The sequence below is a fragment of the Lonchura striata genome, chromosome Z, assembly GCF_046129695.1.
Source record: "Lonchura striata isolate bLonStr1 chromosome Z, bLonStr1.mat, whole genome shotgun sequence".
In the NCBI taxonomy this organism is placed as follows: Eukaryota; Metazoa; Chordata; class Aves; order Passeriformes; family Estrildidae; genus Lonchura; species Lonchura striata.
The window spans coordinates 47476942-47598837 of record NC_134642.1 but is presented as its reverse complement, the minus strand read 5'-3'; the positions used below and the strand labels follow the sequence as shown (position 1 = coordinate 47598837).

The following is a 121896-nucleotide window of genomic DNA, read 5'->3' as shown; positions in this document are numbered from 1 at the left end:
TGGCCTTGACCTCGGTACCACCCTCCCACCCACCCTTCCACCGTCACAGCGCTCCCTGTCCTCCTCCTACATCCAGGGAAAGGGACTGGCCGAGGAAAGCAGCGGCTCTCTGCGGGGCCAGGGCTGCGGGCGGTAGGGGCGCGCCCGCCAGCCCCACGTTCCCGTCGCCCGGCCGGCCATCCGCCCGCTCGTCCTCCCTCCCCGCCGCCGCTCCAGCCCTGGGCCGCGGGGCGGAGCCCGCCGCCACCGCCCCTTCCCTCTCCGTGCGCCCGGCGGCCTGACGGCGAGCAGCGGCGGCGGTCTGTGCTCCTCGCTCCCGGTGAGTGCGGGCCCCGCCGCCCGCTCCTCTCCCCCGGCGCCGGCGGCTCGGGGCCCTGGCAGCGCTTCCCCGGCCGCGGGGTGCCCGTCCCGGCGGCCGGGCCGCGGGGGGAGGTTGTGGGGCGGAGGGGCGCCCCTCGGGGCACAATCGGGACGGGTGCGGGCCGGGTGGAGGGCGGGGATCGGCGGCTAGCAGGGCCCGATGGCAGGACGGGGAATTCTGACGTCTGCCGGCCCCGGCCCCCGCGGTGAGCCGCTGGATGCTGCGGAGGAAGGCGGCCGCGGCGGAGCAGCCCCCGCGGGGCACCCTCAGGGCAGGGCCGGGCGGTGCGGGCCCGCCGCGGCTCCGGGGCCCGGCCGGCGAAATCTCCAGCACCGGCTTGGGGCCGGCTCGCAGCCAGTACAGGGACCGCTTTGGCGGAGAGGAGAAAGAGGAATTGATTTAGCTCGAGCAGAGCGGAAGAGAAGTTGTGCTGCCCTGTCTTCATGTAGGTGAAACTTTAACATTGGTTTTCCTCCTGGAACTGCTCGAGCCTTGTCTGTTGGTGTTTCTGTAGTATCTAAATGGTGCAGTGTGAAGTGTACGTATCAAGCACGCAGCAACACCCCTGTGTTGGAAAAAACCTCAGTAGATCTGCAACATAAGTGGGACAGGGAAGGGATGGAAGAAAATAATTGGACGGTGATGCCTATAAAGTGTTGGGGTTTAATAATTTTGGGTGACAAAATAATCTGGCTCATGTTCATGGCACAGACAGCAGGTGCAGGTGTTCTGTAAACAGTACTGGAGGTCATAGCACTGATGGGTATTTGCCTTCTAATTTAATGTGACTTAGGACTGTGGCTGTGAAAATGCCCAGTTTCAGTAACTGGATCAGATATATGTTTGGATCGGTCCCTCTTAATGTTCACTGTGTTTCTGCGTTTCATAATATCACCGCAGTTCCCATTTATTTTTTAACTTGAGGTTGTACTTTGATGTTTAGTTTCCACCTCTAAAGCTAGTAAAGCTGGGGGGAGGGGGATAAAGGGGAAGACGGAGAGATCTGTACTTTAATATTGTTTAGTATCAGCAGGAAACTTGGTCTAAAACAGAGGATTCTCTCTCCAAATAATTGGAATTTAATTAATATCTCTGAGCACTCAGTGCTGTTGTTATTGTTCCAACTGGCTTTGTCAATCTGCAAAACCGAAATAAAGGAAGACCACCCTAGAGAAATATTAACACTGGAATGTTTATTTAGTAATGCTTTGCTTAAAAGCAATTGTGCTTCATCAGAATGTCCTAATAAACTTCTGGGGATTGTTACTGCTTCAAAGAAAGTAAGAGAAATGTAATGGGCATAGAGCAGGAAGTGCAGCTGAGTTTTGTACCTTCCAGGATCTGTGGTATGTGTGAGAATTTATTGTGAAAATTATCAATACTTTACTCTTCTCAGACTTTATAAGATAGAGGACATTCCTGGAGAAGCTTTCCATGTAATAAGAAGCCTGATCACTTAGGAGTGCTTTACAGAGTACATCTTGCAGATTATTGCTGAATTGAAAAGACCACAGGGCTTTCAAACTGCAGATTTTTGTCATATTGTAATATAGCACCTGTCTTTCTCTCTGGTTGTCTTTGGTTAGACAATGATACACTCCTACTTTGATACTATTTGTTTTTATAGTAATAGTAGAAGAGCCAAAACAATAAATGCAGAAAAATAGAGAAGAAATAACATTTGAATAGTAAGAAATGGAACAAATCTATTTTGCCAGTGTTTTCCAGCAGAGTCTCACTGTAGGATTGATAGTAAGAGCTGGAAATTTGCTCCCTCCTTAGAGTAACAATCCACTTAAGCTAAATGGAAAGATGTGAATTGAGGAGTAGTCCCTTTGTGTCTTGAAATATAGGAAAAGAGAGGAGTCTTAATTGTGTGAAAATGAGATAAATTTTTTTCAGGGATTTTGCTTTCACTGCTGCCTTAGGGATGGATTAATTTCCTCTAGGTATCTTCCTTGAAAGAACTGGGACATCCCACAGCTGTAGATACGTATGTGTGTGGGACTTCAATATGTGTAAAAGGTGCTCATTTTGGTTGTTCGGGTTTTTTTTTTTTTTTTTTTTTTTTTTTTGGTTTTTTTTTTTTTTTTGTGTACCCTTTCTGTATGAAAACTGTTACCAAAAAGGTGATTTAAAAATGTTTAGTGGAACTTAATTTGCTCCCCAGGCAGCTTGGCCAGTAAACTCTGCTAACAGCTAGTTTGAATTCATGAAATTGTATCAGACACACACTTGTTGTCCTTATAGACGGAAGCTGTGGGTGTTTGAAACCTGGATTCATCTACACGAATAGTTGAATGGCTGCTGAGACTGCAGGCAGAAATTTTTAGTGTGAGAAAATTATCTTTATTTCCAGGCAACAAATTCAGGATTTGTCTTGAAATAGTGTGAAAAATTAGGACTCCACAGTGTCATATTATTTCACAACTGAAGTAATTCTCTCATTAGTTTTTCATCCTGAAAGGATCCTTCCACCTACATATCTTCGTTAGCTCTGAAACAGTTCAGATTTCAAGTTGCAGAAAAGGAGTTTTCAAGATGCAGAGAGAGCAGTTTATAGAGCTGGTATAATGGTAATAGCATGAGTACAGAGCTGATTAACAATACTCTCTTTTTGTTTGCCTTTCCCATGCACCTCTGCTGCATTTCTTCACCCTTCACAGGAGTCTTTTGAAACTAACAGACCAATACTGAGATGTCTTTTAATCCTGCCTTTTGACATTGACATTGAACCAAAATTTCAGACCAAATCTTTGTACACACGCTCTGTATTCCACATTTCTTGCAGCACTTCCATGTTGGTTTTGTGTTTTTTCTGACTAACACTGAAAGCTAGTTATTTGTTAAAACTGGTTGCAGCTGCGTATTTGTTAATGAACAGCCTAAGAGTACTAGCATGGGGTAAAAAAGCAGCAAGTTTGTATAGAGGTAGGAAGTAGGCTAAAGTTCAGAGTCCTCTCTCAGGAGGTGGGAAAAAAATTTCAGTGCTTCATGTTTCAGTGTTTGGTAGTCTCCAGATAAGCTTCCTTTTGTTCTCAGGTGTAATGCTGCTCATTTTCCTGTAGCAAAAAAGAAAATTAATCTCTGCTTTTATCTGGGACACTCAGTGTGCTGAGAAAGCATTCCCTTAACACTTATGCCTGCTTAATTATGATCTGGATTTTGTTAAGACTAGATTGCATTTCAGAGGCTGTGTGAGAGCACATGAGAGCACACTACATATGTGTGCTTGCCTGGATGACCAAAGACTGGTGAGATCTATACAAGAGAAGTGTTTTAACTCTAAGCTGTAATACCTGTATTGAGGTGAGAGAGGAGATAGCATTTGGCTTTCTGAAGGGATGATGTGAAGGAGTTTAATATCTACGTTTTGGAACTCGGCATCTAAACTTCCAGCTCACTTGGAGTTGGAGTTACTTAAGACCTCAGCGTTTGATTTCACAAACTTGATCTCTGACCTCAACTTTCAGTTCCAATATGTGCAATACAGAATTGCTAACAAAGTGCAATGGTCAGAATACTTATGACAGCCTATGTAATACACAGATTATTGGGCTATGCAATTAGTGACCTGTTTAGTGTGTTGGAAGTTTAGCACTTTATGGATCTGAATAGGTATTTTAGCATTGCAGTCAAAAGTTTCAGGCAGCCAAAGAAAGCAGGAGCATCTGCAATGCAAAGCTCTGTTTGTTCTAGTACAGTGTTTCTCTTGAGCATTAAAGTTGAAAGTGGTTCCCTGAAGCTTTGCCTAGAGAAACCCTCCTTTTTCTATTACTGCATTTTTTCCAGTGTGGAATACTGATGTACTTTATACTGGCAGAATAGTTGCTCAGTCATCAAATTGTTAGCAGACTTTTCCTTAAGGATCTATATGTAATGATGGACCTTTCTATGTAATGAAGAAACACAGAGATTCTTTCTGGAGCTTCTTTAACCACTGAAATCTCCTCAGTGTCTGTTAGCAGGAATGAGCAGTGTACATTTGTTACATAGTGGCCTTATCTGCCACTGGCAGAGTGTTAAATAATAAGAGCTTCTCTAAATCAAAAGAAGAAACCTGTGTGTATTGCAAGAGTAGTTGCACTCATCTTTTCTTTATACATCCATGAGTAATTATAGCATTTTATATTTTTATAAAACAAGACTCTGCTTGTTCTACTTCTGGTATTGAAGTCTATCCGAATGCTGGGGGCATGTGTGGGCTTGAGGTGTTTTGTGCTTATGGTTTGTTTGGTTGGGTTTTGCAGGTTTTTTGGTGGGTAGATGGATTTTTTTGTTGTTGTGTTGTCATGTGTATGGTCATCTCTGTCTGTTGATTTACCCAGTGTAACAAAAGCATTTTTGTTAGGCAATTTGAATATTTTAACTAAAAAAAATTCCTACCACATAGATGTATTTATTGGGATTTTCTTTCTAAACTGACTTGCATTATGGATGGATTTAGTGAAGTTTGACTAGTTTAGACGCCTGACTGATACTGAAGATGTTGCCTTTCCATATCAAAAATGCTGGCTTTTGTCAACATGCTTAACATGGCTATTCTCCCTCCTTGGTTTTTGGGTAAGGTACACATGCACAGAACATCATGCAATTCTGTTATGATGGAAGTTCCTACATGCTGGACCTGCTTAGAGATCTGTATTCATGGCTATGCCAGCTATAACTTAGGTAAACTGGAATTAGTCATCAACTTTTTCAGTGGAGGCTCCCTGTTGAGTAAAATGTGAAACCATGAGAAAAGCTATGTAAATTTTAGAGGCTCAGGGCAATTATTAATTGCCCTTTAACAAAGAGCAATAGCCCTTAATTAAAGAAGTGCTGTTCAGCTATATGTAACTGCTTGTAATGTCACAAAGTGCATGCTTAATGTTGTGATGAAGAGTTTATAACTCAGTAGCTCTGCTGCAGCTCTGCTTAGATTTTTTAAGTTTCTTGCTTTTGCTATTTGGAGGTGCTTGTTGCAAACTTGGCAGCAAAGTACAGATAGATACAGTGGCACTCATTCAAGTGGACAAAATCAAGGGAAATAACTTGTGAGCGTAGGAGTGATAATTGCAACAGAAGGTGGTGAGATCGGATTCAGCATGGATGAAAAATGTTGCATTTTTCAAGCAAGGCCATGGATATTGCTTATGTCCTGCCTTATCACCAGGCAAAGACTTTTACCATGGTGATCCTGCCAGCTCACCTCTTTTTTTCCCAGTTTTCAGTTGGAAGTTTCATGACAGAAACATCATATTTTATCATGTTTCTTCACAAATTTCCTTCAAGTACCAGCAAGTCTGAGCTTTCCCTTTTTTCTTAATGTCTGATAAAATTGCGTCTTTGCTTTGCCTATGTGTAATCTTTTTTACCACTTCTAGAGTCTGGTAAAATGTTCAGATTAAACTGCTTTCCTGAGTGTGTGCTTCCCAGCAGTGGCCATGAATTTACCCACATTTCAGGAAAAAGAGCATTTGCTACTTGAAATCTGTTTTATTTAATATACTAGGTGTTTGGTTTTATGAAGAGAGGTCTAAAATTAGCCCATTATCACTAATAACGTAGACATCCTTTCATAATTAAAAAGACAGCAACTAAGAAGCCAAAGATGGAATAGAAAAAGCAATTGTGGAAACATGTTTCTCCAAGTGAGATTAAATGTATGTCTGTACTAAAATGCTGAATAACCATGGCTGTTCTGCTCCTACCTTGTGGCCTGAAGGTTAGATAGAAGTTTTCTCATCCAGAGCCTTTTTCCCCTTCTGCTGGTTGAACAATCCGTGTCTTTGGTTTGTCATCAGGTACTTCTGTAATAAGTGTGATTATTACTAATCATTAGTCTTTTGTAAACATTTGTGTTTGGTACTACAGAAAGAGCAGGGTTTACTATCAGCATGTATGTAGGAAAACCACTCAGTGTGCTACAGTTGTCTCTTTTTTTGGATGGTGAGAGATGAGTGGGATGCTCTGATATCCCTAAAAACCCCAAAATAATACATACTGTTGATAGTATGGATCTGTTTACAGTCAATGGGTATAAGTGCAGCTGTTATTTAAAAATAATCTATTTTTTTTGTGATGTGAGATTACTGCTTTTAGTCTGACTAGCTGTGTTCAGTTTCACCTTCAACTCTAAAGAGAGTAGAATAGTATGTGTTAAAGTGATGTCTAGAAGAGTTTTCTGACTTTTTCTCAGGTATAGCAAGAGACCAAATACTTTTTTCCCTCTCTATGATTGTCATGAGATAATTTAAGCAAGTACAAAATTACAGGATATATTATGATGTTTTCTCAATTACATTAATTTCAGTAAAATTTATTTGTTGTCATTGTTCCAAGTTACAAAACTGCCTCCAAACGGATCTGAAATAGAGTCAAGGAGTCACTGTCAATCAAGAATGTGCTTTAAACTAAACCAAGTCCTCTTCTAATCAATGTTGTTGTGATGTGACCAGTGTTGTGTTTATGTTAGACACTCAGAAATGTGCAACAGCTGAAGGTTTGAAAGCACACATACAACATATGTTGAAGTCTCCTGTGAATGTTTTTTTTTTTTTTAAAGAAAAGATTTTAAGTTACTTACTTAAATCCTTTTTATGGAGATCCACATGAAAATTTAGTATACTTTGAATGTATCTGATGTAGTTGATTAGCGAATACAAGAAGACGGGAAAGAGGATGGACAGACACCTTTTTCCTTCTGTCCCCTTGGACATGTTTCTTATATCATGATCATCAAAGGATGTGTCCTTTAGGACACCACAGAGATAACCACAGACAATACAGCCAGCAGGCATCTTTGCAATGATCTTCTGGTGCTACTGAACATCTGAGGTCTCATAGTAAAAGCTGTTTGCTGGCACACTCAATACAGGTGAAGTGAGGAGTGTTGTACTAAGATTTTGTTTGTTCAAGAAGTCTTTTTAAAGTATCACAGTGCAAAACTTGTGTTTCCAAAGAAATTTGAACTGTGTCTTATATAGGGATGCAAACTGCACAAGACAGCTATTGTGGGCAAGGGTTCATTCTCTACCCTTGCAAAAGGGTAGAGAAATGTTGCATTTGCAAAACACAGCTTCCTTTTTTTATATTTGAAAAGTTATGGCCTTATCCAAATAAATTTGCCCCTCCTGGTATTCATGGTTGCAATCTTTCTGTACTTCTGCTTCTCCAACAGAGAGGGAAAAAGCAGAAATCAGACTTTCTGAGATGAGCTGATGTGCAGTCTGGGTGAATTGAGGTGCATTCTAACAAGGGATTGAGTGTGATGGTAGAGTAATGAGCTACTGCATTGATGTAACAAAGTGAGTGGAAAACAATATTGATAGGGAGCTCAGATTCATAGATGATCAGCATTAGTGTGGGCTGGATTGTGGGTTGTGGTGAGGGCTGGTCCTGGATGGTTGGGACAGACTGAGACGAGAGATCTCTGAAGTCAGGTGTTAAAGTATATGGCTTAGGGGTCCTGCTTGGAGCTGCTAGCCACAGCTCAAAGCAGGCCCCAAGGAGTGGGGGCAGGGAGAGGTGGAGCGTTATAAGAGAGGGTCTAAGAGGGTAGAGAGAAGGGGAGGCAGAGCGCGCAGGAGAATGGGCAGGAGAAGGGGGCCTGGTCTCCTGGGAACACCTTATCAATGGGGTTGGAAATGGGTGCAGAATAGGACTTTCGACCAATGGGATTACAGATACATGATACTTCAGGGGAGGGTTACAGATACGGAATAAACTATACATTTTTGAGGGATGAGACAGAACACTGTGTCTGACCCTTGGAACCATTGGATCTGTCTTGGGTCAAAAAAAGGAGTTACCTTCTACTAGCTACATCACCATCCACAGTGCTTAGCAACCAAGGTCTGCCATCTCAAAGCTTGTTTTCGTCTCAGTCTGGCTCACAGTCTATGTATTTTCTAAATCCTTTACTAAGCAGTCATATTTATAAGGCTTTCTTATTTCATGCTCCCCAACAGTGGGTGTTGTCAGAATTTTAATAGTAGGCACTAAGGAAGTGCTAAAATAAGGCTGTTTGTCTGGTACACATCATACACGTGATGCAACCCTTTAGGAAGGTTCCAGTACCTTGAGATTAGTTCCATTAGAGCATGACACTAATAATGCCAGGGTTGTGGATTGGAATATCATATGGGCCATTCACTTGGATTTAGTGATCTGTGTGTGCCTTCCAACTCATTCTCTGAGTCAGTAATGAAATGCTCCTTTTTTAATCCTATTCTTAATTTTCAAGTTTGAATAATCTGGTTTTTTATGTAATCTTCACACAAACAGTTTTAAGGTTGTTGGGCAGAAGATCAAGTAGTTGTTTTGGTATGTCTGAGCAGGTATTGATGTGGTTGTGCATTGGCCATGGTCAGCGTGTGTGACCCTGCATGTTGCACCAGTTCCAGGCAGACAGATGTCTGCTCCCCCATTCTTGCATATTTGCATTTCAGTGCCTGCAAAACACGAATAAATATTCCTTGCTCTGTAATCACAAGTTGATAAAAGTATCAAGTTGATAAAAAAGTTAACATGTATCTATCACTGTGATGATTTAAAAAGTTTTGGTATACTCAGTGTGCATAGTATTGCCCCCAGATTTTTTTTTGGCAAATCACTAGTTTAGAGTTCTGTGCTGTGGCCAATGGGTTTATAATTTATTGTAACTACTACAGTAAGTAGTAGTTGGTATGACTGAGCTTCCATGTCTCTGTGAAATTTACTACAGTAATGCTGCTAATTGGTATATTTTTCTAGAGATTTGAGCTCTTTTCAGCTATTTCTGAATGGCTTCCAGGTTTGTAATGGTGTTGTTCATATCAGTGTGACCAGGGTGATTAAAAGAATTTGTGATTAGGCCTTAGTCAGCCCACAGTTCTGCTTATTTAGTAACTCACTGATGAGAGGAGATTTGTACTGAAGTATCTCATACTATGAACTAAAAAAATTCTGTTCAGGGAAGATGGTGATGTCTGATAAAGTAAGTTAAACATGTAGATAACGTGTCATAACATTTTGAATTTCTTTTGTGATTTCCCAAGACATGGACTTAAATGTAAAATGTTCAAGCTGCAGTTTATACTTGGATGAGAGTATGTGAACTGAGTACAGTGGACTTACGGTCATATCAAATTAATGATCTGCTTTATCTGTCAGGGGATATCCAAATATTTTCTGTCTATGGCTACTCTTAGACTTTCCCATGAGAAATTGATATGAATAAAATAAAGTTCTCAAAGTGGAATGCAAAAAAGTAAATCTTAACAGGAGGGTAGCTGGCAAGAAGAGGAAGGAAGAAATTAATTTTTATCATGCTCAGTTGTAGAAGCACAGAGTTTGCTTAGAAGAATAGCTAGTAGTTCATGCTGATTAAAGATCATGGGGCTTGTGTACAGGGTGAATATCTGCAAAGCTGGGAAGAGGAGTTTCAGAAAATAACTTGTCAATGGAAATGTTAGAGATGATACATTTGAGGTTGTGTGTGTGTTTGCAGTCTGTTCATTTGCTGACCTTCCAACTTCCCTGGACATTGAGCTTTTTAGCTAGAAATATATGTTGTTTTCTTTGAAAGACTTCTGGAATTTTTTTTTTTCTCTACATTATCTTGCTGCTTTACACCCTGGACCTTTTTTGTTACCATTTCTGATGTTTCTCTTTGGGTGTCTTCTAAATACATGAATTTTGAAAATACTGGAATACTTTAAAAATCCCCCATAAATATGTTCCACATAGTATTATTTCCTGAACATTGCATGAAACTAGCAGATGAGTTAAATAAATTAATTCATTGGCCTTGCTGGTCTGTTTTTAAAAAATACTGGACTTTGTGCATCCTTTAAACCAGTCTCTGAGGCCTGTCATCTCATGCCTTGTTGTGAATTTTCTTGTTTGAAAAACTGGGGCAAGAGAAGATAGTGGTACTTGAATGAGGACAGGAACAGTATTCTGGGAAAACAAGGGATCTGAAAATCAGGCCTGTGGTTATCTTTCTACTAAAAAATTTTTAATCGTGACTGGGAATGTTGCCAGGCACTGCAAGAGAATTGTTCTCACTGTTTAATTGTTAGCTTGATCCTTGGCATGCGTTGGCCTAAGCCAACACTTCCAGAAGAGATTTGGGCAGAGTTCAGGTCTTCAGTGTGTCCTAGGAAGTGTTCCATTAAGTAGTTTGCATATGGTTAACCTTTTCTGGACATTTAGAGATATTTCTGTAGTGAATTTAGGCCCCTTGCTGCTAGTTGGCCTTGCTACAAGGAATATCTTAAGGTCTTTTAATTTCTATATGTGAAGCTAAAAGTCCTAGATCCCAGAGGAATGCTTTATCCAGCAAACCATTAAGCACAAAAACCAGTAAATCAGTAAGCAACAACAACAACAACAACAAAAGAATATTTCCAACTAAAATTATGCTTACAATACAGCTTATGTAATTTTTTTTTTGTGGTGACCCTAACAAATCTTTCTGAAATTAGGAGAGTTCTTTTTGGCTCTGATAGTATTTGTAATCTTAGTCTATAATACTTTCTGTCTCAAAATAATAGTGTTTTCTGGTTTCGTTAAATTGTTTTTAATTTTGAATGTACATGTCTGTCAGTTTAGCTTTAGATCAATGCCACTTCTATTGGTTTTGGCTGGGATACAGTTAATTTTATCCCTAATAATTAGTATGAGGCTGTATTTTTGATTTGTGCTGGAAACACATTTGATAACACAGGGATGTTTTAGTTCCTGCTGGCAGGGCTTACACAAAGCCAAGGCCTTTGCAGCTCCTCACCCATCTCACCAGTGAGGAGGCTGGGGGTGTGCTCCAGGGTGTTCCTCGAGCTGGGAGGGGACACAGCTGGGACAGCTGACCCCAGCTGACTCACAGCATATAGAGCTGTGAGAAGAAGGAGATGTTCGGGGTTATGGAGTTTGTCTTCCCAAATCACCATGAGATGTGATGGGGCCCAGCTGTCCTGGAGATGGCTGAATACCTGCCTGCCTGTGGAAGAGGTGGATGTATTCCTTGTTTTACTTTATCTATCAAACCATCTCTATCTCAGCCCTTTAATTTTTTCATTTTGTTGCTCTGATTCTCTTCCTTTTCCCACCAAAAAGGAGTGAGGGAGTGGCTGTGGGTGCCTAGTTGCTGCCTGGAGTTAAACCACAACACACTTAAGAAATGGGACTGCGTTGTCTTGGTGGTTTGTAAATCACAGAGGCACAAATGGCTGTCTAGAAACAGCATAAAGAAGAGAATAATGAAGACAGAATTTCCTTTGTGAAATCATGTCCAGCAGAGGGCAACAAAGATGGTGAAGGGCCAGAGCCCTGGTTTTGTGAGGAGTGGCTGTGGAAGATGAGGTTGTTTAACCTGGAGACAAGGAGGCTCGGGACATCTTACCATTCTCTACAACTCTCTGAAAGGAGCATGTAGCCAGGTGGGGTCAGTCTCTTCTCGCAGGCAGCCAGTGACAGGATGAAACATATTCTCAAGCTGCACCAGGGGAGGTTAATATTTTATATTAGGAAAAATTTATTACAGCCATTGCTATAGGCTGCCCAGGGAAGTGATAGACTCATCATCGAAAGGTGTGTGTGTGTGTGGCACTTGAGGACATGGTTTAGTGGTGGATATGGTGGTGCTCAGTTAGCAGTTGGACTCAGTGGTCTTAGAGGTTGTTTCCAGCTTTTAACGTTCTATGGTTCTAAATCACTTGGTGTATCCATATTTTTCAAAATACTACTATCTTCCTTCAGACCTTTTATCTCTGAGGATGTGTTACAAGTAAATTTGTGGTGGAAGGTGAATGACTGACTACCTTTTTCTTTGGTTCAGGCCTTTGTGTATGGGATAGATACATTGTAGACTGTGGGACATGTACTTTGTATGAAGGGCAGATTTCATGAAAATGTCCTTGATTTTTCTTTTGTTTTAGGGACACTAACTAGGGTCTTCAACAACCATGAGCAACCCTTTCGTACAGATTGTGGAGCCACTGGACCCAAAACAGCCTCTGAAGAAATTCTTTAATCTGAGCAAATTGGAAGATGTGAGATATGGTACGTTGACAACATAAGAGAAGCATTTTGTTAGTACTGATGAACAGAACCTGAACAGACTTGGCCACATTGGATGATACTTGGTCTCTGGCGTTGACCTATGAATTCCAAAGGCAGACCTTGAAAACAAAATTTTAGCAAAATTTAGTTTTTGAAATTTAGACTGACAGAAATATTGGCAAGATAGCAGTAGTATTTTCTCAGCATACTGTGCACACAGTAGCCTTGTTTTTGCTGAGTGGGTGAGGAGAGCTAGGCAAAACTAAGAGCACAAGTCTTATTCTGCTAAAGGCTGGAAAGGATCTAACACTAATATGTATGACTGAGCCAATCAGAAACATTCTTCAGCTTTGAAAACAGTAGTGGGTAGAGAATCCTTTCTGAGGAGCCTTTTTCCTTAGTTCTCTGACATTTCCTGTCTTTCAGTGCTACTGGTAAAAATCTTAGTGTCTGTGCCATTGACTTAGAAACTTAAGTATCTGTACCTTAGAGTTATCTGTGGTGGGTGTTTGGTGTTTCAAAGGGAAACAAGTGATTAAGGAGAATTCAAGGGAACAAGAGGAGGAACATTTTCTCTAAATGTCAGCAACACATGCCTATTACAGGCTCCGATATGCGAGCAGTCAATTAATGTCAGTCTTGGTCAGTGAAAAGCAGAGAGGAGTCTTAAAGAATAGACAAGTATATATATATACAGTGCTACCAATTGATCCATTCCAGGATTCCAAGAGTGATAGCCTCTAGATTCTTTAAAGGAAAAAGGATGCGATTCTCACTAACCAGCATAAAAAGGGAATAGCTTAGCAGGGAAGGGCAGGAGAGAAGATTCTAAAAACCCCAAAACAACAACAGTACAATAACCCCCAAAACAAACAAAATCCCCCAAAACAAAGCCCTCAAAAACAACCAACCCAAATTGTTCTGAATTACTGTGTCCTGAATTATAAATGGAGGTTTTTTTTTTTTACAATAGCACTAATGAGGTCTCTCTGAGATTAAGTGACTTTTAGATCTTGAGGCCAGTCCTGTGTAGAAAGTTGGAGCAAACTTCTCAAAATGTGAATATTCTGAGAGGCAATCAAACAACTATTACTAAAGTGGACCACAGTAGTAAGGACTGAGACATGTTTGGGTTTTTTCTTCATACCCATTCCTTATAGTAGAGCTGTCAGGACAACTCCAGTAGTATTTTGTGTCATCTTCTTTAAATATTTCTGATTTGAAGTAAAAGAAGATTGATGGATGCACAGTCTGACTTTTGTTCAGTTTCATCTTCCATCTCTTGAGACAAAGAGACTGCATAAACCATCAAAGTTGTACTTTCCAACATGGCAAGTAGAAAACTATGCTTTTCCTGGTACATTTATATGTCTGTATTCAGTGACAAGAGTGAGAACAAACTGATGAAGAAAAAGGTGAGCACAGCGTATTTTCAGGTTTGCTGTGCTATGGAGGACAGAAAAGTCCTTCAGTGAAGATGTCTACTGTGTCACAGGAACTGAGATAATAAACCTGCTGAAAGCATTGAGTGGAACAGGTCAGTTAGTACTGACCTCCTGGCAAAGCTGGAGGTGGGAAAAGGGGTTTGGATAATTGGAATAAAGCCTTGTGAGAATATGGGGACTTGTCTGCCTAGGCGTGGAACTTTGTGCTTGTTGACATATGCCCTAAGGTAAAAACTGAGTTTGTTTCTTGCATCTAACCCGTTGCAGCTTGCCTGCCATTTTCTATTCGAATCCTCTTGGAAGCAGCAATCCGTAACTGTGATGAGTTCCTAGTGAAGAAAGGAGATGTTGAGAATATTCTTAACTGGAAAGTGATGCAACATGAGAATGTTGAAGTGCCATTTAAGCCTGCAAGAGTTATTCTGCAGGACTTCACGTGAGTCTGATATTCTCCAAAGCAAGGAAGAGGGTATTTTGAGAGTGCAACAATGCTCAGCTTGGGGTGGAGGGGTGAGCTGAGGGGAAGAACAGCAGTGAGGTATTTGGAAAGCCCTTTCTCAACTTTCCTGGCTGTCATGCTACAGACAGCTCTTGGAGAGGCAAACACTCAGAGAAAGAGCAAAAACTTTTCTGAGATAGAGAAGTAAGTATGTTCAGAAAACTTCAAAACGGGAAGAAAATGGGATTGATAAATTGCACCCAATTGAGGAAGATTGGTGTTTAGAAATTATTCTTGGAAGGAATGGTAATATCTGTTCTCTCTCTCCCTCCCTCTCTCTCCCTCCTTCTCTCTCCCTCCTTCTCTCTCCCTCCCTCTCTCTCCCTCCCTCTCTCTCCCTCCTTCTCTCTCCCTCCTTCTCTCTCCCTCCTTCTCTCTCCCTCCTTCTCTCTCCCTCCTTCTCTCTCCCTCCTTCTCTCTCCCTCCTTCTCTCTCCCTCCTTCTCTCTCCCTCCTTCTCTCTCCCTCCTTCTCTCTCCCTCCTTCTCTCTCCCTCCTTCTCTCTCCCTCCTTCTCTCTCCCTCCTTCTCTCTCCCTCCTTCTCTCTCCCTCCTTCTCTCTCCCTCCTTCTCTCTCCCTCCTTCTCTCCCTCCTTCTCTCCCTCCTTCTCTCCCTCCTTCTCTCCCTCCTTCTCTCCCTCCTTCTCTCCCTCCTTCTCTCCCTCCTTCTCTCCCTCCTTCCCTCCCTCCTTCCCTCCCTCCTTCCCTCCCTCCTTCCCTCCCTCCTTCCCTCCCTCCTTCCCTCCCTCCTTCCCTCCCTCCTTCCCTCCCTCCTTCCCTCCCTCCTTCCCTCCCTCCTTCCCTCCCTCCTTCCCTCCCCCTCCCTCCCTCTCCCTCCCTCTCCCTCCCTCTCCCTCCCTCTCCCTCCCTCTCCCTCCCTCTCCCTCCGTCTCCCTCTGTCTCTCTCTCTCTCTTTGTCTCTTCTCTTTTGGTTGTTTTTTTTGTTTGTTTTTGCTCCCCAGGGGCTCTTGCTTTCAATTTTCTAGCTATTTCAGTTCTCATTTATAACCCACATAATTTCTTCCTCTTCTAAATCGGTGTTACTATAAATATATTTTAAAGACTTCTCTGCTGTTTAAAAAATGAGCATCTTATTTTTCCCAGAAAAGCAAACTGAGATTCCTACCTAATGGACTCTAAACAATGGGCCTTGTTATTGCAGTGAGTCCTCAGGTGTGTCAGTAATACTCATATAATTGTCCCTCTTCAATGTGCAAAGTCATTTTCCAGGTGGAACAATAACATCTAATTGTTCTAATACAGTATTTGACTTGCAAGTCTACTCACTGCTCTTTGTATCTTTGTCCTCTGTCTTTCCACAGTAATCCCAGTGCAACTATGCTGCCAGTTGATATTCTTCCTCAGTGATAGTGTCTTAGCTGTCATAACCTCTGTTATGAGGTTTTTGAAGTGCTAGAGACCTAGTACAGCTCAGCTTAGACATTAGAAAAAATGGGCAAAACTTCAAATGAAAGAAGTGCTGATTCCCTACTTATTTTTCACCCATTCGCTGTTGTTAATGTTTTGAAAAACTGGAGCAGAGAGGAAGCTGAACTTTCAAGCAAATATTGTTCATTCTCTTACTGCTCTTCTTTCTTGCCCCCTACTCCTGCTGAGTTCTAAAAATGTGCCTATAAGTCTGCAGAGCAGCTCATTCCTGGAAAATTTAGCTCTTGGACAGGGCTCTGAAGACCTTTTTGAAAAAGGCAGCTTTGGCAACTTTCCAAAAGCTATGCAACAATTATATTTGGGTTGTCCTGGTTTAGAATTATCTAACATCCTAGTTAGGATTATTCTGTATTTATCTTGAGTTGTTTTAAGATGGTAGAAGGATATTGTGTCTGTTCCATATTAATTGTACAACATTCATAAGTTGGCAAAATAATTCTTCTGCTGTTTTCCTCCTACCCCTCTCCCTCAAATTCCCAGATAGCATAACACAGAATTTCCTATTTTTCTTATAAGAAGCTTATCCTGGGATGTCAAACTGCTGAACAATATCAATTAATTGTGTCTAGGTCAGATAATGTGGATCCTTCTTCCTGTTTATTTTTTTGGTAATTATTTAGGATTTTCAAGGTAAACTTCAGTAGGAACTAAAAGGCCTTTTACTGTTGTTGCATGGTTTCTGATATTTTAAAAAATTGTAATAGCTTCTTTATGGTCAGAGTTAAAAGTATAAACCCTTACTGCTTTGGGATACTCTTACAGAAATACAGTTTTTTCAGTAGGTTGTTCATTTATGCCAGATCCTTATGAGCACATCAGAGAACTCCTTTTGTTTTAGCAGCAAGCAAAATCAGAAAAGTAAGTATGTAAGAGGGTTTTCCAAGCTGGTGGAAGATATTATGGTAGAACATACCTCAGCAGAAAATTGGGAATGTGTGTGCAGAGAAGCATCAGAAGCTGTGTTAAAAGAAATACCAAAAGGTGTATGATCTCTTAGCTAAGTCAAGTGTTCAAATGCCAGAAGTTCTGGTTGCTACTCATTATTTGGTTGCATTGAAAATGGAGGAGTGCAATTTGCTTTGCATGTGACAGTAGCTGTCCATTCTGTATCTCAGGATTGGGTTTTTTTTTTGTTTGTTTGGGGGTTTTTTTGTTTGTTTTTTTTTTTGTTTGTTTGTTTTTTTTTGTTTCCTCTTTTCCAAATTGTTTCACCATGTCCATTTTGTTTTTGTTGTAGTGGGGTGCCTGCTGTGGTTGACTTTGCCGCAATGCGTGATGCTGTGAAGAAACTTGGTGGGGACCCTGAAAAAATAAATCCTATCTGTCCTGCTGATCTCGTGATAGATCACTCCATCCAGGTTGATTTTAACAGGCAGTAAGAATAAAAAAAATCACTCTTTACTTCTTACTGGTAGTAAGTGAACTGAATCCAGTTACTGGTCATCAAGGTAGTTCTACTGGTGATACTGTTAGCATTTGTACTACAACATTCCAGGAACTATGAAATTTTAAAATTAGACTGTTGTATCAGCTGTGGTGAGTTGGGGCTAGAATTTTCTGTGGTGCATTTCTCAACAGCAAAAACCTGTAGTAAACTGTTGATAGAAATAGACTTATTCCAGGCCTTTGTTTAATTGTACTTCTCTTTAATAATGCTGCATTGTTATTAATCGCTCAGAAATGGCATTTTTTCCCGCATGCACTTTTTTGACCCTATAAGGGTTTTTAGAAAGAACGAATGAGGATATTTCATTTCTTCCTCATTTCTCTAAGAATAGAGGTGATCTACTCTAGCCTCAGTTCTGAGGAACTGCTTTCTGCTTCAGTGCCTCCAAGCAGAAAAGCATGAGACACTGCTTACTATGGCCCCTATGAGTTCTGGAAAGAAGTATAAGGCTGTTCAGTCTTCAGCGTGCTGAGGACAAAGATACAAAGACTCACTAGGATTCACTTAGATGTACAGTGAAATAAATGACCTCTGTATACAGGTCCTTCTACCCTCCAAGGTACATAAATATGGGCCTACTGAACTAATCTTCTAGACAGATCCTGCAATCACATATTTTATGGTGGTTTCCTTCCATCTTCCTGAAGTTTTTTGGTATGCAGTTACTAATCATTGTTTTTTGTCACAGCCTTATTTTATCTCTATTAGTTCACATATGCAAGAAAACAGATTTTTCTCTCACATAGAGAACATTGCCCAGATTTATGCTTCAGTTCTTTCAAACTCTGCGTACCTAAGCTAGGCAGCTGATTGAAGAATTTGTTAACACTGCTTTGAAATACAGAGGCTTCAGACAGCACTGTCATAGTGACAACCTTTTTAAATGAAGTTGCAGGACAGTTGTGTTCCAGTTTCCTTTACTGCCTTGCTCATTTCTTCTGATTTAGGTGTTGGAAAAGTCACATTTTGCTAACATGCAGTGTTGCTTTTCTCAGGCTACAACATTTAGGCCTGCCAAATGCAGATTAGTATTCACATTTGAAGCAGAGTTTCAGATATTATCTCTTAAGATTTCTTAAATAATTTCCATTGGTTGTCTGTAGTGATATTAAAATGGTGCAATACATCAGCATGCACATTAGCTAATAAATCTTTTCTTTCAACCTTTGACCAGATATAAAATTCACGTGATAATTTTGGTTCTGACAGCTGATTATTTTCACTTGCAGGTCAGACAGCTTGCAAAAAAATCAGGATCTGGAATTTGAAAGGAACAAAGAAAGATTTGAATTCTTAAAGGTACTGACAAAAATAATCTTACTTGCATGGAGAAAAGTGCAGTGAATGAAAGTTCTTCCAGTGCTCATGTTGAACATTTTTTACTCTATTTCCTTTTGTTTCAGTGGGGTTCTCAAGCTTTTAAAAACTTGAGGATTATTCCACCGGGGTCTGGGATCATCCACCAAGTGAACCTGGAGTACTTGGCAAGAGTGGTGATGGATCAGGATGGCTACTACTATCCAGACAGTGTGGTTGGCACTGACTCACACACCACTATGATAGATGGCTTGGGAGTGCTTGGCTGGGGTATGTACAGCAATGTATCATGAGCAGTCTTTTGTCTCAGGGAGCTAGCTGTGTTTTGGGCTCTGGTGATTTGATCCTGGTTGGCAGATCACCCCCACCCAATCACTTCCTCCCGCCTTCTGTTTGCACAATGGTGGAAGAGAACTGTTAGTCCAAATGCAAGATTGAACTGATGGGTAGAGACAAAGTTTAAGTGAAGAGGAGTGAGTGTCAGGAAAGGAAGCGAAAGAAGTGATGCAAAGACAGTAACCAGCTCCAATCAGCACACCAAAGCCCAGCCAGTCCCTGGGCAGTGGCTACTTTGGAAAGCCCACCTTCGCGACTGGTGATGAGCCTGATGTTTTATAGCATGGAATATCTCATTGTTGAGCTCTCCTCAGCTGTCCTGGCTGTGCCTCTCATGGTGTTTTTCCCACCCCAGCTTACTTCCTGAGGGGCTGGGTAAGAAACAAAAAGCATTATGCTGTGTAAGGACTGCTTAGCAATAGCTTAAACTTTGGTGTAGTTGGTGTGGTTTGGTCACAAGTCTAAAACATAGCTTTGTATGGGCTGCTGTGAAGAAAAGTGATCTCTGTGCCAGCTAGACACAGTTACATAGCCTAATCCCAAATGCAAGTGTATGGTTTGACATTGGCACAATGCTAGTGCCTTTATGAAAATGTAACTTTTCTATTGAATGCTGTGAAGTGGAATTGAGAACAGAGTAAAGTAGGCCTAAACTTAATAACAGGGAAAAAAACTTTATTAAGCTACTATTATAAAAGGGAAGAAAAGAAAGGAAAAAGGGAGGAAAAAAACCACACAAAGATTAAAATGAAAATTTTGCAAAGCATTCCTCCTCCCACCACCCAACTCTAACAAACTACAGTGAGACACAATCTGGACTCTAATCAGGTTTCCACCCCCTAAACAATTAATATTCAGTCTATCGAGGGAACAGTGTTTCTCTTGTGCCACAGACCCCCCAAGAAAACACAGCCCTGCATCTTGTGTTTTTATGTCACACATGGCACCGCCTAGAGAAAAGTTTGCTACGGTGACCTTCTCTTTTTTATGCACAGTGTTCTCACTACCAATGCACGGATGGTAAGACTGCTTTTAGGATTTTTCTTTTCAAGGATGCCCTGCCAAGAGGGGAGAAAACAACAGTTTTTTTTATTGTTTGGGACCACAGTCCCCCCCATTTTTCCCATTTCCCCTGGGGCTGAGGGTCTAAGAACAGAGATTTTCTTTTTTTTTTTTCTTTTCTTTGAGAACAAGGGGCACTACTACAAACCCCTTAACTTTTTTTCTGTTTACTCTACTTCTGTCTTTTTCCAGCTGAAGCAGGTCTCTTGACTCACTGGCATCTTCCCAAAATACAGTCTCTCTTGGAGGAGAAGATTGGTTCAGTTTGTGGCTAACACAGAAAAGTCCAGCTAAAAGCTACTCCTTGTCCCCCTCCTATTTAAAATTTCTCCTAACACCTCAAAGTCTAAAGTGTCCCTCTTCCTCTCTTTCAAACTGAAGAGGGGAAGGAAAAATTTATAAAGCTTTCATTTCTCAAAGAAAGGTTAAAAGTCTGAACTCCCAGAAATAGCTCAATGCCCAGACTCCAGCTCCCACGCGACTGGGCACCTTGCAGCGCCCCCCGCTCTTCTTTCTCCACGGTAAAATTACTGATAAACAGCCGCTGTCTCTTTTCTCTCTCCCTCTCAAGAGAAAAACTCTGGAAGGGGAGACAAGAACATCCCAGATTTCTCCACCCTTCCATCTGCAGGGGCCAGCCCAGTTCCAGTCCCTCCACCCTTTGGCCCACCTCAGTCAGGCCATGGGCCTTCCCCTCCCCACCAGCCACGGCCGGGCAGGGGAGAGGCTGCACTGCGCGCTGAGCGGAACCAAAGAGAGCGAGTTCCCCTGGGAATTCTGCTTTTAACCCCTCTGTGTTCTCAGAGGTGTGTCCACCTTCAATTGGTCAATATCCAAATTGACCTCTTCCTTCCAGAAAAATTCTTTTTCCGTGTCAAACCACGACAGCAAGTAACCTGATAAGGTCTCTTACAGTTATATAAGACTTTGTAACTAAGCTCCCCTTTCTGATAACTGCCTCAGATGATTTCTGTTACACTTGTTATTGGCTTTGTTTGGGTTTTTTAATATATCCTTTTTTTATCCTGCATTTAAATCACAAGGAAGTGGATAAGGAAAATATTAAATTAAAAAAGAGAATTGAAGTATCACTGACCATCCAATTTTTCTTGTGTCACTTGACTAAAAGTGTTGGATTATCTAAAAAGCACTGCAAAAACAAATCTATTAGGTGGAAGGTGCTGAAAATTAAATCTGAGTGACTTAAATATGGTAGGAAAGGACATTATGCAAAACTGTGATGTTCTAATACCAGTACTCTGCACAATATTTGTTACAGGAGTAGATATAAATAATTTATTTTTCCTTCTAGTGGTGAACCAAAGTGCTTGAATTATCTAATAAATAAGTAACTATGGAGTTGGAAGTATTTGTAGTCATCCCAAACAGTAGCAAAGCCTTCATCTGAGCCTTTATTTTCCTGTGATATTGTGATTGGAGCACTATTGAAACAGCTGTTGCACAAATATGGGATACTCAGTGTTTTTAAAGAGTTTTTGTTAATTGTTCATGAATGTGTTTGTGAAGTTCCGAGCACCACATATGGTAGGATTTCTGATTTTAATAACATTGTACTGCAGCAGTATTGATTGAGTGAGACTTTCTGAATCAAGGGTGAAAGAGTTCCTGGCTCAGAATACAAAGGTACACAAGTTCACTGTATCTAAAACATGACATCTTTGGGATTAGACACATCTCTTATTCTGTATTTGGTTGCTGCATATGCATGGAGCCCTCATTTAAATGAAGCTGTAACACTAAAAGCTGCTTTGAAAAGTGTGATTCTTAGCCTCAGTTTTTCTTCAGAATATGAAAAGTATGGCTAGAGACAGTCTATATCGCATGTGCTCAAAATGCACACTCTTGGATCCAAGAGGTTTTTTTTCTAGAGGCTGGTGATGTTGAATTTGGTTCATGACTGTAAGTGATAGTCAGTTATTTCAACTTACTTGAGTGTTTAAAAATTATTCAACACCCAGTGAAAGAAATCACATGATTGGATCTGTTACAGCATTATCTTTTAAATTATAGAGGTATATAACTTTTAATAAAAGAAATTAGAAATTAATTTTTCAGAACCTTTCTTAGATTAAGTGGGAAGAAGAATTTGGAATAGTGATTTAGCATTCATAAGCAGCTATCTCAGGCAGCTTTTTCTAGCTTAGTATTCATTCAGCTAAAGAAAAGGTAGGAGATTTCAGAGAAAAATATAAATATTTGAGGGACTTTCTATAGGCAGAAAGTTATAAAACTGCTTAATTGCTTGGCTCTAAATGCTAAGTTGCTAGATAATAAACATGGCTTTGTTAGATTGCATATGACTATGACATCTTGATATGTTACCTTAATAAATTAGTTATTTGCTAATTATTTAGTAAATAACTATTTACTATATTTACTTAATATTAAGTTGTAGCTGGAATTCTGATAGTGAAGGTGTGCATAACAATGGTTCCCACCTACACATTCCCAAACCCTGTTGGAACATAGTGGACATAAGCGAAGACATTTCTGTCTTTTATGTTAGCATTCTTTAGTAACACTATTTTCTTTCAAAATAATTTTTAATTTTTTTTTTGGTGACCAACAATCATGATCTGCATATGTTTCCCTTACAGCACATGTTCAGTGCCATGTCAGTGGTTCTTGGTTTGTTGCATTACATGTTTAAGATACTAAATAAAACTTTTACATCTGTTATTGTAAAAGCCAAGCATCCTTAGAGTAAGTTGCTTAGATTCACCTAATATCCCATCTAGTGGCTTAGGAACAAGGATGAAAATACGAAACAAAATGAAATTAAAAAGCCCAACCTTGCAGGAATGGCAGCAAGATGAGGAATGCCTCTTAGCAGAAGACTCAGACTGCTTTCTCTACCCTTTCATACCTTAAATAGAGTACTTATCAGGCAATTGACTTCACAAGTTTGTCTCTGACATGTTAGTATCTTTCTGAATAGTCACATTGTGTCCTCCTGTTGTGTGCAGGTGTGGGTGGCATTGAAGCAGAAGCAGTGATGTTGGGACAGCCAATCAGCATGGTGCTTCCTGAGGTGGTTGGTTATAAGCTGGTAGGAAACCCTCAGCCACTGGTAACATCCACTGACATTGTACTCACCATTACCAAGGTAAATTACCAAGACCTGATATTTTTCCATTACTGCTGAGAGATAAACACATTCTGTAGGACAGAGCCACTGTACAGAATGTTTAAGAACCCTATGTATGCTTCCAGGTAGTAATTTTTAATTTTTAAAAAGCTTTATCCCTGTCTGTGGATTCTTTGTAGGCAAATCTGTTTCCCATAAGCCACACAAAATATATGTTGGGATATTTTGGAATTCAGTAATGTTTTGGAGCAACAGTGCTTTTTCCTCTACCTCAAAAAAACACTGATAACTTGTTTTTTGAGGTCACTATTTAAAATAAGGCAATATAAAATCTGGAAACCAGACAGTAAGCATTGCAGTCTTATTTCTTCCATGTGCAGGTGTTTGACTCTTGTAATATATTTATAATACATTTACTCACTCCGTACATTGTCACTGAATTAAGAGTGTTACTGGGTCAGCATCAGTGTTTTTGGAAGTCAGAAGTCTGATAGAGGAGTTCATAATGGAATGCTGTCTACAGAGAGACCTTCAAATGGGGAAAGCCAACATTTTTTCATCATTTAATTCAAATGTTATGGGTGTTCAGTTTGATTCATGTGCAGTTGTTTCTCCCTGTTTTTCCATCTTCCTGGGTTTACTGTGTGAAGACTCCCCACACAATTCTCTTCCTCTATGTTGAGAATAATGCACTTGTAAGACAGTCTTAGTTTAAATGAAGGGAAGGACTAGTTTTAGAAGAAATATGGTCCTGTGTTGTTCCTTATTATTGAAACGTTACTTCTCTCTGTCCTCATCTTCATGATTTAGTTTAGCAAAAGCTTCCTGGTTTCAAATGGCTGTAGAAATCTTCACAAGAGATTTCTCTGAGTCATAACAGACATGTTCATGTCATTTGACACATAACAATGACACAGGCACTGTATTTTTATAACAGCATCTTCGCCAAGTTGGAGTCGTGGGTAAATTTGTGGAGTTTTTTGGTCCTGGTGTTGCCCAGCTGTCAATTGCTGACAGAGCCACCATTGCCAATATGTGTCCAGAGTATGGAGCAACAGCTGCATATTTTCCAGTGGATGATATTAGCATTGGGTACCTGATACAAACTGGTAAGTATAAGAAGAGACCACAATTTAAGGGGTAATTGAAAGGATGCCAGGTCTATATGACATTAGTAGTGGAACTGAATGAAGCCTTCTGAGCTTCAGTTCATTTTTTTATTGGTATTTACTTATTAAGACTAGTTTTTGCACTTAGGATGGATATTTAGGAAGAGGTGAGTGTTGGACTTTTGGCAGCCTGCAAAAAATCTGAACCTAGGTTGTCCAGGTGACAGAAATAGGAAACTAAAATTTTGTTTCACAAAAGCCACTAAGTCTGCTCAATTGGTTTGTTTTTAGTGGATCTCTAATATTAGTCTTTAAAGGGTCTTGTAGTGCTATTGACAGCATGCCTGTTATGCACTTTTTTTTTTGTTCTGTCAGATGGTGGTTCCTCCATTTCACTTGCATTTTGGTTTTGCTGTATCTGGCTTTCTTTTTAGGCCGTGACAAAGAGAAGGTTATGTGCACAAAAAGGTATCTTGAGGCTGTGGGAATGCTAAGAGATTTCAAGAACTCTTCTCAGGATCCAGACTTCACACAGGTTAGAAACTACTCTGTTTTCTGGCTCCTTACTTTGTGCCCTGTCCTATTTTATTGTGATGATTGTCTGTTTTTCACAGAAACTATGAAATAGTCAAGGAATTCCTTGTCCTTTGCTTTGGTCTGCACAGCTGTCTTATTTTAAGGCTCAATGGATTGAGTCAGCTGGCTCTTCAGGTGTGAAAACTTGGATGTAGGTATAGACTGGCTCTAAATTGACCTCTAGCTGGTGCAGATTCTTTAGTTTGTTCGATGGAGCTTTGAGAAGTCCTTCCAGACTGAAGGATACGCTGAAGTGTAGCTGTGGAAGTAATGTGGATGTTGTGTGTTTAAGTCCTTTTTGCAGTTTTTTTTTCAGTTCAGCCAGTTTACTGTGTGAATCAGGACCCTTAGAAGCCCTGTGTGGGTAACCAATGAGCACACAAATAATTTTCTGTGCAAGATCTTCCTCTGTGTCTAGGAAACTCAAGAATATTCCTGGTTTTCTCTACTGTAAACTTTTATCTTGTAAATTGTATTTGGGTCTGCATGATTATTCAAAAATCTTTGTAGATTTGGAAGGATGTAGCACATTATGAAAACAAAATTGGAAAATGGGTGAGGAATATATGAATAATAGCAGAACAATAGTCTGCTTTATTTTGTATCAGTACCGGTATTTCTTCATGTAATTTTTTGACCTGCTTCTAGCATGTAAAAGACAGATTAAAAAATTAATCTATAATGCTTAGATGCTTTAGTGACATTCAGTTTTTTGATAACTTGAGTACTTTTGATAGTCATATCTGTGAGCTGGCAGCATCTAAAATTAGAAATGTTCCTTTTCTTCTGATTTTCCCATTCTCGTGTGTCTTCAATAATTTCTGCAGACATAGCATTGATTCAACAGCAGATGTAAGCATACTTGTGGCTTACCTGGCTTGAGCTTCTCAGGTAGTGCCCAACCACTCTCTGTTTATCTTACTTGAACAGGTTGTTGAGTTGGATCTCCATACTGTTGTGCCTTGCTGCAGTGGACCAAAGAGACCTCAGGACAAAGTAGCTGTGTCAGATATGAAGAAGGACTTTGAGACTTGTCTTGGAGCCAAGGTAGGGACTGGGAACATTTGGGCAAACAAACTAATTCATACTTCTAAAAGCTGTCTGATGTTCAGGAACTACATTCTGGGATTGTATGTTGTTTGTTTGCCTACTGAAAAATAAATAAGGATATTTGACTGCAGTTTCAAAGGTGACAGAAGCAATAGGTAGTTTAAAATTGTGATATTGCTTCTCTTGCATGAAAGTGTTCATGTCCTATTGAAGTAGCATGTCTTTCTGATCTTAGGCCTAACATGGTTTTGACATAGACTAGAGATTTCTGAACTCTGCCATGATGGGGGGGTTGTTAATAGAGGGGACAAAATACCTACTGCACTGAGTTCTGAGATAACTACCCAGCTCTTCAGCTCTCCAAGCATTCCAAGTAGCTTATGCCCTGAATCCACAATGTAATTTTGCACTATTGAATCTGTTCAGCAGAGCAGAACTGTATGTGACTCTGTGACTCGTTAATGCTAGTGGTAAAGACAGAAAACAATGACTACATTCTGTATCATCAAGTGGTCATGGTCATTGAAAGAGGAGCTAGATTTATAGTTGAATGAATATTCCTGGATACTTAAGTTTTCTAAATCAGTTTGAATACCTGATACAGTAACCATCCTTGTTAAAGGCATTACAGAACTCCAGTGATGTAAAAGAAACCTAAACTACAGCAGTTCCCACTAATATTTGGTTTGTTACATTTTCCAACTCCTTTAGGTGATCTTATGCTTTCAGATCTCTAAATGTAATTTTTCATGGCATAAACAGTGCCTGCTTACTCTTTGTGTTTTTTCAACTTCCAGACCTTTGCCTCTCAAATCAGCTCCTCGTATACATTCAAGCTGTTTGATAACCCCGGCTTAAAAATCTTGCATGTTTTGCTAAAATCTCAGGACTAGATTATGTGCTAAGACTGTGTGTGATCAGGAATCTGTAACATCTAGGAATAAGAAGCATCTGAGAAATCCAAAGAAGGATATATTCATGCAGAAAGAAAATACAAATATGTTTTGCTGCAAAGACTGCCTGTTTTACCAGTAAACAGAGGAGAAACTTCAGAAAAAAAAAATTGTCCATCATTTTGGTTGTCAAGAGATGCAAGCCTTCACTATCAGACCTAAATCAAGCATGGATGTGACTAACAGATGCTTCTCATTAGTGAAAAAACAGCCCATACTAATGTTCAGTCAAAATGTTTGTTAACCACTCCTTTTGATTCTTACTTTCTCCTTCTACAGCAAGGATTCAAGGGATTCCAAATTGCACCAGACCGACACAACAGCATAGTCAAATTTAATTTTGAGGGCTGTGACTTCGAGCTTGCTCATGGCTCCGTAGTGATTGCTGCCATTACAAGCTGTACAAACACCAGTAATCCCTCAGTTATGTTGGGTGCAGGTAAGCTGATTTGCTTAATGTGCAGTAGTTTCTCTATGGCTCTGAATGTGTGTCCTAAAGACAACAACACTGATGTAATTCAAGGTGTACAGTGCTGGTTTTGTCATTTGGGGTGTTAAAGCTGAGCTTAGTTTTTAAAGCTAGCAAAGGACTTGTGGAAGTGGTAGCTAGAAATACAAGTTGATAAAAATGTATTCTTCCTGCACTGTCTTTTCTATAAGGCAAGCTGGACCTTAATTAAGCAACGCTTTTGGCACTTCTCCAAATGCACAGAAGCTGATACATAGAGATAAGAAGAGGCTGTTGAAAGCCAGAGCCAGAAGCGGGACAGTGAAGAATGGTCTTTTGGGGCAAGTCTGAAGGTGCTCTGATCTGTCAGCAGAGTGAAAAACACACATTTAGCTAGACGTTGTCCTCTAAAGTTGTTACAAGAGTCCGGGGGCCGGGTAGGTGTGAGTAGAGGAAGCAAATTGTATTCTCACGGATTGCCAGCTTTCAGAGCCTTTTCATTTATATCTTAACTGTGTCCAAAAGGAAGCCAGAGATGAGCTTGGTATGCACCACTACAGAACAGTTAGTCTCACTTGGCTGTATAAAATTTCAGGTCAGGCGATTGTTCATTTTTAATATGACTAGTCCAGGCAGAAAATTTCCTAATGTGTGCTTCTAGCAACAAAGTAGGAATGAAAAATGTCAGCTCAAAGGGTTCAGTCTATACTGGACAAGTTTGGCCCAGTTTCCCAGGTGCTTGGCTACATGTTTGCATATTTCTTTCTCTCCTCTGCAAATATATACATAGATGGTATCTGTCACTGTATGATCATTGCTGCATAGAGGCTTCCTAGTCTGTCAGACTGTTCATGTAATGCAGACAGTAAATGTAACTTTATTCCTTCAAAGGTCAGAAGGGATATGCACTGGGCAGTGCAAAGGCCCTTCACCAGAGCAAATTACTTCCTGGTTAAAGTAATATAATTTCTGTTTGTTCCTGTGTGGTGCTGGGAAGCTTTTGGGCTGTCAGCAGTCTCTGTCAACAGTCACTTTGTGTTTGGCTTTTTGATGTGATATTTATCACTTGTTTTTCGACTAGTATCTATCTTTACATATCAGCACCTCACCCCCTCCCAGGCCAAAGGTCTTTTAAACTCTAGCAACCGGTTCAAAGTCCATCATAAACTAAGATGTGGGGCAAAGAAGAAGCAGAGGAGAGACCTGCTCGTTTTATTACCACTTTGAGAGGAATTGAATTGAGTTCAGAATTGTGTTCCAATCCACTTGCCTTTAACAGGACAGCTGGAACAGCATACCTTTTTCCTTTTCCATTCTGCATTATCACAGAAATACATCTGTATTTCTTTTGGATCAAGAAGTAGGTTTTCTCCAGGCAAACACATTTGTTTTGTCTGTTCCCTTAGTTCTAGGTAGATGTATCTGTCAGTTATGCCTGTTGAAGATAGTTTCCTCTAGTTTTGGCTCCCAAGCTAATGACATGCGTTTTTAACCTTCTCTAAAGCAGTAGGGATACTGAATGCACTTTGAGTGTGTTCGCTACTATGTAATGTACAGCACCCTCAAGAATGTAGTCCTAAGGATTTTGGTGTATGTGGTCAGATTTAGTGGCTACTCTCATCTTTGTTGCCTTTCTGTACAGCAGCATTTATGTTTTGACCTTGACAAGGAAGGAAAAAGTAATTTTGTCAGTCTCTGAAAACTGTTGGTAAACAGCAGTGTTGAGAACCTCTGAGATACCCACAAGAAACACAATAGTTTGGATTTCAGGATGAGGTTTCAAATGAAAGTAAATGAACATACAGTTTATTTTTTATTTATTTTACTTTTTTACAGTTCCCAATTAAATAACCAAGCTAAAAAAATCCAGGATATGAGCAGTTGTTTCAAACTACTGCTATATATCCTGTGCACTATGCAGGGCTGTGTGTCTGTGGGGATAGTGGATATGTGCTGTAGGAATTTTGACAGCCTAATCTGACTTTAAAAAGGTGTTGGATTCGGATTGTTTAGAGGAACTGAAATTCTGGCATTTCCTTGCCAACTTTGAGAGTTTGACTATGCTATCTTTACAGAACTAAGCAGCAAGACAGAGGCCAACACTTTCAAACAGGTTGTCAAATTCTCAGTTCCTAGGATGACCATTTGTTCATGGTCTCATTCGCAGAAGTATCCAAGAGCTCCAGTTTCTGCAGATGCCTCTATTACTAAAGACCTTCAGCAACTTCAGGAATAGGACCACTTCTTTAAATTAATGTGTGTAAGCCATTACAACACTTAAAAGTGTCATTGTCCAGGTCAGGTCTTATCAGAGGTGCCAGACAGCTGGCAAAGACAAAACTGTTTCCTGACATCTTCCTGTTGGAGATCATGTTGGATCAAACCACAGCTTATGTCTATTTTCTTACCTAAATTAATGTCATCTGTGAGGGAGATAATGCAACATGGGAATGTGAAGTTTTGCATAGTTTGCCTATCTGTTTTTATGTTCATCGAGGAAGAGAACTGGAGAGGACTTGTTCTCCGAACATGCATCTTGGTATGGACAATTCATTTCAAAGGATAGAATTCAGGATAAATGTGTGTCTAGTAAAACATTCTACTGAAATATCTCTATGCATATTACAAATCCAGGAGTGGTAGAAACAGCACTTGTGCAACAAGCTGTGAATTGTGAGCTGGCTTGTTTGTGGCAAGGACCAGCATTGGTATTCTCATAGCCTTCTGCTCTTGAGGGCAGCAAGTCCTATGCTGGCAATTTTTCTTCTCTGTGTTACTACACCAGGGTAAGTGGGAGCTTAACAGGTATTCATTGCCTTTTTTGTGAGACATTATTTGTCTTACATATAGTGCTCTGAATTTTGAATATCTGTTTTCTGCCCCAGTGAGTGCATCTTATTGAATGCAACTTTGATCAATTTTCTAGTGGAACATAAAATTGCAGGTTGGATGTACAGTTCAACAGAGCACTAGCTGGCTGTCACAGAATTAGTGCTGTTGGCTTGCTGTACCATTTCCTTGTTGATGCCTTTCCTGTTCCCAGTATTTAATAGTATTTCTCTTAACATGCTTATCCACCAGACTGTCTCACTTCCAGGAAAATCTGCAAATATCCTCCGTATTTTTCAGGATTGCTTGCAAAGAAAGCTGTGGAAGCTGGTTTGACAGTGAAGCCGTACATTAAAACTAGCCTGTCCCCAGGAAGTGGGGTTGTCACTTACTATCTGAGGGAGAGTGGAGTTATGCGTTACCTTTCTCAACTAGGGTAGGAGTGCTTTTCTTACTGTTGTCCTATGGCTGCTTAACTAAAAGCTTTGTCAACAAGTGATGCAATAGAACAGATATTTCTCTGTACAGCTGAAAAGATATTGCAGATACCTTATGGTATGATCCTGCATGAGTGAACACATTGCTGTTGTGCTGGCTGATTTTTATACCAATAATGAAGGCCTGCTGTAACTTCTTGAAGACACATTCTTAAGCAGGAGAATGGGTTATTTTCAAGACTAATTGTTTTGAAACAGTGTAAATGATACTACATCGTTGTTCCTCTTGCTAGGTAACAACACATTTCCCATTCTGAATGCATGGACAGTTACTGCAGTGGTAAAAATAGAGCATTTTAAAAATGCTGTTCTCAGCAGCATTTCATTTATTAAAACAGTATTTCTCCTGAAAGTAACAATTTTTTTGTTCACTATTATTTTTATACTTTGTATAGATTTGATGTGGTGGGTTATGGCTGTATGACATGTATTGGGAATAGTGGACCCCTACCAGAGTCTGTTGTGGAAGCCATTACACAGGTATGCAGTTTTTCCTGTGCAGCTCATTTATGTAAACTGTTCTCTGCAGTGTGCTGTTCTGACCTGCATGTTGACTCTTCAGCTCTGTACAAAGTAAATTCAGTCTATATTCTTTTCTGTGGGAAGTGTTTTGGGATTGTTCAGGAGACAGTTCTGTGACTGGTCATCATTGCAGTGCAACGAGGCTCTGCAGACTTGCTGTGTTCGTGGATTCTGCAAGCACCTGACCTATCTTTGTCTCAAACTCCATCTTACAGGGAGACCTTGTGGCAGTGGGTGTGTTGTCTGGCAATAGGAATTTTGAAGGGCGTGTCCATCCCAACACCCGTGCTAACTACCTGGCCTCCCCGCCGCTGGTGATAGCCTATGCAATTGCAGGGACCATCCGGATTGACTTTGAGAAAGAGCCTTTAGGTAAGACAGTGTTGGGATGCTTCTTTTCACAGGTTATGAACTAAACTGTTTGGAATTAAGCACTTCAGAAACATTTGTCCTAGGGAAGTACTTTAAAGTACTAAGAACCTCTGGGAAACAAACTATGAAATTGTTAAGAGTCAGAGCAATGAGATGATGGAGAAAGAATAATGCTCACATTTGGCTTCCCTCTGATTCTACTGGGACATATTTTTGGTTATATCTGGGTGAAATAATGAAATAATGATGTATCTGGGTCTTTCAAGGCCAACCTGAGTTAGTAGATTTTCAGAGATGTTCAAGGACCTTCAAATATTCTTTCCAGCATAAATGATTCTATAAATTATTCTGGAAGGCCATTGGAAGTCACAAAAGAAGGGTTTTGTACAGGTATTATCAAGTTTGTGACTCAGTTTTCTGTCAGACCGTTGCAAGTGAAATACAGCGTGTCTCATGAGTGTTACAAGGAACACATAGCCAGAGAACACAGTGGTAAAGTCTTTTTTCTTCTTAGTGAAAAAATTATGCAACAAAATTGACAATACCATTTTATACAGGAATAAATTCTTCAGGGAAGAGGATTTTCCTGAAAGATATCTGGCCAACAAGAGATGAGATTCAGGCTGTTGAGCGTCAATTTGTTATTCCTGGGATGTTCAAGGAGGTCTACGAAAAAATAGAGGTGAATGAATCCTCTTGGCAGTAGTTTGATTGATGTACTATGCTATTATGAAGATAATGAAATTAACCTTTTTCATGTCTAGGTTTTGCTTTTGTTCTGACAGATATTCAGATGAGCTTGGGTTTTTTTTTTTTTCTGGATAATTAATTCATTCTTTCAGACAGTCATGTTTGGAAAATTGCTCTGTATGATATTTTTAATGTAACACGTAGATAATGTGTTTTGAACAACCATCTCCAGCTGATACTAGAAGTTGGAATATTCCAGCTTCACAGATGTTTGATTTTTTTTCAGCTGACAGAAAATTCATGTGCATTAACTAATAGGATTGATATCAGAAAAAAAAACTTGTACTTGGTAATGTCTTCTTGCAAATCCTTCTGGAATGTTGAAACAAAATATACTTGAAGTTTTTATGTTAGGGAAGTTTCTTAAGATTACTTAAAAATATAGTAGACAATTATAAAGTGTTACCTGTGTACATAATACAGGTTATTCTCAAAAAACAGGATGAATGTCTCTTCTTTTGTAATGAAATCAGGTTTTTCTTAAATTTTTTAATAGATAGAATAATTTAAAAAAGACCCCAAAAAGTAATGTAGATAGTTACATGCATTTTCCAAAGTGCTCTAAGAAATACATAAGGCTTTTGCTAAAGTCCAATTTGTAATTTTTTCTGGATTCTGAAGTAATTATGTTGCTTCTGAAAACTTAGAAATCAATGAAATGTTTTTGTATGTTTTTCAGACAGTAAACAAAGCTTGGAATGCCTTAGATGCTCCTTCAGATAAGCTGTATACTTGGAATCCCAAATCTACTTATATCAAATCTCCTCCTTTCTTTGATGGTCTGGTATGTACACACTTGCTGAATCAGACCAAAGTGTGCAGTGATCTTGACTCATATTAAAGGAGAAGGAAAGCCACTTCAAGGGGCCTGAGAGGGTTAATGAAAGTCTATAGAGGCCTTGATTTTTAAATGTTACACTTGGTTCTTAAGTGTTCTTAAACTAATGCAATTATATGTTAGAATTGTACTATTGTGTTCATTTTAATACAAAGGTGTGAGTGAATCTCAAAATTTCCTTTCACTTCAGGGCTCTTGAAAAGTCCTCTTATCCTTTTAAGTTGAAATACTTCTAAATGGTAACAAAGCAAGTGAAGAAAAACAACAGGAAATTAAATGCACTGATTTGCCTGCTTGCATGTTGCAACAAATAATTCAGTTTTCAAATTGCTAATTCAGTGTCATTTAAAAGTAAATTGAGACTTTAATGCATGCACATGTCTCGGAATTCTTGATTTTTACTCATGTATCACAGGAAGCCTTGGCTGGTTTTTATTGGCTGTTCAATTTTCTTCATGCATGAACTTGCTGGCAGACAGTCAGTGCATCATATTTGTTCAAGAGCATAAAGATTTTTAATAGTGTTGGATTTTTTCTTTCTCCTAACCTGTATAAAAAGAGAGACTTTATTTAGCAATTTGCACTTTTTTGAGAAAGATAAAGGAATTACTTTTCATACATTAATTGCTTTGTTTGTATTTATGATGGCTTAGACTTTGGCTCTTCAGACTCCGAAAACTATAGAAGATGCTTACGTCCTGTTGAGTTTCGGGGATTCTGTGACAACTGACCACATATCTCCAGCTGGTAACATAGCAAGAAATAGTCCGGCAGCCCGTTACTTGACCAGCAGAGGGTAAGCACTACTTAATTGTTTTTGTCATACATTGGGAAAAGAAAACAAACCACAACTGTTATGCCATTATGCACACGTACCTTCTGTCTGTTCACATACAGTTGTATACCTTGACAGCAGCCTAGACAACATATAAAATAAGAAACAAATGCATTTCTTTTTCTGCTACTTCAGCAGCTCTCACTGAGTGTAAGAAGTAGAATAAAGCATATACATCTGTTATCCCTGTAGAGTTAAAGACATTATGGAAATAGGGGAAGAAGATGACTTACTGCAAAAACTGGCTTGTACCTTTATTCATAAATAAGGGAATCAAGATTTGTCTCCCTGTCAAAGCAAAATGACCATTTTTGTTAGTGCCAAAAATGAGTTTTATATTAATTTCTTCTAGCACGTGCAACTATTTCACATTTCTAGACTCTTAGTTGCTACAGAACATCCAGAAGTTTAGGTTTCAGTGCAGCAGTAATTACTGGCAAATCTATTGTGATTGGAGTCTTGTAAAATGTTCATCTTTTTCTATGGCCAGTCTGTCAGTTTAGTACTTGGGGTTCAGCCTAAGGCAAGACTAGGACATACCAAGTTGACCTATTCAGACTTCACAGGTAATACATTGCTTTTATTTGCTGATTTTACTTCTTACACCTTCAGTGGTGTTTTGTGCAACAGCACGGACATAAAAAGTCCTAATTCACTAGACCTAATAATTTTGGAATGAGAATGGATTAAAACAGCGTGATATACTGAAAATAACTGCTCTGGACTCTGACCCCCTGCTATTAGTTACCTGGAAATCTGAATAGTCCTATATACATTACAAAACAGATACTGTATGTCATAGCTGCGATTTGGATGTAGCCCAGTGCAAACAGTTTAATTTTCTGTAACATTCTAGAGTAATTTTTGTTTGCTGGTTAGACTGGAGTGTCCCCTCATTCTTGTATTTCTGTTTACAAGTGAAATTTTTCTTCTGTAGTTCTAACTTGCAGCAGAGAGTCTTGCTGCCTTTTAGATTTTTAGCACAGTGCTCTGCTGTTGTTCTAGATGCTATAGTAGTATAAACAATGAGAATCTTCAGGCATCAGCTATTAAGAAAAAAATTGTGTTGCATCTGCTGACTTAATGTGAATTATATCCTTGCATCACTGTTGGATACTATTTCTAGGGCAAGAGTTGAGAAGATTATGGAAGCTGCTTTTTCTGACCAAACTGTAGGTATTTGTAAATCACTTTTCCTTCAAAACATCTCAAAGGAGAAGTATTGGCTAACTGGATGCTACTGCAGGGTGGGAGATACATGCATACCTACCTCTATTACTCTTTTTTTAGAACAGAGAGCTTTTATTCTGAAACCAACAGTTTGCTTTCTTCTTTTCCCTTAATAGCTTAACTCCTCGAGAGTTCAATTCTTACGGCTCCCGCAGAGGGAATGATGCTGTCATGGCCAGAGGGACATTTGCAAACATTCGCTTGGTCAACAAGTTTATTGATAAACAAGGACCTCAGACAATCCATTTCCCTTCTGGGGAAATTGTAAGTACACGTGCTTCTCTAAACTGTGGCTCACTGCCAACTGAGTGGATTAGTGCTGGCTTTCCTTCTTACCAGCTTAGGTAATTTACTTCAGTACGTTTTAAGTAAAGCAAATTGAGGGGGCATGAGCTGACTCAGGGAAGCAGTCACATGTACCTATGCAATGTGGTGATTTCAGGCGTATCAGTGGAGAGTGTAACTACTGTAGAAGCACCAGTGGAAGGTGCAGATTTGCGTTGGGAGCGAGATTAGGCTAGAAGCCGCAAAGTGCTGTACAGTCAATATCCTTGAGTGCTACTTGGTGAAGTTATGGGCTTCCATAGTTTATGTGGGGCACTTTTTTTCCTCCTTTCCTTGGAACTGTGATTCCACTTGCAAAAAGTTTACAAAGCATTTGGTATTTTTATTCCAGCTGGACGTGTTTGATGCTGCAGAAAGATACAAGCAGGCTGGTCATCCTCTGATTGTGCTGGCTGGGAAGGAATATGGTGCAGGAAGTTCCAGAGACTGGGCTGCTAAAGGACCATTCCTCTTGGTGAGTGGCTACAGTAAACTAGGAGGACAGCATTAACAGTGCATTTCTTTGTAAGTAAGACTAGCTTATGACCAAATCCCGGGTAGCTCATTCTCACTTTTGGTCGCAAGAGATATTTTGAAATCTCAGCTGCTTCCAAGAGACACAGTAGAGTTGCAAAAGCTATTTAATATTAATAGATCTTGTTCCAACTGGAAAGCTCACTGATCTTCATCTAGAAGTCCACAGGGCCACACAAGAAAGGCTGGTTGTTTCTTTGCTTCCACTTTCAGTAACCCCATAAACCATAGGTCTGCTTTCAGCAGCATCCTTAAGCTCACTTAGCAAAGAAAATAGAAAGTGTACACTAGAAAGTGTAAGAGAAGACTATCAGTGAAAATTAAATTTAACATGACTTCTCCATGGGAGCCAAATACAAATCCACATACAGTGAAATAGCTGTCTCTTTCTTTCTCTGTCCAGTGTTACACTGTTAACAGCAAGAACTCTGAAGCTTTCTTGCATTACTAGAAAAATGTGCAAGAGAGTTGGTGTTTAAATTCATGTAGGTTTTTGCAGGATTGTTTTTCTGTCAATGAGGTTTTGTGTTAAATGTATTAACATGTAAAATTTTCAAAATTAATTAAACTGCACACTGGTGCTTATAGGAGGGCAACACTGAACTAGGAAGAGTATTGGAAATTACTAGTGGTGTTCTGCATAAGACATGTTAAAGTAAATGCAGGATTCCTAAGAAAATGTGTTACTTTTTTGAGTCAGGCTTCTTTTAAAGAGGTGTGAAAGTTAATGTACAATCAAATCACCCTGGACTGTCAGTCAGCTGTCAGACAGACCTGCTGACTCTACCAGTAGCCAGTAAATGAAATGGAGGGGACCACAAACAAATTTTCTTCTTGTGAGTACAGAAAGACTGTTTTGAACTATGAAATAACTTGACCTGTTTTGCATTTCTTAGGGTGTCAAGGCTGTGCTTGCTGAAAGCTATGAGAGAATTCATCGAAGCAACCTAGTAGGAATGGGAGTGATTCCTCTACAGTATTTACCTGGAGAGGATGCAGGAACTTTAGGACTCACTGGACGGGAGCGTTACACGATTATCATTCCTGAAAAACTTAAACCACAGATGAATGTCCAGATTAAGGTATCAGACAGCCAAGAACTGAATTTTCTGAATCCCTGTGATTTTACTCAAAATTAATTCTCTTCAAAATGTATGCCGTGTCATATGGCAGAAAGATTCGCTTAAAATAGGGAGAAGAATTGAGATTATGAGGGAGATTAAAACAGTTATTCTAATAGGGGTTAAACTGAAGGAGGGTAAAATTAGGTTAGATACAAGGAATAATTTGAGATGAGGCACTGGAACTACTGCCCAGGGAAGCTATGGATTCCTTCTCCCTGGAAGGGTTCAAGCTCAGGTTGGATAAGGCTTTGAGCAACCTTCTCTAGTGGAATGCTCCCTGCCCATGGCAGTGGGGGTTCAAACTAAGTGATCCTTAATATCCCTTCCAGCCCAAACCATTCTGTGATTTACTATGATGGGATATAGAAGCAGGATGGTCAAACTGTTTTAATTAACACAAAGCCATCCTGTATTTTGGACCAGTGACTCAAAGTCCACTATTAATTTCTCAGTTATAAATGAAGCAGCAAATGCAAAGAGACTCCATACTGTGTTTGCTAGGGTTTGTTTTAAACCACATTCCTCTCAAGCAGCTTCTTGTAGTCTAGTGTGGATAGAAGTACTGATGCCTTTAGCTTTCTATCACAATTTTTTAAGATAGCAAAACTATCCTAGTAGTCTTTATTTTACTATTATGTCAAATAATATGTGCAAGGTTCTGCTGCTTGAATGACTTTCTTTGATCCTAACAGCTGGACACTGGGAGAAGCTTTAATGCCATCATGAGATTTGACACTGATGTGGAGCTCACTTACTTCCACAACGGCGGCATTCTGAACTACATGATCCGGAAAATGGCATCCTAATCAAAAACAATTAAGCAAAAACAGGTACAAACCTGTTTCTCCTGAGCACAATGAAACTATAGTAATCATGAATTTCAAAGTGTGAACCATAAAGTGAACAATTTTTTTCTGTGGATTGTATTAGAAGGCTTGTTTACAGTGCTGAATTTTTCTGTGTATCAGGAAACTAGAACACCCATATAAAGTAAACGGCATTTATTAATTGTTTTGTATGGCAGTTGGCTTGACTTACCTTAGAATACAGTGCAAAAGTCATTAAAATACTGCTGGCATCTGTAGAACCATTGCAGATCACGTGCTGATCACTTGGTTTCATGCTCATATCAGTGATCTAGAAATTAACTGACAGTATAAAAACATTTTTATTCCTTCCTGATTACCTGGCACTGACTTGCTTTCTTACTCAGTTAAACAGAATCTGAATCTAATATTGAAATAATTTAGCTGTTTATTAATTTTAAAAAATGTGAACTCTGTTTAAAATCTAAGCCTTTGTGGAAAGGTGGACTTATTGGGGATATTTCTAATAGATAAAATTAAATTTATTTTTAAAAAGTTTGTTGGTTCTGTCGTTTTATCCTTGGTGTTGTGATGCAGAGCAAGACTTTGGCTTACACTTTTCTCATTGTCCCTGTATGAACAGAATCATATGAGTCTTGACTTTCCTAGTTTCTTTGACAAGTTTGTATGAGCTAGAATAAATACAAATACTGTCAGATCCTGGCAGTCTTCTGTAATTTAACAGAATACGGACATAATACAATTCCATCTGTTTTGTGCCCTCAAGAAGACAATCTCCACACTTTAAAGATCCTCATCAGCAATTTCTACGTCAGTTAGCAACCAGTAATAACATTCATGCACTCAGTGCAGTCAGTGACTGCCCAATCAAAATTGCCATGTGAATCTATTTGCAAGGATAGCAAACTACTTTTACTCAGAGATAAACAATTTTCACTCTTAACTGTATTTACGGCAACCACCACAACAATTAACATAATGGAGAAATTACTTCAAAGTAATTTCCTAATGCGTTTTTAGTGCAGTCAGGTCTGGCTGTTTCTGGATAAAAAACAAGTATTAAAATAGTTATAAAAGAAGAGACTTCAGGAGGGCACTAAGACTGTACTGTACCTGAAACAGGCTATTGCTTGATTGTGACACAACTCCTCTAGTAAATCCATCAGAATCCTACCATGATGTTGCAAGGTCTGAAGTGTTTCTCATGAGAATCTGAGAGTCAGGACTGTTTAGTCCAGTGATGGGAATGCTCAGGGATATCTCTGCTGTTTGTGTACTAATATCTGAATGGAGGGCACAAAAGAATATGCAGCCAGGCTATTTTCAGTGGTGCTAAATAACAGAGCAAGAAGCAGTGGGCACAAACAGTGTGAAACACAGGATGTTCCCTGTGAACAACAGGAAGCACTTCTTCACTCTGAGGGACCAAGCACTAATGGGAGGAGATTGCCAGGAGAGGCTGTGGTATCTACATCCTTGGAGATTGTCAGATTCTGTCTGGACATTTGGACATTGTCCTGGGCAATCCCTTGGTTCATAAGATGACCTTTAGCTGTTCTATGATTCTGTGAACAGAGTAGTTAATATGGTAGCAATCTTAGTAAGAAATATGCAATTTCAGCTTCAAGATTTTTTTAAAAAAAACTAGATATTCTCAAAGGCCAAATAGAGTGCTGGTGTTCTTCCCCACTCCCCCATCTTCACTGAGCGAGTGTACTGAAGGCTTCTTGTATCAAGCTGAATTCTTATTAATGTGTTATCCCATCAACCTTTATTACTCCTTTAGACTGAACTGCAAAGTTATTTTAGTCTGAAATCCTTGTGTTCAAACAATAGGAAAATACCAAAATCTTTCAAGTTCAACTTCCCAGTAGTTATTACTATAAACTGTAATTTTGGCCTGATTTGATTTTTTTTTTTTTAATGCAAAGAGTTCCAAAGCAGATGGTCCTTTCACAGACAGATTTGATACTTAAAAACTGTAATTTTTCCATGTACTTTTAACCTGACAATGCTAAATTAGCCTTTTTCAAAAGTAGTTTGTTCCTAGTATTTTTGGAGGGGAGGCATTATCTAAACATAAATAATCTTAATTAATTGTTCTGTGTTTCCTTTTAGGTAAAAACTAAGTACAGAGGAAGTTACTGTAGAACTGAGATTCAGCCTTCCTGTACAGTGCATACAGCTTTCACATTAAAACCTGTGGATTGAGGTGGAACAAGAAGCAGTGCTTACAAAGTTCTTTTGCTTTTAATGTCACACAACACTTTACAAGAACACCACAAGCTTCACTGAGTAGAATTTAGGCAGTTTAAATTAATTTTTGAACTCATAAATTTAGGTTCATTCTTAACTCTTAAATTCGGTGTGGGTGGACGGGGGAGGGAGTTGTGCTTTGGTTTTGGGGATTTTTTTAATTAGTTCTGGTGTTTTGTAACATAATTCTTGTACATACATATCTTGCCACATTGTCAAATACACAAAGGGAACTTAAAATACATTTGGTTTTGGTTCCAGAAATAGTGAATACAAGCTCATTGAAGATGTGTGGAATCAGCGGTTGTGTTTTAATCAGTGCTTTAAAGTGTTCAAGTACAACATTTCATAAACTCTGTAGGAATTTCTGGTTTTCCCAGAGAAATCTGGATCTGAGTAAAGAGGACAGATTTGAACACACTAATGCCTAGACTTTGACAGGAAGCTTACAGTATTTTCAGTGTCTTGCGAGATTTTAGGTGACAATCCGTGAAAACAGGGCATCCAGGTAAATGCTAATCCCCTTCAAAAGTGAACCTCCTCCCATGATCCAGTGTACTTTGTCCCTCTTAGGACTTGCTCAGTTCAGCAACACAGGAGGGTGCCCATTCTGCAATTTCAGCCACAGCAACTTGATCAGTGATATAAGAAAATGGTACAATTTAATTACAGGGATGAATCCCTAAGAGGGCGCTGCTCTACTGCATTTCTTATTGTTGCAGAAGCATTTCCTATTAAAGAGAAATTTAAGAGATGTAATATCTTCCTTACAGAAAAGTTACTGGACATTTTTCTTTCAATTTTATATATCAATGTCTAGAACATTTAAAAAGTTTCAGAAGTAGCTAGAGTACTGCATGAAGTGCTAGTAAGCCATGTTGTTCACAAGGAACATGTTAGTACCAAAGAAGAGGCTGATTCGCACCTCAATTCTTGAAGGTGTAACCTGTTACCTAAAGTTGGATGTTTAGTTAGTGAACTAACTAAACATTCAACTTGATCTTTTTTTTTTTTTCAGACCAGATTCCTCATAGCCATAATGATTTGGATCTAGACATCTAGGCACATACTTGTCCTTCTAGTGAAACGTCTGGTGAAGTATCTCATTATATAGCAAATACTGGTTTTAGTGGCTTTACCAGCCTTTTATAATCTAGCCAGATGCGGGTAAGTGGCCTAGCATAAGAACAAAAGTTTTTATAGAAAAATGATAATTGATCATTGCTGCTATTTCAGCATAGCACACTAGAACCAATATATACATTAAAATGTTGAGTTCAGCTGGATGTTTCTTCATCAAAATTCTTCAAAGACAAATTAATACTTCTCCATTTCTGAAAATCCATTTGTGTCCCACTTTCAACGTCCTCTAGTACAAAGCTTCTGATTTTGATCACGGGTAGATTATCAAATGTCTTGTATTTCACTATGATCCCCCAGTCATGCTGGCACTCGGTATTTCGGCAGTGCATCTTGCTTTTTTTCACAAAATCATCAAACTGAACTGGTTTCCTGTGGGGCTTTGTTGTATAACGCTCCTGGAACGCGTTACCTAAGACAATGTGATGAGATCCCTGAAACAACACATGCCAGAAACACTAAATATTAGAAACAATATTCCTCTTTTTCTTTGTCATTCCCCTTCCTTTCTCAAATACATGTTCTCCCTGTTAAGGCACTTGCTGTCATCCTGGAGGCTCACCTTCCAGCCTCTCTGGCTCATTGCTCTTTTTTTTCCCCCATTAATGGAATACCAGGTACTAGAAGGACCCAGGCCTGGGCTTATCAAAACCAAAGAAATTGATGGTGTATCCCCAGTCAACAGCTTACACATATTTGAACTTAGTAAGCTTTTTAAAAACTGTGTTTGCTGTATTTGAGCCATGCCCATGAAACTAAGAGAGTAATTCAGACAATAGACAAATTTGAGAGACTCCTATTTCCCATGAGGGGTCATGCAATTTGGAGTGGTAGAAAAAATAACCCTAATAAGATGAAGGAGCTATAGTTATTGTTTATAACATATATAATAAAAGATTAAAAAAAGCCTTACTTGAAAGCATATTTACAATCTGAGGTTGAGTCTGAAAATGATAGATCCTCCTGGAAATGCAGTTTGTAGGGATTACTTTAAAAACTGAGGCACTATTTTCAGAGTACTAAACAAAACTAGTTACTGAAGAGTTTTCTGAACTCTTGACTCTATTTGCACAGGTATAGGTGATAAGCCAGGAGCACAAAATAGTGAAAAAGTCAGAGGTGCTTTAGATAGCCCTTGTTTTTTGTCAAAGAAATGTAACTAAGTGTTCACAAAGCTGAGCTGTTCCCAACTCCTTGCAGAGGAGTAGTGAGCACCATCTACATTCCAAAAACAGCTGGTAAAAATAAATAGAAATTTGGGAAGGGCCTGAAGGCAGACACAGTATTGCTCAGCTGTGGCCTGAGGCCCCTCATCACATTGCAACTGCACTTTTCAGAGCACCACAGATAGAAGCAGCTTCAAAAGAACAAAAATCAGAACTATAAAGGCTCAAAGTGCTTAGAATAGCCTCTCTTGCATGATCACCACTTTCCGTGTGTAAAGAGTGTTACTTTCTTTTGTCTACAAGGAAGATATTCATGTTCAGAAGGAGTACAATCATAATGTCCCTAGGATATACACAGAAGCAACTACACCTACAGAACAGAAAACAAAATAATACTGAAGAACTGTAGGGCTCTTCTTGTGGAACTACGGTTTACCCTGCTTTTCAAAACTCAAACTGACCTATAAGACAAAGAGTTTGTAATCTGATCCCAGTACTTTGTGTAGATAATTTTCGGTCAACAGAAATTGTAGGAGAAATATCTCAACAGCAGAGAGACTTCCATCTGATGCTAATCAGGAAAGTAAATATACAGCAGTAACTCTAGAAGGTTATGTAGTAGAAGATCAGTGGTTTTCAACAAAATTTGTCAGAAGGGCTTCAGGAGAACTGAAGTGATTCCTACCATATCCCATATTTTCACACCTTGAACAACATCAGCTCAACTCATCTTATCATACTAAAGAAGTAGTCAGAACTGTTACTGTGGTTTACTGATTTACTCAGAATTTCTATTCTCCTCTGATTTGCATAAGATAGTCCACTTCCACACTGATAAACAATGCAGTTAGTTCAATAATGCTGACTTCCCTGGTGGTCATGGATATAGCTTCCTGTACAGAAACATACCTTTATAATTCTGATGTCATCAGTACTGCAGGCATATGCTTTGCATTTTCCACAGAAAAGTTTTTTTTTCCCTCCTACTATTTCATGTTTTGTTTCATTCTTCCTGGAATCTCTTAGCATTTTTTCCTTCATTTGGAGGCCACGTATCTGTAATAAATAAATAAAAATGAAAATACAATAAATAAAAATGAAATCCCACTGTCAGCCTAAATGTGACTTTGGGCATGTAATATCTAGGAACCTATTACTTAAAGCACTCAAAACCAAACACACCTTGTTCTGGCAACTCATACCAAGAAAGAACAGGGTACATTTGTCAATTCAGAATGCAGAGCTAGAATGAGACTATGTGATGGACAGCATTTATGCTATTTGCTCCTTCTTCCCTTCTAGCCCCCAACAGCACCTCTGGTCTTAAGGCTGGTATGTCCATGTGAACACTTAAGTCATATGAGACCCTATAGCACAATTAACGCTGCTGATCTGGGAATCTCATGGGTTTGAAAGAAAGCTACAAAGACAACAGAAACTGCAGGCAGAGAAAGAAGCAACAAGGCACAGCCTGTAGCTGAGAAACAAATGCAGAAATGGAATACTCTGAGAAGAAGCAGGAGAAACTGCACCAAGCCTTGGATGTAGAAGAAGAAATGTCACAAAGGCCAAGTCCTTACTGAAGTTCAGGCAGACACTAACCACAGCCTTTCCCATTTCCACTAAGTGGGTCATACTGTCACAGAAGAAAATCAAGCTGCTCAGGCAGGACATGCCTTTCACAAAATCCAGGTGGGCCTGATCCCTAGTTGTCCTGTATGTGATGGGTAATAGCACTCAAGGTGATCTGCTCCATAACGCTCCCTGGCACTGAGGTCAGGCTGATGGGGCTGTACTTCCCAGATCCTCCTGGTCCTTCTTGTAAATGGGTGGTCACACTGACCAACCTCCAGTCTCCTGGGATCTCCTTGATTATACAGTACTGGAAAGTGCTGGAAAGTGGATCGATGAGCTTTTCCACCACGTCTCTCAGTACCCTTGCATGGATCCCGTCTGCCCCCATAAACTTTTGTCGCAATGGAGTAGCAGGTCACTAATCAGTTCCTTTTTGATTATAGGTCCTTCATCCTGCTCCCTATCACTGTCTTCCAGCTCAGGGAACTGAATATCCTGAGAACAACCAGTCTTACAGAAGCAAACAAGGCATTAAGTACCTCAGTCTCTTCTCTTCATTTTTGTCACTGTGTTTCCCCCATAACCAATAAAGAATGGGGATTTCTCCTCAGCCCTTGGTGGTGGTCCATATGAATATCCACTTGGGCTTTGGCCCTCCTGATTTTCAGCTGCAAAGCATCTCAGTATCTTTGTACACTGTGCCCAAGATGGCCTCCAAATCTTACATCACCCAGGAGTCCTCTTTTCATAAGCAACAGGTCATAAATTCTACCTCATGCTCTTAAGTTTTTGCAGTTACTGTACAGCTGACATTCACAAACTGTCAGTATGCAGTATCCCTTCTCTGCTGACCTAGCCTTTGTCATAAATCAAGTACAATGAACACTTCCCTCAGGTTATAACTTTTCCCTACATAGACCCTTAATAGGTGAAGGTAGATACAGATTATGCCTTTAAAATTTGAGTATGAAAACTGCACAAATCACAAACCTTTCTTGCAAATGATGTTTCATCCCAGTTCTGTAGCTTTTCAATAGCTGCAGTCATCATTTCTTCCTTGTAACTGTTTAGTTTTTCATTCTCAACCACTTCCATTTTGCTTGTCACAAGGATGCACTTGCTGTCTTTTGCCCTTCCACGACCTATACAGCAACACGTTTATGCTCTTTAGTTACTCTTACCAACATATGCAAAAATGACAGGTCTGCCATACGACTGCTAAGGGCCTTCTGTATGTCTGCTTTTGTTTGTAATGTTCAGATTCAGATAATGCTGCTTCTGAAGAGCATTCTTCAATAATAAACCAGAACAAGATGCCCCCTTCCAGGTATCCTCATGGATATACCCTAGCCAGTACTATATTGCCTACTTCTGTGGCCTCCCTGTGCAGGCATGCTTTAAAATACATTTTATGTGTAGCATCTTGCTGTCTTCTTGTGTAAAAAAAATGTAAAGGAGAAAAGTTCATCTCAGTCTTTCTTATTAGTTTTAAGCCCTGCTAATTGATGTCTAAAAATACCCAAAAAACCTAAGGAACTAGAAATACTGTGCTGACAAAAGCACAAACAACAACAGCAAGCACCTTCTCTTCTACCTGATTATGCCTACTGTCTGCCAGTTTATTAAAGCTGAGACACAGACAAACCCAGAACTACAGGGATATCATACCAGTTTAGCAGTATTTTGGTTATAAAAAGCGTTCACATTTCTTTTGAGTTTTTTCATCACAAAAATCATCATTGTATGTGGTTTGAAACTGACATAACCTCTCTTTGTTGCACCTTTAAAGGCTTTTTAATAATAAGCACTATCTTTTCATCCATAAATGTCAATTCTGGGCCAGTTATTTCATTACAAAATACAGATAAGAAGGTCACAATCCACAAACCCTGAAAGGAGAGTACAGAGTAAGTACAATGGAAATCACTTCACATTAAATGATGATGTTAACTTGGGAAATATGAAGAAATATTGCAGATGTACCATTAAGAGAGTAGGCACTTTTATATTGTTTAGGAATGTGAAGCAGAAACCAGTATTTAGTGTGGCTCTTCATTCCCCTCTACTGGCCATACTGTAAAATCACCAAATTCAAGGCCGAAGTCACAACAGACTTCTCTGGACAAACAGGGAAGACAGAAACAGGGTGTCTCTCTTTTGGTCCAAATATTAGAGATCTGCACAGGCAAAGGCCTCGTGTACCTGGGAGTAGCTGGGTTGGTAATAAACCACCAGGCTGGAGAAGGCCTTCAGAAGCCAAGGCCGTACAAGAAATTCCATTGCAGCAGTCCTTTGTAAATTGCCACAGAATGATTTGTAATATTTCTGACAACAGTTCTTCTAGACATAGTTCTGCTTATATGTAATTGTCAACTTGATGTACCAGTCCTCAACAGTTCCATAACCTTGTGCAGCATGGCTAATTTGCCTGTTGTCAGTCAGACAACATCAAGGACTTGGCTCAGTGAACAAATTTATCACATCCCATCATTCACATGAGACTTTGCTCTAAGGCACAGAGAAACAACAGCAAGGGATGCACATATTACTACAGTATTTCCAATGTGCCATTTAGTAGCATTTCATGTCCATTTCTAGGCCAAAACAGGTTTCTACAGTAATAGTTCTGAAATTCCATACCTCTGACTTGGATCATTTTGGTGACATTACCGAAGTATTCATAGAGCACCACAAGGTTGCACTCAGTAATATCAATGCCTTCATCAGCAACAGATGTAGCAATTAGCAGTCTGATGTCTTTGTCATTTCTGAATGCATCCAGGACACCCTTCTGCATTGGCAGGGTCATACCTACAGTACCAAGAAACTGTGTCAGGAAAAGAAAACTGAAGAGCTCCTTGAGCAAGATACCCACATGTGCTTTTACTTCAGTGATTAGAAATTAGTACATCCTTTCGATCTGGAAAACTACTTCAAGTTTGATATGCAGCTGGGTGTACATTATACTCACGGACCAGGGATTCCTGTTGATGTGTCACAGATATTGTCAACTTGGGAGACACCATTTTAGACATGGCACCCAGATGATCTTTATTGAAGACACCCATGCAGCTTAGTTAATTAAAACCCAACCTAATTCTGAACTTAAGCCATAGGTAATTCATTTCAGCTGTAGCTTCTATTCTATCTTAAAGTGGCTGCTATCAAACACGAAATAGGAGAGGAATCACAAAGTAACAGAGATAGTACGAAAATTAATCACAAGAAGCTATGATAGTGAAGTTTCTAAACTGCTTTTGAACCAGCAGAAGAATCCTGGAAAAAAGCATTGTTGACAGTGTTACTGATGCTTTAACCAAGGTTCTGGACAGAAAATCCTCTTAGGATTCATTCAAGGTCTTCCCGCTCTGGAAGAATGCAAGTGCAAATCTGCATGACCTTCCTCTGTTTAAGGGCACAGAAGATGAACACAGGAAAAACGGAACAGTTTTTACGTCATAGCATAGCTACTACTGGTTTAGCATATCTTAGTGCAAATCTGTGTACCTGTTTTTTGATCTTTTCTTCCCTTACCCATCAACACATCTGGCTTTATGTGGCTAAGAAGAGGGTTTGTTTCTATCCACTTCTTCAAAGCCTGGAGAGCAAATCAGGGTGTTAGATTCCCTGCACAGATGAAATGCTAGTTTGTGATAGGTAGCAACTTAAAGGCAACTTAAAGGTAGCAACTTAAAGGCTGGGTAGAGAGCAAGTAGTTTTTCACTGCTAAAAATTTTGCATTTTTCTCTTACAAACTAACAGATCACTGAATGTTACACATCTGGCATCAAAGGAAAGTAGTTACTATTTACAAACTGGGCTTCCACTACACAGTGACAGTAGCACATTCAAACTGCTCATACAGAAGAACAAAAAATCATCCAGGCTACTGTAGGCTTTTAAATCTAACATGCAAAGCTGCCAATAGATGATGGTGCTATTAGTTCACACTTTAGTCCCATTCTAATTTTTTTTCTGGTCTGCAATTCATCCAGCATGTCTGAATGAAAAGGATAAAAAGGGGGGCTGGGTCATTCAGCTAATAAATCTGTTTACAGTAGAACAGAAACAGCTGACATTTGCAGTAAATGTTTTAATCTACTCATGCTAATGTTTAGCAGCACATTAACGTCAAGCACAAACCTTTTCTGGGAGCAAGGTACTGTAAAGGAGAAAAAGTATCATCCAGCCTAGATTTTTGATCATAGGCAAGTATAAAACAGATCAGTGAAAAGAGTCCAGGGAACATCAGCTGCACAAAGTTTTTCCTTTTTCCTGATCAAAAGCAGCTGCTATAGACCTTCTTGAGGTCTATAGGAATCCTCTGAGAAATGTATATATACCTCCTGATGTGCAGTCAATAAAGGAGTAGAGCTGATTCATAACAACACTACCTTAAAACCAAAACCCTTAAAATATTTCTTCTTGTAACTGACTTTAGGCCCAAAATAAAAATCTGATGTCTTAATGATCAATCAGAGCATGTAGTCTGACATCATGAAGGACACCATACCCGTACTGTAGTTTTCAGAAAAAGAAAGAAAGCCACCTCACTCATCCTGCCTCAGAGCATTAGGGCTTAGGTAGACACAGTAAAATAAATTAGAATGATTAAATACATGCACGTTTTTCTACTTCAGATCAAAATGGGAAGGGTAATATGATGAGTAATTTTATTTTCCCACTTCCCATTTTAGGAGTTTTAAAAAAAAAGTCATACAGCTACTAAGGCTCTTGTCTTGGCAAAGAGAATAGTGCGAGTCTGTGGGTTATAGTGGTATGCTTCATCCAGGATGCAAGCAAGCTCTTCCAACTTTGGATTCTCATTTGACTCATCTTTTGAAAGGGCAGTCAGCTCTAGTTCTATCTCTGAAAGAAAAAAACAAGGTTTCTTGAAAAATTTGCATTTTTTAAGGCAGAAAGCAGAATTCCCACACAAACCTACTTTCAAACAGCACACACATTATTTTATTTTCTATTCTGTTTTTCAGATGCAAGCAGAGAAATCTGTTGGTTAAACACAACAAAATCCCCAGAAAAAACCAAATTATGAATATGTCACATTTTGTAGCAAAGTGATATGAGACCTTATGTGATATACTATGTGTCAAAAGACAGCAACAAAACAAGCTCAGCTCTTGTGCTATGTTTTCCAAGAAAACAACTGACTTGCAAGGGCAGACACAGCAGTGATTTAAAATTGCAGTCAACACTGCAACACAAAAGAGCACAGGCTTGAATATAGCCCACTGCTAACTAGGGTCAGGTCACAGAACTGTGACAACCTCTAACATTCAATCAGAAAGTTACAAGGACCACCTGCTTCTACCCAGAAGACTGGGACTGGCCAGGAGGCTAGGCAGTGCCCTGAACACTGTATGTTGGCTTATCTAATGCTATCAGCACCCATGACTGTAGACCATCTGCCTACTTGTGAGGCACAGCCACAAGGGTACTGCTGCCTGATCTCCAAGCCAGGCATGTAAGAACTTACTACAGCATCCAGCTACAATTATTACTATTTTATCAGTTTCTGCACTAGAAGCTTACAGTCCCAGAAATTTAGTCCCCTACCACCTGCCCTACCACTGCACTTGCACCCATGCAGTCACCATATCTTCTGGAAAGTGCAGTTTTTGAAACTGGAAAAACAACTGCACTTACTCAGAAAAAAACACCTGGACCATCCTACCATAAGCTCTCATCTCCCCTACAACTGTCACAGGTACTATGGGAAATACCTTGAAATTTCTCTGTCAGCTGCTTCTCTAACTCTGTATATGGTCCGTTTTTTACATTTGTGAAAAATTCATTTAGATAGGCTAAAGCATCTTCGATGCGGGCATCTTCACTGATAATGAGAGCATCGTTGAATTTCTGCTTGGAAAGAGACACAAGCATTTAGCCTTCATTTTCCAAGGGGCAATAAACACAAATTTTATTTAGCTAGATTAAGTGTTGCAAAGTTGTGGTGTTCTTCCATTTCCATGACAAGCATTGCAAATTCTCCTCTGCACCAATATGTTCCTGGTGAGCATCACAGAGACAACTCTTACATGCCTTATGCTTTAGCCTGTGTCAACTTGCTACAGTCTTCAACATCCTCACTTAGTGGAGAGGCAAGTACTGATCTCTTCACTGTTGTGACCAGTGACAGGACTTGTGGAAATAGCCTGAAGCTGAGTCAGGGGAGGTTTAGGCTGGATATCAGGATTTCACCCAGAGGGTGGTTGGGCACTGGAACAGGTTCCAGTGGAACAGGAAAGTGGCCACAGCCCCAGCCTAACAGAGTTCAAGAAATGCCTGGACAATGCTTTTGGGCTCATGGTGAGGATGTCCTGTGCAGGGACAGGAGCTGGACTCAATGATCCTTGGGGGTCCCTTCCAACTCTGCATTTATTCTACGATTCTAAATAGGACAATTGGTTCAAAATCTGCTTCTAGGTGAACATACCTATATCAGAAGGAACAGGATGACTCTACTTTTGTATTGAAGGAAAGAGGATACCTACCCGCAAGTGTTCAGTACAAATGAAAAGGTCTCTACAAATACTGCTCTCCTTCTCCTTATCTTCCAGTTGCAATAGTCTGCATTTCTTCTGAGTGGAAACTATCCAATGTTCATATCTCTGTGTTCCAAAGTAAATCTTGTTGATCTGGGAGATGGTATCTATCAAAGGAGAGAAAAAATTGTTCCTCTTGAATAACAAATAAAAAGCATTAGCTAGAGGATAACACATTTCCCACTAATATTGGCTCTAAAAAGCCTTAGCAAAAGAACAGTTTCATGATATAATCACAGAACCACTGAGGCTGGAAGGCACCTGTGGAGGTCTTTAGTTCAACCCTCTGCTCAAAGCAGATCACTCAGTTCAAATGGGCTTTGAGTACTTCCAAGGACAGAGTCTCTACAACTTCACTGGACAACCTGTTCTAGTGTTTGACTACCTTATAGCAAAAAAGTTGTATCTGTTGTTTAAATATTTCTGTTTGTGCCCATTGCTTCTTGTCCAGCCCCTGGGAACACCTGTGAAGATTATGTTTTCTTCACTCCCTCTGTTTCCCAGGAAAATGTACACATACATGAAAAAAAAGTATACCCAGATGTTAGCCTAAAATTAACCCAGTATAATTCAACTGAGGAGCTGTGTACACACACACATCTGCAGGGACTAAGTAATAATATTAGAGCTCACTTATCCTGTAAGAAGTCTATGGTATTTAAAAAACTGCACATACATTGCTCCTTGAATTACCATATACTCAATAGTTTATATTCATTCATTAAATAGTCTAGAAGCATATTGTCCAAGGGGCTGTCTTTGAGGCAGAACTAGGCAGTACCTATTTGCTGCATGCATGCTTCACAGGCTACAGTAACTACAGGGTACACAGAAGGGAAGCCACTGCCATTCATGCAAGAGGAACTATGATGCAAAATAAGCTTCAGAAATGATTGCTTAATGTAACATGCATTTTGAAAATATCTTTGTTCTTTGATCAGGCTATCAGGCTTCTTGGATTTTGGGTTGTTTTGTTTTTTTGTTTGTTTTTTTTTTTTTTTTTGTTTTTTTGTTTTTTTTTTTTTGTTTTGTTTTGGTTTTTTTTTTTTTTTTTGGTTTGGTTTTGGGTTTTTTTGTTTGTTTGTTTTTGTTTTGTTTTGTTTTGATTTGTTTTTTGGGTTTTTTTTTTGCTCCATGGGGTTTTAATTATCCCTTCCTGCCCCAGAATATAGTTCACTCTCAAATATCTGGGAAGTGCAGGGCAGGGGATAAATCTAGAACTGAGGTAAACAGGTTTAAGGCACTGCAGTCAGTGTTCAAAAACCAGTCTAAACATAGACAATGTCCTTTAATCCAGAGCTGGAGAGACCAAGGCTTATCCTGAGCATACCCATTCATGGGTCTCTACTTTGTACCCCCTTCTGCTCTCCAGTTTTTTATTAAGGCCACCACTTTTTTTTATTACTGGACACCACTTAGAAACTCTACAAAAGCAGAAAAAATCAGTTTACTTCTGAAGGGTTATAGAATTGATCTCATGATTGTGACACCAATTTTCTTTTCACAATCATGTTTCTCCTCTCTGCAAACCTTCCCATGAGCAGCTCCTGAAGCTGGAACCCTTCTGATAACTGTCTCCTTTCTTGGGCAGCCATATCCTCTTTCCAGTGATGTTTACATTGTACAGATCCTACTCTGAAACATTACCTCAAAGGCTTTTCAAAGGAAAACAACTGAGACCTGCTAAAAAGCAGAAATTGGAGTACCCAGAAGCATAAAGATGACAAAATGCTGACCAAAATGTTGGCCAGGGCAACCCTAGAAATAACTCTGAGTGCAGCTTGGACACCAGAGAAAACACAAGTGTCAGAGCAGCAAGTGTGAAAATTAAATTTTGCTGTAAGGGAAAAATTACAACATTCAGAGCAATACCACTGTGACATTTCTTATTTTCCTAACAGATTGGGTGTGAAGGATTTGGAGAAATGTTTAAATTAGAATATATCAGTATCTCTCATCTAAATCAAGCCCACTGCATTTTGAATGCAAGCCCTTTTGTTTCAGATTCTTTAAACTCAGAAGCATTTGACAGTGTCAAAAGCACACTGTTTTTAGTTGCATGTGGAAGGCTAAAATTCAAGTAAAAATGTTTATGATTGTCAAACTAATCAGGTATAACAAGAAAACTGTTGATTCTCTTATCTATAATCTCTTATTTAGGAAATAAATGCAACTAAAAATGAAGGAGAAAGAAAGTGAAAAAAGAGTGTCTCTTCTAGCAGCTGTAAGGATTCACACTGATTTAATCAAATACTGAACTGCAATACAGGCATATTACAGCATCTTACCCACTGGGTAAATCTTCCTCATCAAAACCTCTGTCTCAGACATCAGACCTGAGATAATGTCTGCAAAACGATTCTGAGCTCTCATTTTAACCCATCTGATATCTAGAGAGGAGAAATGTAAGTCAGCGTGCTGAGTAAGTAAAACATTTCCTTGGGAAGTACAGAACAAATTCTTGTCTATAAGAATGCTACTACACATGGTGCTCTATGCAATCACAGTCAAATTTATGGTTAATTAGCACTGCAGAAATAAGCAGCCCCCAGTCCTCACTGGAAGAACTGAATTAAAACTAGAGATGGCACATCAACAGCAAAGAGAAAATATGCCCAAGTAGGCACTGCCTTACTGCAGGACAAGAGATTGCACGTCTAAACTTCTTTCAAGCTAGCAGGAAGGAAGGCTCCAGCCTAGTTTTAGGCTTTTATCTTAACCTAAAAAAAGAGGAATTTAGTAGCTGCCATAATCATGGTACTTTGCAACTCACAGGAAAATAAAAAGCAAGCGTGCTTACGCGTTTCTGGCTTGTTACCAAACCTCTGCAGGTCTTGTTTGTTCTCTCTGACAGTGGATATGGCCTGTATGTCAAGGTAGGAGCAGAGGGTACAGATGTGCTCTACAGTTTCATTAGTGCTCTTGGCATTACCAACTCCGACAGAAGCAGTTAAACCTACAATCTAAGCACACACATGAATAGCAGATGTTGCTACATTGTTAGCAGTCACCAAATTGGGAAACAAAACAGGGAGAAGTGAACAAGAAGTGGGCACAAAAACTTAAGAACCAAAACTCATGCCTACTCTAAGGTGCTCAAACTTATTTAAACTTAAAATAAATTATCCAGCCACTTAAATCCATAATGAGCTCTATCTGTCAGTGGTTATCATACAGAGGAAGAGCAAACCCACACACAGACCCATCCTTTGCATTCACTCAGAGGTATCTTCTCAGCTGGATCAAAACCTCAGGCCAGCAGAGGCAGTGGCCCCATTTTATTGTGCAGAAAACAGCAACAGAGAGCTAACAAGGAGATTACTAAATTACATGCTTTCTTTCTAGTTCAGCTCTTCTGTTTGCTCTCAAGTACTCCAGTCTTTGTTATGCTTGGTAAGTCTTCCTTGGTAGCTGATGGGAAGATGTAACATGGGACAAAAGCCTGGAAATGTCCAAGAATGAAAAAATGTTCCAGATGTTACCACTTCCATTTGCAGCTGTTGTTAAATGGGAGTTTAAACTGGATCAGCACAAAAGGCAAGACCTTGCTAACTGCATTGCAAAACACTTTCCTCTAATGTTTCTACCACTGATGGGCTGGGCCTTACCTGAGGCAGCTGTTTTGCAGAGGAGTCAAATTTTTGATCCAGGTATCTGGTCATCAACACATTATAAGGGTGGTTGCCTGTAGTGTTGTGGCACTCATCAAATATCATGAGAGTGAAGATGGAAAGGGAGCTAAGGATCCCTTTTTCCATGATATTCACAAGAATCTGGGGCGTTAGCACAATGATGTCACTGTCCTGTATAACATTTTCTACAGAGATATTTGCAACTGTTTCACCACAAATTCCTTGAACAAAGTATCTGGAAAGAAGATGCAAAAAACAGCGTAAGAAAAATTATATCTTGCAGGTCAAGGAAGGTGGAAAATTGGGCTTTTCAGTGAGCTTGAAAGGCAGTTACTAAGTTTCAAATGTCAAAGATTTGGAGGTGGCAGTTTGACCACAGAAGGCTGAAAATAAAAAAAAAAAAGAGACGAGGGTAAAGAAATGGATTTTCAACTACCATTAACAAAAATATGTCATATTTGAGGACTGATTAACTTGTACATTTAAGCTGCAGCTGTCAGTTCACTTGTAACATCCCTTTTGTGTACATGTCTGGCATCATGGGATTGTTTCTGCCCAGCAGCCTCCTTTTCCCATAGCTATAGGGATACATATGTGGATGTTGAGTAACCAGTTCCCTCAAAATCTAAAGATACATTAACAGGTTGTTAATGCGCCTGTAAGCAATTTGCAGTCCCATCTGAAAGGTGGACTATCATTTTCTGACTAGAGGTTGAAAAAACAAAGAAGTCTGGGTCCTTCCATTTATAAGAGAGACTGAGAATAGCAAGAGGAATTCCACTGCTACTGCCAGGAACCGCCTCAGCTTTGGAAGCAAGTGTGAAAGGAGTCTCAAGAGAAAACACACCTCACTCTTTCAGTACAGAAACACTTTCACCATTTCCACAGATGTGCAACAAGTGCTTAAACTCTCCAGAACCAGATTTCAGATTCTCCAAACAAAGTCTGCTAAGGCAATACCATTCTTGCAGCTACTTGCCATCCTGATGTTACTGTCAAATACTCTTGTTCACCAGTAAACATGTTCCATCTTGCCCTAGCCACAGCAGTTTATTTTCTGTGGAGGAAGCCACCAGGGAGAATGACACTTACCCACTTCTTTCAAAATGCTGCCTGAATACATTTTTCTGTTGCTCATACACTGGCATTTTGGTTGCAAGGAAGACAACTTTTGCCTTTTGTCCTGAGGGAATGTTTTGCAAATGATGTTCACAAATCAGAACTGCCACAAAAGTTTTTCCAGATCCTTCAAACAAAAAACATGAATGGTACAGGACGAGTATGAAAAGGTCCATTTGTAAGCAGCAGTTTGTCTCATCTGAATGCCTTGTTGTAACAAAGGGGAGCTGACAATGGGGCCATTACTCTTCCAGATTGAACACGTTTGGAATGGATCTGAACCAAACTTGCTGCTTACTCAGGTGGGGAATCATCCCTTTCTCTCTCACAGTCTCAGTCTGTAACAACCATTAAGCAGTCACTGGGGATTAAAATCCATTTGCAGTTGTATTTGAATTCTTTGAAATCACTGAGTCTGTTTTTCGCTCTTATCATGTGCTCTCACATCAAATCAGACTGTGCATAGGCACCAGGACCTTTCAGGTTCCATCCATCCCCATGCAGCCTTGCTCCTCTCCTCTCATCTTACTTTGGCCCTCAGGCTCACTGTGCCAGAGCTCTTCTCTGTCCCTGCCTCTGTTATCCCACTTGCCTCCAGGGCTCAGAGGAAAATTAGGCTGTCTGGATGTTGTAGGCATTGCAGTAGAGAAAAGAGGGGACCCACAAGCTAAGTCATCCTATTTTTCCTTCAACTTGCAAGACAAATTTCTTAAATATCAAGATTAATGACTGGCTTAAACTGAAAAATCCACTCTGAGGAGTGTGAATGGAGAAGCCAGAACGCGGAAAATGAATGCTGAATGTGCTGAATACAAGCACTGATGTGCCAACAGATAAGTCTGTCTTGCCAGCCTCTGTGCTGCCCATGGTCTTTAATTGCAGTAGATCTAGATCTACTGCAAGGAAGACAGCTTTGAAATAAATGGCTGAAGAAGTCTGATTCAACTTTCACCATTCCCTATCTTTCACAGCTATATCCACCAAGTGAATTTTTTTTTTAAAATGTCTGTCTCCTTACCTGTGGGTGCACAAATCAATGTGTTTTTCCCATCAATAGCAGGCTGTGCAAGCTCAATCTGGTAGCTCCGAGCCTTCTTTGGTTCATAAACAGATGAAAACTCACAGATGCTTTCTAGGATAAAACAATGCTTTTGTGAAGAGTGGTGCAATAAAAATGCAAAAAATATGTTGTGCCCCATATATTTGCAATCTAAAATGATAAAGTGCAGTCTACACAGAACATTCTCTGACAAACAAGCCTTTTAACAGGACAGATGCACCAAACAAGAATTTTGTATGAGTTTAATGGCACATTTTTGTTACCACTCAACTATGATTCATAAAATGAACTCATTTTAAGATCTTGGTTCACAATGCTAACTTCAACTGGCCTTTTTTCAACTCAGAATGAAAACACAAGGGATTATTTTTCCACAAATACATGCATATTTTAGCCTTCTGCTCTACAGACTTTTGAAATTATTACTCTCTTAAACTGTGGTCTTGTCAGAGTATTTGGACTTATGGAACAGGAACTAGAAATAACTGGTAGAGCAAAATTTGCCATGACAGCCACTGCATGGATCTTTTGCAGTCACATTTGGTTCTCTAAACTGGGTAATATCAGGTCATGTGTGAATTAATTTTATCAGAGAAGAGGTGCATAAACAACATGCTGGTGTTTGGGACCTTTTTTGATAATGTGCTGACTGAAAACTTTTCACTAGACATGAAAAATGAGGGGCAAGCTGTAATATGTGCAATGCCCAGCATGAGATCCTTTAAACATTAAAACAGAAGACAGCTAAATCAAGTCAGAGATTTGCACTAATTCCTTGGTACTTTCCATTGTGGCACACTACACCTGTGTCCTCTGCGAATCTAAGGAAATGGAAAATAGCAACCACAAACTTTTAAGACTTACCTGAAACTGAAGAGAGATTTTTGCTCAGATTATCACATTCTGCTTCTTCAGAAAATGTCATTATGGTTTCAAAGTAATTCTCAGAGGCATCTGTCATTTCACCATCAACATCTTTGCCATTATCTGTATAAATGGAAAAAAAGGCATGTTACTGATCCTTATGATTTTAAAATGTATTTGCTGTGACAAGGTGAGGGAGTTGGTTGCTGGAAGAAAAAGACTACATAAAATGATTCTGCACACAGGCTCCTTTTCAAGGAAGATGGACAGCACTGAGAATCTTGGGTTTAGAAAAACCATGTGCTCAATGCATGTAACAAGTTCCAAAAAACAAAGGAGACAACAGATGGGGAGGAAAGTTTAGTGTTTAGCTACTGTTTGTCACTGTTTAGTGACAAGAAATCACTGTGTAACATGGACATTAACCACAAGCATGAAAATTCTTAAGAATTCAAAGAAGCTTTGTAAATTCAAGATTCTGCTCTCCCTTACTCCCCACCTTCTGAAAGGACTAGAAATTGTCAGAATATATTCTTTATATTACACAACTATCAAAAGAGAAATTTTCTTTGGTGTTATAATTAATACTTTCTCAAAGAACTGCCCCAGGGGCCTGCATGAAGAGTCTCTTTGCAAACAGAACATATGATCACAAAGCTTTTGGAGTGGGAGAAAGAGCGCATCTGCACATCAGTCCAGCTCCAGAAAACACACAGTATCTGCAATTAATTTCTGGTACCAACTCTTCTTAACTGCCAGCAGTAAAATGTTTCCAATATGGACAATGTTTCTTCAGTAGTCTGATTCTGGCTTTCCTGGGTTGGATGTTCGAGGAAGCTGTCCCAAAAGACAGTGATAAGCTTACTTAAAAAATATAATTATCAACCTATAATATATCCACTAGCTACACAAATAGCCACCAGCTACACAAAATAATACCTAGATACATATAGGTATTACTCCTGTGTATTATTTTACCTATATTTTTAAAAAATTATTAGTTATGTATACAACTTTATGCATATATAGTAATTAATTCTCCAGATAAGAAATTACACCCTTTGATTGCAGTAATAAAAAAAAATCAATATAAGAAATATAGTTGAAGAAGCCACTTAAATATAGCTTATCCCTGTTGCTAACTAAAAAAGCAATTCAAACAAGTACCTAGGGAGACAACAAACATAGAAATGAAGATATATAGTCCAGTTTATCTAAAATCACATTTTTAGTAGCAAAATAATTTATTCTTATCTAAATTCTCCTATGCTGCAGGTTACTTACACTGTATTTTTCAAGGAGAGAAAGGTAAATTCAATGACAAAAGCAAAATCTAAGAGAGACAATTTTGCACTTCTACAAAATATGAACATACTAACTTGGGAAGGGCTGCTTACCGATTTCTCATAGAAAAAGGTACGTAATCTGCTCTGGGGATTATAGAAGTGTATCACACTCTAAACTATCACATTGCTAATCATATTTTATCAAAAAATATTGCATCTATCACAACTCAAGCAACCAAAAAGATGGCAAAAGTTGAATTAAGAAGAGGAGAAAGAAAATAACTATTTGGTGATTTTTATGCTTTCAGAGCCTGTGCTGCCTGATTCTCCTTCCCAAAAAAAAGGCACCATGCCTAACCATTTGGGAGGAAAAATAGTAAAAAAATAATTTCTGCCTCTTTGTAGGGTATTATTTGTATTTTATTTTATATTAAAAGCATTTAAATAAATTTTAAAAGGTTTTTCTTTTTGGATCACAGAGTTGCATGATGGTATCCTTCTAAATAAGTCTGATTCTCCTGAAAAAAAAAATTACTGTCTGGTACAAGAACATGAAAAGAGCATCATAAAATCAATTCGCGTTTTACCTTCTCTTATATTCCACAGTTCACTTGCATTGTAATATCCTGCACTATCCAATGCCAGCTGAAGACTTTTGGGCCAGTTTTCCTTATCCGAGCGACAGAGGCATTCAATGAGTTTAGTTATCCCAGCTGCTTTGCTTCTGTATTCACTGATCTGCACACACCACAAACAGAAACTGCTATAGGTTCTGAGCAATCAAACCCACTGCTCTTTGCTTAGTAGGTGAATTTGTTATGTTTGATGTTCAGTTGAAAACTGCATTTCCTTCTCAATTAATAGAAGCTTTGCAATAAAATTCAGCCATTTACCCACTACAACTTCAATAAGTGTTTAGTGTGTAGTTACACACTAAATTTAGCTGGACTATAAAAATAGCTAGGTTATTTGTTGAATATTTATAAATGGTGTGAAACATCACAGAGCTATTCTGTCAATTTCTGTCTGGAAAAGTCTCACTAATAAACTCTATCTGCCATAAACCTCTGAGGCTTTCTATTTCAGAATAGGAAAAGAAAAAAATTATATAATTATGGCAGACCTGTGGCCAGCCATCCTCCTCACCCAGCCACTTGTCACACAGGCACTGATTCATCCCACAAGAGAGGGAGCCAGCACTTCTCTGAAGAAAAACTAGGCAAATACGAGGATTTTAGCATACCTGCAGGATTTCATCACATTCCCTCTCTATCAGGCATGTGTTTATGTATGGCATGATTGCTACGGGATCAATTTCCAGCATTGTTGATTCTATCCGCTTCAACAGCTGCCTGTGCAGCTCCAGTTTTTCCAGTTTGCCAAAGTCCCAGTTTTCAATTGCTTCTGCCAGTCCAGTGTAACCTTTCAGGTAAAAAAAGACAAATCATTACTGTGAATTCAATCTCTAGCTAGAATAGGTAGGAACAAACTGAAAAAACATTTTCTCAGCCACACTGGAGAAATTAAAATTGTTTTGTCCTGTAAATGATAAAAATCTAGGTGAGGCACATACAATTTTTATCTAGTAAGTTACTATTTTCCTTTTTAGAACTTGTATGGCCTAATATGAAAAACCTATGCTGAAAGACCAGTAGCACCTGCAAAAACAAGACAGAGCCACACTATGTCACAGGTCATATCATCACATCACCAAGAAACTATATCCACTTCTGTCTTTCAATCATACAATCCTTGTAATTCTTGCATTCCATGATACTCTTTCACAGGATTCCCAGAGCAAAGAACACTACACAGAATCACAAGATGCTCTGGTGGTCTTTTATTTACCTGCATTTTATCCTTCACTCTTGTCCTTGGCTCCACCCTCCTTCAAAAATCCCTACTGTACTGGATTCAAGACAGTCACTGACTGAAAGCAGTACAGACACCTGCAATCTAGACAGTCATCAAACAGCTGCAAATACGGTCCTGGAACAGACAGCAGCAGGGAAGCATATTTTAAGGACTTGTGTGATTTGCTAAGTAGGCTTCTGAAGTGGAAAAAAGCAGATCAGGGTCCCAAAGGAACTTGTGGGCAAAAAGAAGGAATTTGCCTAACTTCTTATTTCCTTTTAGAAGAGCAGGAGTGGTGTAGATACTTACCACCATAATGTCTTTAGTCTAAGTATTACTTATCCCTGCATCTGCCAAAAAGAAGAGTAATTCTAAATTTTAGTCTCCGGCCCAATTAACAACTACTTGGGATAGCACTTTGAATCAGCAGGCTAACTGTCTTAACTTTTTGCTGAACACTGAACATTACTAGCAGGCTCAAAGTAGATAGTTCTTCAATTCAGAAATCAGGATTATCACAGACTGGTAAAATGTTGCTCTGGACTTAGGACTTGCTTTAAGGGATGAGTGGGCCACATCCCATATTGTAATATTTTTTCACTGAGATAATTATTCATAATTAATGGTGAGAAAATTAAAATAAAAGTGGGGCTCAATGTATCTAATAAATCACCAAAAAGGATATATGATACAATATACTCATATAGAAGAAAGCTGGAAGATGCTGCTAATTTAATACCTTCACAATCTGTTCTCTTCCATTTAATAAAAGAAGTTGGATTAGGAATTTACACATGAAGTAGTTATAACTACTATGGAACAATTATCCTTATAAACTACTAATGGTTACTTCTTGAAATAGAAGACTTTCAATGCCAATAAGTAACTTTTAAAATTTTTTAAAAAGTCATTTAAGACTCTCGTTGAGTGAAGTTATCCCACGATTCCAGTCAATTCCCACACACCTGAAACCCATTTGCCTTTCTGCTTCAGAGGATTTAGCCTCCTTTCACTGTATTCGGTGAGAACAATAGCCGTCTTGTTTCTTCTCTAAAGGCTCAGAGACAGGCAAGTCTCCTGCCAATGAGGCTTTCTCCATCCTCAGAATTATTAAAGCTGCTTCACCTCCCAACAGGCTTGTTTCCAGACTCTGTCAGCTTGCCTTTTCCTACGGCATCTGAGCTGATGTGACTGGACGTGCGGCTGCACCGAGGGCGGCCGGAGCGGCCCCGCCGGTGCCGGGAGCGCCGGGCGGCTCCGCGCAGCCCCGCCGAACGCGGGCGGCAGTGCCGGACAGGGGCGGCGGACAAAACCCCACCTGCTGCAGCCAGAGCATCCTGGAAGCCCCGGAACCAGCCCTCCGCCTCCAGCAGCAGCACGGCATCCAGGAACAGCGCGGCGGCCGCCGTCACTCCCTTCTCCTCCTCCTTCCGGACCCTCTCCTTCACCTCTGCAAGAACCAGCAGAGGCAGTGAGGGCAGCGGGAGGGGGCGGGGGGCGGGCTGGGGGCAGCGCCGCTGCCGCTCTCACCATCGGACAGCCACTCCGTCATGTTGCTGAGGATGTACACGGGGTTCAGGCTCCTCTCGATGTAGCGCCTGTAGCACCGCAGGTTCTGCTTCTCCTCCGCCGTCATGGCGAGGCCGCGGGCGCACCGCCGCCGGCGGTCCCGGTGGCGGTCCCGATCCCGGTCCCGGTCCCGGTCCCGGTCCCGGTCCCGGTCCCGGTGCCGGTCCCGGTCCCGGTGCCGGTGCCGGTCCCGGTCCCGGTGCCGGTGCCGCGGCCCCTGCTGCGTGCGGAGCCCGCCCCTGCCGTGGTGCAGAGAGACCTGGTAGGGAGTGAGTGGGAGCCGCCCCCAAGCACGGAGCGACGGGAAAAAGAAACTTCACCGCGGCTGGAGAATAGAAACTGAAAGCAGCTGGGAAAATGGGCGCTGCTTTCCTCTTGCGTCTGTCTTTAGCAAAAGAAAAAGGGGACTGCTGCCCTCACCCCAACTAATCATATGAGCATGCACACAGTTGTGACCAGCCCGTTTCTGCGGCTGCCAGGGTGAGAAAAAGCATACCGAAGAAACAGGAGTAAATGCACAGGTCTACCTCCTCTTCCCTCTTGCCCCCAGAAAAAGCTGAACGAACGGGCTTCCATCCTGTTTTGTTTCGCTTTGTTTTTTGGTGGGTTTGTTTTTTTTTTTTTTCTTTTGTGGTGGTGTGTTTGGGTTTTTTGTTTTTGTTGGTTTGGCTTTTTTTTTCTTAAGATAGAAGCACTTTTAAAAGCATTTAGAAAATGGATCAGGCAGGTGAACATCAAAGGAGAAGGCTTACCAAAGGAACAATCCTGTTGCAGGGGAGAAAGCACCCACAGTCAAAGTGCTGCTAAACATGACAGCTCCACATGCAAGCGTCCCTTTCACCATGTGCTGAGTGGATGTGTCATACACAAATAGACAACTGACAAGTACTGGTCCAGCACAAGATCATGCTTCCCAAAGTCTGCCAACACAAGACCTCTGAGTCATGGGCTTGTAGTGGACAGATGGGGTAGCAGGGGCAGAAGGAGGGGTGAGATAAGTAGAAGATAATTTGTTCACTGTAATATGCTTGCTTGTCTTAGTTTGCATAAGAATGTACTGTGGTATGTTAACCTAATTTGTTTTGCATAAAATAGTGGCTAAGAATGTACTAGTGTATCTTTGAAATGCTTATTTGCTTACAAGGTGATAAAGAAGTTGAGATTAAAGTCCTGGGCATGTGTATATCTGGTCTGCTTGCTGTATCTCAAAAGAAGAGACTTAGAAGCTATCACAACGACCAGACTCAGACTACATTTGGAGAGTCACGTCTGCAAGGAGAAAAGGGGGGATAAAAGGAAGGTTGGGACAAAACATTTTTGCGCGCCGTTGGTAGAGCAGGAGATTCCCCGGCCGCCCAGCGCTGAATTTTTGCCTGCCTTACTCGCTTGCCAATTTTAAATAAAATTGCTTTATTGAATTAAGACACTTCAAATTGCCGTGTCACAATTTATAACAATTTGGTGCCGTGACTCGGATGGAGAAGTAGATCAGTCGCTACGGGACGATCGGGAGGCGCCCCGCCCTTATGGCGGCCCGGCTGCCCCAGGCTTTCTGATCACTCTCCACCGACGAACCTAAATTGAGTAACGGGCAAAAGAGAACCGGTTACCCCTGTAATCTTTGTGCACGAAGAACCAGCGAAGGCGTAGGACGCGTGAGTATAGGCCGGTTTTCCGCTCGGTTTGGGGTGGTTTTCCCGGAGTGCTGTGTGTGAGAGGTCTCGTGGAGACCAAGTGAGTGCGGACTCTGTATTAGTGCGTTTTCCATTCCCCGCGAGGGGCTGGGCCACGAACCAGGGGAGCACGTGTGTGAGAAACTGAGTGCACTCCGGAAGATGGGACAGAGGAAAAGCAAGCCCTCTGCTCCCATGGGAGAGGGGACCCATGCTAAGCTTCCCCAGATTCCCAAGCCCCTTGGGTTTGATGATAATTAATTGGGATGCTTTCCCATCTAGAAAAGGGAAAGACAAAGTTAAAATGATACATTATTGTATGGAAGTGTGCGGGAAGGGCCTAACCCTAATTCCCATGCAAGGAATGTAGATAGTGGATGAGAAAGCCTTTAAGGAAGATTAGGGGTGTGAGGCCCCAGGCCAGCAGAGAAGCAGCAAGGTCCCTTCACTGCCAGCCCCAGAGGTGGCAGTGGGGTTAGAAATGTCAACCTGATAGAGCTTATGGTGTAAACCACCCTTGTTTGGACAGCTGCACTCTTGCATTACTCTCCAGTGCCAAAATTTCTGCTTCCACCCACACTGCAGTGTAGCTGCTCAGCCTTTTCAAGATTTTGGGACATACAGTGGAGCCTATATGGGGTGAGACGCTGGCAGTGCTTTTACTTACTTTTTAGAATGGACCACATTATCTTGCCCTCCTTAAGAAGCCTTTTGCTTCTGCAGCTTCAATTCTTAAATGCAAATGTATTGTTATTGTCATTTAATTGTACAGTTGTCACATAACTTACTGTTCAAACATGGTCCTACCTCCACCCTTTCAGGACACTTCCCACACTGCTGCTGCTACTGTCTGGGGGAACAGAAATTAAGGTTGGGAAGCCGCTTTTTGAAGTTCTTAGATTAGTCAATTCATTCTGAGCTCTGCTTAACTTGTTTTCTTAGGTACACAGTGAAGTAAGTATTGAGGTAAGTCTCCCTAGCAGGGAGCATGGTCCAGGGAAGTATACTATAGAAAGAGCTCCCTTTCAATAACCAGTACTTTGATATCATCACTGAAAATCACTGTCTGCTAATGACAGATTATAGGGTTTTGTGCCTAGAGACATTGTAAACAACTGTTAGTTACAGCACAAATAACTTCTTCTAAGCAGTTCTTCCTTATTACTTTCAAAATACTGAAATTGCTATCAGCCAGAGCATTATGTCTATTTTAAGTAAGTCTGAGATTCAGGGAAACAATGTGTGCAAGAATAGTTTTCACAAGTAATTGCAGACATTGTCAGAACTGCATGTGTTGAAGCCTTGGTGCCTGCACTGGTAAAATCAGCCGGAGTGCAAAACATGACCTGAGTAATTCAGCTCATTTGCTTCTGAAAGGCAAAAAGCCCTTTCCTTTCAGATGTAAACACAGTTAATGAGCTTGTAACAACTTCTTAGTAAGGCTGTTCATTCGTTTGATACTTATTTTCTGCATTTAAGGGAAGACACTAAAAAAAAAAAAAAAAAAAAAAGTGTTCTTAAGCAGAAACTGGTTGATCCTTTGTATGATCTTCAAATGCGGTCTCTGCTTTCCTGCTGTATGCTGTGAAACCTCGTGCATTTAAAAATGACAGCAGCCACATCAATGATGTTGTGGACTCCCTCCTCTCCCCCTAAGCTAGAATAATGCCAAGACAATCTAAACTTAGAAGAGTGAATTCCTGCCTCAGCTTATACAAATTCAGCTTAGTGTGCAGTCATTTTATGAAATGTCTACTACAAAAACTATTCTTCCCCCTTGCATTTCTGTGGAAGTAATTTGAAATCATTGTGTACACACTATTATTTAAGCTATGATACTTTAAAATAGGTGGGTTATTTACGTATGTAAAGAAACATCATAAGGAGCCTTTGGTAAAGCTTAAAGTGGGACCCCAACAACAAGAGATGGAATTTTTAGTGGATACCGGGGCTGAAAGATCCACGGTGCAAGCCTTGCCGCTTAGATGTAAAAAGTCATCTGACACTGTACATGTAATTGGGGCAAAAGGAGAGCCCTTTAAGGTATCTGTTATCAAGGATGTGATAGTAAAAACTAATTCCAAATGTGGTATAGGTTCTTTACTACTGGTACCTAAAGCAGATTACAATTTATTAGGAAAAGATCTGATAATAGAATTGGGTATTAATTTAGAAGTTGTAAATAAAGAATTACAGGTAAAGCTCTGCCCTTTAAGGGTGGAGGATGAAAAGAAAATTAATCCTGAAGTGTGGTATACCCCAGAAACGGTGAAGAAATTGCAGATTAAGCCTTTCTCAGTAGAAATAAGTAATCCTGGCAAACCCATAAGAATAAAACAATACCCTATCCCTAGGGAAGAAAAATTAAGACTAAAACCTGAAATAGATAGGCTATTGGAAAAAGGGCTTTTTAGAGCCCTGTATGTCTCCCTTCAATACTCCCATCCTGCCTGTAAAGAAGTCAGATGGGTCCTACAGATTAGTGCACAATTTAAGAGAAATAAATAAGAGGACTTTGGCCCGGTTTCCAGTAGTTACAAACCAATAAAAAGATTTAAAAGTAATTGAATCCGGACCACTAAGTAACTCCTGGTCTGCACAAGCTTGTGAATTATATGCAGTACTCAGGGCTTTAAGGTTATTAAAAGGAAAAATTAGAACAATATACACAGACTCTAAATATGCATATGGGGTAGTGCACACATTTAGAAAAATTTGGGAAGAAAGGGGACTTATAAACTCACAGGGAAAAGATCTAATTCATCAAGAGCTAATTGTCCAAGTTTTAAATGCCTTAAGGGGCCCGGCTCAAATTGCTGTGGTCCACTTAAGGGGACACCAGAGAGGATTGGACTTTAGAAACAGGGGAAATAATTTAGCTGACCAAGAAGCCAAGAAAGCAGCCCTACGAACTCAGGGGAACATGGGGCAGAGCGACACTGTATCTATGAACTCCCCCAAAGAAAAATGGCAAATATATAGTTTTACCACTCAAGAAAAAGAAAAATTACAAAAGATGGGAATTGAGGAGGGGTCTGATGGACAATGGAAGCTCCCAGATGGGAGAACTGTTTTACCTAAAAGCAAAGCCTCAGAAATTTTGCAAAGATTGCATGACCAGACTCATTGGGGAACTCAGGCATTAGTAGATCAATTTGCCACTAAATATATGAGTATTGGAATCTATGATTTGGCTAAAAGAGGAGTGGGAGATTGTCTGATATGTCAAAAAGTAAACAGAAAACATCTTAGGGAAAGACCCATGGGAAGAAGGGAATTAGCTCACAGGCCTTTTGCCAAAATACAAATAGACTTCACTGAATTGCCTAAAGTGAGTAGATATAAATATTTGTTAGTAATAGTAGATCATCTCACCCATTTTGTAGAAGCTTACCCCACTACTCGGACTACTGCTCAGACAGTAGTCAGAATATTATTAGAAGAAATAATCCCTAAATATGAGATAGTAGAAACAATAGATTCTGATAGGGGACCTCACTTTGTGTCCAAAATAACTGAGGATATCTCACATGCTCTGGGAATTAAGTGGGAATACCATACCCCATGGCATCCCCAGAGTTTGGGAAGAGTGGAAAGAATAAATGGGGAACTAAAAAAGCAATTAACCAAATTAATAATAGAAACAAAATTGACATGGGTCAAGTGTCTCCCTTTAGCCCTATTGTACATAAGAACAAGACCCAGAGCAGATGTTGGAATTTCCTCTTTTGAAATGCTATACGGGATGCCATATGATTTGGAGGAACCCCGAGACCACCCCCAGTTAAAAAACTATAAAATAACCTCATATATTATTGCCTTAATGAAACGCCGCAATGAACTTTGGGAAAAAGGAATCATTACGCAAAGACCCCCTTTAGATTTAAAAATACATAAAATACACCCAGGAGACTATGTGTTAATAAAATCCTGGAAAGAATCTACACTAACCCCACAATGGGAAGGTCCTTGTCTTGTGTTACTCACTACAAAAACTACAATTCAGACTGCAGAAAGAAGATGGACACATGCCAGTCGAGTAAAAGGACCAGTTAACAACACTGTGTGGCAAATAACCAGTCCTCCCGGGAACCTGAAATTGAAGTTACAGAGAAACTAATAGACTCTTATCAGATTGAATACACATCAGACTTATATTACTTAGATAGTGGGCTAATTAATAATTCAAGTGTTAGAGTAAAGTGTAAAAATCAAAATTGTAATTGCTATCCTTTTATATGCTATATCTGTAAGGTGTGTGGGGAACGGTGGTAGTCACATTGCAACAGAGGGTATCCTCCACGAGGAACTTGCAATTCCTGTTGGAACGTACAAAGAGAAATTACAGCTTGGGTACTGACTTGTAAAGTGACTAGAGGGGAAATCCGATTGGAATCTAAAGAGTGGTAGGAAATTTTCTCAAATTACTGCTACCATACAAACGAGCCAAGCCCATTTGTAGCAGAGATCATAAAAGGCCTTTGTAAGAAAGACCTAAAAGGGGTCAGTTGTACCGCACCAGAAGTAAAAGATCAGAATTGGCGTTCTTATTGCATGCGGCAAGGCACCAGAGGGCATAAATCCCCTCCTGAAGAATACTCTTGCTGCCAAGAAGATGGTACAACCTGTGGCTCGAAGCACCCGAGTCGACAGGCGAGGCAGAGGAGTAAACAGCTGTGGAGGAAGGAGCCCTCAGGATGGAATACGCAAGCAATATTTGCGGAACTACCCCGGGACTGGGAGTAACAAAGGCAGAAATAGTTTTTGGGCTCAAGGGTATAATTGTTGCAGTGTGAGAAACCAGACCCCACATGCCATTTGCTTACTACTTGTGATTTTCCTTTGTATATATTGTAATACTGCGGAAGTAACAACTCATGAACCTTTCAAGTGGACTTTAGGAAGATGGGAGGATTCACGAGTTATAAGGAGCAATACTACAGCTAGAACTCCCACTTTCCAGTTACCTGTGGCATCCTTAGGTACTGGTTGGGGTTCCCATTGGGTTTCATCGTTTTATATGTGTCCTGCTTCAAATCCTGGTAAAGGGTATTGCAATAGTCCTGGACAATATTACTGTGCATATTGGAGTTGTAAAACAATAGCTAGTACATGGGACCCCCCCACTCCTGATCCATACATTAAGGTGGTCTAGAAGCCAGATGGTTGTATTCCTCCCGGCTACTGGACAGGTCATAAACCCCCAGAAAATATTTGCAGGAATATACAAATTACTGCATTAAGGCCAGAGGATAGTATATGGTTAATTGGAAAAACTTGGGGCATTCGCTTATATTCGGCTGATTTTGGCAATTTTGGTAACTTAATATTTATAAAGAAGGAACTTGTGCCCCCTGATCCTGAACCTGTAGGGCCAAACCCAGTGTTATTAGAAAAGAAGGTTGTTTTAGCCAACCAAACAAAAGAAAGGGATCAGACCCAAAATAAAATTCAAAATGAAAACACTCCAGGAGACGAACAGGAAAAAACCCAGGAAGGTAATATACTCTGGAAGGTTATGAAAGCAAGTTATGGTGTCCTAAATAGAACCAACCCAAAACTGACAGAAGACTGTTGGCTGTGCTATAATTTAAGACCCCCATTTTATAAAGCCATAGGGGTCACTGCAAAGCCCAGAAGAGTGAATGGAACTAATCCGAATCAGTGTTTTTGGAAAAAGGGTAAAGAGACAACACCGGGGCTTACCTTGGCTCAGGTAACAGGGAAAGGGAGATGCATAAGAAAAATCCCAACACAAAGAGAATACCTTTGTAGAGTAATAGAAACAGGTGGAAAGAAACCGGCTGACTGGCTATTGCCAGCAGCTAACACTAAGTGGGTATGTAACACTCTGGGTGTCACACCGTGCATCTCACTGAAACTGTTTAATCCAAGCCAAGACTACTGCATCCAGGTAACGATTATGCCCAGAATTACCTACCATACAAGTGACTACATATATGAACAACAAACTGTGCCAGAACACCATCTAATGAAAAGGGAACCCCTCACTGCCCTAACTATTGCAACTCTCCTTACCATCGGGGGAATAGGAGCTGGAACTGGGGTGGCATCCCTAGTAAATCAACAAAAGGAATTTAAAGCATTAAGAATTTCAGTAGATGAAAATAGTAAAAGGACGATTAGAAGCAGCACATTTAATGCTCATTAAGGCAAAATATGAACCCATACACAATGTAGATGAGACCCTAATACTAAGTCACCAGGAGTTACAAAGATTCAGTGAACAAAATAAAGATAAACAAGAAAAGGGGGAAATTGAGATAAGTAGAAGATAATTTGTTCACTGTAATATGCTTGCTTGTCTTATTTTGCATAAGAATGTACTGTGGTATGTTAACCTAATTTGTTTTGCATAAAATAGTGGCTAAGAATGTACTAGTGTATCTTTGAAATGCTTATTTGCTTACAAGGTGATAAAGAAGTTAAGATTAAAGTCCTGGGCATGTGTATATCTGGTCTGCTTGCTGTATCTCAAAAGAAGAGACTTAGAAGCTATCACAATGACCAGACTCAGACTACATTTAGAGAGTCACGTCTGCAAGGAGAAAAGGGGGGATAAAAGGAAGGTTGGGACAGAACATTTTTGCGCGCCGTTGGTAGAGCAGGAGATTCCCCGGCCGCCCAGCGCTGAATTTTTGCCTGCCTTACTCGCTTGCCAATTTTAAATAAAATTGCTTTATTGAATTAAGACACTTCAAATTGCCGTGTCACAATTTATAACAAGGGGTATTGAGGATGGCACTGACATTTCATTTTCTACTCTTTTCTAGTCCACTTTTACTCTCAAGTATGTAATACCCTTCCTTCCCTTTATCTTGTGTTATGGCTATGGGAAGAGTGATTGGGCATTGGAATAGGCTGCCCTGGGAAGTGGTGTAATCACCCTCTCTGGTGTCCCACCCCTGAAGACGTTTAAGAAAAGACTGGGTGTGGCACTTAGTGCTATGGTGTGGTTGACAAGGTGGTTGGAGGTTGGACCCAGTAGTCTCAAAGATCCTTTCCAACCTAATTCGTTCTGTGATTCTGTGGTTTCACGGTAAATCAAGAAGGTACTGTTCTTCTCAAAAGGCTGTAAAGGTCAGTAGGGAGCTTTGCTAAAGCCTTTTGTGTGGCTTGTTGTGTAAACCTGATGCCAGACAGCATAAGCCCAAGCAGCGTGTGGATTTCTGCAGTAGAGTAGGAAAGGGGTGGCAGGATTTTCGTGGGTAATTGCATTTTCATTCCGTAAGTCAAGAATGTTATAAATTGAGGCAAATAATTTGATTCAGCCTTTTAAGATCAATTAATAATTTTATTAATTACAGCAAGCAATAGCAAGCAAACAGCGCTGGGTGCAGCTGGGGAGTCTGCGCTCCGCCAAGGGCTGACACCCTTCCCTCTCTTCAGTCCCTTTTTAGACTTTTCTTTTTCGTATCTTCTCTGCATTGTGCTGGCAACAGTTGATTTCACAAGACGGGTGATGGGTCTCCTCCACTGCGGTTATCAGTCCTGCAAGATCTTTTTTTTTTTCCATATATAGTTATCACATTGTTTTACAGTATTCGCTTGCGCTTACCAGCCTTGCCTAATCCTGCAAGTTCCATGCCCCGACCCCCACCCTTTTCCTCTACCCTAATTTCACACTCTTGATGAACAAACAAGGCAATGCAGTTTTTCACATTCCCCCGGTTTTTTGTCTTCTACCCTTTTGTTCATCAAATCGTTTTATTTCTTGGTGGGCTAGAATTAAAGTCTCTCCTACTTCAGGATTTCTAGGGAGAGTTTCATATTTGGCTTTGATCAGCATCAGGTGTGCTGCCTCCAATTTTCTTTTTACTATTCTAATTTTATCTCCTTCTGTTTGCCAGTCTGAGGCTATTGTTGTACACTCTCAGTACCTACAGAAATATTCCCTAGGGTAATTGCAATACCCTTTCCCTGGGTTTGATGCTGGACACATATAAAATCCTACATTATTAAAACAGGGCTATACAGGGGCTAGTTTGCATAACCGTCAGGTGAAACTAGGGGGTCTGGATGTTATCTGACTCTGAATTACTCTACTATTTACTCCAGTTATTGTCTACTTAAAGGGTTGGTGCAAAGCTGGGGAACCCTCTCTTTGGTATACAGTACAAAGCATTAACATATTAATAATTTGCCAATAAGGGTAGGGTCCTGACCAACCTTGTTTTTATTGCATCATACCTTGTTTTCCCCTCTTGGGTTTGTTGCCTTTCTGGTGTTTTCGGGGGCAATCAGATCGGTCGTCTGGGGGAGCCTAGTACTCAGTTGGCAATAGTTGGAGCATTTCAGCATTATTCTGTCTAGGGGGGATCTGGCTTTTTCCCCTCTGCCTCGCTCGCCGACCCGGTTGCTTTGAGCCACAAGGTGAATTATCTTTTCGGCAGCAGCGGTACTTACTTAGGCATCCTTTCTCCTGCTCCCACCTAACCTCGTACTGTTCCCTATTTTTATCTTTGACCGGGGGTGGGTCGCACGGGACCCTCTTTAGTTCCCTCTGACAACACCTTTTTAGAATTTGGGCAACAAATGGAGTGGGTTCGTTAGTATGGAAACAAAAGTTTCCTGATGCACTCCTTTGGTGTATATTTTTTTACCAGTCCTCAGACTTGAAATGAATCTACTGATTTTTCAATTTTCTTGATTTTAACACAATTTCTGTTCAGACCCCAGTTGGCAGCCTCCCGCCTTGGCAATGGACCTGCCACCATTCTTGGCAAATTTTACATGCACAGCACCTAAAAGGACAACAATCACAATCTACGTTATTACAAATTATCAAATAATCATTAAAATAATTACTAACACATACAAAAGGATAATAATTATAATTTACCTTATTATAAACTACTAAATAATTACTAATAAGTAGGTAATTATATCCCTTTTTGTTCTCCTTTGCGATCAACTTAAATGATGCACAGAGAGTTCATCGATTTTTCTTAATGGCAACCTTCAAATTCCTAGGCTGGCTGTTTACTTTCCACTGGTCATCCGTGGTGGCCGGACTTTTAACTCGACTGGCATGCGTCCACTCTTTCTCGACCATCTGTATCACAGTTCTTGTGGTCTTCTTTCTTCTCAGATTTTACTAAAAGTATGAACTACTTCATAGGCATATTTAGAATCAGTAAAAATAGTCCCACTTTTTCCTTTCAATAAATTTAGAGCTTTAAGCACTGCATATAATTTGCATGCTTGGGCTGACCAGCTGGGGCTAAGGGGACCAGATTCTATGGTCTTAAATGTTTTCCCATCTATTATAGCATACCCGGATTTTTTTTTTTTTTTTTTTTTTTTTTTTCCAGAACTCAAGAGAACTTATCTACATATAATTGAGCCCCTTCTTTTAGTTTTTCTTCCTCAAGATCTGGCCTTATTTTTGTTTGTTCCTTTATCTGCTGGAGGTAATCATATGTTAGTTCTGTAATTGGTTCTTTATATAAAAAAAAACTGGGCCGGGTTTTGCAGGCCCATTGTTTCTTAACTTAGGAGAGGAGACTAGGATGCCTTCATACTTTAGGAGTCTGGCATTGGTTATCCATTTGTCAGCCTTCTGTTGCAAAACTCCATGAATGTTATGGGGAGATAAGACTTTTAGCTCACTTCCAAAGGTTATCTTCCCAGCTTCCTCTATCAGAAGAGCAGCGGCCGGCTAACGGGATCGAGGAGTTTGGAGAGATATGCTACTGGTTATTTTTGCTTGGTTGGTTTTTTTTGGTTTTTTTTTTTTTTGTTTTGTTTCAGTCCTTGCCTCCCCTCCTTAGGTATAGGATATTGCTTAATTCTGACAGGTATCTCCGGGTTCCTAATAGTTACTTCAAAGGGTTCAATATTTAATTTTCCTATACTATTAGGGGAGTACCAAACCTCTGGATTAATCTGTTTCTCATCCTCAGCCTGGAGATGACACAATTTTACTGTTAGTTCTCCCTTACTAATCTCTATCCCTATCCCCAATTTAACTATCAAATCTCTTCTCAGTCAATTATAATCTGCTTCTGGAACTAATAAAAATGACTCAATTCCTAATTTGGAGTTACTTTCTAAAAGTACATCCTTGATTACAGGTACTCCAAAGGGTTCTCCTTTGGCCCCGATTATTTGTATTATTTCAGATGAAACCTTGCACTCTTGGGGAAGGGTCCAGATGGTCGATCTTTCTGCCCCTGAGTCCACAAGGAACTCATATTCTTGCTGCTGGGGACCTATTTTTAATTTTACCAGGGGCTCTGTTCTTTGCTCTTAATCAACCATCCTTTGTCGGCATTCCCGCTTCATATGTCCCTTTTTCCTGCAGTAAAAGCAAACAATTCTATCTCCTCCACCTTGTCTTCCTTCATGCACCTGTTGACCAGCTCCCCTCAAACCTCCTGGGTGACCACCACCCCTTCTTTGGGGAGATTGCTTCTGTCCTTCCTTTACAGCTGCTAACATAATCTTAGACTGCTTCTTGTAGTTCTCATCCTCCCTCCTAACATAAACCTTCTGAGCTTCCCGCAGTAACTCATCCAGCCCCCTTGCTTGCCACCCTTCTAACTTTTCCAACTTCTTTCGAATATCCATCCACGAGTTTACCACAAAATGAACTTTCAGCAGTGTCTTCCCTTCAGGAATGTTAGGGTCCACTCCTGAATATAACTGAAAGGCTTTTCTCAGCCTCTCCAACCACTCAGTTGGATCTTCATCCTTTTTCTGTTGTTCCTTGAATGCCTTTTGTACATTCTGTCCACGAGGAACAGCCTTCCTTATTCCCTGTATTATTATATTTTGCAAATCGCCCATATGGGTACGGTGTAACGGGTCTTGATTATTCCACTGGGGACCATTTAGTATCTGCGAATGGTCCCTGCTGATGTTCACCATCCCAGATTCTCATGCCTGTTTCCCTAATCATTGTCCTTTCTTCTGCAGAAAACAAAATCCCTAACATGGATTGCATCTCCTCCCAAGTATAAATATTAGGTCCCAAAAATTGATCCAACCGCTCTGCCACCCCTAAAGGATCTTCTAACAAATGTCCCATTTCCTTTTTAAATTCCCTAACATCCCCCGAGTTTAATGAGACGGATATGTACCCTATTCCTAGAATCTGGGCAGGCTGTCCTGGTTGCGCTGCATTTGGGTTAGGCATCATTCCCATTCCATGCTCCCTAAGGGGAAATATACCCAATTCTTGCTTTCCCTTTTTTTTGGGTCTGGCTTTGGGTTACTCGCCAAGAACCCTCAGGGATATTTTCCTCCAACCTTTCACCTTCTGGTCCCTCATTCTCCAATAATTCTTGAGTGGGTGCCGAGGGACCCAGGTGGTCTACTAGGGAAGGTTCCAGGACGGGGGGGGATATAAAGGTTGTGGCGGTGGAGGTGGCAAAGGAAGAGGTGGTGGTGGTGGTGGTATATAGGGAGGAGGGATACCTGGGGGTAATTCAATTTCTTTTGGCCTCTTTTTCTTCCTCTCAATATTGAGAGCAAATAATTTTGCCCTTGTCTCTCCTCTTATCTAGAGGGCTGCATATTTACTCTTTTCTAAATTAAAGGGTTCTTTTGAATTAATGTAAATATTTAAGGCCTGACAGATTCAATCCTCAAAAGACCCAAATACCAGCCCATATAACTGATCCTCTCTTATTTGTTTCCCCCACCAAACTTCCATGCAGTAATGAGCCATTTTTACTTTATCTTTTCCCTTCCTAGAAGGAAAGGCATTCTAATATTTAATCATTAAGCCTAATGGACTATCCTCTGAAATATGGGGAAGTTTTTCAGGGATTCCCCCACCCATGGGTTCAGCAGGCTTGCTTTTCTTCTGACCCATCTTCTGGAGTGCCTTCTCTCACACACACACTTGCTTCCCTCAATTCGTGGCCCAGTCCATCGCCGGATATGGGAACCGCACTACTATGAGGTCCGCACTTGCGTGGGGAGTCTGAGCTGCTGGCTCCCCTCTCATACATCACACCCGTCACACTCCAGGATCCCCGACCCCCGACCAGGCGGTCCCATTCTCCCAGAACAGGCCTCCTCCAGAGACCAGGTCCTTTGGAAAATACTTACACCATCCGGTGTCTTCGCCTGGGGCTTTGTGCACAAAGATTAAGAGGGTAGCCGGCAGTTCCTTGCTTGCTATCGGATTTTAGGTTCATCGGTCGGAGTCCGGGGAGGAGTGTCCCCGTAAGGCCACTGTTAAAGCAAAGGCAGTGGGGCGCCTCCTTAGGAGACCTCCTCTCCGGGTGTTCTGATCCAAGTCACAGCACCAAATTTGTTATAAATTGAGGCAAATAATTTGATTCAGCCTTTTAAGATCAATTAATAATTTTATTAATTACAGCAAGCAATAGCAAGCAAACAGCGCTGGGTGCAGCTGGGGAGTCTGCGCTCCGCCAAGGGCTGACACCCTTCTCTCTCTTCAGTCTCTTTTTAGACTTTTCTTTTTCGTATTTTCTCTGCATTGTGCTGGCAACAGTTGATTTCACAAGACGGGTGATGGGTCTCCTCCACTGCGGTTATCAGTCCTGCAAGATCTTTTTTTTTTCCATATATAGTTATCACATTGTTTTACAGTATTCGCTTGCGCTTACCAGCCTTGCCTAATCCTGCAAGTTCCATGCCCCGACCCCCACCCTTTTCCTCTACCCTAATTTCACACTCTTGATGAACAAACAAGGCAATGCAGTTTTTCACAAAGAGGATATAAATATATCCTAATTTTAAAAAGCAGACATTCCAGAAACCTTATTTCCATCATTATGCAATAAAGGTGTTTGTGGATTGATGCCTGTTTAAGGACTAGATTGCCTCCAGTCGCACGAGTGGGGCTGCTGAGGGCAAGCAGGTAAGGTCCCTGGGGAAGCCAGAGTGCTTGTTTCCCAGGATTGCTCTTTGCGTGCATCCTACCTCACTTCCCAGGGATCCTCCATTCCTCACAATGTCCTTGATTGCAACTGCACGGACTCCTGCTTCAGATTTCCATGAATAATGCTGAATAAAGTAAAATACACTTCTTGTTGTTTTGGCATTGAGACCCAAAGTAACTCTTTGATGTCCTGAGAGTGTAATATTATATTTATAGTTAAGATACAATAACTATGGTAATAAATACCAAATTAATTAGATTTGCTAAATCCCTTGAGTTTTATTTGGAAGATTTGACTGTATACTGGCCTGAGAAATATGTTGATAAGTAATGCTGTATCTCCCTCTGTTGATCAAGACTTGAATCACACTTGACTAAAAGTCAAGCGAATAGCAGCTTTCTGAGCATAGTTTTATTTCTACAGAAGGAATATAAGGTGATCTATAAAACTGCCCATTTCTGTAAGTTCCTCAATAATCATCCACCACACAGAGAATAAAATAATTGGAAAAAAATTAAATGCCATTATTAAATTGTAATTAGTGTCATGTGAGACCAGATGGTAGGTTCTGTTGTGGCAGGAGAAATGCTTAAAGTTTTTGATAGAAAACAAGCATACAAGGATAGCAGACAAGGAGGGCTGCAATTCCTAATCCTTTCATTATTGCAGAATGCATTGTTATTCCTCAAAATAACTTAAGAAGCTGCACTGCTTGCTTCACTGCCTCTCTTCCAAAATCCTCACATTTCTCTGGCTCTAAGCCAAGGGTCTGAAACACCTTTTGAATAAACACTGCTGTTCTCATTCCTTGGTGACTTCTCCATATGATCCCTTTGAACTTTCCCTGGGGTTAACCTGTAAGAGCAGCAAGTGCCTTTTCAAAGTGATGTTTTACATGACATTTTATGTTTCTTGAGAAAAAACCTTGATGTCTGTTTAAAATTCTTTTGTCCACCTTAAAATTTTCTATCTCTTTTATGAAGACTTTTATATCTCATTCACGAAGGCATGGGAAGACACCCTACAGAGATCTTGGAAGACACTAAAATTATGCTGGAGTTTTCTTTTACTCTTTGCAAGCCAAAAGACAAGAAATAGAAGAAAAAAGTATTCAAATTACATTTGCCCATTCTTTGTCAGGATCTCAGTACAGCACATAAGTAGCTTTGTAACAGAAAAATTATCCTTGTGGTGCTCTTATCTTTGGCTTAAGGAAAATCTTCAAGATGCTGTCTTTTTCAAACCTTCAAGATACTACTACATTTGAAGTAGACTTGAGTCCCCTGTAATGCTTTCAGCTTTTTCTTGTGAAATGAACATCAATTTTTATTCTAGTGTGTTTTGTCTCAAGTACTTTAGGTCAAGTGTTACTTTACAGTGAGACTGGAACTGCACCTGAACTCAAGAGCTGAATGTACACAGAAACAGGAAAGAACAATGATTGTTAATGTTTTGCATCTTATGAACAGCAGGGCTGCTCAGTGCTGCTCAATGATAAACCTTGCCCACCTGGGAGCTAAATTTATTTTTCACAAGACTTCTAAAGTGTCTTTGTCAACCAACATGTATGATATTCCAGTACTGGTGTTCAACAGGCATTTGGTACTGCACAGTCCTCTTCTCCAAAATATTGCAGGAGCTGTTGGCCCAATGAATTTTTTTTAATCCTGGAAACTAGCACAATAGAATAAGAGGCATTTATGACTGACAACAGCCCAAATCTTCATTATCTCAATTATTTTAATGTCTGTTTTTTTGTTAGAAGGCTCATGCTGGAAAGTAAATCTCTGAAATGATCTTACATGTTCCCTGTAGAATTCAGCACACTTGTGTCCCATAGGCAGCAAAAAAGAAATCATGTTCCACTAATTAATATGCATTGAAATTTTTACAGGTTTGACTGGCCAGAAGGACTCTCTCCCATATGAGGCAATGAATAGGAAATAGCAATAATTATCAGCCAAGTCAAACATGATGGAACTTAGCTGTGGTAATAGCAAAAATGTAAAAATATGTGCATCATGCCTGATGTGCAAAGGAGCAATGAAAGAAACTTCGTAGGACACACTGGGTGGGGTTTGTTGCTAACCTCATCATTATCTCTCATACACTTTAGAGAGAGAATGCTCTGTTCACCAATTTCTCAAAGTCATGTGTATGTACACAATGGGATGTACATCCCAGTAGGTGTCTTTGAGGAGAAGGTCTGCTGAAGAAAAATAAATACCACTTCTTTCTGCCTAGAAAAGACACACTAACAGGGACCACTCATACCATTCCCACGTTATGAAATTGTCTTTTTTAATGAGAATTTGAATTAGTGTAAAAACTGTGAAACATTTTCAGTCTAAAGATATGAGCCCATTAAGAAAGCTTTATCTCTCCGTTTGCAGTGCAGACTGACAGACACATGTGAAGAGGAACAGCCTGAACCCTGTGTCTTGATGGGTGCTCAATTTGTTAAGTAAATCCTGATACATGGGGTGTCATATTTTTACCTCTCACTCTGGTGTCCCTTTGGCATAGCCTTGCTGACCACCTAGATGCCTGGAAGCTAAGTTTCTTGCACATCAGGTGTTTCCATGATATTGAAGGCCACCTGCATCCATGCAAATACTTGATTCCTCCACACCACAGGTAAAGCAGGTGCTCAGCTGATAAACACAGACTTCAGCTACACTGCAGTGCCACCACCACTGGAGTCATGTACAGCATGGCTGTGTGCATCAAACTGTTGTTCACATGATGATACAGTTGGATTCAGGGGTAAAAGCTGCTCCTGTGGGAGTCAGTGGGAACTCTACCACCCTTCTCAAGCACAGCAACACTCACACAATAAGACTGCTCAGGTCAGTAAGTTTGCACGTATCAACATAACTGTGCATGATTGACCCCCCCTTTGGCTTCATCTTTAGGTGAATGAATGAATGAATGCAAAATGCTTAAACTGAGTATGTATACTAGATGTTTACTCCAGCACCAAAGGTTCCAGAAAAATGTCCCGATTTGAACTCCCCTGATGCAGCTTCATTCTCTTTCCTCAAGTCCTATTGCTGGTCACCAGAGTGAAATCAACACTTCCCCCTCAGCTGTCCCCCTTGAGGAAGGTGTAGACTGTGATGGTGTCACCCCTCAGCCTTCTCCTCTCCAGGTGAACAAACCGAGTGACCTCAGCCTCTCTTCCTAAGCCTTTTAATTCCTTAGCCACTGGCCTAGGCACAGGATGACTCACATGGATCTCACAAGTCCTTTAACTCCTGTTTATCCTCTCAGACTATGTTTCCACTAATGCTATGTCACTGACCTCAGTGGATGTATCCCTGACCTGTAATGAAGTAGAAAGTAGAGAAGCAATCCCAAAATCCCTCAGCAATGACCAGCTCTGTGGTGTTCCACTCTGAGAGCATACACTAGTATCGTCCAATAAAATCTCTCACATAGGCATGAAGGCTAGTTCTCATTGAATTAACAATACCCATCAACTTCTCACATTTCCTGAAATCCCCCATGATCCTACTGCCCAGTCACTAAAATGTGGCTTACAGAAGTGCCACAGCATGAAGGCTAACTACGAAATGAAAGGAGTGTCACTGTTAAAACAAGGCATTTTGATTTTGTTGACATCAGTCTGTAATTGCTGACCCACTTCTGCTTGCTATTTCATAAATAGTTAATCGTGCTCTGGAAAATGGAATCTGTGATATGCTAAGGATTATGAGCTCAGAAACGAGGAAACTGATGGTGCATACTGGTCCGAGTGCCTTGTATGCAGATAGTTTTAACATATCTACTAGGCAAGGTCCTCCCCACAGAAAAAACCTCAAGACATTGGCTGTGAGTGTGGAAGATTTAAAAGACTTGTGAGGAAAGAGGAGGCAACAGTCCCTGTGTTCCCCGCTCCTGTGGTGAAGGCACTGCTGGCCCATGTCTTGCCAGGAGTGTGGGGCAGGTGCTCACCTGCAGCGCTGGGCAAAGGCACTTGCTGAGGACATGATTGCCCACAGGGACCAGACCTCCCTTGCTGGAAACATGGATCAAGCAATGCAATAAATTTTTATTTCAGGTAAGATTTTATTGATACGGACACTGCTGAGTGTATATTCCACAGCAGTGAAACAGGGGTCTTTTTCAAATGTAATACATCTAATCACAAGAAACAAAAACAACCCACACTAAAAACAAACCAAAAACCCCCTTGGAGCTCATCATTGCACAGAGCTCTTGATCAGTCTCTTTATGACATAAGAATGACTTAATTCTATATGGGAAAGTACCCTTGCACTCTGTAATACTATAATTACAAGAATTATTAATGTGCTGAGTGGACATCATAGATGTTTTAATGGAAAATTAAATTAAGGAGTCAGTTTGTTATGCTTCTAAGAAAGCAAATCTAGAGGAAAACATCGAAATACAAAAAGTCTGATCCTTTTTACTAAGTTTGTGTCTCTAAATGCTGTTCTGAAAAAAATCACAAAGCCTAAAACAATAAGCTAATAATTTTAAGTATCACCACACCAGGTGATAAAGAACTGTGAAGATAAATTATTTCTGTCAGAGTTAATGTTGAATCAAGTAGCAGATTATGCTTATTGGTACCACACCAAGCCATTAAAGCATGCCTGCAAAAAGTGCTCAATAGCAGAGTGGAACTTCATCACAATGCTCAATTTCCATGCAACTCCAGGAAAATAGAAATTTTGAAGCATGTTTTTCAAAATAAGTCAAGTGATCAAGTTTCAAAATAAGCCAAGGGCCAAAAGGACAGATTTGAAATTATTATAGACCCAAATGGGTCATATGGTGAGGTCTCAAGACAGATTTCTCACACACTGGTCTTAAAATCTCAATCATAGATTTTTCAATTTCTAAGGTTCATAATTTCCTTGACAGTTTACTATTAGTGTATTGAGCATTCTTCATTTTTATTGCTGTAGTTAATCTAGAATCTAGAAGTTACTCTGTATGAAAAATTATTTCCCAGAATGACAGAATGACTTGATTGGAAGCCCCTCTGGAAATACCTAATTTGCTTCTCTGCTCAAAATAGGGTCACCCATGTTGTACAAGCCTGTTTCCACTCAGTTTTTTTAGGATTTCCTAGAATGAAGACTCTTGTGCTGAATAACCTTTACAGTGCAAAAAATAGTAATTGTGTTTAAGTAGAATTTATTTTATTTTACTTTGTGGGCATTGTCTCTTGTCTTTTCACTGGGCACTGATAGGAAGTGTCTGGCTCTTTATCTACATTTCTATCTAACCAGCTATACCTGTAAATGTTTTATTTATTTCTTGTAAAGTCACAAAGAGGAGCAAAAGACAAGTTACGGCACTTTATTCTAGAAAACATCGCCTTATCCCAGCTGGCTTTTTCCATTTGAGTATTCAATATAACAATTGCATGTGCTTGGTATTTCTCTTTTGTTCCCTTATTTGTTCATCTAACTTTTGGAAATTCACATGGCAGGCCCTTTCAGGCCTTTAAACAAGTCACCACTTTTTGCATGGTTGTACTTAGACACACAGACACATAGATACACAGACACATACCTCCTCATAGGTCTTTGGTGAATTTTCAGGATATACATCTGTCCTTTGTTCTTAAGACATACATGGATAAGACAAATCTCTGACAATGTAGACTTAAGAGAGAGAAAATTCCTGTGAATTCACTCAACAAAATAAAGAGGCCATCTCCAACTTTCTGCAGAAATGTACAACTAGGAACATTTCACTTATGTTCATGGCTCACAATTGTGTCTTTGTGGACTTGTACAGAAGCACCAAGAACATGCCAAGAGCTCGAAAGATAAGAAGTAAAGTTATCTTCAACTACCAAGGCATAGAATTGCACTTTTGAAGATTGTCAGGAACATATATAGGGAAATTTCAAACACAACAGAGAAGACCATTTTCACACATATGTGAGTCCTTTCTTGCATCTTCCCATGGTATCCCTTTCAAAGCAGAAATAGTTCAGAAATAGTAGCTATTTTTGCCCAGTTCTGACATTGATCAGTGTTCTTAACTAAAAATAGTCCTCAATTAGTGTTATCTGTTCTTTTCAGAGTACTTTTGTAACCCAGGCTGTAGTCCCAGCCTTAGAGTTTACCTATTCATTTGGAAAAAAGGGCAACAAAGAAACAGCTGGATATAAATGAAATCTGCTCTTCATTCATGCCTTCTCATTACCTAAGGCAGCTGCCAGTCTTTACCAATATATTGGTGACCAGCATAGTCACTTCCTCTAAGACATCAGCACCTTCTATTCCTAAGTGTACTGTGAACAAATCATGTTACTTTCACAACCTTAATCTGACTCCACCTTCTAAAACGAAAATTAATTACCCAGATTCACTCTTTCTATCTTCCCAAAAACCTAACCTCACCATGTCATTAGCCAGAGAGATACAAACTGGTGTTATTTGCTAATATCAGCACTGAATACGGCCAGGGGAAGCAGCTGCACAGCTTGTTAGCATCCTCTCCTTGCACCAGGTACATCATATCCCCTTGAGGTCCAGAACAATCATCTCATTCAAGAAGCCTCTCATTCAAGTAACCCTCATGAAGGAACCTTCCTTCCTCATGAAGGAAGTTTAACCCCAGAGCACCAAGTGCAAGGCTCTATGAACAGCAGGAGCCTGTTCAGGAGGCACCAGCCCTGGCCTCAGCAGAGCTCAACATTTGACCACAAGCAGGAGAGGAATTAACCATGCTCTGAGGCTCCTGACACAGGAGTGCAAAGGGCTTCTATGGCTCAGGTGTGTGGAAAGCAGGGAGGGAGCCCTCAGCATGTCTGGCTGTGCCAGCCATGCACTGAAACTGAACCAAAACACACCCAACTCAACCACTGGCTGCTGTTTATCCTGGGCACTGGAAGCACAATTCTGGCTTTGCCTCCAAGGCTGTCACCTGGCCCCACCACTGCACTGTCAGGGGAGGACACTGCAATTTACAGCACAACTACAGAGAAGATTGAGAAGATGTGTCATCTGCTCTGTCTTGCTCATAGCAAGGCACCATTCAGGACCTATCTGTGCTTTAGTCTCTGTCACTGTCTTCCCATCAGTTCCTTCAGGGATGTGCAAGCAGCAGAGAGTTCCCAGATGAATAAACCAGACTAGCTGCAAGTTCCATTTTAGCTGAGGTGATCCTGCCTTGGAGAAAGAGCTTGCAGAGTGCTACAGAAGGCATTCAGTATGTCTATTCCTCATTCGACCACACTGCAATTTTCATGTCTTCCTACAATTTCCACGCTCCTTGTTGAAATACAAATACCCCAAAAACACCTAAAGCGCTATAAAGCAAAGGTGAAAAGCCCTTCATAGCTAAATTTTCAGATTGGATTTTTTCTCTTATGAATCAAGTTCTGTATGGCTCTCTGAGAGTGCAGAGGGTCAAATCTTTAGTGCTTTATATTCAGCACAGTGTGTAGAAAACATTTTGTTAGAGAGACATTTGTGAACATGCAGACATCAGTCTGCACACATGCACACAAACTCTACATTGGAATTCAAGGTAACTTGGATTAGGAGAGTTTACACAGAGAGTATTCACTTGATTGGGACCAGAACCATTAATATCTGTCCTGTCTTCTGGAATTATCATTAACCTACTCAGATTAACTGTCCTACAGTTCCGTGTGGGTGTTTGGGGAAAACAGGAAAAGAAAAGCATGCATGTGCTTAAAATAGTTATTATCAGAGACTAGCAGAGAAAATAGCTTCACATGTCATTAACTAAGCACATAAATAGCATGTGTGGATTAAAACACAGAGATGCATGCACACGTAATACATGACATCATATGGTAACCTATCACTCCACTGTGTTCACTGTTTCTGTCTCCAGGCTGAGGCTAGGCTGTGTGGGTTTTTTGGGAAGTGTAGGGACACTATCTAGCATTGTCATTTGGAAAAAGCACATTGTGTCCCAGCACCTTAAACTTTTACCCTTCCACAGTAGGACAGGACAAAAGGTGACTGGAAATGTTGCCGAAATTGTATCTACGTCCTTCATCAGGATAAAGCATAAAGTGAACAAGCTGGATGACAACAAATGAAGCATATCAGAGTCCATCTTTCCAAGAAATGATGTACAATGCTGTAACAATTATAGTGTTCACCTTTCAGCAAAGCAGGCAGCTGAGCAGCTTTACTTTCTTAATCTTTGCATTACTGTCCCATCTGACCACACTGAAGGGCTTGTCCTAGGGATAAGAGTTTTCTCACCACTTCTGTTATCCAAAAGAAATGAAGTTTATTTTCATAATTTCTGAAATTGGAGGGTTAGAATGACATCTGAATGCATATTTCACAGCTAAATCTGATTTGAGCAGTGCATTTCCTATATTCATTTTTGGACAGAGCAACCACCATTTCTAGAGAGAGGTTTTTTTCCCAGCTTCAGTCCCCCTTACAGTACCTAAGTCTGGCAATATCACTGCTGTTCACTACAGGGGCCTGAGAGAATGCCACCAGAACTGCAGCTCCATTTCTTTGTCAGCACAGAGTGGAGGGAGCCTAAGTGGGAGTCTTCTATTAGGAAGAGAACTGAAATAAAGCAGAGAGCCTTCTGCTCCTGCGGCTCGTCTGGGTGGAGGCAGCTTATTCCAGCATCTTTCGATAGCCTGGAAACATGCTGAGAAGTTAGATTTCTTAGGCATCTCTGTTACAAGCAGTCCAAGCCCTCAGATTCCCCAGATATATACAATTAGCTCCTGTGTAATTCCACTAATTCCTTAGCAGAGAACTGTAATTTTTGGGTTTTTTTCATTTAGAACTCAGCAGAATCAAACTTAAGAGGAAAATAGTCATCAAGCCTATGATTAACTCCATTAAAATCTCACTTACTAAGGTTTACTTGGTCAGCCCATTATTCTCAAAATATAGAAAACCATAGTTATTTAATATTTGCTATTTTTACTCCTAAATATGAGCATTGCTTTTCTGAAATTTCTTTCACCATATTTCAACTGACGCTAGTAAATTTCATCCCTTGTGATGACAGATTTTCATCTACAGTGAAGATTGTTACCTTTCTTTCATTTTCAAATTCCTCATGTTTTAAAAAGCTAGGTGCGATTACAGGCACATGTGTGTTAGTTTAAGACAAACAAAGAGGGTTTTGCATATATTCAGATGGACTGCAACCATCCCTATACTGCTGAAAAACCAAACAATATGATCAGTAGTGTAGGCACACAGGTGTCTTGTCTTTTAACTTGATACCAAAATTCTATGAGATTCATATTTGTTTATATTTATTTCTATTATATAAACAAAATATTTGTTTACCCTAACTATAGCTCATACCTGTCTCAAATACAAGGTTCAACAGGTAAATGGAAATTCAGAGCTGTCAAGGACTGGTTAATGGTATGCAGGATATATTCTGGCAAAGTTTGTGTCTGAGTCTTTTTTTTTGCCTAGCAGGCGTAGTGTCTCTAGGTAGTGACTGAAAGTCAACATTTTCAACATAGTTGCTGTTGGAAAACCACTGCCTGTGAAAGTACCTTCTTTGTGTACCACATTATTTTCTACTACTTTTAAGGGAAGTGTATGTTGCATTAACATGGCACTTATTTAACCAGCTGGGTAAGCTGTAGGAGACAGGATTACCACACTGCATGCATGAGGGGGAGACCTGTGACTCCTAACACCTGGGCTGTGCTCCTGCTGGATTTAACAAGCAACACATGCAGAAATCCACTCTATAGCCCAATGCCCTGTTTGTTTGAAAAATCTATGTTATGGAACACTTTGTAATTAAACCTCCTGATCACATAGACAGATCTCAAAGACTGCACATAAGCCTGTGTCTAATTCATTTTGCTTTATGATGTCTTCCTAGCTTTGTTGTCTCTCTCCTACTTACTTTGCTAAAAAAAAAAATTTATACAATTATAAAACTACATATTTACTTTATTTTGCTCCCTGGTATTCCCTGTAGTATGAAAAGGACCCCCAAAACTTTAAGGTATTTTAAATGTTGTTTTAATAAAACAATTTGTAAAATATGCTTGTGTTGCCCCCACTTCTAGTGTTTCAAGAATTCACTTCCTTAGGCATTTAAGTGAGATGAAGAATCTGGAGACATGAGACAGCACATAAAACACTTTGATCCTTGTTTTTCTGCAGCAGACCAGGAAATCCCCATGAATAATAAGGAAGGAAATTTAGGGGTTTCCCTGAAGATCAACAAACCACCTGAGCATATTCCAAAGTACTGTGCAGCAGGATCACTATTAATTGGGTTGGGAATATTACAAGTAACAGTGGTTTGGTGGATAGGCTTAAGCTACACTTTTGCAGGAAATTAATAGCAATTGACACACAGCTTTTCAAGTAAGATGGTTTTTCTTTTCTTGCTGTGCACCACATCCAAAGAACAAAGCACCACAGATAAAACCAAAGTGTTTTTCAGTTCTGCATCTGACAAGCAAGTGGCTGGAACAGAGCTAGACTAAACAGTTAAATAAATTATTACTTCACTGGAAAAAGAAGTAACACAGGAAGAAAAGCTATTCACAAATTGTGCACTAATTCATCAAAACTTGTCTTAGAAAAGAGCACAGGAAGATTTTTAAAACATCACCACAATTTGTTTTTTGGCATGCTTGGGTTTTTTGTTTGTTTTGTTGTTTTGGGGGGTTTTTTTGTGTGTGTGGGCTTTTTTGGTGATTGATTTTTTGGTTTTGTTTTGGTTGGTTTGTCTTTTTTTTTAATGCGAAAATGTGACTTAAGAAGAAGAGGGAAAAAAAGAGCCATAGTATGCATAGTAGAAATATGCAAAATATTTGGTTTTAAAAAGAACCCAAATAAATCTGAGTTAGTTCTTGGCAGAAAGTAGTTCTGTTTCAGTCAGACTTTATTTAATTTCTATTCCTTGTTCAGTCAGCAGTCTTCCCATTCAGTCAGCACGACAAAAGTGAATTAACCACCCAGTCCTAGCCTGGAATAACTTTTCTGATTATGATGGAATTTTTTTCTCACACCCAAATGCAGGGATCCATGTCCTGAAGAGGTGATAACTGATTTTGTATGTCCCTGACTTCAAGTGCCATGAGTGTGCAACAGGTGCTGAATGTGCTTCAGGTTTCCACTCAAGTGTCACACAGCCTCCACCACAGACCTGTGTTCCTGCATTTCAAACAAATGTCTTTTCCCTTGCTGAGCAGGTTATATGTTGCTGCATAAGGGGAGGGAATTTTGTTGCCTCATGTTACTGCCAGGCAGACAGTGTCTTATTAGATCAGTAAAATATCAATATCAATATCAATATACTACTGACAAGCTGGCATGGAAAGCAAGAACAGATGAGAAAGTAGAGTGTGCTATCAAACAAAAGACTGATTGTTTTATGGCTATTTGAGGATTTGAGTAAATACTGCCAACAGTGAAACCAATGCAATGGGCAAAAAAGAGTGCAATGTGTTTTATCCAGCTTCAGATCAAAGGCAGAGGACACAACATTTCAGCCATGAATAGAGGCATATTATAATAGCTTATTTTTTTAGTGCTTCCACCACTTTAATGAAAATGCTCCCTCAAAACAGTTCTAGTGGGAAATAAAGAGTACCTGGCTGGCCCATAACAACATGCACATGTGCAACAGCACATCTTCCAGTGTGGTTTGAGTGCAGCTTCTGAATGAGGATCCCCCAGTAAAGCAGATAGGCTCCATCTATGGACTAACACCTACATTAGTGACACGATTTTAAACCTAAAATGTTTTTAAAATGTTAAATGTTCTAGCTAAATGTTAGAACTAAAATGTTCTCTGTCATCTATTGCACCAATTAACGCAGCATTAATAGAAATATTATGTTACCGTCTTAGAATTTCATATATACATTATAGGGACATATGCCCAATACTTCTGAACTGAATGACTGATCTCACCAGAATAATTTTTTATACACTTCAAATCTTTCTTGTAGATACCTTTCATGCTTATTATTCACAAGAACTGTCTTCTACAAAAATCTACTGTCATGTACCAAGCAACCCACAATAAGGCACTCCCATAGTTACTGGGCTGTATGATAATTTCTCTGTGACCCATTTTCTCTCTCACACAGTATTCCAGATCCTGCTTTACAGGGAATTTTCTCCATGACTTCAAGGCATGTACATCCATATGTGCAGAAATAGCTTGCCTTGGTGCTGTTTTTGAGCTTCCTCAAAATGGAGTAATTCAGGGCTTGAAGTGTTATCTTACACTATACACAGGGAATTTACAAACTAACCACAACAGACTCTGATTCATCTTTCTAATGCTGAATTTCACATTCCTCTCATAGACACCTGAAAAGAACATTCTTAATCATAAAGCAAACTAATTTACCCATGGCAAAATTGGAAACTTAACTCTTTACTCACCTTCATATTAACTGTTGACTTGGTTTTGCTCCTCACACTTTGCACTTTGCTGAACGTTCTTGCTTCCTTTCTTCACTTTTACAGAGTGCACTTGGGGCTGTCTCTGCTCATTTTGCTGGACACTGCATGTCTCACACCTTTCTTAACTACAAGCTCTTACCCTTGCTCTGTCCAATGCACAAATGAACAAGTTGGAGATGGTCTTTTACTGAGGAAGACTGGTGCTTTGGGAAAGCTGTTGGAAAGCCTGGAGAAACAGTTTGGAGGAAAGGAGGGATATCCAGTTCTGCTGTGGAAACTGGTCAGACACCTAGGAAGAAGTGTAGGAAAAGGCAGGAAAAAGATTTTGTGAATTCTTGAATTTGCTATTTCTAGTGAAAAGAAGGAAGAGTTGAAATGTGTGAGGAGGACAGGCGATAGAAATCCAAGTCAGAGATATTCATGGCACTGAGAGTAGAAAAAGTTTCTCTATCTAACAAAAATGCAAGGGCCTGAGGTCGGGAGCCTTGAGAGAGAATCTTATAGGACCATGACCAAAGATAAATTAAAAATCATTCTATGGATCAAGCTGGATGGCTGTAAGAAGAATTTCAGCAAAAGCTTAAAATTTTTTTCATTGAAGTTTTGCTTTGGCTATTGACAGGAGCATCAGACATTTTGCTTGTAGCAGGCAACCACATAAGTAAATATGAAATCTGTAGGAAATCTGCCCTGGTTGAGCTTTTTTCAAATTAGTAGGATTTTCATGTTCCTACCTGCAGTTAATTTTTAAAAACGTAAGAAATTTTGACTTATGCAAAACTTATCATCTACAAGGCATGTTGAGAAAAGCACCTTTATTGGTAGGAATATAATCTCACATGAAGGAAATCCTACAAAAGAAATAGGACATAGTATGTTGTACATAAAAGTGAGTATACTATAACTACCATAAAATGTAGTGTATTGTCCTTCTAAACTCCTTCTAAGCACAAAGTATCTCCAGGAGCTCTGCATCAGCTGGCAATTTGTACAGGCTTTCAACTGCTACCAATAAAAACCCTAAATGGTGGGTTGCACCACTTTATTAACAGCAGAAGGCACATGTAATCATGCCATTCATACAAATACTTTTTCTGTTTGTTATCTTGCTTGGAAGAAAGGAGAGAGCTTGGAGTCAAATCTCATTTGCCTCCTTTCAGCAATGCACTCGATATCTGTAACTTGTGTTCTAAAGTTTTCCACTTTGAGAAAACCTACAGAAGGGAAGTGGATCCTCCATGAATATTATTTCTGAGTGGAATAAGGAGTCATAAAAATGTCAGTCTGCTGGAGGTGTGGAAAAAAGGGCCCCACCAATATATGTCAGCTATTTGGGGTGGTCCAGAGCTTGAATAATTCACATTAATTTTTGAGACTGTCAATACCAAGGCCAGTTTTGTTAAAACACCATGACTTACTGCAATATTTATTGAACCTAAATCAAAAATATCTGCACATTCATATCAGAACACAAACAGGTTTTCTAATTCTTCTGAGGCATTCTGCTATTTAATTTCCTACAATGAAACAAATTCCATGTAGTAGTGAAAGCTTCTCTCCTGACTTCAGTCAATACTGGAAAGATAATGTAGGAAAATACTTTATGCAAAATAGGAAGGAACTGTGTGGTTTGTGATTTAGAATTAATTGCATAGCAATAAAATATTACAAGATCAGACACTGTTGTTTATATACATAGCCAAGGCCTTTATTTTCTAGAGCTGCCATTTATCATTTGAAATTACACTAAAATCTACAATAGCTTGCAAACCAGTTCATGCCAAATACTTCCACAGTGTATGTGATAAACATTGGCACATGAGTTCCAAATGGTCAATAAGATTGCAAAAGTGAGTCTTATATATGTCTGGAAGAGCAATGAACAACTAAGCCACTGCTAATGTTGAAGTAAGTTTTTAGTCCATCAGTCTCTGTGTGGGAAATCAGGTGCTGAGTTACATTTTCTGATGTTACTGAAGAAGACTAATAGAGCATGTGACTGGTTTTCTGTATATGTCTTCTGAGTTTTATGGAGGGTCCCTATCAAATTTAAGAATGAATCAATATCCTGTAAATAACTTTTCTGTCCTCTGTAATGAAATCCCAGTTACACAGGGTTCTGGGTTAAACTGCTCATTTGCATTCCCCTGAGTAATGCTTCATACAAATTTTTACATTTTTCCAGATCACCCATCTTTTTAGTTTCGCTTCCCTAAATTGCTGGGTTTGGCATTAAACACCGCCCAAATGAAAATTAGAGGGTAGTCTGTAATTTTTACCTCATCTGAGAAGAATTTCACCAACTGTACCTAACTTTGTTATTACCAGTATTTTACTGGCTGCAGCTCTCTTCTTTGTGTAATTCTATTTAACCAAAGACTTTGGATGTTACCCAGATGTTCACATAAATTATATTTTACTTTACTTGAGACTGACCTCACTCATGTCCTGTAGCCATAAAAAGATTTGGCAGTCATTTATAACCCTGAATCTCTAATCATATTTTCTAGAAGTGATGTGCATTTTTATTGCTATTGATAAAGTGGCTGTCAAGATAAAGGTTGTGTGGAGAATAAGCTTCTTCTGAGGCACAGAACGCAAAGAAAAGCAGTTACTACTTCAAGCTGCAACACACTTTACTACACTGGGTAGACTATTGGTCTTATTCACTCAGTAAGAGGCTCCTATTTAATTAATATGGCACAGTGGCCCTTTAAATGCTGTGGGCTTTGTTGCTTTGTCTAAACAGCTGAAGTCCGTACCACTGCAACACTGCTGTGGTCTTCAGGTCTTTCACAGAGTTATTGCTGATGCTAGTGAGTCTGTGTGCTGGGGAAGGGAAGGAGAGGTGGCATGCACACATTCTCCAGTAAAACAGCAACTTGACTGCTATTCATAAATGATCCTTTTAAATACAGAAAAAAAATACTAAGGACACCAGTTCAAGTCTAGCCTACAGACTCTGTAAATCATTCTTCAAATATTATATGTGCCTTCCATGTGTTCGAAATGCTTCCTAGAATTTGGATTTTCTCTAAATTATGATTAGAAGGCCTCCTGTGGGATTAAAGATCTTTGGAAAGGTTAGGAGACCTTTGTTCTTCTAAGTAAATTCATAAACCACAGTTCTTCTACTTGTTGTTTAGCTTCACAAGCTTGCTGAACTAATCAACATTGATTAGTTCTATGGGGTTATTTTATGCCTCTTTTTTATTCTTCCAGTAAGAAAAGAGTTTTCTCAAGGGTACTCCTGTTGCTTCAATAAGCCCATTAGGCAAATACACCCGAAACGTGTATTAAAGCTTAATTGTCTTAAAGCTCTTTTTGTTTGTGAAATATTATTTGTGTTTTGTTAAAGGTTGGAGATCCTACATAGTGACAACTTCACTCTGGGCATAGCAGGAGACAGAAAAAGACCCAAATTTTTAATTCTTCATCCCATTTAAATGTTTTGCTAATATCTTTTGTCACAGCAACACAAGACAATGACAGGGTACTGATTTTAGCAGGATGTAAAGACAAAATTACTGAGAACCATCTTGAGAAAGAATAACAAGAAAACCACACCACTTTGGGGAAGAATGTTTGGTTTAGTGTGTTGTGTGTCACTGGGGCATTAATAGAGGTCATAACAATAGACACCTTTCCCATGAGATATTGTAAGATAAGATACACCTTGACAGCTACTGAAGAGTATCACACAGTGGCACACATCTGCACATCAGTTCAGGAATTAGACCATCATTCAGGAGTGTAGTTTTCTAAATATTAATTAATTAATTAATTCTTCAGCTCATAAGCAGAGCTGCCCTCTATCAAACAGTAGCACTTCTGCAAAGTGACACTTGTCTCTGAAGCCAAACTAGAGAGGACTGTGTACACTCAAAAGATCTCCACACATGACAGTAAGCCAATAGGAGAAATTAGGAAAAAAAGTCATTAGTAGACATTTCCTATGAAATAACAAACTTCCTTATCATTTTATTTCCAAACTGCTGCTTTTTCATAGTGTCTGATAATCACAGAGAACTTCTCCTCTCAGGATACACAAACCACAGGATTCCGATGACTCACACTGAAAGAGCTTTCAAACACAAGGAGGACGGAAGGGCACACTGTTTCTGCATTAAAGCTTCCTGCCAAAGGCCCAGACTAAGCATACTTGAATATATTTGGACAAAGTTTTAGCAACAGTGGTAAGTTCACCTCACTGTAACTGTTCCAGTGAGAAATTCTTGCCCATTTATGAACTGTCTGATTGCATCCTGTTTGACACTTCCCTTCTGGCAGTCACAGCTAAAGCAAAAACATTTGTGAAACTGTTGTTTGCACAGAAAGGTGCAATATTGACTTTTTGATGCAAGGATACCTCTCTTCACTGATGGTCAGCAGAAAAGTTGATTGGGCTGAAATCTTGACAGTTCTTTGGACAGGACCTGTAATGCTTTATATCTTTATTTTACTTTTATTTGAATAAGCTCCTTACTGATCAAGCTCTTGATCTAACATCAAGAAAATTAAAGTGAAAATTAAAATGAAACATCATGAAAATTAAAGTGGAGTTCTCTCTTCTTGGAAATGTGAAGATAAATCCTTCAGCTGAGGCAGCAGATCTCCAAAGGAGAAATACTGAGCTCAATATGCTGTAGAATATAGGAGTCCTTATGGAAAAAACTTCAGAGGAAAGGGGAGACCTAATATACACAGGTTGAAAGTGCAATCTGATGCTGTTGCTGTCAGTAAAACTATCTGGCCTTTCCAAAGTGCTTCTCTGAAGACATGCCAAAGCATTCACCTGCTGTTTTACACCTAGCTAACACTGCAGGGGAATAATGAAGCCTGTTCAGCCACGTATTTCTCAGAGCAAAGGCTGAATACTTCTAAATATCCTGCTGAGCTGAACTTAGTTTCTCACATCATGGCTTGGACTTTGATGGAAAAGAAAATAGATCAAGTCAGTGTCAATGGTTTGTGAATCAATAAATTTCAGATTGTGATGAACACCAGGGGCCAGTGAAAGACCTGCATTCCCAAATTCATAAACTAGTTGATGACAGTGAACACCTGCCTTGAAGGAAAGGTGTGACTGACATGCAAAACACTGAGATGCTGAGCTGATCTCAGAAGTGTGAAGCAAGACCAATGGACTTATAGAGTACCTCAAGTTTTGAATTTCATCCTCAGCAGCTGAAAGTGCAGAGTTTTCAGTAATTTGAAGTTAATGTATGTATGCTATGGTCCCCAGATTTCAGATCCCAGCTTCTCACTGACTGCAGCTCCATTACTGAGGACAGAGGTAAATGCTAGAGCAACCAGACTGCATTCCTCATATTGATGGAATTACATAACAGGAACAGAGCATTTGAGATCCCAAGCAAGGGGGATTTGTGAGTAGTGCAGTAGGATGGTATGTATTTTTTGGGAACCTCCAATGGAATAGAATACAAGCATTGCAAAGGTACAACAAGGACAAGAAGCAGGAGGTCTTACACTTTAGGAGGATTATAACCACTTTATCCACCTAATTCACAGTCCCATTATTCTTGATTCGTGGAAAGCAGATAACAACAATTTCCCTAGGGCATATTCCACAGTTTATGCTTTTCTGCTCCCACCTTCTATCAATTGCATTTGCAGCTAATGACACTGCAACTGATACAGATTGTTATTATTAGCCTCCCAAGATATCAATATACAATTCAGAGCATATGGAATACTATTTATGAAAGATTTAAAGGAGTTTTCCTACTGCAATTCTCGCCTTTGCATCTTTCTACCCTGTTCAAAGTTATGATGGATCACTCTTTCTCCTTTATCCATTTAGGCATATTTAAGTACAATTACTATAGAAGATCTATAGAAGGTCTTAAAGAAAGTAATTTTATAAATGCATGGTACTACTACTAGAACACTATGGGTTTTTATCCTGTTTGTGTTAAGCTCCCATCCAAATTATTCCCATTAGGAAAGTTTTCCTAAGAAACTAAAATCATAACCTGGTTTTCATATGGATAATGAAAAGCAGTGGTTGCAGAGACAGCTGTTATTTTCTCTTCTCTATGTACCATTCATGAGTTAAAAATCTGCATCATTCTAGATGTCTGAAGGTAACATAAACTTAATATCAAAGCAAAAGTGGGTATTTGCATGAAATGGGAAGGCTGGGTCCTGGAAATAAAGAAAAAGCATGCTAGGTATACACTGGTAAGCATTTCAATTTTTTGGAAGTCTGAATTTAAATAAGAATTTTGAAGCACAGCCCTATATGACATTTTTTAAGGTTATAGTTTGGATTACAGTGTTCTAGGCTGGTTGCTAAGCATTTCTGGAAAGCACACTTCAAGCAATGATGACAAAAATGTCAAACAGGATGTATGTACCCCAGGCAGGTGCTCAATGTTCTTGTTAACCACTTGGCTGTTGGAAGAGTGAATGTGAAGAGTGGATTGAAGCGTGAATTGCACCGTCAGTGTTGTATGAGCTGCAAGGTTAGATGTGTTTTTGGTTAGAACAGTTTTTGAGTATCAAAGAAAAGGTCTGGAAACACTGGGTTCAGTTTTCAGTAGTGAAAAATGCAGAATTCTAGACAAAAAATGGCAATCAAATAATGCAAAAACAGGGTGGGAAGTGACGGGCAATTGTAGCTCTGCTGAAGGGCCTCTGCAGGGACGGGTTTTGAAACCAGAGAGGTCCCACTGGCACACAGAACCAGGTGCCTAACTTGATGCCCAGGGAGAAATTGCTTGTGCCTTGCTTCAGAAGGATGAAATATACTTACAATTACTTACAATACTACTGGAGATCCATTACAGAAGAAAGAGAATGAAGGTGATCATAAGGCACAAAATAAAGCCAATAAAGAAAAATTGAGACATACAGGGTCATCTGCTGGAGAGAGGATGAAGGGGAGGCTAGGAAAACAGTGGGAGTGACAAGTTTAAGGAACCTGCACTACAGGACATGACAATCAGACAGGTGTAAATGTCTCAGGTCACCCAGGGAATCTGAAAGGTCTCTCTAATAAAACATCATTGTAAACATGGCCAGCAAATAATTCTCACTAATAACTGTCCTGGTGAAGAAGATGACCACAATTTGAGTTCTGAACATTCTAGACATTCCAAAATATCACATGGGCACCACACAGTAGAGAAGCAGTATCAAAGTTTTTAGTACTTCTGGAAGGATTCAGGGGATTAAATGAACAATGAAAAGGTGCAAGGATATCTTAATTTGATCAGTCTTTAAGGCCTTGTGTCTAGACCCTCGTCCAAAATTAGGGCCTTGAAAAAACACCAAAAATCTATTTTACTGAGAAGAGCTTAGTTTTAATGGAAATAAAGTAAGAACAGTTCACTTTCTTAATTGGGAAACTCTCAGCAACCAATTCAGACAGTCTGGAAATAGGAAGGTTGATATTAATTTCTTCCCCAGCCCACTGCCTCTCTGCAGGGGGATCCTCATGTTCATGGCTGGTTGTAGCCAACTCATTGACTTCACTCTACTACTTTTTGAGCAGTAGTAAATTTTTCCCAGTAGTCTTTAGGAAATTTGCCCTTCTTCTCTAATCCTATGGTGCTTAGATGTCTGATCTCTCCCTAGGAAAGAGAAGCCTACACTCCTTTTCTTTTTCGACGGTTGAATCCAACGTCTTCAGTTCTTGGAATCCTGGATGCTGAAAGGCACAAACTCAAAAGAGAACATTGTATTTGACCTGAGGCTGTGCAGAAGACTTTAAAAATTGATTGATAGTACTGGGATTACTGGGTATGTAGTTGGTTAGAAGTGTAACGTCACAGGGAGGAAAGTTTAGAGTTTGGGGTTTTAGAATATAGAAATAAATATGAAGCAAGATGGAGGTTTTAGGGTGGAGAAAAGTTGTTCTTCTTTACCTTCTTCCTTCTTCTTCATGGGTTTGGGGGATTTGTGATTGGACAGAAGGGTCTGCATTGTGGGCATTGGAGAATCAGTTATTTAGTTAAAGGGGAAAATTATCTAGGTGTCCTGTCTTAATTAGATAGTTTAGTTTTAAAAGACCTTGTAGCAAGAGTTAGTTAACCATTTTGCGCCCTGCTAATGAAAAGCTGCCGAACTCATGGTTGTGAGACGGTTTCCCTGATAAGAAATAATACCAGTATTATATAATACCTGAGTCCGAACATGGAATGCCGTCTCAAGTGCCTTCAATCCTGACCTCGAGAAACTGCTATCCACTTTTTAATGGAACACAGTATAGCACTGTAAGCACTTGAGCAACACCAACACCATCCATCACACCTTCTTGATAGAAAAAATGCCAAATTAAGATGATGGTAAACAAGGACCAATAATTTCTAGAGTGTAAGGCCAAAAGGGATCACTCCTGATATCTGGATAGCCTCTTAAATAACACAGAGCAACAGATTTCTGTGAAGTATTTTTTTATCTGACAAAAGTTGTTTTATTGCTCTTTTAAATACCTAAATTCCAAATTAAAACTTGCAACTGGAAAAACCTGTCCCTTTTTGGGAAACATTGTTTCAATGGTTAGTTAGACTTGCTGCTGAAAATCTGTGATTTATTTCTAATTTTCACTTGTCATTCTCTGTTCCTGTGATATTTTCATCTGCTGGGGTTAAGAGACATAGTAAAAGGCTTGCTCACTCTATTCGTGCTGACCCTTTGGGACCAGATCATCTCCTAACTTCCTCTTCAGTAAGCCAACAATTTTGAGTTTCCTAGTGTGGGACATGTTTTTGAAGCCATTACTCATCCCTGTGGCTGTGCCCTGAACCCTTTGTACTTTACCAACATCTTCAATAACACTGCAGAAACAGTAGCATTGGTGGCACATATTAAATAAGGGGTGGGGGGGAAAAGCTTGATTTCAACTCAATACTTCCCAATACATTTCTTAGGCTATTTTAGCACACTAAAATAGTATAGTATTTAGTATACTGGCATTACAGGGGGAACTTGCTTACACACCCCCCAGAAATAACTTGTCACTGATTCCAATTTAATCTCCCTGAGCTACATACGCTACTGCACTTACCTAAATATTTAGATTTGATTGCAAAATTCACAATGCAATCTCTTTGCAGCTCAGCAACTCTCAAATATTTGTCTTATGAATAATTTTGATTCTAGCTATCTTATTTATTTTTTTTCTTAAGTAACTGGCAAAGTGTCAAATGCGTGAGATTTAAGCTTAATGGAATGGAAATGGGAAAAACATTCCAATACTTGTGTCAAAATATATAAATCTATGAAAACTTTCAATTTACATGTTTGTGTTTCTGAATTTTCGTCTTTTGTTTCTGGAAAGTTTTTGTGTTTGCCAATCTCTGCATGTATGCAGCTGTATACAAGGAGATAGCCCAGAAATATTTTGATTGATCCTATTGACAGAAATAATAGGGGTTTTGTTTTGGGTTTTTTTTTTTATCAGAATCACACTTCAAAACAGGGCCTATATTAATAGGATTTTGTAAGTCTTGTGTTTTGGTAGTATCAAAACTTGCTAGTGACATTTTAATAAAGGTAACTGATATTTCAGTTCAAGCAATTTTCAATGTTTATTTAGGATAAATTTAAAAACTTTAAAATAATTTAAAGCAGTTGAAAAATATTTTAATATCAAAAAGGCCTCAAGATTTATTAAAAAGCCAGTCAACCAAATGACCTTTCAAAATGTTTATTCCTGCAGGGTATTTAAAAGTTTTTTAAATTTAATTCTTCTTTGAATGTTCTGTAGTTGCAAAATTTCCTCGGACACAAAAAATACTGTCCCCAGCCAACTCTTACATTTGAACCTCAGGCAGTTTTCAAAGTGCTGTGGGCAGGTCACAAGGACAATAAACCCCCAGATACTGCAAAACAGGAAGGAACTGTAAAACATGGCAGCAAAACAGTGACTCATGCGGATGGCAAACATTTGGGATGGTGTGATTCACATGCCTTATCGTGCCTGCCTGCAGAACAACACCATCTCACCAGGGCAGAGGAGCTCAGCCAGCTGAGCACTTCCACTTACAAAGAGGACACGTCCACTAGCAGCAACTGCGAGTAACTCTCGGAGAAGACAAGTTCCATTGGATGTGCAGTGCTTAGCCTTTGAAACCTGAGCTCCACTCCCACCCTACCTCCCTGGGGAGCCTTTCTGGCACCTTGCAGACACCATGTCACAGATCAGTTCTGCTCTCTCAACACCAGGTGCTGTGAAGACCCCACCAAATCCTTTTCCTCTTTCTTGTCTGAAGGCTGCCTGTATAGCCCTTAACTAGCTCATATCAACCAAAGTAAGCTTGACAGATATTTGTTTAATCCCCCAGGACCATCAACCTTTCCCTTTCACATCTGTATACAGCATTTCCCTTGGTGAATGAGAAAGCCAAGGGGCACGGTCTAGATGGGTGACGTTCCCCCCCCGCAACCCCCTGAATATCAGACTAGCCCAGAGGTCCAAGGCTGTGAGGGGAGGAATATCAGGAGATGGCAAAGATTCCCAAAAGAGGCTCTTACCCTGATATACATTGGTTTAGCTCTCTTTATTCTGTGGTATCCAAGGGGAGAGTGGGGCAAAAGAGGATGTACAGGAAATGTCAGGGGTCGATATAGACTTGGACAGGGTGGGCTTCCCTGGCTCTCTGCCAACCCCGTTGGGGCAGGAAGGAGGGGTCCAGGGTTACCTTGATCAGAGTCACAGGGCCCCGGGGAAGGGGAGATAGAGTGCCCATGAGCTCACTGTAACAGATGGGAAAATCCAAACTGCTCCCATCATACTTTCTGTTATCTCCAGAATAACTGAAGGGACTCTTTTTTATTTTCACCTTTCTTATTTCATTTCCACCCCACAGAGAAACCACAATCACCTCTAAGTCTTCCCACATAGTCTCCCCTTCAGCAATACAGGAGATCTGGGCTCCTTCCTGTTTCTCCTTGAGCTTTTCAGGACAGACATCAGGACTCCACAGCAAAGACATTCACTGCCAAGGAGCAGTGAGGCAGGAGGTGTTTGGTAAGACAGTTCCTGGATCAGAGCACATCTTCATAGGGTTTTCAGAGCTCAGTGCCTGGTGTTGAGTACATGCTATTACCAGCAAGGGGCAGGGAAAACAGCAGCCTTTTACAGAACAAGTTATCAAGTTCAGTGCTGACGAGAAAGTGTGTGGGTGTTGAGGGATAGCAAGATTTCCTCTTTTCACAGTTGGCCAATCCCACTAGCCTCATGAGACACAACTGCCTCATTGATTTCATATTTACTTCAGAGGACCTACTTGGTGCAATAATGCTCAGTGCCAACAGGTCTTGAAAGCTTTTCTCATCAGACCCCAAATTATTTATCTGAAAGTTTTAAGTCCACAACACACCTAGGCAGCAAAATCTGCATGTTGTTTTTGTTGCTGATAATGACAATATGCTTTCTTGTGTTTTCCACTGTCTTCAGACTCTGTTTCCTTCTCCTTTTTTCATTGTTCCTATGGCCACAGAAATCTGTAAGTATGTGTCACATCAGTATTGTCACCTGCTGGAAGTAATTTCAAAAAATTACCCAACTGGCACTTCTATGAACTATTACACTAGATGCAAACAACAGGCCTAGAGACCCTGCCCTGTGTATCATTGCAAACTGTTTGTCTTCTGATGCGTGCTTTTTCAGCTCAAAGAAAAAAGTAATCCTGAAGTAAATAAATGAAGTTCACTGTCAGAGCATATGCATCTCTACACATGCAAATAGTTACTAAAAATTAACAATATTTGCTAAGTCACTAAAGAACTCTGTTTCATGTAATTTTTTTACAAGAATCTTCAGAGACTCTGTCTTCTTCTTTTCCTCTAAATACTTTGCATTAATTCAAATATTTGGATGTTCGCATTGAATGAAACTTCCCCAAACTTAAAAGGTTTTTTTTTAGAACTACTGATTCAGATGAATTTTGGAACAATAGATTAGCTCAAAACTCAGACAACATTTGCACAACTGACTATCCAAATCTTCTTATGGTAGAACAAGAAAATAATGCCATAAATGTGTTTCATCACTTTAAATTTGGCTGATCATCTGACTGTATGCATGTGTCTCAAGAACTTCCTAGTTAGTTTTAAGTATTCTCAAAATTAGTGTTGTCATGCTGCTTCCTTTTCCATGAATAGATGGGCCCACGGGCAATACTAAGTGATCACTTCCAAGGAAATAGTCCATGTGTTTTGGAACACAGGTAGTTTCAGAACCATTACAGATTAATTTGAGGTCTACTCCTTGTCTCTCACTGTAAGACTCAGAGAATGACCTTAATGATTCAAGCACAAAGGAAATGAAGGACAATGCCAAAACATATCCTGTTAATTCACATAGTTTATACTTAGAGATGGGTCTAGCTTCTTGTGTTTGTTTTTTTTTTTTAATTTTACAAATATGCCTCAGAGCAATAGACATAGAAATATGCTGGATGTTTTGACAGCAAAACAAAACCAAAGCTGGCAAAATTTATTAAAAAGCATTATCCCTTAGATGAAAACAAACATCTGTCTTTCTTGGCAATTTGTGCTGAGACTTATTCTCATTACAGAAGTCTATTCAATTGTTAAATATTTATAGCCACTGTGTGTCCTCTAGAAAATGCAGGTATAAGAAACCCTTCAGGATTAATAAGTGCTTTGATTGGCACAAAAACAGTACAACAGCATCAGAATCTCTGCTAATCTGTATCAGATTCAATTCTGGACTGTGCAGTGTTTTACACTATCTCACTTGCTCTTGTGATCAGACAAGGTGAGTATCTTCAAGGAATATTTTTAAACCTGACCATTTCCAGGATGCAGCATGGCAGCCTCTGACTCAAACTGCGTCTTTTCCTTACAAAATGAAGATTTACTAGTAGTTGAGGATGATTTGGCTCACCAAGAAAGGACTTTGTTTTTTGTAAAAAGCAAACATAAAGAATCCCATGGTCTGGTAATTGTCTCATTGTACTCTGCACCAGGCTTTTGACATCCCCTAGCCTTCTGATTAGACATCATTTATCCCTCAGTATTTGACCCTGTATTTAAAGCTGCCTCACCTTCTTCTAACCAAGTTCCTCATCAGTCTCCATCACTACTTTGAAAATGGAGAGGGGCAGGAGATGGAGATGTGTGGGAGTTGGTCACCAGTTTCCAAAGTCTGTGTGCCTGTTGCTGCTACAGTGATGGGTGTGCTCCCTTGTGGTTGAGAGTCACAGACGCTCCCTTCCCCTTAACATCCAATTCACAGTGCACTCAAGATTTTTTAAATTGAGCTTTGTTGAATTTGTAAGGGTATCCTGCTAGAAATCAACTCCCAGAAATCAGTCTTCTGTCTAAGAACCTGGTGTAAATGACAGTCATTATAACTAGCAGCCACAATAACCACTTCCCTCACTAACCATATACTGGAAAGCATGTTTATCAAACACCTGCCTGTTTCTACTTGTTGAAATACATGCAGTGTTCTTCCCACCATTGTGGGTTCTCAGAAGTGTTTTTCATTGGAACTACTGTGCAAAAAGTGTGTCATCTCAAGCATCTGTGTTTGTAGAAATTAAATGCATATGTTGAACTGAGTTCAGCTTTCTTCTGCCAACTGGCCTTTCTTGGGTGAAACTGAGTTAAATATAGACCTGGACAGACACAAAGACAGTCAAGAACAAGTCAAGACATGACAGTAATATACAAAATTTCTGAAACTGGGACACTTGTGTGAACAGACAAGTACAGCAGGAAGGAAAATCAAGAAAGCACTAGCTAGCTAGCTCTCACACTCAATAGAAAGTACAATTCATTTATTAATTCAGACAAATGTATTGTTGCACTTAGTGTATCTCATGTGTTTATTGCTTTAGGAAATAATATTGTTCATGCTTTCTTCCTCTTCCTATGTTTCGAATTTACAACCTAGTTTGGATTTAAAGAGGGTCCTGGGATTTTTCTTCCTGTTACTCACTATAATTAAATATTTTTTATGTATTAATGTAGTGTTTCTGAGTTGAAAGCATTCCAAATTATTTTTTCTTTTTATTATCAATCATTAGTTCTTTTGCTTTTTTTCTTTCATGACTCAGTCTTTTCAGACATCTTGTTGCTCCTTCTTAACTAGCATGATTAGCTAAATTTTCACACCAAAGCATTTGGCACTTGCTCGTTATAGCTTGTTTTGCTTTATTTTCCCTGTGCAAATGCCTTCTCCTTGGCCCATAAAGTCAGTTCTGTCAGCCTGTAGATTCTACCCATAAGCACCTCTGACCTCTGACTTAGTCTCTGTTCCAGACAGAAATTTTGTTTCCTTTTTCATCTTCTGAAATGTTTGACATACTTCTCAACCGTTGTTAGTATCATTACCCCTTTCCATACTATATATTATTGCTCTGCTTTATTCTGCTCTGAATACGTAAGCAATTGCTTCCTTTTTTCTCTTTTCATTTAGTCCATTGACCTCCATCTCCTCTCAGTTTTTGGGGCCTAGAGTACTGTTAATAAAGGGTAAATAGTCTTAGAATAGCTCAGATTACTTAACTCTCGAACTCAAGCCTGAATGCATTTTGCTTAGTTGTTGTTACACCCTATTAATTTTGAAAAAGGCTCATGTAATAAAACTGGTAGATTACCTCAGCAATAAAATGTTTTTGATTAGGTCATTCAGTCATTAAATATTTAGATTTTCAGATTTGTAGTAATGTTTTTTCATTCTTACGTGTTAAAAACACAATGTAAGTCTGGGGATCATGATCTATAGATTCTTCTTGCTTATGTTGAATGACCAACAGGAAAACATTGTTTAGTTGCTAGGAAAGGGAAAACATTTTAACTGAAGAGCAAAAATGATTTGTCTGTTTGTGCCCATTCACAGAACTCTAAATTCAACACATGGCAGAACAGTTTCCTTGAGATTTCAGACAACAGGACCCCAGTGAAATGATGTCAGAACAGAATCTTCAGTCTTTCCTAAAAGATCACGCACCCAAAGACAGAATCAAGAAAACCCTGATCTGGCAATAAAAAGCTTTCTGAAGTCAGAGGTAGACAAAAACTCTTTGTATATCATAAAGAAAAATGTATAGCAAAATTGTCTAAAAGTAAATGTTTTATAAGTGAATCACAGGATACACTAAAAATCCCCAACTATTCTCATTTCCCTTTTTATTGCCTGTTTGTAGGACAATTTCTTTATTCTTTTTGAGGGTTAGCAGATCTTTTGAATATATTGCATTTCCTCTATCTTCCTGACTCTTTTTTTCCACTGAAACCTCTGGATAGTTGTCTCAATAATAATACGAATGGATGTAGCCACCCACAGCCTTGTGGTCAGTCCTTCAGAGTCAGTCTTTTCTTTCATAAATGCCTATATATTATGATGCCTTTCCAATCCTATTTTCTAGTTGACTGCAACGCCTGATTAGATTGCTAATATTGGCCAAGGAGAAATCATGAACATACAAGCAGGAGAAAAACTGCAGTTGATACTAAAAATAAGAAGTTGTAATGATAATAGCTGAAGTGATAACAGAAGAAAAAAAGTTTTGCCTATGGATTTTCTGAAAACAAATGTTTATCTTGTTTGGCCTTACACACCTCAGCTTCACATTGCTCAAAAGTTTGTTTTTGCTATGTCACCTACCAGTGGAAAATGTCATTAGTTCATCTAGTGAATGAAAATCCAGTCTATTAATTAATGATCAAAAATGTACTCAATCCCATCAACACACATGGGAGCAGCAAGCTAAGCTTTTAGTGCCTTTGAAAGAGAGGCCCATCCACTTGAAACTAGTAAATTCATGAAGCTTGATAAATTAATCATGGTCACTAATTACATGCTGATGAATTTTGTACTTACTTCATTAATTGAAGACCATAAGGAGCTAGAAGTGGCTGGGGAAATGCACAGAGGCTGTTTTCCCAAACCCAATTTGATCAAGGCTGAATATGGGCAGGCTGTGGTAACACATGCTGATGTGATATCAGTGCACTGCATAAATGCTGCTGCCAGCACTGGGGTGAGACCTCAAAAAGCAGAGGTGAGAGTGCCGTATGCTGTTTGCTGCCTCACTTAGCCACCAGTTACTCTTCACCTCAACATGATCTTGACCTAGGCTGTGCCACCACAACAGCAGAGTACACAGTCTCCCCTCCAGAGATTTCTCTTAAAAATTCCCAAATCTCTGCAAAAGAGAGGTCCCAGTTGCACAGATTACAGCTGAAAGCCTTGTGCATAGAGACAAAACAAGAATATTGAGTCAGGAAGTCTCTTACTGTACAATGTTCACCTCAAATACTTAAAAATGCAAAGTTCCCCAGACAAGAGGGTGGATCCTCCTTTCAAACAAACAGGTTCTGCTTTAACCCCATGAGGCTCTGCCAGGTGAAACATAGCAGACAGAAAACACAAATGTCCTGCACTTCCCAGTTCACCAAGATCTGAACAAACTCAGTGCTTTGTGAGATGTTCATGCCTTTCATGATTCAGAATGTGTACAAAGACAGCTACCGTGGAAATTCCCCTACTTCTTGCCAGGAATCACTGTGATCACACTACAGGCATTGCAAATCTAGAGGAGGAAATGTGTGCTCAGGTAATGTGGAAAATCACTGCCCTCCTAGCCAAAGGCAGTATGATACCTAGCTGGTAGAGGGCTGGGGATCAGGGCTTGGCATCTTGGCAGAAGGAGCAGCAGTAGGTATCTCTGCATCATCCTCAAAAGACTGTCTGTTCTAGAGAAACTGACTTCACTGGAGTGAGGATAGTGTTCCCAGTGTTGAGAAAGCTGAGGAACAGCTTATATGTGGTTCATGAGAAGTCATAAAAGCAAGTGGGAGTGTATTTGAACAGGCACTTGTTTACAAATGTACAGGTGAAACAGAGCTGGCAGGAATTCAGGTTGTGCATAGTTGAGGCATAACGCCTGAGTGCAAAGTGATCATATTATTTGTGTTACAAAACCATCTAGCAGTCATGGTTGGCATTAACTTACCTTTGCTCTGGGTGTTACTACATATTGTCCATATACTACGAAACGAAATGGTAGTACTGTTAATATATTCTTGTTGGATGAGAAGTAGCTGATCAAACACTTGCAAAAACCAAAGTGAACACAAGAAGTGTTTATTCAAATAGACTGCATAGTTTCACATCTGTGCCATTCCTAACATTGGTAAGTTTCTATTTGAAACACTCAGAGGAGGAATTTCCTTTTTCTGTGTGAGAGTACCAAAGCCAAAATAAAGGTCTGCACATTCATTATGAATTCAGATATAGATGGCTTGCATCTATATTTAATGTATAATCTGTTCCAGCAGAATGTCTGCAGATGCCTAGGACATTTCAAAGTATTGTAAATAGTGTAATTGTAATGTTAATTATTCTTTGCATTTTAATAAGTAATAAGGTCTTATTTAACACAGTCAGTTTTCTGTGTATTTTATTACATGCTATGTAGTGTACTAGTGCTGAAATCAGAGAAGACAACTAAAGTGGAATAGATACACAGCATTCTATTTATAAAATCTTTCCTCCATGTCATGTGGCAAAGTTAATGCCATGATTTGGTTAAGTTTTCTGAAGTATCCCACTTCTTCATCTCCTTCTTCAGTGTTATGTGCCACTAGAATTCTGTGTGAATGGCTATGTCCTTAACTTCTGTTATTTTACTTTGATTTTATAGAAAGAAAGGGAATAGCCACCTTAAAGACTATGGTTGTACAGGTCCACAGAACATCGATGTTTACAGGTCATCAATTTTGTACCATTTCTCAGACCTGAAACACCTGAGGTAGTAAAGACTTGACATACTTTAAAAAGCTAAGATAGGGTGTCCTCTTATGCAAGAATGAGTACTACTTTTGTTTTTAACCTTTCTAATTTGTTCCTCTCCTTTAAAAATTATCTTTTCACTTTGGCACTCTGAAGTCAAATAATCAGTTTCTAGTAAAAAATTTGAAATTCTAACTTATTCACACATGTTGTAGCTTAGCTTCTTGATAATTTCAAATCACTTGAACAGTTAATCAACAAGTATTCCAGATGAATTCCAACTTTCAGAAAAGGAACTCTGACTTCTAAAAGGATTTATTGATTTTTTTTTTCCAAGTTAAAATATACATCTATAATGGGCTGCTCAATTTGCAATGTGTTATCTTCTGCTTCCCCACTGGCAGGCAGGGGTTTAACCACATTTACTCATCCTGTGACTCTCCCCTCTCTGGTTGGGAAACAATTGCTGCAAACATACTCCAACATGCCTTTCAACAGACCAGATTATCAACATGAGCCAGTGTGGGAATATCACACCTCCTCCAGGAGCAGCCTCCCTTTCCCATGCACTCTGCACACAATCCAAGTCCTACCCTAGCAAAGAGAAAGTCTTAGCTCTGGAGAGGCCACTGCATTCCATAGCCCCACTGTGCTTCAAGAGGTGATAGCTGGGATTTCTCCCAGTTAGAGAGTGCTGGCACTGGTCTTGGAGAAATCATAATTACACCAAAGGTGCACCTTCCTTCCATGGGCAGTCAAAAATGGCTTAAAATTCCCTTTTTATTTGGAAAGAATTGGCCTTTCCAAGAATTAATTGTTGTGGTTCTCCTGGCCAGCTTTTAATTTATGTAAAACAGGGCAAATATTCAGAAGAAAAGGATTGAGGTCTTGGAATAAACTCAGGATCTGCAAGATGTTTTCAGTCCCTTTTCCAGTTGCTTACTCCTGCTCTGTATCTTTTTGTGCACTCACCAGGTAAATGCCTCCTTTTAAAACTGGAGATCTCAAGAGGGAAATAGTTCCTGCCTCCAAGTCAAGTTTTCAGCATGGGACACAAAGTCCCAAACCCAGTTAGGACAGAAGGTCCTAAAAGTAAGAAAAACATTTAAAAGTAAAATGTTTTGATTTCATTTTGACCCTAAACTTACACTCAGTAATAATCAATATCTAAATGATTGACCACAGACTTAATTCTAAATTATCTTTGAATTAAAATACCTTCAGAAAGCAAAGGTACAATTTTTTAAATTGCCAACTAAAAAGAAAATTAAATAGTATTGACAGGAAAAATTATCATACAAGTAATTTTTTTCATATGGAAAGCTTTGATTAGAATATAGCTTTTTTCAAAGGATTATTCTCCTCAAAAACCATCAATTTACCAATCAAATTAGACTTGAGAAAAGGCATTGTGTAGATTTTCACACTTCACATTTCACACTTCTCATAGTTTGAGACACCTTTTGACACAAATCTTTACTCTTGGTGAAGAACTGGAACTTTTTATTTATAGTGACTCAAAATAACATCCTCTGCTGTGGTCAAATAGGAGAACAGTATCAGCCATTTTGTTCTCAATATTGGTGTCTCTTACTCGAGAGTATTATAAAAATCCCTTAGTGAGGGAGGGGTGAGGAGAGAAATAGAAATGCTAACTGTGGAAGTTCTGAAGAACTTCTGTGGGGTTTTGTTATGGGAAAACCCATCAGAGCAGCATACTGTCAGTGGAATATACATATATATATATATATATATTTACACACCTGTATTCCAGTATATGTCTGTCTTTAGCATTGTTTTATATAAAACCAGGATATACCCTTTAAAACTCTTATCTGCTTGTTTCTTAGTTATAATTATACATTCCTCTGTCACTGAGGATATATCACACAATTCACAATGAATCAGATGGAGAAAGATTAGGTAAATATTCCTATTTTTTACAATAACCTTGAATTGCACTGAACTTTATGACAGATTACATAATAAAAGGTACTCACGTTTGTCCTTTAACTCAGCAAGTTAGAGACTACTTTTAAACCTACAACCAGTGTTTCCTGTAGAAACTTCTTTTAGCTCTACACACCAGCATGGATGCCAAGCACTGGCTCCTGGACCTTGGCACTGTGCTTGCAGCAGCCCTGGTGCCTCGCACAAATGCACATTCTGAATAGGCAGTGGGGAGCTCTCTGGGGCTGACTTTCTCAACCCCACTGCTGCAGACAAGACAGAGAATTTGGGGATAAATCTGCCAGAGCAGGGCACACAAGGGAGTTTCAGTGAAAGAAGGGAAATTCCCAGTGTCAGGTCATCTGGCACCCACGGCTGGCCCTATCCCAGGGCAGTGCTGCTCTGCGGGCTGTTTGCTCACACCACAGGCAGGCTGCTGGGAGCAAGCAGCTCACAGTGCGCACAGGCTGGGTGGAGACAGCTGCTGCTACACAGCACGCAGGGCTCGGAGGATTTATGGAGTCAGCTGGCCGCCTAATATAGGATGATGACATGTTAGGATTTTTTACAGAAGCCAGAGAACTTTTCTACTTTTGTCATGTGCCACAAAGTGGTAGAGGGCAAGGACACTGGGAACTTTGCTGTTTATTTTGAAGGTGGATACTAAGTTTCCTGCAGCTGAGAGACAAACAGCTTAGCTTCTGCGGCCCCTTAGTTCTTGGGCTTCTGAATTTGAATAAGTAGGAGAGGAAACCTAGGAATCATTCTTCCCTTCAGCTCTTTGATTTATAAAACTTCAATTCCTGTCTTCAAAGAATCGGTCAGGTCAAGCAGAGGCACACTGCCATCCACCCACACGGAGTTCTTTTGGTAGTTTGGTTTTTGGTGGGGTTTTTTGTTGTTGTTGTTTTTTGTTTGTTTGGTTTTGGTTTTGTGGAAGTTTTTGGGGGGTTTGTTTGTTTTTGGGGTTTTTTGCGTGCACAGCAGTAACTGTGCTTATAACCCAGAGGAAAGAAAAGAGCAAAACAAACAGGATGAGTAAAAGTTTATAAGAAAATGTCAAAAGACTTCTAAAGATTCAAATCCCAAAAATTCCACTCCCTTATCATTGAGATTCAACAATTCATATAAGTTACAGTAGCTCTTCTTTTACCTTTAAAATGAAGCAGTACAATCGACACTCCACGATACACATTAAGAGTCCTCTGCTTGATAACCATAGAAGCACTGAAACTTATGATAAACAAGTATCTGTTTTCAATGAGTCTCGAGTTCAGGCTCACTAGGAAGTAGAATTTCCTCTAACACAGGATGAAATAAGGAAATCATCAGTTACCTTGGCAACCCTTTTAAAAAAAGCACACACACCTATCCAGAGGGCAACTAATCTAATTATAAATTATTGTAAAGGTTACATGAATGACAGTAGCAAGAGGAAGCCATGATTCACTATTTTAGTCTATGGGAAACAGTATTGCCATTGTGCTCCTGCACAGGCTGTTCTACTGCTGCGCTCTGCAGACCGTCTGCCAAGGGCTCATGCTTAACTCACAGTTAAGGACTGACCAAAATACATCTAGTGAAAAATCTGGCCTAGGCTCACTGGCAGTCCAGCTTTTACCTCTCCAGTCTGGCAAATTTCTCACACCAGGGAGACTGGAGCCCAAAGCTGGCATTTTCTTGTTCAATCCTGTGTATTGCTTGTGGCACAAAATTTTCAAGAGCACTTAAGCATTGCTCAGCACTGCCTGTCTGCAAAATCACCATCTGCCTTTTAGACATCCACTCAGGAGATGGGCAGTAATATGTGTTAATACCATGGCTACCATTTAATAGCACTTAACTTACAGGGTGGTCCTAACTAGTGCTTTTTGACAGGTTGGGTGTGTCAGGAAAGTGTTCTGTCCACCAGCACTTTTCTGAAAACACCACACTCTCCCCCTGAGCAATTTTACCCTCAATACATCCCAAAGGTAGTGTGTGCACTTTGGAAGTTGTGTCTCCTGGAGCAGAAGAGGTCTCACCACAAACTCCAGCTTTCATCTTTGCTACACGAATACCAGAAAGATGAAGGCTTCACAAATGCCAATGTCTGAGTGGCAGAGAGCAGACATGGTGAAACACTGGGGTTAATGGCAAAGGATGAGAATGCCAGGTTTCAGGGATAAATTCTCTGGCACAAGAAGTGATCTGTACTCTTTGTCAGGAGCACATTTTAAAAAAGGTGAATCAGAACTTCAGTCTCATTGTTTTTAAGCATGATACTTGTTCAAGAGGAAGAAACACATGAACTTGCAGGTTGCATCTTTCTTAAACTGCTTCCTGTACTAATAAATTAATGCAAAAAACCTTGCCAGGTTGTTTAAACCAGCTAAAAGCCACTGTGAAATGAGCTGGACATCTTCACTCAGTTTTTCACTGTGACATTCCTAAGAGCTTATGAACACAAACTGTGACCCTAAGAGAGGGCTCATGGATTTGAATGGTGGCTTAGGTTTTATTTATAATGCCATGACCTTATGTTTTTCTGGGATGGCATGCGTTCTGTGAGCCACCCTTAATTTCCAAAGTGCTGAGAGAGCCTGACATTTCCTAAATCAAACAGCTGTGCCCATCCCTCAGCCTTGGGACTTCCATGCTGCTGAGCAGGAAAAACATCCCAGCCACATCCCAGTGAGATGCAGAATGTACTCACCAGCCTCTAACACACACCCTGCTATTCTCTAGAAGGAAGTCCCAGAGGCAATGACAGACAATGCCTTTCCCATGTTAAAATGCCTCCAGCTGTGTGCTAGAGGTGGGTTTCCTATTTTGCGTGTCATTTGAAACCTGCCATTGAATTGTTTTTGGCATATATACCACAGGTTGCCCGACTTGTTTCAGGACATTCTGTCTGGGCTCAGGCTGGGAAAAAATTTTCTGGGAAATCCCTGGAATCACACCAGGTCTTCTGTATTGCATAAGTATAGCCATGTGTGGTGTTTGGTTAGAAGCTGTGGGAGCATAGTTGAGATGGAGAAGATGAGAGGATACCTTTCCATTCCCCTGGCAGTGAATGAAGACTCATGTGATAGTAAAGTTTTGTGCTGATGTAGTAGAATTTTGCATTAGTTTCCACAAGGGCACATGGACAGCAATTCAGAGGAATGAAACTAAATAAGTATGTTCCTCTGTCTCCAGAAAAAGGCAGAAGGGTTTGTTGGTAAGAGCCTGAAAAAGAAACGTGGCTTGTGAAGGACCCAGTAAGTTTCAGCCACCTGGGGACTATTTCTTTCATTCACCTTCCACTCCTGCAAGGCAATTTTGACACCTCCTCCCAACTTTGGATTTCTCTAGTACCCCAAGGAGCCAAGAAGACCGCACTTCTCCAAAAGCAGCCTCCCAAATGTTACTGAAAAAGAGTGACAAACTCTTTGTGCAGCACAGGCAAGGATCCCCTGGCCATTACTCCTGATCTCATTAAGTCAATAAAGGAAACTTTAGACTTTTCTGGCACCATATGAATGAAGAGTGGCAAATAGTTTCTGTGAGCAGAGTATCAGCCTTGCTTCACCAAGATTTTTATTACGCAACATAAAAAATGGGAAACGGAGGTACGGGGGAGTTGCAAGGTCACACAGGAAGTATGCAGCCCAGCTGGAAATAAAAACACGGGTCTCCTGACTTCTGTGACCAACAAACCCCTTCCTTTCTGCAACAACAAAGGCTACTATGAAAAATGTGTTTTGTTTCTCTGACAGCACAAGAGCACTTTATATGCAGAATCGTAAATGATTTATCATTGTTATCATCATCACTATTCTGTTCTTTTAAGAAAGTTGTTCAGAAAATGTTCAAAAATGGAAAATTTTAGTTCTAGGTAATTTTCTCTCTGCTTTAATCAGATAAATTGTTGCCGGTATTTTTCAGTATTTCTCAGTTGTACTTCAAATAGCCAGATTTCTACTCCTTTCAATTTATTTTAATCCTGTGTTGTGATCTCTCAGTGTTAGCAGTAATTTAACTGATGGCCAGCAGGAGGAGAAACAGACCAATGTGTGATCCTCCATATACAAAATACAGATAAAATGGTTTATGTGTAAAGATTCTGTTAATGGGAGCTTGAGGTAGAATCACTCCTGCTGGCAGTTTTGTATCAGAGTGCTGTTTGAGCTTCAGTGGACTGCTGGTATGTCCAACATGCCTTCAAAGCACGGTGTGACCTGGTCTGCTCTCTGTGGCCGTCAGACCTGTCAGGCTGCGCACACCTCCACCTGACCCCTCTGGGTTTGCAAAGTGCAGTCAAAGAGCAAACATATAAAAGAGTCATCACACCTCATAGCACAAGTTTTATCTTGCTCTTCTTTAAACCCATGTGCAGGTGCTGCCATGCCTCATGGTAGCATGACACAACTCCTGATCCCCCTCTGCCCAAGTAGGGTGAGAAAGAAGGCCCTGGGGGAGGAAAGCTGTGAGAAACTGTGCTTGTTTTCAAGCACACAGGAGTGAGTCCCTTAGGAGGTGAAAGACATGAGACTTTCAGTGAGATTGGCACCCTTGGTTTTGCGTAGGTAGCTGTGATGCAACCATCAAAGCCAGTGGTTGTAAAATGTAGCTTAGACAGCAAATTCCTTTAAAAGGGTGCGGTCAGACCACAGGGATGGAGGTCGCATGTTTGTCTTGTTAGGCTGGCAGCATCTAGGGCCAGGCAAAAATCCTGCAGAGGCACAGGGAGCCCTCACCTCTTCCAGCATCTGCCAAGCATGGATGGGATGGGAAAACCTGACAGGTTGTGAGGCGAGAGTGAGAGACCGCATCCAGAGGGAGCTGGCAGTGGGTCAACAGCACCACAGCTCTCATTCAAGATCATTCCAAAATCCAAATGTGCATGATGCAGTGCATTCTTTAGCAGAACAGGACCTTTTTCATCTGTGACAACAATGTCCTATCAGCATAGTCTTAAAAATAGATGTTTCTCATAGGGTTACCAGGTTCCTTCAATGTAGGGTTGGAGGGTTTCTTTTAGTTGTTTCACGCTGGATTATCTTTCTGTGGCAGAAAAAAATTTATTAGGACAAGGAGATGTATTATAATAAAATCAGTCTGGAGAGTCCACAAAGGCCATAGAAGTACACCCAGAAACTGCTATATAAAATCTAAGTAAGAACATACACCAGGATGAAAAGTCAGGTATTCACTTGTGAACCTAGCAGATGAAACATTTATTTTGGGTGGTAATAAAGAAGATGAGATGCTAAGATTTGAAAGTAACTCTGTACTGGTGTTCCCAATGCCTTGTCTGACTATCTGATATTCTCTTTAAACAAGAGTATTTGCTGCAGAAATGTATTTCTACTAAAATAATAGTGAGAGTGATGTGACTTTCACACTATGCAGTAATACACAGCATTTTGCCAATAAATTACTTCTAAATACAAGAATAATGGAACAGTGTCATGTGAAAGGAAATGAGAAAAAGCATACGCCCTGATCCACATCTAAAGGCTTTTCTGCAAGACAGACTTAGACTTGCATGTTTACGAGTATGTTTCTCACATTTCAGGTTCTGGTTCTGTGCACAGCAGTGCTGCTGAGCTACTGCTGAGCATCTCAGGACTCTGTGACAAAGTGCCAGTCCTTAAACTACAGTCCTTTTGATATAAGCACCCTAAAACTCTTCCTGTATCACACATATTCATAGCAGAAAATATGGCCTGCAGCCATTATGACTCAAAAAAACAAGGACTAAATTATAAAATAGTGTAAATTTTAATATACACCACTGGTCATAGCTATTACACAGGCAGATGTAATTTCAGGTTTATCTTCAGGAGACAGTCAATCATTCTTTCTTTTTGCCATGAGAAGGGAAAAAGCACAGCTGATCCCTGCTTCATTGCCAGTGACACCTGGCTTGACAAAGCTACAGAAGAAGTCCCCTCTCTGTGGACTCTTGCAATGACAACTTTTTACTTACTTTTCCTTTGTGATACTCTCAGCATCACAACCACTAAAAAGTTTTTCTTTCGCCTTGTAAGGAAAGCTGGGATAATGCCAGTCCTTCTTAGCTGTAGGCATTTTACCAAAGTCTACTCCCTTATCCAGTCCTCTCTGCTTTCCCTTGAGTCTAAGCAAAGCAGAATGAAGCCTCCTAATCCTCAGTTATATTACTTTGCAACCTTAGATGCCTAAAAGAGACCGGTGCCATCTTCTTATGAAGATGAATTTCAGACAATCTCTAAACATTGATAAGGAAATTGTTGATTGTTCCTTCTTCTGTAGCTGGAGTATACTCAGTGTGTGGTTTGAAACCCTTATCGGATAAATGTTGATGGAACTCAGCAAAAATTATTGTTTTCTTCTTATGGAGTCAGTTTGGCATTTTCCATTTGTCTAGGCAGATGAATCTGCTTTTCTTAACAGGTATAATTTATGTTAAAAGCAAAGAACCTGTGGAGGATCCTTTCCCCTTGCTGCTGCAATATTTTGCTACATCAGTGCACTTCTGACTCCTGGCCAAATTGCATCCTGCTAGGATCCCTGGGCATTTTCTGCAGAGCTGTTGCCAGGTGGTTGGCACCAGCCTGTCCTAAGGCAGGGCTTTGTCCATTCCAGAGGACTACATTTACATGGTGTTTGTTCAACAAACCTGTTCTGCTTGAACAGTAATTCTATCTTTCAGCACACTTTGGCACAAACCCACATTTGATGCCATCTGCAAACACACCAAGAGTGCTGCAGTCCAACCCATCATCCAGGTAAGTAATAGAAGCAATTAATTTTACCGGTCCCACTGCTAGTCTTTGAAAAATACTACTTCTAACTGGGCGTCATGCTGCTATCACCACCTTCTGAACCTGGCAGTCCAACCAATTTTCCATGCATTTTATGGTGTATCTCACTGGTCTGGCTACAAGTAGTCTAAGGAAGACCATGCCAAAGGCCTTACTTAAATGTAGAACTTCTTTCCCTTACATCACTGTAGAAAGCAATCAAGTTGGTTGAGCACCATTTGTCCCTGGTAAATCTATCTGACTGGACAATTTCCAATCACCTTCTTGTCCTTTCCATGGCAGGAAGTGCCTTCCAGGAAGAATTTTTCTATCACCTTTCAAGGATCTGAGCTGTGGCTGACCAGCATGTGGATCCTTGCATTCTGTCTTGCCTGTCTTGAAAATCCATATAACACTTATCTTTCTGTTGTCATCATCAGAAATCTAAGTAAGCTAAGAGGACAATGATGAAGCTGGTAGAGATGGAGATGGTGGAGAACACACTTGTAATGACACTGACCAGCCCCTTCCATCCTTGGGTGCATCCCAGTTGGTCACATGGACTGTGTGATTTTAATTGCTGCATGCTTCACTCACGTGGCTTGGGCTAATGCACAGGGGGCTCCTGGCCTGACAACAAACTTTTCAGGTGAAAAGTGACTCTAATCCTCATGGGGGGATTACCCAGGATGGATGATTCATTCTGAAATAGTTATTGTTTGGCTAAGTAACTGATTAACAAGATCATCTAATGGGAGCTTAATTACTGAGTAGGTTAAGCACCCATGTACAAGTGAGACTTTTTTTTTGAGGTTGTTCAAACTTGAGATTTGCAGGAATTTAATTAATATAAGACCTATTGAAATCAATATGTTTGTAGCAATGTGATCTGCATATGCACTACTGTGTTTATCACTTCTTTTAGCAAGTTCCTTTGAAAGAAATTATGAGCTTGGCTAGTGAAATATTTTTTTTTCTTTAATAAGTCTGTAAGAAGGCATCTTACTTAGCCTAGAAATGATAATTGTGTTCTCCATAATGGGATGCCATCCTTTTCTGTTGGGATGTCTTTGATTTTAGAGCCCTGAAATTTTGAAGAATAGCAGAGCCAAATTCTTAATGCATTGGCACATGTTGTTCCCAAACACTTTTGCTAGGACAAATGAGTCCTACAAGCACACATGTCTACATGCAAAGTACAACAAATCAATTAAAAGGCATATGAGTCACACCTAAATAATCTCAAGCTGAACACTAAAAATGCATGTGGTTTTCTGCCTTCTACAATGTTATCAAGATGGGCTTTTAAATACTGTTTTATTTTTAGCTTATGATGTGCTATGGAGAGGATTGGTGTTTTGCTATCCCAGGCAAAAAAAACCCAGAAATAATAATTTTTCTCATTGCAAATGCTTCATAGATTCCTGAAATTTCTCCCCTGTTTATCACAGTGTTTTATTTGGTAATTGTAAAATATGAGAAGAGTGCTTTGTTTGTCAATCAGGCAGCCAATGGATCTTATTAAACTTCTTTAAAACAGATCCTAAATTCTAAATGTAACATACTAACAAATAAACATTGCCACTAACTTACAAGGTTAACAAAATCAATCAAATACTGACAGTAATTTTAAGCTAAAGGGGAATAATTTAATGGATCAACATTTTTAAAAATTGATAATACAGCTTTCATTTGGAAAAGAGGACAGTTTTTGGTCATAAAACTAGCTAGATGTCATTTAACTAGTAAGATGCAGCTGAGTTCTGTTGAGATATGGGTACATTTCTGTTGTCATATCACCAATGTCATCTGATTTGTTTATATTCAGACTAGCCATCAAAACAAGGATATAATATGATCTCCACTCTGATCTCACATGTCTTAGATGTAGGAAATAAGAGGTGCTGAAGCTTACAAGACTATCTGAAGCACAGTACAAAACGGAACCATATTGTTGTAATTCCTGAAACACCGCTTTAAGGGATCTTTCCCAGTATAAGGCAGAGGGGATGCACTCTAGGAAGGAGACTACCTTTAAAATGAATGCAAATACTTGAAAGTCTATAATGAAGCAAGACTCACTCTATGTTTTAAAACATCTTCCTGTACATAAACCTATCTGAATGTAACCATTTTATCACAGATCAGACACAAATCATTGGTAAATTCAGCACAGAGCACTAATAACCAAAAGCTCATGAACTATTGACTCAATCTGCCCTATCTCCCTCCTTGGCCTTTATCAAACAGTTTTATTGTCCTATCCGAAGCTCATTTAAGTCAAGATTAAATCTGAATTATTGCCCTATACACTTAAATGTAAAGCCTGTGGTAGGACTTGGATCATCCTTGTGGGCCCCTTCCAAATTAAATTATTCTATGATCTCTAGACAACACAGTTGTTTTCACTCAGGCATCCTGCAGATTCAACCTACATACAGCTGTCTCTATCTCCTGTAACAGCAGGCAAAATCCAGTTTTGCAGAACAAGGGTAGGCATTTAACAGCCACCTTCGCTGTGTCACTCTTGAAATCAGTGACAAGCTCCCTTTAATAAGAGTGGGCTACAACAGCACCATAGGAAAAATTTGCTTTGCCTTCTTGTACTCAGCTGTTTACTGTCCTCAGAGGTGCACGCTTTTTGCAAAACAAACTTTTAGACAGCTTGATTCATAGCTGCAGTCCTGGAGTTGGACATGTTTCTGTGTATAGGTGAAAGAACCTGTCTTGACTCACCCATCTCCTCATTCAGTTTTACAGGAATTAACCTTAAAAATATTTTGCTTCCCATGAGCCAAGTTTAGTCTGTAAAGTAATTGCCAAAACAGTAAGTGTTGGAGTCCATAGTAGATCCTTTTCTAAACAGATAAATTTAGATATGAAGAACTTCAGGCTCTGAGCAAAATGTTAAGGAATTATTGCTTATCTAATTTTTATACATGTTGCACTTAATGTGGAATTATTTAACCCTATTGTGTCCTCTATGCTAATAAAGTATAATGAAACATTTATGTGGTTTTAATAATAGAACTTAGCAAGAATGTGTAAGGATTCAGAAGACCTGAGAAACTAATGATTTTTTAAAGGAGGCATACAAAAAATTGTGGGTTACCTCTTAAAATATGATGAAAATAAAATTTTGTTTCAAATTTTCAAAGCTCATCTTAAACCAGAAGACATTTTCATGAACCACAACTGGGGGAATAGGGAGAGGATGGAAGGGAGGAAGAGATGATCTGAGATACTTCAAAACAAAGCTGCTAAATATTCTATTATACAGAGAAAGATATATGTGTTATTTCATGCTACATTCTTTCTTTTGGGATGTCAGTCCTACAAAAAATTTAATCTTAATTAGATTCTAAAGCAGTGGGAAGCATACACCAGTGCTGCTATGACATTGATTAAGAACTACAGTGCTATTTGCAGTACCTTTTTTGCTAGACTTGGAGTTATTGCTGTGGTGGGAAAAAAAAAATTATTCTTTTAAAATTTTAACTGGTGAGTCTGGGGCTTTTACAATACTAGAGTCAGGAAATAAAAAGAAGAAACTTGTTTAAAATTAAGTATGTAAAGTGTACTGCCAAAATAGCTAATTAATCTTGATGAAATTCTCTCATAGATTTGCTACAGTGCTCAGGTTTTCATGAGTTTCTAATTCTCTACTCTGAGTCACCTCACAGTTTTCTTGGGCTATGGGATAATGATATTATTGTATATTAATACAAATGCTTAAAAATTATGTCACCTTCTCAAGAATTTTCATAACAGGCTTGGCTAGTGAAATTTCTCATACTCTGGTGTTCCTATTCTGCTTCCACACATAAGGTATATTTTAACTAGAATATCAGGTGTTATGAGAATAACAGATTTTATCACAAGGCAGTTTCATTGTATGATAAAAATTTTGCCTTTCAAAGAAGGAACAACCTCCAGTTAGTTCTGCAGTATGTTTTCTGCTTCAAAGGTTATGGCTGTGATTGACTACAGAGGCTGAAGGGGGTAAATCAGATCAGTCTGTGCCAAGAGCTTGCAAGCCAAGGTAACGTTCATACTGCTTCACATTTTTGCTTGGAGATAGGTTTGCTTTCAACTTTCCACCCACATACATGTATGCAGACATGCATACAGACATGCACAGACATGCAGCTTGTCATCTTTTTGTGTGGCCAGCTGCTGACTTCCACTTTTATGCAAATTTCTAAATGTATTGCTAATAACATCCTGGGAGAGGGGGTAAACTACTAAAACCACTAGAGATCATTGATACAATAGGGGTAGGATTTGTAATTGGACAGTCAGAGATAAGATATAAAATTATTTTATTTATTCTTTAAATAAATTATGGACTGGTTAAAGGCAAACAAAATGTTAGGTACAATGTCTATATAGTGTATATAGTGTATATGTGTATATAGTGTATATATGTGTATAGACATATGTGTATATGTGTATATAGTGTTTTTTACTTGTTCTACTAGGAGTAATGGTAAGTGCACTTGTGTGCTGGTTTTGGCTGGGGTAGCATTAACTTTCTTCATAGGGTCAAGGGCCTGTGTTTTGGATCTGGGCTGAACACAGGGTTGATAATATATAGACGTTTTTGTTCTAACTGAGCAGGGCTTACACAGACCCAAAGCCTTTTCTGCTTTTTGCACTGCCAAGCTGGTGAGGAAGTTGGGTGCTCATGGGAAGCTGGGAGCATGCAGAGTCAGGGCAGGTGACCCAAACTGGCCAAAGGGATATTCCAGACCATTTGACATCCTCCTCAGTATTTAAATCTAGGCGCAAGAAGGAGGAAGGAGGGGATGTTTGGAGTGATGGCATTTGTCCTCCCAAATCACTGTGAGGCGTGAGGGGCCCTGCTGTCCTGGGGATGCAAAACACCTGGCTGCCCATGGGAAGCAGGGAATGACTTCTTTGTTTTCCCTTGCTTGTGTGTGCAGCTTTTGCATTCCCTATGCAACTGAATTGATCTGAGCCCATGAGTTTTCCAGCTTTTATCCTTACAGCTCTCTCCCTCATCCTACTGGTAGGGCAGGTAACAGGTGGCCCTGTCTGGTGCTTTGTTGCTGGATGGAGTGAAACCATGACAACTTGTAAATTCTTGTCTTCTGGTTCCATCTTTCACTTTTAAACCCTTTCACTACTTGTTACCTAGTTAACAGTAGATTGGAAGTTTTCAGGCAACTGAAGAATGCCAGGTCACAGAAACTGCCTGATGAAAATCATATGCCACCTCTTCTTTCAGCCAAGGGATGAGAACAATGCATCCCAGATGAGCGAGAAATCAGACGAAGGAGGGTAGAAACCACCATGGATGAATAAAGAACTCCTGTCATTCCTCAAGTGTAAACAGGAAATACACAGGCAAAAGAAGCAGGGTCAAGTCTCTTGGAATGAACACAGAGAGGTTATCAAAGTAAGAAGAAATAAGACAAAGAAGGCCAAGGCTTTATATCTGACCAAGGATGTTAAGGAGAACAAGAAGGTCTTCTTCAAATACATCAGTAACAAAAGGAAAACTAGGGATAGTGTGAGCTTGTTACTGTATGGAACAGGGACCCTGGTAACAGAGGATGAAGAGAAGGTAGAGTTACTGAATACCTTCTCTGTACTGGTCTTCACTATGACCAGGCATCAGGAATCTCTGACCCAGGAGAAAGGGTAAAGGAATGTTGAAAGGAAGACTTGGTCAAGGAGGATTGGGTAAGAGAACACGTAGGTAAACCTGACATCCACAGGTCCACGGGAATGCACCTCAAGTCCTGAGAGAGCTGGTGCCCTATTCTGTAGGTCATCTCTATCCACACGGGTGACAAGGAGATGATCAGGAGTAACCAGCATGGATTCAATAAAGGTAAGTCATGCTTTACCAATCTGATTGTCTTCTGCAATTAGACAATTACCTGGATGGATGAGCAGTGGATATTGTCTGCCTTGACTTCAGCAAGGCTTTTGACACTGTCCCTCACAGCATCCTCATAGGCTAACTCAGGAGGTGTGGACTGGATGAGTGGACAATAAGAACTGGCTGAATGAGGGTCACAAGTTGGAAGTCTGTCACTGGTATTGTTCTCTAAGGTTCCATACTGGGCCCAGCATTGTTTGCCCTATCCATCAATGATTTGGGTGGAGGCCACATGCCTCCTCAGCAAGTTCACTGATGACCCAAAGCTGGTAGGAGTGGCTGATAGCCCAAAGGGCTCTGCAGCCCTTCAGAAGGACCTCAAGAGGCTGGAGAGTTGGGCAGAGAAAAGCAATCTGAAACTCAACAAAAGCACAAACAGGGAGTATTTTTCCTCCTCTGGGGAGGAGCAACCCCAGGCACCAGCACAGGCTGGGGTGACCTGCTGGAAAGCAGCTCTGCAGATAAGGACCTGGGGGTCCTGGTGGATGACAAGCTGTTCATGACCCAGCACTGTGCCCTGGGGGCCAGTGGGATCCTGGGATGCATTAGGACGAGCATCACCAGCAGGTCAAAGGAGGTGATCCTGCCTCTCTGCTCAACCCTGGCAAGACTGCATTTGGAGTTCTGTGT

The 121896-nt window shown here is 39.9% G+C and overlaps 2 protein-coding genes across 5 annotated transcripts; one reads left to right on the top strand and one right to left on the bottom strand.

The window, feature by feature from the left end:
• The first annotated feature begins 226 nt into the window (after positions 1-226).
• Positions 227-40089, top strand: ACO1 (aconitase 1). Of its 2 annotated transcripts, XM_021537139.2 has the most exons (22): positions 227-319; positions 12262-12385; positions 14098-14266; positions 17014-17151; positions 18453-18522; positions 18627-18810; positions 22926-23065; positions 23985-24156; positions 24591-24691; positions 25663-25779; positions 27015-27174; positions 30313-30448; positions 30905-30989; positions 31247-31403; positions 31961-32085; positions 32833-32937; positions 33645-33787; positions 35173-35320; positions 35733-35855; positions 36811-36996; positions 37731-37868; positions 39984-40089. In XM_021537139.2, exons 2-21 carry the CDS (start codon positions 12289-12291, stop codon positions 37842-37844), a joined length of 2670 nt encoding a protein of 889 aa, XP_021392814.2. In that variant the 5' UTR covers positions 227-319; positions 12262-12288; the 3' UTR covers positions 37845-37868; positions 39984-40089. The 2 variants fall into 2 exon arrangements, with proteins under 2 accessions (XP_021392814.2, XP_021392813.2); XM_021537138.2 differs by lacking the exon at positions 39984-40089 and having other exon boundaries at positions 37731-38400.
• A 320-nt stretch (positions 40090-40409) lies between these two features.
• On the bottom strand, positions 40410-62203 carry RIGI (RNA sensor RIG-I). Of its 3 annotated transcripts, none has more exons than XM_021537134.3 (18): positions 61911-62203; positions 61699-61830; positions 59770-59948; positions 59114-59264; positions 57241-57363; positions 56335-56448; positions 55290-55443; positions 54174-54432; positions 53366-53528; positions 52854-52955; positions 50515-50672; positions 49744-49879; positions 48723-48871; positions 47510-47600; positions 46643-46813; positions 44993-45144; positions 43337-43483; positions 40410-41695 (listed from the first exon to the last, which is right to left on the bottom strand). In XM_021537134.3, the coding sequence occupies exons 1-18, from the start codon at positions 62014-62016 to the stop codon at positions 41399-41401; spliced, it is 2784 nt and encodes a 927-aa protein (XP_021392809.2). In that variant the 5' UTR covers positions 62017-62203; the 3' UTR covers positions 40410-41398. The 3 variants fall into 3 exon arrangements, with proteins under 3 accessions (XP_021392809.2, XP_021392811.2, XP_021392812.2); XM_021537136.3 differs by having other exon boundaries at positions 48723-48865; positions 61911-62076; XM_021537137.3 differs by lacking the exon at positions 52854-52955 and having other exon boundaries at positions 61911-62076.
• Between the last annotated feature and the right edge of the window lie 59693 nt (positions 62204-121896).

Excerpts from the sequence above, each read along its gene's own strand:
- RIGI (XM_021537134.3), bottom strand. The coding sequence starts at position 62,016 with ATGACGGCGGAGGAGAAGCAGAACCTGCGGTGCTACAGGCGCTACATC. Across the intron at positions 48,872-49,743 it reads GCTGACAGAGAAATTTCAAG|AGATAGAACTAGAGCTGACT; the intron begins GTATTTCCCATA and ends TTTTTCTTTCAG. Across the intron at positions 45,145-46,642 it reads CAAAATGATCCAAGTCAGAG|GTCGTGGAAGGGCAAAAGAC; the intron begins GTATGGAATTTC and ends GTTGCTGTATAG.
- ACO1 (XM_021537139.2), top strand. The coding sequence starts at position 12,289 with ATGAGCAACCCTTTCGTACAGATTGTGGAGCCACTGGACCCAAAACAG. Across the intron at positions 17,152-18,452 it reads CAGGTTGATTTTAACAGGCA|GTCAGACAGCTTGCAAAAAA; the intron begins GTAAGAATAAAA and ends TTTCACTTGCAG. Across the intron at positions 31,404-31,960 it reads CTTTGAGAAAGAGCCTTTAG|GAATAAATTCTTCAGGGAAG; the intron begins GTAAGACAGTGT and ends CATTTTATACAG.